The sequence below is a fragment of the Scleropages formosus genome, chromosome 19 (genome assembly GCF_900964775.1).
Source record: "Scleropages formosus chromosome 19, fSclFor1.1, whole genome shotgun sequence".
NCBI classification, from domain to species: Eukaryota; Metazoa; Chordata; class Actinopteri; order Osteoglossiformes; family Osteoglossidae; genus Scleropages; species Scleropages formosus.
The window spans coordinates 1,214,290-1,331,824 of record NC_041824.1 but is presented as its reverse complement, the minus strand read 5'-3'; the positions used below and the strand labels follow the sequence as shown (position 1 = coordinate 1,331,824).

General features: G+C 47.0%; 8 protein-coding genes, 1 long non-coding RNA gene and 1 pseudogene across 25 annotated transcripts; 4 read left to right on the top strand and 6 right to left on the bottom strand.

Moving 5' to 3' along the window:
• Positions 1 to 8,733: 8,733 nt before the first annotated feature.
• On the bottom strand, positions 8,734 to 12,687 carry LOC108927577 (eotaxin-like). 2 transcript variants are annotated; one of them, XM_018740987.2, is made up of 4 exons: positions 12,480 to 12,687; positions 10,531 to 10,651; positions 10,184 to 10,251; positions 8,734 to 9,194 (listed from the first exon to the last, which is right to left on the bottom strand). In XM_018740987.2, exons 1-4 carry the CDS (start codon positions 12,559 to 12,561, stop codon positions 9,175 to 9,177), a joined length of 291 nt encoding a protein of 96 aa, XP_018596503.1. In that variant the 5' UTR covers positions 12,562 to 12,687; the 3' UTR covers positions 8,734 to 9,174. The 2 variants fall into 2 exon arrangements, with proteins under 2 accessions (XP_018596503.1, XP_018596502.1); XM_018740986.2 differs by lacking the exon at positions 12,480 to 12,687 and adding an exon at positions 11,473 to 11,742.
• Positions 12,688 to 20,232: 7,545 nt separating this feature from the next.
• LOC108927783 (apolipoprotein D-like) lies at positions 20,233 to 30,496 on the bottom strand. 4 transcript variants are annotated; one of them, XM_018741335.1, is made up of 6 exons: positions 30,130 to 30,194; positions 27,823 to 27,895; positions 21,954 to 22,110; positions 21,386 to 21,506; positions 20,843 to 20,921; positions 20,233 to 20,564 (listed from the first exon to the last, which is right to left on the bottom strand). In XM_018741335.1, the coding sequence occupies exons 3-6, from the start codon at positions 22,030 to 22,032 to the stop codon at positions 20,496 to 20,498; spliced, it is 348 nt and encodes a 115-aa protein (XP_018596851.1). In that variant the 5' UTR covers positions 22,033 to 22,110; positions 27,823 to 27,895; positions 30,130 to 30,194; the 3' UTR covers positions 20,233 to 20,495. The 4 variants fall into 4 exon arrangements, with proteins under 4 accessions (XP_018596851.1, XP_018596850.1, XP_018596852.1 ...); XM_018741334.1 differs by lacking the exon at positions 30,130 to 30,194 and having other exon boundaries at positions 20,233 to 20,342; positions 20,466 to 20,564; positions 27,823 to 28,600; XM_018741336.1 differs by lacking the exons at positions 27,823 to 27,895; positions 30,130 to 30,194 and adding an exon at positions 24,566 to 24,637.
• Positions 30,497 to 32,189: 1,693 nt separating this feature from the next.
• On the top strand, positions 32,190 to 41,777 carry LOC108927782 (uncharacterized). Of its 4 annotated transcripts, XM_029246378.1 has the most exons (15): positions 32,190 to 32,220; positions 32,683 to 32,841; positions 33,972 to 34,204; positions 34,887 to 34,924; positions 35,275 to 35,344; positions 35,617 to 35,772; positions 36,123 to 36,240; positions 36,544 to 36,594; positions 36,681 to 36,758; positions 37,208 to 37,264; positions 39,926 to 39,985; positions 40,281 to 40,333; positions 40,776 to 40,890; positions 41,349 to 41,431; positions 41,543 to 41,777. In XM_029246378.1, the coding sequence occupies exons 3-15, from the start codon at positions 34,005 to 34,007 to the stop codon at positions 41,754 to 41,756; spliced, it is 1,293 nt and encodes a 430-aa protein (XP_029102211.1). In that variant the 5' UTR covers positions 32,190 to 32,220; positions 32,683 to 32,841; positions 33,972 to 34,004; the 3' UTR covers positions 41,757 to 41,777. The 4 variants fall into 4 exon arrangements, with proteins under 4 accessions (XP_029102211.1, XP_018596847.1, XP_018596845.1 ...); XM_018741331.2 differs by lacking the exons at positions 32,190 to 32,220; positions 32,683 to 32,841 and adding an exon at positions 33,050 to 33,479 and having other exon boundaries at positions 35,662 to 35,772; XM_018741329.2 differs by lacking the exons at positions 32,190 to 32,220; positions 32,683 to 32,841 and adding an exon at positions 33,050 to 33,479.
• A 651-nt stretch (positions 41,778 to 42,428) lies between these two features.
• Positions 42,429 to 48,631, top strand: mynn (myoneurin). Of its 4 annotated transcripts, none has more exons than XM_018741256.1 (8): positions 42,429 to 42,535; positions 42,820 to 43,113; positions 44,252 to 45,018; positions 45,481 to 45,640; positions 45,880 to 46,058; positions 46,205 to 46,288; positions 46,610 to 46,696; positions 48,481 to 48,631. In XM_018741256.1, exons 2-8 carry the CDS (start codon positions 42,848 to 42,850, stop codon positions 48,543 to 48,545), a joined length of 1,608 nt encoding a protein of 535 aa, XP_018596772.1. In that variant the 5' UTR covers positions 42,429 to 42,535; positions 42,820 to 42,847; the 3' UTR covers positions 48,546 to 48,631. The 4 variants fall into 4 exon arrangements, with proteins under 4 accessions (XP_018596772.1, XP_018596773.1, XP_018596771.1 ...); XM_018741255.2 differs by lacking the exon at positions 48,481 to 48,631 and adding an exon at positions 46,832 to 47,814 and having other exon boundaries at positions 42,432 to 42,535; positions 42,823 to 43,113; XM_018741254.2 differs by lacking the exon at positions 48,481 to 48,631 and adding an exon at positions 46,832 to 47,814 and having other exon boundaries at positions 42,432 to 42,535.
• On the top strand, positions 48,555 to 51,221 carry lrrc34 (leucine rich repeat containing 34). Of its 2 annotated transcripts, XM_018741261.2 has the most exons (10): positions 48,555 to 48,745; positions 48,837 to 48,952; positions 49,105 to 49,169; positions 49,268 to 49,351; positions 49,448 to 49,576; positions 49,718 to 49,813; positions 49,934 to 50,088; positions 50,173 to 50,328; positions 50,845 to 50,971; positions 51,083 to 51,221. In XM_018741261.2, exons 1-10 carry the CDS (start codon positions 48,633 to 48,635, stop codon positions 51,203 to 51,205), a joined length of 1,164 nt encoding a protein of 387 aa, XP_018596777.1. In that variant the 5' UTR covers positions 48,555 to 48,632; the 3' UTR covers positions 51,206 to 51,221. The 2 variants fall into 2 exon arrangements, with proteins under 2 accessions (XP_018596777.1, XP_018596776.1); XM_018741260.2 differs by having other exon boundaries at positions 49,268 to 49,576.
• An 819-nt stretch (positions 51,222 to 52,040) lies between these two features.
• Positions 52,041 to 58,736, bottom strand: lrrc31 (leucine rich repeat containing 31). Its single transcript, XM_018741259.2, has 10 exons — positions 58,442 to 58,736; positions 57,694 to 57,900; positions 57,139 to 57,288; positions 56,726 to 56,893; positions 54,823 to 54,990; positions 54,561 to 54,728; positions 54,156 to 54,323; positions 52,915 to 53,079; positions 52,638 to 52,805; positions 52,041 to 52,478 (listed from the first exon to the last, which is right to left on the bottom strand). Exons 1-10 carry the CDS (start codon positions 58,452 to 58,454, stop codon positions 52,120 to 52,122), a joined length of 1,734 nt encoding a protein of 577 aa, XP_018596775.1. The 5' UTR covers positions 58,455 to 58,736; the 3' UTR covers positions 52,041 to 52,119.
• Positions 58,737 to 63,737: 5,001 nt separating this feature from the next.
• Positions 63,738 to 74,689, bottom strand: LOC108927545 (ski-like protein). Its single transcript, XM_018740934.2, has 8 exons — positions 74,131 to 74,689; positions 71,189 to 72,431; positions 67,166 to 67,234; positions 66,875 to 66,942; positions 66,574 to 66,704; positions 65,717 to 65,964; positions 65,450 to 65,629; positions 63,738 to 65,163 (listed from the first exon to the last, which is right to left on the bottom strand). The coding sequence occupies exons 2-8, from the start codon at positions 72,275 to 72,277 to the stop codon at positions 64,975 to 64,977; spliced, it is 1,974 nt and encodes a 657-aa protein (XP_018596450.2). The 5' UTR covers positions 72,278 to 72,431; positions 74,131 to 74,689; the 3' UTR covers positions 63,738 to 64,974.
• A 6,890-nt stretch (positions 74,690 to 81,579) lies between these two features.
• Positions 81,580 to 89,052, bottom strand: LOC108927596 (protein kinase C iota type-like; annotated as a pseudogene).
• A 1,175-nt stretch (positions 89,053 to 90,227) lies between these two features.
• Positions 90,228 to 114,485, bottom strand: LOC114909083 (uncharacterized). Its single transcript, XR_003797143.1, has 7 exons — positions 114,419 to 114,485; positions 113,561 to 113,682; positions 107,544 to 107,608; positions 91,845 to 91,903; positions 91,536 to 91,619; positions 90,571 to 90,644; positions 90,228 to 90,281 (listed from the first exon to the last, which is right to left on the bottom strand). It is a non-coding gene; the product is annotated as an uncharacterized LOC114909083 (long non-coding RNA).
• Positions 93,885 to 111,502, top strand: LOC108927744 (polyhomeotic-like protein 3). Of its 6 annotated transcripts, XM_029246207.1 has the most exons (15): positions 93,885 to 94,040; positions 94,127 to 94,241; positions 98,044 to 98,185; positions 98,418 to 98,516; positions 99,362 to 99,451; positions 99,751 to 99,825; positions 100,448 to 100,603; positions 102,924 to 103,140; positions 103,277 to 104,088; positions 105,899 to 106,384; positions 106,638 to 106,761; positions 106,990 to 107,092; positions 108,933 to 109,071; positions 109,160 to 109,412; positions 109,559 to 111,502. In XM_029246207.1, the coding sequence occupies exons 3-15, from the start codon at positions 98,075 to 98,077 to the stop codon at positions 109,711 to 109,713; spliced, it is 2,820 nt and encodes a 939-aa protein (XP_029102040.1). In that variant the 5' UTR covers positions 93,885 to 94,040; positions 94,127 to 94,241; positions 98,044 to 98,074; the 3' UTR covers positions 109,714 to 111,502. The 6 variants fall into 6 exon arrangements, with proteins under 6 accessions (XP_029102040.1, XP_029102039.1, XP_029102041.1 ...); XM_029246206.1 differs by having other exon boundaries at positions 93,885 to 94,241; XM_029246208.1 differs by lacking the exon at positions 99,751 to 99,825 and having other exon boundaries at positions 93,886 to 94,241.
• Positions 114,486 to 117,535: the final 3,050 nt, after the last annotated feature.

Genomic DNA, 117,535 nt, shown 5'->3' with positions numbered 1-117,535 from the left:
ACATGGTAGATCCGAAATCTCAGACCATAAAAATCATGCTGCTCTTCCTAGAAAACAAGGGTATTTATTCTAAAGGGAAATTTGTGACAAGTGCGGACAAACAGTTAAGACGCTGCATGAACACCTTAAACTATTTAATCCAATCATATGAATTATGCAGAACCAAAATGGTGTTTTTTAATGCTGAAATGCACTGCAATATTTCCCTTAAGATCTAAAACATTTACACCCAAAAAAAGTCCTGTCGTACGTGTAAAATATTGACCTCAACTTAGTGTAACAGACTTAAGTTACCTTCACTTCACACTGGTCCCTGGTGGGAAAAATCAGCATTAAATAACAGAGTTTACTGGGTACAGATCTCATATTGCCAATCAAAGATCATGCTCTAACGCTAAGAAGCCTATTAAATAGACACAGGATATATAAAGAGGCCGTTACTGCTGCATACTTTTTAAACATATTTTCTTTTCTCCTTGTGCTGTATGCCAGTAGCCACCAAGCTTTTCAAGTTGGCACTTGATTCAGTTTGTTGTTGGAACAGGCCTGCGTACCAAGTGGCATGTGAGTCAGGTGCGAGCATGTGCCTAACTTGCATCTACTGAAGGAATCCACACAAACTGGCAGAGCAGACAGAAAAATTAATCATCCCTTCAATCTAAGACCATTTCTCAGGTCAGCTGGTGTTATGAAGGTTGGTGAACTCAAGTTGGAGTTTCTTTACAATCACAGAGCACAAAAAGTGAGGAGGACACAATGTGCTGCGGTGAAGATGTGGAGGCTTGTGAATGATGAAATACAGTTCATATGTGGTCATGAGATGATCAAAGGCCATGGAAACTTGGGGAGCAGGTAACAAAACTGGCCAAGTCTGTCTCTTTTGAAGTTTTCGATGCTTCCTTAATTTTCTTGTTGAATTAGTAGTATTAGTGAATACAGTATACAGGTGGTCTCCGATTTACGATGGGGTTAAATTCTGTGAAACCCACTCTGATTCAAAAATATCCTAAGTCTAAAAAGCATATAGTACACCTAACCTAGCGAACATCACAGCCTAGCAACGTGCGATGGCCATTACGGGCTTGTCGCCTTCATGCTGGGCAATTATCTGGAGTTTCTCCTCAACAGTAACCGCCCTCCTCTTCTTCTTCCCCGCAGTAGCAGGAGACACAGATGGGCGTTTCGGTGACATTCCGGATGCACAAAACACAACGCAGAAACAGGGGGTATCTGTATAGCGACCGCGTGGCGGACTGGAAGATGCGGATCGCTGCCGCTGCCCAGCATCTCGAGAGAGTATCGCACCGCATATCGGTTGCCCCGGAAAAAAAACAAAATTCAAAATTTGAAGTACGGTTTCTACTTAATGTCTATCGCCAGCTCACCATTGTAAAGTCGAACCATCACATATAGGGGACCACCTGTACAAGTATATCCAGTGAGTGATCTGAAAAGTAACTCAGCGTTTAGTTCTGACCAACAGTATCTTTGGAAGATATTTTTTTAAAGAATGACTCCTAAAAGCCGCTGTATGACAAGCAGCATCACTGCAAAAAATGCTTGCAGGACCACAGTCAACAGGTGTACCGCTGGTCGTGTAGTGGTTAGAGCTACTGCCTCTCCTTCCAAAGGCTGTAGGTTCAATCCCCACCTCTGGCTGCAGTACCCTTAACAAGGTACTTGCCCTGAAGTTACCTGTCTGTATAAATGGGTAAATAACTGTGACCTGGGGGTGTGGTGGTGCAGTGGGTTGGACCACAGTCCTGCTCTCCAGTGGGTCTGGGGTTTGAATCCTGCTTGGGGTGCCTTGCGGTGGACTGGTGTCCCGTCCTGGGTGTGTCCCCTTCCCCCTCTGGCCTTACGCCCTGTGTTACCGGGTAGGCTCTGGTTCCCTGTGACCCTGTCTGGGACAAGCGGTTCTGAAAGTGTGTGTGTGTGTGTGTGTGTGTGTGTGTGTGTGTGTGTGTGTGTGTAACTGCGACCTCAACACTGAAAGCTGCTTTGGAGAAACACCTCAGCTAAATGAATAGATGAAAGTAAAAATGTTAGCCAAAGGGATTCATTTGGCAAAAACAAGCTAAGTTTACTTAAGAATCACATGTCTGCAACCATGTCTTTCAGCTAATGTAATATACAAACTGTATTTCTCTGAGATGTACGTCGCTTTGGAGGAAAGTGTCTGTTAAATGAATAAATGTAAATGTAATTTCTCGTCCAGCAGCAAACGAAATGATGAAAACTGGTATCATTACTACACTCTTCACAACTTATTCCAACGAAGGCTCGGACATTTCCCTCTCGCATGTGACATCACGCAATCCCAGCCACACATCTGAGGTTCACACCTGAACGGTACAGAATGAAGGAGAGTATCTGTACCGAGGTGCCCGCATGGTAAACTGTGGCTGAAGAGAGCAGAAACGTGGCGAGGGGCCGGAATCCTACTTTCCTGCTGCGTCCACCTGCGCAGAGTAACCCGAGCCCATGAATGACCGGAAGGTGACGAGCAGCAGTGAGTGAGGGAAGCGCTGGGAAGGTACGGTTCGGCTCCACTGCTTTCAGCAGCTGCAGGAAGAGTTCGCTCGCAGTCATCCTGCTCGCGCCACCCAGAAGCGCTGATCTGACAAGCGCTCCGGCTTCGCCGCAAACCGTCGCACCTTTCGCACATCCTGGTTTGCGTGTGTTTTCTCGTCTTCGGCTTCGCAACGGTGAGATGGGAGGAATGTTCTGACAACGTTCGCTGGTTTAGGTTCTTTCGAGGCTCGCCGGTTCCGTGTGTTGGTCACTTGCGCTGTACTTTTCACTTTAGTTTGTGGTCATCCCTTGGGGCGTCTCGTTGCTTTCTGTTTTCTAGCATCTAAGCAAACCGGTCTTATTCATTTCTTAATCGCCTCTGGATTTCCTGGTTTGTTCGCTTTGTCGCTATGGAGCCGAAACCCCAGAATACACACGGATGGACCCATCGTGACCTTGCGGCTGGACGCTTCTCGGTGGAGACACACACTCGTGCGTCACGCTGGCAATCTGACAAACTCTCCAACTTCAGCTGAAGCTGTTGCGTCAACCTTTTTCGCACCTTGGACTTGGCAGCGAATGTCTTCCGCTCTTTACTGCATCCGGTGCTCCTTTACTTGCGAATACAACCGGGCGCAACTTTTATGCGCAGACAGATTGTTTTCCGAAACACCGTGGAGCGAAATAATGCTTCTCATGGTTATTGTTTAAAAAAACAGAAGCCTCGTTCTTTCACCCCCTCAACCCCCGACCCTTCTGTAGATTCAAAAGCACCGCAGCATTTAACTCTTTCAACCTTTCACACGCTGACTTAAGATACAGGAGGCTACGATTTGCCAGATGGAAATGCTCCCTTAGGGTTCGAGCGAGACGGTGGTGTAGGCCGACCCCCCCATGTGCCGGACTCTCAGCTACAGTCGATCGGGGTTCGAATGGAAGGAGCACCAGGCCCTGCCATGTAGGTCCTCCGGCAAAACCTGACGGAAAACTCCAGAACTGAGAAACCTGAGTTTCGAGAAGAAGGTTTATTCGCTACAACTGTAATTATTATTATTTCTATTAACGAGTGAGCAGAAAAGAACTGTGTTGTTCTCGGAGACGTGCGTCTCTTTGGAGAGAAGCGTCTGGCAAGTGAGTAAAAGTGAGCGTAAATGTACTGCGTAGAAGGTCTGTGGAGGGTAGAGGGCCGGTGCCAGTACAGGAGGGGAAGGTGGGGCTTCCGAAACACACCGTAGCACAAGTGTACTTCCCATGGGGTGAAAGGAAATATCAGAATTTCCAGGACCTTTCGGCACAGTCAACGTCTGCGCAAACCACCTGCTCATCTCTTTCTATTAATTACAAGATAATCGTTTAACTGGCATGGCCATCAAACTCCTGCTCTCACATACTCCCCTTTGGGCTTCGAAACAAATAAGCAAACAATATTTTAATGAGAAACATAATCATTTATTGCAGAAAAAGTCAGCATTTTTTCTCAGTTACTACAAAATAATTGCATGAGCGAAAGAAGTCAGTTAATTGGTGGTTTCACTTTGAAATCATTTTTGCATTGTGCAGTTCTTTAAACTTAACTGCAGAAGCGCTGCTCTAAGCCGCTCGCGCAAGAAGTGATGAAGCCGGTCGGGACGACTCTGTGAACCCTTGTTTCTTGCTCGTTGCTGGAAACTTTCCATCTCTCACTTGTCACTTTTCGGAAACTCTGGAACCCCTGAGAAAATACAGACACGTGCAGCTAATTCACTCACTTCTAGAAATGAAAGCAAAACATTATTGTGTCATTATTTCACATCTTTAATTGCCTTATTTGCTTGATACTTTTCTATTCTGTTAAACTTCTCAAATGATTTTATAACGCTCTTTATCTCAGCAAATGGAACCTTCTTGAATGAAACCTTACTTATATTTAGAGAACTTGTATCTGTTGCTCGATCTGTTCATTGTTTCTATCAAGTTTTTGTTTTCTGATTAGTTTTGTGATGTAATTACAAGAAAAGCGTGTATGTGGAGGGGGTGTTTAGGAAGTCGGGTCAGCGATGAATGTTATTGCCTCCCAAACAGAGGCGGTTAACTTGTCCATCGTCCGAAAGGGGTTGTGATGCGCAAGCGAAAGGAAGAGCGTGAGAATGGAAGGCTGTTGGAATCACAAGTGAGGAAACTGTGAATGTGAGTCGGGAAACAGTTTGACCGATGTGTGACTCCTCCTTGCGGACGCTCGTCCCGAGTGACCCCGCGGACTCACGTCCGGTGTGCGACGCCGTCCTTCGGGGGTCAAATGGTTACATTTTTCAGATGAAACGATTTCTTGCCGATACCTTTGATTTTCTTTGCGACCCACGGGGCCCTCGGGTTGGCACACACTTTCCCCCTTTCTGTGCGGAACCTTCAAGAGAAGAGCAGCGTTAGCGATCCTCTCGGTTCAGGGGACGCGTCTCGGCCTTGCCCGCACAACCGGTGAGCACGAACCGGTCGCAGGAGCGGAGAGACGCAAAAAAGACTCTTTTTCCGGACGGAAGAGACTCACACGATGGCCTCAATGCAGGAGCCCTTGGCGGGCTGGCGCTCGTATGCGGTGATCTTCAGGCGGACGATAGCCGACGAGACCCTCCGGCAGCAGTTTGATGCGGTGACGCGGTGATCTGAGGACGTGAAAAAGCGTCAAAGGGGCCGACCGGGCCCTCGTGCACATTGCAGCGCGTCCCTCGCGGCCTTCGGAAGAACGGTTCCCCGGCGCGTCCCCGACAAACGCTCACGTCAGCTGCGATCCTCTGCAGCGTGGAACTTCGACAGCGACAGAGCTGCAGCGCAGGGCGGTAGTTCAGTAAAGTCATTTCACTTCCACAAGCAAACAGCCGAGATGACGCGTTTTTTATCACGGGCTTCAGGTACATTTTAACATGTTCACATTGCGCTCTGGACACAAAAGCTCAGTACCGAACTGCAGCCTTTCGGCACACGAACTCAAACCGTCTCTCCTCAAGAGCACAAGTGTCTTCCTTCACAATGTGACTTGAGAGGCCGCTTTCTAACCGGAAAGTTCCGCGGTGCAGAACACGGCAGCGTAGAAGCCCAAGCAAGCACCCAAACATCGTCTGCGGCCACAGGCCGTTCACCACACATCTTTCAATAGCGCATCGGTATCATGCGATGCCAAGTGACGCTTTGGCTGATTGACTCGAGCTGTGGATGCAGCATATAAAAAATATACATATTAATATGAAGAAATGCTTTTTAGGCGGATGAAAGGCGGTGAGGAGCTGAACTCACATCTCTCCTGCTGTGCGGAGCTGCACGTGAGGAAAGCAAGCAGGATGACTAGGAGGGCACAGCGATGCATCGTGGAAAGGCGATCGATGGGAGCTTGAGAGTGAGCGGCGAACGTGCGGCTCTGCTCCGCTACCTTTCGGAACGCGGTATTTGTAGCAGGAGCAATCGCTGAGATGCGCTCCCACGCACAGCGCCGAAAGCAGCTGATGTAAGACGCCTTCCGCGCTCGCAAGGAGACGGTGCGTCGAGCACCAGTCTTGCTCCGTTTCCTCGGGTCGAATCGGGAGTATTTCACGCACGCTTTTGGTCGCCTTCATAACCAACAAGTCTGAACGCTCAACATTTACTGGACGTCTTCAGATGCAAACGAAAAACAGGGTGGAAAGGGTTTCTTTTGCTTCTAGATTGCACGATATCGCTTTCTCTTTCATATCCTTTTTCAGAATTGGTCAGAAGAATGGCATTTTGCCCTCTAAGCCCTTCACGCACATAGTAATTTACTCTAAATATCAGGAGCCTGTCAGACAGGTCACAGCCAGGATAGGGAGGCCTGGCTCAGAATTTGACACGTTCTATTTCCCCTCCGCTCCTCCACTCCTCTTTTCCGTTACAGCCCTCATCCCCACCACCTGGTGGGAGACAAATAACCCCTAAGTACGGTATGAAAGACAGGCTTCGCTCGCTGTCCTGCTCCGTGCTGGGATGGGACGGGATGCCAGTTTATCGCAGGGTCATGAGTGCAGTTGTGACGGTACCATTGCAGAGATGGAGTCCTTTCCAAATCCTTGCTCTTGCAAAAGCAGCTAAAGATCTCGTCCATGACGAGACTCATCTCTCATAATAGAGGTGTTCTTTATGCAAGAAAAGATGAAGTTTACATCCATGAATGTGCAGTTATCTGTTCATAGGTTCATATGTTTTAACGATTAATTCTAAGAATCGGCATCTAAACCCTGATGATCTGCACCCTGCTTCCTGGAACGGTTGCCTCTTTCACGAAATCTTCTCTGCACACTTCAGAGGCACATTGCAGCCGTTAAAAAGCGACTGTGGTGAAACAAGTGACAATTCATCAGGAGTCTCGAGGTGAGAAAACACAATGACATGAGCACATGCATTATGATGCAAAGTCAGCAAAACGCAGATGTGAAAAATGCCCCCCCCCACGCACTCACACACACAAGATGATTAATCCAGAAACCTTTTCTGCTCACACAATAAACATCACACAGTGATACATTGGAAGGCAGTTGCTGGGCAGTGAGACACCTCCAAAACCACTTAGAATTATTCACCCAGTTTCGAGACGAAAATGAAGTCTCTCAGTAAGCCTGAAGTGCGCTCACCCGTCACGACCGAAAACCCAAGAGAAGGACCCAGCTGTACAGGCGGGTAAATCATTGTAAGCTGCGTAAGACAAAAGTGTAGAAATGGGGCCTGGAGAGGTTGTGCCATTTACTGCTGTCCTCTGGTGGCCGAAGCCCGGAATAATGTTCAGGATGAGAGAAACAGGTGAGTCTCCATTTACTGCGGTACCATACTATAGTCAAAGTGTAAAAAATATTGTCACTCTATTACGTATATTTATTTATTTATCAGACACTTTTCTCCAAAATGACTTCCAATGAACTCTATGTAGTGTTACTATCAGCCCACACTCCTTATTCACCACGGTGACTTACACTGCTAGATACACTACTTACACTGGGTCACTCATCCATACATCAGTGGAACACACGCGCTCTCTCTGTCACTCACACACTATGGGTGAACAGCATGTCTTTGTACTGTGAGAGGAAACCAGAGCACCCGGAGGAAGCCCGTGCAGACTTCACACAGACTGAGTGGGGATAAAACCCACATCCTCTCGCACCACCCAGGTGATGTAAGACAGCAGCGCTACTTGTTGTGTCACCCTGCCGACAATATTCTCTCGGAGAACCACATGATAGACTGCGAGAGAGTGAAAAACTTCACATGCTCCTTCCTTACATGAGTAAATAGTGCAAATTATAGAAAGTGTACGTTATAATTCCATCCATCCATCCATCATCAACAACTGCTTGTCCCAGGTGGGGTCATGGTGAGTCGGATCCTTACCCGGCAACGTAGGGTGCAAGGCTGGGGGGGGAGAGGAGACACCCAGGCCAGGATGCCAGTCCCTCTCAAGACACCCCAAGCAGGACTTGAACCCTAGACCCACTACACAGTGAACGCTCGCTGAACCCACCACGCCCTTCCCCCCATTGTAATTGCTATTGTTCATTATTACCTGGTTATTAAGAGCTGGAGAGGGGTGCGGTGGCGCAGTGGGTTGGACCACAGTCCTGTTCTCTGGTGGGTCTGGGGTTCAAGTCCCGCTTGGGGTGCCTTGTGACGGACTGGCGTCCTGTCCTGGGTGTGTCCCCTCCCCCTCCGGCCTTACGCCCTGTGTTGCCGGGTTAGGCTCCGGTTCCCCGTGACCCCGTATGGGACAAGCGGTTCTGAAAATGTGTGTGTGTGTGTGTATTAAGAGCTGGTCCAAAATTCCTGGTAGTAGCACTGCCATAAAATGTTATTATGTTATTACTAGAGGTGCGAACCGAGGGATTAAATCTAGGTGAAGCCGTGGTGTTTAGGTGACAACAAAGAATGACATCAGCATCATCAGAAGTCACACAAGCACAGGCTATATGATTTGGTAGAAAAAATATTTATTGACATTTTCAAAAATAGAGCACAGTGTTGCAAAATTCTGAAAGCAAATATATGTAATTCTTTTAGAAGCGTGAAAAATGAAACCTAGTATCTTGTTTCTCATTACCAATACAACTCTTGTTCATAAAGAAAAAAATGAATGATAATAAAAGGAAAGAAAATATGTTTCCAGAAATATGTTTTCCAGTATCTGAACTCTAAACATCACTTCAGGCGGCTTAAGGTATCCTGGGTTCTGGTCACCTGATGTGTTAATTCATACTTGGTTGAGATTTTGATCCCTTTCTGATATCCTCCGTTTTGAGTGCAAAAGTTGAAAAATGTATAAAAACACTGGTTTCAGTCTCAACGTATAAGAAAGTGATTATGTGTCACAATGGATCAGTTGCTACTTTGTACTGAAAAATACAGTACGTCTAAATTTTAATGATTGACAAATTATAGTAAAATGAAACTCGATTGTTTTCCATTTCCAGAAAGCAAGTATTTACGGTCCTTGTGTCGCGCAGATTTCTCAACAAAGAGCTCAGTGAAAAGAAACTAAGTTTAAAAAGTGTGCCGTCGGTTCACGGGCTCTTGACTTCTCTCGGAAGCCACATACATGCAGTGCAGTTTGTTTCTCCTGAAGAAGCGATGAAGCAGGTTGGGAGGTTTTCTTGGGAAAAACTGGCGCTTTGCTCTCTTTCTGGAAACTTCTCACGCAGGCTTTTGCATCTCTGAGAAAAGAGACAAACACATGAAACGAATGAATTTACATCAGCAGATCATATGAGTTAAACAGCTCATTCCACTATGTTCCTTCCTCTAATATTTTAGTTAAATTTTATACTATTTTTTTCATAATACTCTATATGTTACAATCTTTCCTGTATTTCGACACCTTTTTTCCAATCGCGGTTTGATAAATTTGGACACAAGTTGAAGACCTGAGGCAAAAATGTGCTCGTATTTCAATTTCATGTGTTTAAATTTGTAAATAAAAGGTAAAGAAAGATTTGTAAAGAATTTCATATCGTAATATGGTTAAAGTTGTGACTGATGTTGTAAACACACACACACACACACACAGAGGCTGAAACCGCTTGTCCCAAGTGGGATTGCGGCAAGCCCGAGCCTAACCCAGTAACACGAGGCATAGGGCTGGAGGGGACACACCCAGGACGGGACGCCAGTCCATCGCAAGGCGCCCCAAGCGGGACTCGAACCCCAGACCCGCCACCGCGCAGGGCCCCGGCCAAACTTGCTGTGCCACCGCACCCCCCCGCATGTTGTGAACACACTTTCTTTAATTTTTTACAGAGGATCCAGCATCTGCTGTATTAATATTTCCTTTGTAGTTGCATGTGTTATTTATCTGGTTAATATAGTATATAAAATAAATAACCACTCGGCTACGTTTCCCGTTTTCAGTTCCCTTTCGCGTTATTTGAAATACTTGTAGACGTGAACTGCTAATGAAGGCAGGAATTACTGAGCACCACCAGTGTTTCACCTCATCCCTCCTTCCACCTGCATTTCTGTGAGCTGGAAATGATTCAAGTGTAAAATATCAAAATACACACACACACACACACACACAAGACTGACTTTAACTCCTAGAACTACTTCTACCCCGAAGGTGGAGGCTCGTACTCTACGTGTGACACTTTGTCGTCTTCAAACAGAAAGATGTGATTTAAAGATGAGATTAAATGTTTTCTTGTACCTTTTATTTTCTTAGAAACCCAGCGGGCCTTTGGGTTGGAGCACACTTTCCCCTTATTTGTTTGAAACCTACAAGAGAAGAAAAGAATTGCAATGCTTCATTATTGGTTACTTCTCTGAAGGCACACACAGTTATTTTACGCATGCATACAGCACGGTATGTTTACTGCAGCCATTCAGGATAAGTCCCTCGATTTGGGGAACTAAAGTAGGAGTGAGAATCAAACCGGTGACGTTGAGCCAAGTGGCCGGAACCTGAGCAGAACCTCCGGGGGGTCTGAGGTTCGCCAAGTGACATGTGCTCATGTGAGAGTTTTCAGCAGCGAGAGGCGCAGAAGGGGAACTCACACAATGGCCTCAACGCAGGGGCCCAGGGCAGGCTGGTGCTCATAGCTCAAGATGTCCAAGTTGACAACAGCAGAAGAAACGGACTTGCAGCAGCTTGTAACAATTTTGGTTGGACGGCGATCTGAGGACAAGAGAAAGAGTAAAACGGATGTTGGCGGCTCACTGGATGAGCCTGGGAGCGAGGCAAGTGTAGCTGGCAGCACCAACAATACAAATGTTACTCATGGAATTTTAACATAGAGACAAAACTGAACGTGAGCAGCAGAACATCGTAGGCAGTGGCGTCGCAACCTGCCATCGACCAAGAAGTGCTGGAGTTAAAGTCGAAATGATGTGAGCCTGGACACTGGGCAGCGTCTCTTGCCGTGCGCTCCCCACCCCTCGCACGTACGAAAACGTAACGGTTCCACGTGCAAACGACTGTAGCTCCTTGAGAAAAGAAATTGTTGTGTTTGAGATGGAAACACAAGGCACTTGTGCCACATCACGCAATGGATGAGTGGGAGTTCAAGCGGCCTCAAGACCCTAGAGCTGAAAAGTAGAGGTAAATACAAGTGCTCACCATTCACCGGATGACCACACGCACAAAATCAAATTAACAGAAAATATAATAGAACATTTAAAACAGTTGTTCAAACATCATCATCATCATCAGACAATAATAATAATAATACACACATCACACACACACCGTCTGAAACCGTTTGTCCCGAGCGGGGTCGCGGCGAGGCAGAGCATAACCCGACAACACAGGGCGCAAGGCTGGAGGGGGAGGGGACGCACCCTGGATGGGACGCCAGTCCGTCACAAGACACCCAAAGCAGGACTCAAACTCCAGATCCACCAGAGAGCAGGACCTGGTTCAACCCACTGTGCCATCGCACCCCCCATAATAATAATAATAATAATAATAATAATAATGTTTTCCACTCCTGCACTCACAGTCTTCTTGCTTAGTGATGCTGCACAAGGAGAGAAAGAGGACAGCAATGAGGATGTAGCGACTCATCTTGATGCGGACCAATGGGAGCCTGGCAGTGCAGAGATGATCGCTGTGAGACAAGAAGTGAGCGAATGCACGGCACCGAACCCCTTTTAAAGTGAGCCTTCGATACCACAGGAAACTGGTGTCGATCATTTTCCGCCCTGCAGCCACGCAGATGTACAAAAACCACAAGCTGTTCAGCGATGTCTTGCAAAACCAGACATCCAGAAATAATAACAGTAGGTGTGAAATTTGTGCAAATTAAGCACATTTTCTGATGCACAAAGACGAAGCGACAAAGGTGTCGTGTTTCTGCTCTCTAAGTCGTGCACCAGTGAATGCGTATTCATCGTGATTTACGATGACCCTTAGTTTTACAAGACATTCTCTCAAGTCTGTGACGAAGGAGCCGCGTGGATCCACTGAGCACCCAGACATTCAATGTGTCTTTCAACACGTGTATTATTTGTATATCATGCAACAGAAACATCACTGGATTTTTAGCTCATTAACTTCTGTCGGTTTCTGTCCCTCTGACATTCATCTTGGGTGAATGAGCATCGCTCTCACAATCACGCTCAGCATCTCACAATCTAATCTGCACACGAAACCTCCGTTCCTCCTTCAGCAGATCTGCTTTGCTATCGTAAATGTTACCGTCACCCCCAACCACTCCGGTGAGTGTCGGTGAGGTCCTGCATCGCCCTCCAACTTAACGGACACAGGCCTCCAGCTTCGCGATGCACAACATTTACAGAATCGGCCCTTTTCTTCCCAAACATATTACTCCTTCTTCCACCTCTCGCTCTGATTGCGCTGGAGAACTGGGGGTCTCCACCCTGCACCTACTCTATGTGTGTGTGTGTGTGTGTGTGTGTGTGTGTGTGTGTGTGTGTGTGTGGTGTGTGTGTGTGTGTGTGTGCGTGTGTGCACGTGTGTGTCGGACAACGACGACGATACTCACACTTGGAGGACTGTGCGGGTGAACATGCTTCCATGGAGAGGAGAAAGGCCAGAGCCCAGAACTTAGTGGAAAAAGTCAACATCTCCTTTTTCCCTCCCTCTGAACACGTGGAAGTTGCACAGCCAAGTGCTTCGGTGTCTCCGAGGCTCGCTGAAGGAACTAGGCCGGTATTTATGCGCAAAGTCCGTGCGAAATCAGCACCGAAAGAAGGTGTGTGTAAGAGCTGCTGTAGCGAAAACCACACACTTGTAATCCGTGACGCCCTACGGCGACACGGTGGTCTCCTGGCAGCGACACCTACTGCGGCCTCAGCCGTGACGCATTTCTGCAAAGGGTCTCCTGACGACGGAATCGAGATGCACGGGTACAAAAAAACTCTGCCAAAGGGCCCTCGGGAGTCAGAGGGTGAAACCAAAGAGACTTTTTTAACAGTGGGCTTCCTCACCTTCGTAACATTTCTCATCATGCGTCTGTGGGCTTCCCGTTGCTGGGGACACACGTTAAGGTGCTCGGCTCGCACAACCCGCACATGCTTGAGCACGTTTAAAGCAAAATATCTCAACTTATTATTATTTTGTGCACTTGACTATGACCAAGAGATGAAGTTTCTTCACTGCTGACCGTCGCTCTTTGCTGGTTACTAGGTGCTGCTGTCTGAGCTTCTCTTCCTCTCCGTTTCAGACAACCGGTCCCGGTCAGGAGGGCCGGATCTAGCTCCGTCGATGGCCTTTCGGTCGTCACTCCGAACAGGATCCAAAGTGCCGGGGCTCTAACCCCGGACACGGCAGCATTGTACACGGATGTGTCCTTACGTCACCAAAAGGACGTGAGAACTTTGGGGGGTTTGACCAAGAGTCTCGTGTTTCCAAAGTGACACCAGACAATGACTGAAGGCTTAAGGTTCCAACGCAACATGATGTGAATATATGGTCATTTTAATCCCATCTCCTTCCTCTGACAAAATTCATTTAATTAATGAACTATCATCTAAAAAAAATAAATAAAAGACGCAGCACGGAAATATGCATTTCCTGACTCTACCTAGTACTTGAAATGTCGTTGAAATGAAGAAGAGCACAAGACGCACGGAGAGAACACTCCTTTTCCCTGCACGGCTCTTACGATGGAACTGTTGCATTTTGTCACAATGCCTTCAGCTGAGCGTCTATAATGATTTGCAAAACACAAAAGGGGCAGAAAATGACCTAATGCTCCAAGAAAATCTGCTGATGGACAAAGTTGCAGGTTCCAGACCAGGAGCAACCTGGTTCATGCAGCAAAATACATCACTGGAAAAATTTTCTGCAAAAATCACCAGTCACTATAAATGCAGGACTCGGGGGATTAAGGGGCCCTACGGACCACGTCGACTGACTGTGAAACCAATGCGTCGATTCACAGAAAAAACGTCACAGACACGAGGTGAGAAAAGAGCAGCGCGCCATCAGCAAAACCGCGGTAAACAGAAGATGACCCCAGGTGCTGAGACTGCATGGAACGCGGTGATGGGACATGGGCGGGCGCTGGAGCGTGCTCTCTGTGCGTCTTCTGCTCTCACACATGCAAACGTCTCAGCTAGTAAGCAGAGTGAGGAAACGTACAGTTCCATCCTGCATTTTTTAAAAAGAAAAACATAAATGATGTTTTAAGTCAATTAAGTGAATTTTGTCAGAAGGACATGGGATTAAACTGAGCAAATATGCAGTTTGGTCACAGCGTACACACACGCACACACACACACACACACATGCAAGAACTGCATATTAAACAGAAATATGCATAAACACGCATCTATTTATATGCCAGAAGTGTTAATTTCCAGTTGTTGAAAGGCATATGATGCAATGAGGCACCAAAGCGCCGGCGCATTTCCTGTCACTGGAGACACACACAGCTTCTCAGAAATCGCACTGGGGACCGATGGCACTCAATTTCACTGCGATGTTATATTAGCATTCTTTTTTATTTCGTCTTTTCAACAAGGGTGATAAAGGTAGTCACGCAAAGCACATATGCAGCAGTGAACAGACATTGAAACGTGTTGGGGTATTATTAGTTTAGCTGCCTTTTTAAATTAGTGTTTGTTTAAAACCTATTTCAGATGAGAGGGAAAAGTTTAGAACATCTCTGCTGTAACTCACCAAACATCACATCAATTATATGAAGCGATTATCAACGGAAAAGTGATGGAAATATTACATTCGCAGTATAATGTTACAGGAGAAATAGAGAACAAACGAAAGTTATGACGATGAAGGCGACTAAGATGACACAAGACTGAAAGCTGAAAACGTTCTTCCGCCACTGCTGGGTTACTCAATGAGTTTGGAAATGGCTTCAATGTGTGGAGATCTTGTCAGAAGGCAAAGGGTTAATATGGTCCGGTGGAGCCGTGGAGGAGTCGGGGACGGAGGGCTGGAAGACGGTGGGCCGCAGGCTGGCGGACTCACGGCTCCGGGAGCGGGAGGCGAATGACTCGGGTGCCGAGGACCGGAAGGAGGCAGATGTGAGGGAGGAAAGCTGGACTGTAGAGGGCGCGGTGCTCGAGGGAGTCGCTGACACCCTGTTCCTTTGGGCTCTTCTGGAAAGCAAAAAAAAAAAAAGAAAATCGATTCAACGAATCCATGGAGTAACGGCAGCATCTTGACCGTGTTCTCCATATGTGCTCGGATAAGTCGCGTCTGTTTCGACTGTTGTCAGACTGTAACATTTCTGCCCCCCTCTGCCCCCCTCTACCCCCCTCTACCCCCCAGGACCCTCAGTGTCCAGCACGTAGGGAGCAGGACAAGTGAGTGAGGAACCTACTTGAACTCTTCAATCTTTCTGCGCACCCACGGGGCCCTCCAGTAACTGCACATCAGCTGGCCCTTGGTCTCAAATCTGTCAAAGCGAAGTGAATCTCATCAACTTGCCCCTTTTTGGCTGCAGGTAACCAAAAGCACAGCAAGCGTGCATCTGCACCCTTGAATGGACAAACAGAAAAGGGACAAATGGACACTCCGCTTTTCTCCAGAACATGACAGGTGACGGAGATGCCAGGCTTACATGACGGCTTTCACACAGGGCAGCTTCCGCTCCTGCAGCCGGTACCCAGTGATGGAGCCGGTGAACTCCTTACCGGACACTGTTTTACAGCAGGAGACGACCTTCTCGCCATCTGAGGAGGAGACACAGGCAATGAGTCCAGGACCTCCTGACCTTTCTCATGGACATTTGCTGACGAAACAGAATGAAATCTCGAGCTAATCTCGCCAACGAACGCTGCGTGTAGGGACAGCGACGCTCCTCGAGCACTTTACCTGCCGTGGCGGTCATCGCCAGGGTCACGGTGACCATCAGAGCAAACAGTTCCATTGGATCCTGGCACCTTAACCGCAATGAATCGCTTGATCCGTGTAGAGCAGAAAGCGACAAGTGAAGTGGCAGCACAGTGACTTTTAAAACCTCGAAAAGCAGAAGTGTCTTGGTGGTAAGATCATCTTTCCCCATATTTCTTCCTGCAAAGTATTGATAATATTGACGAGCCAATGAGAAGCCAGAGTGCTATTTGACATCATGGGGACTTGTGAGTATTGCGACAGCAGGTTCCATTAGGTGAAATCCACGAGTATCGTGTTGTCACTGCTGGGTCTTCATCAAGCTAGAAAAAGTTTCATTATGGGCATCGTGTTACATTTCTATAACCTTTACATTTTTTCATGCCGTATTCATTTATGTTCTCCAAGGCGATGACAAAATGACAAAATGCACAGTGCAGGCGAAGAGCTTCAGGTGGAAACGCGTCTTTGTTGGAACACAGGTTGTCGGATACCACGGTTTTTGCTGGCGCAAACTGGCAAATTAGCCTTTGGAAGTGAATACAAGCAGGGTGTGATTCAAATGTACGAAGCTGTTAGGAAGTCAGAGGATTTCTGTCTACATTTTTGCATTTCTGAATGTGCGCTGTGTTACCTGGGACACACACCTTGCCCTCAAATAATGAGGATAAGAACAGAAGCTCAGAAGCTTTGACCAGATAAGACAGGTTATATGTTAGAAAAAATTTTATTTTCGCTATGAGTGTTATAACCACTGGGGGGGCGTGGTAGCACAGCGGGTTTGGGGTTCGAGTCCTGCTTGGGGTGCCTTGCGTTGGACTGGCGTCCCGTCCGGGGTGTGTCCCCTTTCCCCTCCGGCCTTGCGCCGTGTGCTGCCGGATTAGGCTCCGGTTCACCGTGACCCTGCTCGGGGCAAGCGGTTTCAGACAGTGCGTGTGTTATAACCTGTATACAAGCTGGACCTAAGGGGGTTTTCTAAATGGATGTGACGTAGATGGAATAAATTTATGGGATACTCGTGGTTTTATGATATATTCATTACGGTGGAAGAACCAAGCTGATATCGTCCAAAGTTATTATGAGGATGACCTGGGACAAACCACGATTCTTTCAGTGTTTATCTTCCTTTTTCTATTGTTGTCATGGAAGAATTGCCCAATTCTTAAGTCTTTCCTTCAAAGCATGACACCCACGCCAACTTGAGGTGACAAACTGATGTATTCTGTGAGAGGTGCCCCTTGGTCATCGACTGACATACTGACTTGGAGCAAAGTTCCCCCTGCAACAGTGCCATTTCTCCCCCAGAGGAACACTGTCTGGTTTGTGCTCCCAAGGGCTCTTCACCACAGGTGAGTTGTATGGCACAGCTGGGACTCAAACCCATGCAAAAGGGCATCTCGCAGCCTCTCTCCCACTTCTCACATGTGGTCCCCACGATCCCATGAAACCAACTGTTGTGGGTCCTTTCTAGATGTGGCAAAGCATATAAATGGCAATCCAGACGGGTTCATGACAAATGGGATCACGAATCCAGGAGCACAAACCTGAAAACCTGATACGGGAGGCTGAGTAACAGGGAACGAGTACGTTTAAGTCAATGGCCGTGAAGCTTTTCTATTCTAGCAGGAAGTTCACCCAGGATGCTCTGAAGTGTAATTGTAAAGGACACCTTTGGCCATGTCAATGAACAAAACATATTGTCCAGAACTGACAACACACACGTAGTTTTGTACACACGTGTTTCACACACCGTTGAACTGGAATGAACAGGATGCATCGTGTGAGAAGTCATGGGTCACACTCAGCAGGTCAAACTCTTGATCTTTGCAGTGAGACATGTGTATGACATCGTTGGGAGTGTATCCAGTTACCATAGCAAAGCAACACATAACAGCAAAACATAATATTATTCAGTATAGAACAGAAATGATGTGAAGTCCTTTCACCTGTTTTTTGTTGATGAACACAACGGATTTGCTGTGTCATGCTGAAGGTCCTTAACTTCATCCTTCACGCTTCATAGTCTTTATATTCTGCCCAAATCACCGATAACAAAGTGAACACCGTAATATTATACAGCCTTACTGTGTACAACGAGGTTCATGAGGATGAAAAACTTTGACAAATTCTAATGAAACGACACATTTTCATACAATGGGCTTGTTATTCAGGACAATGGCATTTTTTCCTAGTAATGCAGTACATTTAATGTCCACAAAAAGTGAACGCTATATTCCGAAGCCGACTACTATATGTATTTCCTACTTCTTGTCACACAAGTCTTAGCTAATCACAGAAATTTTGGTAAAAAAGTCAAAACTTAAAAAGTAGGATCAGTTCTAACTTAGAGAAATAATGTGGATATATCAATAATTATTTAAATTCTATGGACAACTTTTATAACATCAACAGCTGTAAACTATCAGAAACAATGTCTGCCTCTTCTGGTTGATGAGTCTCAGTCCAAAGGCAACACTGGCAGTACAAAAACCATTCACTGCCCTGCACAATTAATGGTACCAATTTTAATAATTTGGATAATAAGAAACAGAAGTCAATGTTTCTGCAACCATTGTCGAGGGCTGGCTGCCTTCTAGACACCGTCACGTGGTGCAGCCTGCTCGAAGCGGGTACTGCCATACGTGGGGGAGGCACCCCCAGCAGGCCTGGCAGCCCTTCCCCAGTCACCAGTTCCTAAATACAATCATCAGAATGAGAAGAAAAGGAAATCCGCACAGACTGATGCTGCAGAATCCTGGATGAGAAAATGTGCCAACTGACACATCTGAGAGAAGTCTGTTCCTCAAGTGCTGTTCCATACCTGAACCAGTCTTTCTCTACACCAGGACCCCGTGGTCTTCGTCCAAGTCTCAGTGACTCCAAATTCACCATGGTTCCATCATTCCTTACCTGCCCTCTTTGCTTCACAATAAAGCTCTGCAACTGAGTTCACTTCAATCTGTCTACCTGTGTGTTTTTCTGATATAAAAGTTTAAATTTTGCCCCAACTGTGGTTAGAATGTAGATTAATAACCTTAGGGTAGGTGGTTCAGGTCTCAGGAGGAGGTGGTCAATGTTCCCTTGAGTAGGAAGAATTGCTAAAATAAAATATCCACCATGACAAATCCACAGAACTGTAAAATTTTGTAAAAATTAAGCCTTCAATAAAGTTAGAAAGCGGACCTCTTTGAGTCCCAGATCACCACCAGAAAGATACTGGAACCCTCTGATGAAACAGTAGCCTGTTACATTTTTCCGGTGGCCATAAAAATCCCTTAAACGGTACAGTATACTTCCCTGCCCTCCTTTACTTGATGCACTACATTTTTTACCTGCTTTGTTTAAAATGAAAAAATAAATAAATGTAGTGGGGTGCGGTGGTGCAGCGGGTTTGGCCAGGTCCTGCTCTGTGGTGGGTTTGGGATTCGAGTCACGCTTGGGGTGCCTTGTGACAGACTGGCGTCCTGCCCTGGGTGTGTCCCCTCTCCCTCCAGCCTTACGCCCCGTGTTGCCGCATTAGGCTCTGGTTTGCCGCGACCCCGCTTGGGACAAGTGGCTTCAGCCAGCATGTTGTTTAAAATGTAAATTTTCCAAATGAAAGCACCTTCACACTTTGGTTAAAATCACTGTTGTACCATTTCAAACAATTTCCCATTTAAAATGTCAATCACAAGATGAGAATTGACCATCCATAGCATACCCTATCTAAATATATGTTTGCTATATGCAACCCAGAGACAGGGAAGTTAGGGGTGGAAAGATCGTAGTGGAAAAAAACCACTGAGTTCTTCGTGATGAAACATTGTTCCCATCCACATTTTCTCAACTCTGAGAACAGCTCCACTCAACTCTCTCATCCAGGCTTGTGAGAACTACATTGAAGACATTTGTTCACTACTCTGAGCTAGTTTTGTATTTCAAAGTCTTGCTTGCTGGCCTTAAAAAAACTGCACCCTGTCTCTCACACCTCGTTCTCTGTACCCCACACACTTTCAGAAATGTCAGTGACACTTTTTGAACATGGGATATGGGAAACATGGGTATTAGAACAATAAGCTTGAGCTGAGTTCTATGGCCTTTTATTTGTTTTAAAACATTTCTTTTTATGCTATGATTTATTATGTTGATGTAAAAAATTATATCCTTTGTTCTTTTTTCGTTTAGAATTCTGATAGTGAGTAAATAACCAGATCTTTAAAGAAAAAAAATCTGTAATACATCATTTAAAATGACACAAGTAGAAGGTTGAGTCTTAAAATAGACATGCTTTTATTTATTATAACATTGTTTAATAAATTAACTAGATTTAAAAAAAATAATTTATATCTGAACATTTTACACAAAGTAATAAATTAAAATGTAAATAAACATGCATCTCATGGCATTTCATTGAAAAAATAAAACCTTTTGTCTATATTTTTGCAAGCTGAGGCAGGAGACATCACAAACTGTCCAGCAGTAACCGTGTGCTTGTGAAGGACACGTGAGGAGAGAGCTGAGGGAGGCCTTCACAGCAACTCGAGAGACTCATCTCAGGATTGTCAGCCTACATCAATATAAAAAGTAGGTGTCACATTACTTGTAGGCCATAAAAGATGTGTACTTGTACCTCTGTAACTGTGAGCAATTAACTGCCAATGTGTGTAAATGTGTGTAACGTCTTCATTACATGCATAGTGGAACTTCTGGCACATGTCCACTAGTGTTTTGTGCTGAGGACAACAGTTCGCTGCTGGTTGAGCTTCTTCAGGGGACAAGACATTTTCTTCTGTTGACAAAGAAAATGAACACAACTAATTATGTGGGATCTCAAAAAAAAAAAAAACATCAAAAACATGACAGAACATTTAAATTACAGGGTTTGAGCTGCTCTCTGTTCTTGGTCTGAAGTAAACGTGTTACTATACAGTAAAAGATTTCCTTTCAAATGCAAACAGGATTTCAAACATTTTCTAAATTTTGTTTATTCTTTTCCCTTGACTCAATTTCACAGGTTTTGGAAATCCCTCTAACACAAATAGTTTACATGTTGGACAAAGTACTAACCCGCCGCAGCTCCTTGATCTTGAATCGGACCCAGGAGGACGTGAGACTGATGCAGTACTCCTGTCCTTCACTGCTCAGTCTGAGGGTAATGAAATTGAAATGATTACTTCCTTTCTTTGTATTGATTTGGCCAGAGGTAGTAAGTAGAGCAGGATGTTGCCAATAGCCTTGTTCTTAGATTAATGAAAAAACATGCACTGAGGAAGAGAATGCAGAAAAAAAGTGAGATGAAGCAAGATAGTAAGATGTTTTTTGGCATGAAGAAGAGCAAAAGCAACTTATGGTGAGAAAAATGAGGGAGGCTGACATTAAGTGCAAAAAACTAAGAGAACAACATGGGGTGTAAATAAGAGTAAACGTCTGTTTTTATGGAAAACACATTTACAAAATGATCTAAAGTCAGAGAAGAGCAGCATAACTGAGAGAACAACACTGAAATTCCATGTAATCAACGAGTGGGCAGAGAGATGAAGAAGAGGACTGCATGATAAAGAGACAGAAAGTGACAAGAGGCATAGAGACAGAGAATGGAAGGCCTCTTACATGACAGCATTGACACAGGAGCCCTCTGCTTTCTGAAACCAGCATCCAGTGATTGGAGTTGTAATGGGTCGATTGCTGGTTGCCGTGCAGCACTCATACTCCTCAGTCACCTTGATGGGGACTTAGTAGAAGGACACAGAATAGACAATGCATGATCAATCTTCACGACAGGTGGGCTACATTACATGACAGAAAAAAACACAGAAGTCAATGTACACCAACAGACAATGATCTTGTGATGCTTCTGCACATTTTTTCCATGAGACACTTGGTTGTGCTAAGGACAGGTACCAGCGTTTTTATCATGGAGAAACACCCACAGAAGCCTGGTACTGAACACCCAGTTCACTCATTCATCCACAACATACATCTTACAATGTCAGCCTTAAAACCAACAGCTCTGTGGTGAAATAAATACACTTAAGAACTGGGAAGATGATGGTTCAAGCCCCAGAATACACCTTGCTGCAGTAGCCTTTCATATTTAGTTTGAATCTAAAATCTTTCAAATTTGTACAGTAGTCTGGCACAAAAGGATGAACAAAATAAAGAGGGAATGTTCACTCACCTGTGGACGCATGGGTCAAGAAGAGCATCACCAGTGACAAGAGGGCTGCCGACTTGATGAACATCTGGCACCGAGACATTACCGCTGAAGAGGGATTGAGGTGCCTTGGTGCTGGGAGTCAGGTGTCCGGAGTTGCTGGGTGCCCTGCTGCAGTGGACTGTCAGTGTGGAGAAAGCACATGCTTATAGTGCGTTAAAAAAGAGGAAGCGTGGTTTAAAAAAAAAAAAAAAACACACCCCTTGTTCATTTTGTTGCCTTTTTAAAGAAATGGAATAAATGAATTCCCATGGACACGATACAATGAAGTAACAACTGTCACACATGCTTGCAGAAAAAAATGTCTGGTCTTTGTGATATTGGGTAAATGACTCACAAATATAACAGGCAAAAAGAATGCTTCCTATGAGAAATCCTAAAATCACAGAGCCATAGGATCCCTCCTGAATGTCCACCCACTGGCCACTCAACCAATTCTGTTTAGAAATTGAGCCTCTCTGGCCCATCAGCCTTACTTTATAGAGTGGCTGCTTAGCAGATGCATTATTTCAAAGCAACAGTTTTATGTTAAAAAAAGGATTTACGGTGCTTTTGTGCCCTGTATTACGAACATCTGATTTATGAACATTCAGAGATACGAACATTCCAAATTTACAAGCCACAGTAAAATTACTGTAGACTGAGATGAGTCAGCTTTTGTTAAATTTCTTATTGCTGTATTCAGGCTTTTAGAGAAACAATCCAGCAAATAAACAGAGGTATGTTGTCACAATTTTGCCTTTTCACTGCAAACTTAAATTGACCAGATTCTGACAAATGTTTATGTGATACATTGGTCTTTTTCTCTTGGTCAGTTTACCATGAGACACATAGTCAGCATTTAAGGTGGAAAAACTTGAAGTTTGTTCTCCATAAACAGTGATTAAAATGAAAGTCACCCTCATACCCTGCTGTGGCCCTGGTTAAAGCCATTGTCTCACGTGTGTAAAACACACCATAGTTTCAATACAAGGTTGTGGAAATTAGTTTTCTTTTTCAGTTATATTAAAGTAGACTTAACTTCAATGCTGCTTCATGTTAATAAAAGGTAATTAACTGGTATCTTGTCCACATTTTACTTTCTCATGCCCATTGGCTTCAGTACATAGGAGCCCTGAGATCCTCCATCAGATGAGCTATAGATGAAAACAGAACAATAAAAGTCTTACAGTGAACTGAGATTCATTTTATCTAATGTTTTTAACAGAACAGGCTCCCATTCTGCTACTTGAACCCATAGTCTCTTTGTCCAGAAACCAAGCTCTTTAATTGCCCTGGTACATTTACATTTACATGTATTTACACTTTTCTCCAAAGCAACGAACATCTCATAGAAAATACTGTGTTTGTTACATTAGCAGGAAGAGACACTTAGATGCAGACGTGTGATTCTTAAGTGCAATTATTTTGTTTCTTCCCACAATATGAATCAATGCTCATGACACGAAAAGCTGCATAAAACTTTATCAGAATATAGGATTCCTGGTCACCTTCCTAGAAATTTTTTTGAAAATACATATAAACATATTTATGACATACAGCTCCCCTTGGCACTCCCAACCTTTGTAATATTTGGTTGTTTTTCTGTGTGGTAAAAACTACTGTTCACAAGCACTATCTAACCAAGTCCTCAAGGTATCAATACATTTGAACAAACAACTCAGTTACCCAACCTGGCCAACTTTTCCATTAATACATTTCTGTGACCTAATAAAGCACAAGTTAATACATACACATACACACACATTTTCTGAACCGCTCGTCCCATACAGGGTCGCGGGGAACTGGAGCCTACCCAGCAACACAGGACGTAAGGCCAGAGGGGGAGGGGACACACCCAGGACGGGACGCCAGTCCGCCGCAAGGCACCCCAAGCGGGACTTGAACCCCAGACCCACCAGAGAGCAAAACCCAGTCCAACCCACTGCGCCACCGCACCCCCATGCCCCCCACAAGTTAATACATCACAGTTTTATGTTTACTTTCTCAAAAGTGTAAAAGCAGAAGACAACGGAGAAGTTTTTAAGGAGAATCCAAACCAAAGGTTCAACATTCAGTACAAGTCAATGGAAAACTGTGGGCAATAAGCATAAAACATCCTCAAGATTTTCTTTTTTTGCCAGTTCAAAATATAAATTTGTGGCTTTCTGTGACAGACCCTCAGACAAATGAAAACCAAAACAGGAATTAAGCCAACCACTAAGCTAAACTAAAGTCTGTGAGGTCATTTGGGCTGTGGAGGTGTACACACACTCAGAGAGGAAAGAAGTGTTCACTGACAAAAAGAAGAACACTAATAATAGTACTGCTGTCCTACACTTAGCACTGAGTGGCTTGCTCATGGACTTGCTCATGGTCTCTTCTAGGAAACACAGCAGGAAATCCCCATGAAACTAACACTAAAACAGATACCTACCTCGCTGGTACTCAGAGCATTTCTTAATTGCCACATGAGGAAAGACCCCTGCTGGTTATGTTCTATGTTGATTTGTAGCACTTTGTTACTTAACTGGCACTCTTATCCAAAACCTTTTATCAACTTAACACATTGTGTCCAAAATTAATGTCTAACTCACTGTCAGATCAGTTGGTGAGTCTCCAAGTCAGTGAGTCAGACATGACTTGAGCATCATGGGTGTGCCTTATGGGGCAGCCTTGGCTTCCTTCCTATTCTTTCTCGCTGTACTCCTCTGACTTTGACGCAACACAAAGTCATGTCATCTGCACAAGTTGCCAGACAAAACAGAAAAAATGGGGTGTATCAAGATTTGGCAGGAAATTGTGTAAGGAGAAATCGGCAAAGGGCTTTGTTCAGTGGTGCAAAGTGAATCAACTGGAGCTCAGTGCCGGAGAGACAAAAGTCGTGAACTTCAGAGGATACATATTCCCTCTGTATTTAGTGGCCAAATGATAAGTGAAAGTGGAAGTTACGGGGCATACTAGTTCTTTGGAGTGCATGTACACAACAGCCTGGAGCGGACTAGCAATGCTAAGGTCTGTAAACTAAGGGCCAGAGTGACCTTTACTTCCTAAGGAGGCCCAGGTCCTTTGGAGTGTGCAGGTCACAGCTGCAGATGTTCTACCAGCCTGCTGTTGCAGCCGCAGTTTTCTGTACAGTCTTATGCTGGAGCAATAGCTTTTCTACAGGTGATACCAGCAGACTGAATCAAAAAACATGACCTGGCAGCCTGGCAGACTGGTCCAGCTGTGCTGTTCCAATGAGGGACTCATATACCTGAGGTCATTCCTGGCAACATAATGTGGATACATTAAATACTACATTTTCAATACTGTGTTAGCAGAGTGTATGACAGAAAATTCTATTCTCTTTGCAAACATACGGTTGAGATATTAAATTAATTGAAATGTGTTTATGTTTATGAGTGACAGTTAAGGCCATTTTTGTGATACAGTAGGATGCCTTTCACTTGAATGAGAGTGATTCACACTTCCTATGATTGTGGTTCACATCCCTGATGGTACATTTTTATAAAATATTCAGATGATTACAGAAGGCAGGCAAACAGAAGATCAGAACTAAGAAAGGTGTGAAGCCAAAAACTATCATGAAAAGGAATGTAAAAACGCTGTCCACAAGCTACTAAAACATCACTTGATGGTTAGTTAGAACAACAAGGACTGGTGAAAATCAATAGTTTCTACTCAGAAATTTAAGTTCTCTCACTTCATGAAATATGAAGTAGTTCATGCAACACAAAATATAAACTATATGCTGAACTCAGAAGAATGCATACAACGAAACAATAATTGTCAATAATATCAACATTCTTTTCATTTCAGTAAATACAACACATTGCTTTAAGAGTAAACAGTGATAGCGTTTGCAAAAATGCTGCATGATTCTTTTAAGATAATTTACATTTTTTTCAGTGTGTAAAAATATAAATGTTTCCACCAAATGTAGCTTTTGATCTTTCACTGGTGTACAGAAATTCTATATTAATATTAGCCAGTAATTAATGGAGTTACAAAATTGTTGGTTTATGCTTTAATTTCTGAGTCAGAGCCGACATGTTTCAGTGATGATGGAGAGTGTTGAGGGGGAAATTCAGTAGGTGATGCATGCAAAATTGACAGCTGATAAGACAGAAGGTGCTGAAAGAAAACCGCAGATACACATGCATGTATACGTATCTGCAGACAAGCATGAACAGACATACATCTATTATTTCTGATGTTTGGACTACCGCATACATAACACTCTTTCATGTACATGCAGACGTGTAGAAAATCATGTCTATTTCTCTAGTAGCTTTATATGCGTTATATCTCATGCCCAACACATCAGGGTCTTTCATTTAAATATGGTAGCAGGGTGGTGCAGCAGAAAGCGCTCGTGTCTCACGACGCCTGGGCAACACGACTGGGCATGAGTTTGCTCAGCTCAGTTTGCATGTTCTTACATTCAAGTAGGTTTCCTCACAGCCCAAAGGTGAGTGTTCCAGGTCAACTGGTGACTCCCATGGTATTTACACTTTTACCTCAACTTACAACTGGGACCAGAACTGTATTTGTGTATTGAACTGTGTGTAAGTCCAACCACTACATCACAATCTACAAAAGTTTAAAAATACAGCTTAATCTCTGCATTTATTCAGAGGGCAGGTTCTGGCAAAAATATCAGAAGCAATAACGGATTATAAATTTGCTGTAATCCCTTGTATTTGCATGAACAGCTCATAAAATGCAAGGTCCAGCATTCCTCTGTCTATTGCAATACGTTTTTTTTTTTTTAACTTATATAAACATTAAAGTTAAGCCTGTTTAACGTGATTTAAAATAAAAACACGTATCGTCCACAACCTCTGGTTCAAGGTGTTCTTTTCTGCTTTATACACACAAGACATTACTTTTTGTGAAATATTTGGTACTTCTAAATCAGAACTGCCCATGCTGATCCATTGGTACACAAAAAGTAAATGGAAAATATGCAGTAGGACAATAACTGAAAGATATGTTAACTATGACAATGATGGACTCGGGAGACACTTCTGAGCATTACTGAGTCCGTAAATATGAGTGGGTTTATGTTTGCTGTAGTTACTATCTGTGGTCAGTAATAGCGACTTCCTTTCTCACTAAACACACTTCCTGTACTCATGCATGAGGTTCAGGGGGTTATCAGTTTCTGCACTGAAGGTTTCTCAACAGACCCCGAGTCTGATGATAAGCAGAAACAACAAAATACATTTTTCCCCTAGTAATCAAGGTTATAATGACATTCATTAGGCACTTTAAACTTGAACGCATTTGAAATATAGCAGTGTTATAGCTTGTTCACTTCATGGAGAATACCTCGTTATTACAGCAGAATCTGCACCCGAGGACTGTACGTTTACTTAGTAGACACTTTTTCTTCAAAGCGACTTACAGTTGATACTACATAGTGTTACTAGCCCACACATCTTATTCACCACAGTGACTTACACCGCTAGATACACTACTTACAATGGGTCACTCATCTATACATCAGTGGAACACACTCACTCTGTCATTCACACACTATGGGGAAGCCTGAATAGCATGTCTTTGGACTGTGGGAAGAAACCAGAGCACCCAGAGGAAACCCATGCAGACACAGGGAGAACATGCAAACTCCACACAGACTAAGCAGGGATCAAACCCACGTTCTCTCACACCCCTCAGGTACTCTGAGACAGCAGCGCTACTTCCCATTACACTGCAGTGTAATGAGGGTAACAGTACTGTGGTCAGCAGTGTGGAGTAGTGGTCAGAGCTCTGGACTCCACACCTGAGGACTGTAGTGTAACAGTAATGTGGTCACATTGGTGTATCTCAGACCTCTACTCACCATTGAAGAAGTCTGGGTGGACGGCTTTCTCATTGGCAGCCAAGTCCATTAGTAGTCCAGTACTGCCTCCTGCCTGCAACAGTCGGAAGTGTCCAGTCAACTAATATCCATGTGCCACGTCATCAGCAGGCTCTTCTACAGCTTTTTCAACTTTCAAACCCCAGAAAACAAAGCCAACTGAAAAAATCATTTTAGACATGTAATAGGCCAAAACAGGTGCTCCAAAGGAGGGCAGAAGCTAAAATTGTATGTATGTGTGTCTAAGGCTATAGCTGTGTCAAACAGAGTACCGTGTCTATGGAAGGTACAGCACTATAGAAATTAAATTGTTATACTGTGTATGCAGTATTATAATACTGAGTGAATAGTTTTACAAATGTTCTTGAAGGCCACATCAGTGCTTGAAATAGTTCCATAAATTCTTTGTCGATGGTTGTTCATGAATGATACCCACTTTTATGGATGTAATTTTTTTTAGGGGAGCGTCAATGTTAGTACACTTTGTGATGTGCTAATTGTGAAGTTTATCATATGTATATGGCTTCCCATAGCTGCCCAGATCAACTTTAAGACCCTGGTTATGGCCTACAAATATGTCAATGGAACTGCTTCCAGATATCGACAAGACTTGATCATTCACCTCACCCAAACGAGACTGCTACACTCCTCCACCTCTGCCCGTTTGGTGGTCCCAAGCACAAATATTCTCAGGTCTGACTCCAATGTGGTAGGATGACCTCCCCTTCCCACTCAGAACTGCTGAAACCACCCATATTTAAATAGGGTCTTAAAATTCAGCTCCTGCAGACTTGCTTCACCCATCATCTCTTATGCAAGTCACACAGTTGCCTCTCTTTTGCCTAAGAGAACGCACAAATTGTATTTTCTGAGATGTACGTCACACTGGAGAAAAGCATCTGCTAAATGAATGTAAATATAAGGACATAGAGAGGGTTGGGCTCCAGGTATTGTACACATGTGTATTGTGAAAGATTTTCTTCCCCCTGCCCCAGGACTGATGGTCTGCAGGAGGTTTGTATAAAACACAGGAGACACCCTCAGCTGCTGGCACAGAGAGCTCCCCCCCGCAGGCGGCTGTCTCTCTGCCCCCTTTACAGGCTCATACATGGGTCATCATAAGCATGGCAACTCTCTAAAGTGCCCTTGCACTCCCCGCAAAAGTGATTTACTGCCAACAATTTGTGCTCCAGTGTAATAAGCGGATCTGGACACATCCTAAAGGTCAACTCTGTGTCGCTTCCCCACCAATAGTTTCCCTTGCATTAAATGAGAGCATGAAGCCTTGCAAGGCACTGTAGCATACAGTACATTTATTGAACTATTAATGAGAACATACTTAAACACATTAACTACTTCCACATCTCACACACACGCACAATTAGAAATATTACCCATATACCACCTATAGCTACAGACCATGAGAGGGCAACCATCAAACAGGAAATTTACTGACAAATTTCTTGCTCTTTAGCATACATCAAAGAGGGAGATGAATTCATTTGCCATCAAAAACATGTCTGTTGAAACAAAACATTTAACCTTTCATCTAAATGACCGCCTAACAACCCTCCTGGTTGGTCCAAGTCATTCTACTGACATCAGTGTTGCTGCCCAAGAGGATTTCTTTTGAAGCGTTGACGGTCTGCTCCGGCAGCGATCTCCCACGACCCAAAATCCAGGCATACTCCACATGGAAGATCCGGAGGATATCAATGCAGGAGTAGAGCACCGCTGAGGTGGTGTAATCAGTGGAGAGAACCCAGTACGGTCTGTAGGGGTTCGCTGAGAGGAAATTCAGTAACACTTGAGCATCTGAAATTGGTCTAAACCAACTCATTCGAATGACAAGTTCCTTTCGAGAACAACTTGGGTGTGAAGGGATTCTGGACACTATTAAATTGCTGTGTGACATATAAACATTTTTAAACTACTTCAGTATGCAATGTCTATCACCAAAATAAATAAATAAATACACACACACACACACACACACACACACACACACACACACACACACACACAATTTCAGAACCGCTAGTCCCATACAGGGTCACGGGGGAACCGGAGCCTACCCGGCAACACAGGGCGTAAGGCTGGAGGGGGAGGGGACACACCCAGGACGGGACGCCAGTCCGTCGCAAGGCACCCCAAGGGGGACTCGAACCCCAGACCCACTGGAGAGCAGGACCCGGTCCAACCCACTGCGCCACCGCGCCCCCTATCACCAAAATAATACAATACAATACAATACATACATACAATAAATACCCCTCCCCTGTTACTTACAGGGAGTAAAAGTGACTCCAAGCTTGGCAGTCTGATTGGCATCCTGTACAACAGCTGTCCCTTCAGTGTAATATGGCACTCCTTCCCGGGGGGGGTATTCTTTTAAGGTACTTGTCATGTCATTCATCCGTGGTCATTTTTACACCAGTCCAATTATCCACAAGATTTGTTTCTAAAACAGCTATTGGTCATCAATTACTGGATCTTTACCTCAACTAACAGTTAAACAATAGAGAATTCTTAACCATGAGCAATGAACACTATTCTTCTTAACTTGTCCATTAGATGGTGTTATCAGGCATCAGTGCTCCTTCATGTAGCACAACCCATTTGAGTTGCGCTTTCCCAGGTTCAATGACCACAGTAACTCACATCACTCTCATTTTGAGCACTGCAATGGTCCGATCAGCCCGAAGTGAGTAACTGACTTCAGTGCACTTTCCTGTCTCAAAGAAGCCAGGCAGCTTCTCGATCTCATACCACTTTCCAAAGAACTGTGGCAGATAGAAAAGTGAACATGGAACATTTACAAGTAAGATTTTGTGTGTTCTGATGAGCATGATGATGTCATTAAAATTACACCACTGGTTAATGTGGTGAACAATCAACAACTATTCATTCTTCCACAGTTAATGAAGAAGCCTGGGAGTAATAGGGGCAACACGAAACACCGGATAAGTAATTAAATATTGCTGTAAAAGTACACACACTGGCTGCTTGCCATCAGTCAGGTAGTTAGAAGGGTGCAGTACCCTACAAAGGGTAAACTTTGACTGCACGGCAGGCTCCGGACAGGGTCCCCAGGGTCCCCAGCGGAACGCCTGTCCCTTGATGACGGGAAGGAACACTGACAACAGGAGGACCACACTGATCTTCATTTTCATACAAGTGCAGGTCCTGTAGAAATTGGGAAAGTCAGGTGTGCACATTAGCTAGTATAAAGCACAAACCGATTAATATGAAAAGATTTAAAACATCAATACATGATGAGTTCAAATCATCTCCCCTCCTGCTTCAGTACCCTTGGTCAAGGTACTTACCCCTAAATAAATTGCTCCCTTAAAGCTACCTTCAATATAAAATGAGTAAGTTAATCATTACAAATACTGGCAGTCTCCGGTTACGAAGGTCTGACTTGCGTACAACTCGCAGCTACGAACCACCCCGTAAGTGTATTAAATTAAAAATTCGAGTTACAACGAGAGTAGGGGGCGCGGTGGCGCAGTGGGTTAGCCCACAGTCCTGCTCTCCGGTGGGTCTGGGGTTCGAGTCCCGCTTGGGGTGCCTTGTGACGGACTGGCGTCCCGTCCTGGGTACGTCCCCCTCCCCCTTTGGCCTTACGCCCTGTGTTACCGGGTAGGCTCCGGTTCCCCGTGACCCTGTATGGGACAAGCGGTTCTGTGTGTGTGTGAGTTACAACGAATGGTTGTAATACGAAACGGGCGCTACTTTGCGACGACTAGTGAAGATATTTAATACGAATGAGTTATGCAGTTAAAAAAACCTTTCTGAACAGTTCCGCGGAACGCTGTTTACTATGTTTACATGATGCGGGCTGAAGGCGCCTAAAGAGCTCGGACTCTCGCCGCTGAGGCGCCCGAACGCAAACTGCCCTCCGACGGCTCTTTTTATGCGGTTGAGTGAGGCGCGCGACGCGTAACGGAAATGCGCGGGAAAAGCGACGCTCGCTTGTCTTCGCGTTGCTCCTCTTGCCAACTGGTGACATGATGGTCGCTCCGCCTCGGCGAAACTTGTGTGGAAAGCACTCTTCTTTTCAGCTTTTGGGAAACGGTGGTTGGCTGTTTTTCTACCACTAGTTTTTTACGTTGACATTTATTCTTCATTTAGTAAGCGCTTTTCTCCGAAGCGACGTACCTCTCATAGAAAACACGATTTGTGCACTACATAATGATTAGTCTAGAGAAAAGAGACGAGGACTGAGAAAGTGTACATTAAAACACACACACAGACATTTTCAGAACCGCTTGTCCCATACAGGGTCACGGGGAACCGGAGCCTACCCGGTAACACAGGGCGTAAGGCCGGAGGGGAAGAGGACACACCCAGGACGGGACGCCAGTCCGTCGCAAGGTACCCCAAGCGGGACTTGAACCCCAGACCCACCGGAGAGCAGGACTGTGGTCCAACCCACTGCGCCACCGCACCCCCTTTACATTAAAACAATTAAAAATAAAAAAAACAATTTATCACACATCTACAGCTGTGTCTGCAGATACGAAAACGGTCCCATTTTGGGAGTGATGGTTTAGGTTACTTGTTGACCTAAAGGCTCTGGCCTGGAGTCGAACTGCTAACTGGGCTCCACAACCCTTACTTACTGTCTCCAGGGAATCGACCTTAAGGGATTTTTTTCTAAGCACCACAATTCGCCGGCTTTTTCTAATTGCTTCAGCCCTCGGCGTGGTACTAGAGTAGAGTAGAGTAGAGTACAATGTTGGCTGTGCGCTGTCTGTCTGGGTTCTGCAGTGTAATTTGGGATTCATGTTGTAACGTGTCCGAGTGAGTCGGAGTTACACCTTTTTTTCCCAACAGAAACACACGAAGACTTGAAGGACTTGTCCGTTGAACCGCGCGCGGTCTGTAACACAGCCGATTTACAGTGGAAACCGACAGCGACTCATGCTGGAAAAAGTGGGAAACTCTTCCGTTGCCTTAACGGGCTGAGATCCACCGGAATCATGTCGAGTCTTCGTGAGTCACAGCTCGTAACATGTACAATATCGCTCGAGTTTGTCTTTCAGTGGTAGCTATTTCATTCATACATAAATAAATAGTAGTTTTAATTGCTCTCAAAATGTCCATATGCCAGACACCATCCATTCCTTGCATTTTTAGGAAGCTTTAATATACGCCGGGATTTATATACTACATTTATTTAGTTATAAATTGTATTACTGCTGATGCCATGTGCCTGTGGTATCGCTGATTTTTTTTCCTCTAAACTTTATTTAATAAAGTTATCAATACACAAAACAAACATCGACAAATTTCCTACTATAGTTGGTCAACAAAGCTTACTAAAAAGCCATTACATAAAACGCATTGTCGAGACAGTAACAAACTTGTCTTTCCCATGGTATCGCTGATTCAGCTGTAAGTTTACAGTGAGGCATTTCAGTGCCGTCTTTCACCGGGATCGTTCCCATTAACAGCCCGAGTTACGTAGCCTATCACTATTAGTGTCATGGTTCGCGTGTAAACGCCAGAAAACTAAGAAGGTTCTAGAACCGCGACCGAACGGAGACCTTTGGCGCAAGTTGGGTAACTGGCGGGGTTATGGCTGCTTTCGGTTGTTAAAAAACACCTAATCTCAGGAAGCCACTGCAAAAGTAAGACATACATAGCCCATATTTTATTAAGAAATTGGTAGCTAATGTTGTAAATGCTTCTCGGAGGGGCATTTTCGATTGACCCCATTTAGGAGAAAGAAATGAGTTAGCTTGTAGCTAAGGCGTCACATTTTTATTGTATGCTGTGGTAATGTGTGGTATTGTATGGTACCGTATTGTATGTACGTGAGGGCACACTGCGTAAGTCTAGTTTAATTTTCTACTCATTAAGTATAAAGGTTCCCTATTTTAATTAGTAAACTGGTCTCGTGAGGTAAAACATTTTTGTAAATAAGGGCAGCATTTCCCCGGCGCTTCATCATATACCTCGTCTGTTTCGCAAGGAGCTCCTTGTTTAACTGCAGTGGCAGGACGTGTGACAAAATTTATGCATAAATCGACAGAAGCGGTGGACAAAATAACGGAACTTTGTGCACATGATGCTGATCCCAGCGGACCTAATCGTGTCATTTTGTCCGGGAATCTCCACAGGAAGGAACCAGTCTAGTTTACACTGGAAACGAGATGCTTCGCAGGAGTTTCTCCTGTCCTTTGGGCGCAAACTGGCATCGACCACGGGAGTCGCCCGCGCGGGCCATGCACGACCTCGGACAGAACGCGTGGCACGCGAAGCTGCCGGAGCGAGGCCAGCAACAGTGCGTGTGGGAACGGCGCGAGCGTGGCAGTGGGTGGGAGGAGCTTGTGGAAGGGGACCCTCTGCTGAAGTAACAGTTTTTTTTGTATTTTATTATTAAACAGCTCTGTGTTTTACAGTTGGAAGGAGATGAGTTAACAGATTGCTATTCCATACCTGTTGGTTCTTGGCTTCTTGGAAGCAAAGTCATAGCATGCCATTTCATGACGTTAATAAGCCTAGGTTCATGAAAATATGGGTAGTACACACACACACACACATTTTTAGAACCGCTTGTCCCGTAGAGGGTCGCGGGGAACCGGAGCATATGGGTAGTATTTATAGGCAAATGATGTTTTATGCACCGTATTCAGCGTTGTGCATTGGTTTATTTTGTGAGTTAAAGAAAGAAAGAAGATGTTTCTTTAGAGGTACAGAGCGACTCATGTCATTTGAAGTTTGACATGTAAATCAATGTTCAACTCTTTTTCATAAATGTGCAGTTGAGAAGGCACCAAATAGTTTATCTAGAGAATTAAAATTTTCAGATATGGTAACAGTTTTTACAGCTCATCTGACCTCAGTGCCACCAAACCCAGTTAATTGTCAGAGGCCCTTTAGCACCTATAGGTAGGTAGTAAGTTCCTTGTCCTTCCATCCTCTGTTGTGTAGACAGGCAGACCCCCTGCGTGGCTGCATAGCACTGCTCTAAAGATATACTATCTGTAAACTCCATGTTTTGCTCTGGTGTGGAGTTCTGCCCTTTCTCTCAGGTTTCACGGGAAACATGAAAACAGCTTTGAGCATGAAGGTAATAGAAAATCATTTACGTTCTTAATGTTTCAAGTGTATAAAATTTTCTCACCATGATTAACAAGTTTATAATTCTCTCTAAAAAGCATGACAATAGATTTTAGTTTCTGTTGTCTAATATTACTGTTTGCTAAACTGTGCCAAACGATGATCAGACTCCTTATAGTTGAATTTTGTACCATTACAGGGCACATTAAATGTAATCACTATTACCCTATTATCTCACAATATTTCCTAAAATAATAATAATTTCCTTGACACACCATTTGTATTTTATGTTACTTTCTACCCCTTAAAACTGTTGGTGACCTTTGTCATCATTTGTCTGTTTTCATATCTTTTTTCCAGAGGGTAAAGTATCAGACAGTCAGCAGGACTACACCAGAGAGGAGGAGTACATCTTAAACTTCCCTGATTTGTAAGTGTATATGTGATAGCATACAAATGTCATGGGATGTCGCAATATTTTCCTCACAGAAATGTATGTGAAGTATATACAGTGTAAAATGTTAAGGTTTTAGACAAAGGATTGCTACAGAATGTATTCATACTTATTCATATAAAATACAAGCTTAGTATGCATTTTGCTGTTATGAACTATTGACAAAAGTTGAAAATAATTGTTTTTATTAAATATGAATTTATTATACTCAGTCACATACAGTCACTGTATATATTTTGTGAAAAAAGTATGGCGCAGGGGAACAATATTATTACCGACCTTATGATCTCCAAAAATCGCCTGAAGAAGATGAACGAGGACTTGCAGAAGTCCTTGGACATAGCTGAGGATTTCAACACCTGTCTGCGCTCAGAAAACATGGAGCTGAAAAACCAAGTTCGAAGGTCGTTATTTATATTGATATTTGTGCATTACTGATATTTATTGCAAAGTTGAACAAAATATCAGTGTGTCATTTGAAATCGCTTGTGTTTTTTTGTGACAATTGGTTAGGCTCCAGTCTGCCGCAACCTCGCTCAGGAGAAGCAGCTTCCGACTCTGTGTGTGTGTGTGTGTGTGTATGTATGTGTGTATGTGAGAATCGCCAACTGTTGACCAGTTCCATCATAGCACAGTCTCCCTGTTCCTTGTTGTGATTTATGGGCTGCATATTTTAATCTTCAGTGAAGGTGAATTCTTGCTGTGGTGAGAACAATCGTCTCATCCTGGTACTGTTTTTCTTCACTCTGTACAGTATGAAGCAGTCCATGCAGGAGGCAGAACAGCTCACAGATGAGCTGGAGGTTATGCGGAGCTGCTTGGAAGAACGAGCAGCTGTCATCACCAAGCTTGAAGCCTATGTAAAATTGTTGGTAGGTGGTGAGAAATTTTTTTTGAATTTGAGCTAAGAGGTAATTTCTCAGTTAACAGTGCACCTTTACGTTCATATGTTTTTTTAACAGTTGTGGGGCACAGTGTGCTGTTCAGGAGAAACAAGTGCTGTCGGCTGTCTGCACAGTCTTTCTGTACTCCCTATTGTGAAGTTATGTAAAAGTAATATCATTGTACAAAGCACAACTGATTGTCATTTCATAGGCATCCATTTCAGCAAATATTAAAATGAACTGAAATGCATCTTTCTGCAAAAATATAACTTTTTGTTGTTGTTGTAACAGGAAAAAGAAACCAAAGCACTGAGGGAACAACATGAATTGTTTTCTAGTGAGGTATAGATTTGAAACTCAGTTTCTTGTGCAATTATACTTTTGATTGCTCAAAGGAAAGTGACTTGACTGTATGTTAAACATTACAGATTTGCAGTATTTTGCCAGAGCGAGAGATGGACAAGAAGAAGATATTTGGACTCATTAGTCACCTACACAGTTTACAGGTGCCAGCCTGCTGTAGTCCAGATATTCTGATAGTATTTCTCTGGTGTGAAAACAGAAGCTTATTGTAAAAGGGTATTGTTTATAGCTTGGAGCTGTTAGATTTTTATCGGTAAAACACTGATTTGTTGTCTTTTTGGAAGCAAGCACTATGTGTTGATCTTCATTTCCTTCAGCCATACTTTATAATGACACTGACACATATGTAACTCACCACAAGAGATCTGCACAAGCAATGATTTTATTTATGGTAAATATACGAAACAATATCTCTACTACATTTGTATGGCAGCTATGGTCAAGACTTTGGATCTTGAGTTAGTTGTGTGTGAGTATGACAGTTTGGACTAATTTGGGAGCAATTTCGTGCTGGGTGCCATAATGTGTAGCTTTTATTATTCACCCATGACTTGAATACTGTGTAATTTCCATATGTATTTGGCAATTTAAGCAACAAATGGATGAAACCACACTGGCTCTTGAACAGAAAGATGAACTCATTCAGAAGGTACATATCTTGTGTGATACTTAATTACTTGCAATTTAAAATGTTTGATGTTGTACAGTTTATTGTATTCTTATCATTCTGTGTTTACTGTATTCTTTTCACAGATAAAGGTACAGATTTTATAAGCATGTAAATTGTATTTCCCATATACAGGTCTCTCTCGTATAACAAAGGCTCTTTTTACGACAGTCCGAAGTTAGGGACAAATGTAATTTATTCCACAAAAAATGCACATAAGTCAGCTCTCATAAGAAATGCCAGACAATTCAGTTCAACATGCGTATCTCTGTGACATCCAGTATCATGCAAAGCAGGCAGGACTAGCCCACCCCACCCCATGTGAGACATTACTCCCCGTGCATATAATTTGTCAGAGCTGAGTGCTTGCAGTTGAACATCTCAGAAATCCTATAAAAGTTGAAAAGCAAAGGAAAGTCTTACATAAAACTTGATTAAAAGTCAGAATTGTTTTGAAAGGCAGTCTGCAATGAACAGTGTTTTAAGAGAACGGGGCAATAAAGGAAGCGTGTAAAGTGTAAGAGCTGATGATCTCAGCCGTTTTGTTTGAATGAACGAAAGCCTGAGCATTCTGAGCCTCTTAACACTTATTTACAACATGGTGTAAATAGGAAAGCACAATAAAGATCTATAGTGCACCACTAGACCAGGGTATTTGGTGCTTGTCTATGGCTCTGGGACCCTATTTTAAGGTGGGGTAGGATGATATTTTATTAATCTCTGCTTGGAAATTCACACATAGCACCTCACATCAGACAATACATAGTAACATATCAACAAAATAAAATGAGAAAAGACAATCAGCATGTACACTACACATAGCTTGCAGTTCACCCAAAAAATACCCACAAACCAAAAGAAAAGTAATAAAAGCAAAACTATAAGAAATTTTAAAAATAAAGTTGTACAGAGAGACCTCAAAGCCCCTATTTGTGAGTTTTGTGCTCTTTGTTGAGCATTTGTTTACGTTTTGTTTCACATCCAGTGAGGGGTGGCTGCAGTGGTGTGGCGGGTTTGCCGGGTCCTGCTCTCTGGCAGGTCTGGGGGTCAGTTCCTGCTTGGGATGCCTTGCAATGGACTGGTGTCTCGTCCTGAGTGTGTCCCCTCCCCCTCCAGCTTTGCGCCCTGTGTTGCCGGGTTAGGCTCTGGATCGCCGTGACCACGCTTGAGACAAGTGGTTTCACCCTCTGTGTGTGTGTGTGTGTGTGTGTGTGTGTGTGTGTGTGTGTGTGTGTGTGTGTGTTTGTTTCACGTCCAGGAGAACATAGGAAAAGCTTAAAATTTGGAGTATGAAGGAGACAGACAATTTCTAATGAAATTTAATGAACATGCATAGGGACTTTGTGGCCACCCTGTGTGTTCTCTGCCACTGCATCAACTCAGAGCCAGAGGTGTCACATGGCAGCGGAGGATAAGAGAGGGGTGACCCTTCACTTGCCAGCACAGAGTGGTAGATCACCTACAAGTTGTTCAACAGCTGTTGGATTCTACAGTCATTTGAACAACCTTGCCATCACTGCCTGTTTGTGCATCACTGAAGCTTTGGCATGTAGTTCAATCTGGTGTGCTAGCTACTGATGTAAAAGTAAATGCTGTATTAGATCCCACCCTCAACTGAGGGTTGGAGATCATTTGAGCACTTCACCCAATATCAGCGCTACGTGGTTATGGTTATGTGTCTACATGATTCACTTGGGCAGAGGAATGACAAGAGCGACCTAAACCCTCATCTGATGAGACTGATCTAAGTCTCAGGGGGTGCCTGTGGGCAATGTTTAGTGTCACCAATTCACCTGAAGCCACAGACAGTTTAGTCAAAAAGTAAATGCTACTCAAAAAAGTTTGTAACAGTGCAAATTGAACTACTCAAGATTTCACATCGATTTGCTTTATATATGTTTGATCAACTAGTGAACAATTAAAAAGTTTATCAACAAAAATGACAGATGCTCTGTGGATCCCTGCTTCAGTTTGTAAGTGGTCTTGCGGAGAACCGAGAATCAGATGAAGTTCCAGTAACCCGGGAGTACTGTAGTGGCTCTGGCCCTTTAGCACCGGACACATATGCAAAACTCACTGGGTTTTCTGCCCTTGCCCTGGAAGCAAAGTAACAGGTGTCTAGAGCAGTTCTGCTGTTTTAATAATTTCAATAATTCTGTCTTGGATTTTCTCTGTTTTTTTTAATATAAAAAAAGGGCAGAAATTTTGTATATACGTTTGGTGTGTAAGCATGTATGAGTTGTCCCAGGCAGTGTGGACTGGGCCCTGTGAAAATGGCAGACTTTAACCTTTATTGCCCCACCGTAAACTACATTCCCCACAGTGCTCGTCCTTCGTCTTCGTTCAATCGGGGCAGTTGTCACGTGTCACAGGTGACAGCACAGCAGCGGCACAGGCAAAGGTTTGATGGCTCAGTAACACATAGTCTATTTTCCCCATTACGTTAATGGTAATGAAAGATCTACAAGAATTAATTTTACAAGCCAATGTTCAGACATGACTAAGGATTAAGGATAGGGTTATGCGAGGGAAGCCTGTATGCTTAAATTTAAGAAATCATAACTATGCCATATGTCCAGAAAATTGTTTCACGTTTGATACATTCCTAGGCTCTGATACGGTGTCTGATTTTCCTTTTTTCAGAAAGATGTTCTAATTGAACACCTAGAGAGCTCCCTAGCTGAACACTCCTCAATCACGAAGGTACTTTGCATACAATTGATATTGGGGCAGCAGGTAGGTCGAGGCACAGCCTCCTGAGCTCTGTGTTCGGGATGGGAACTCGAGCAATGGGAGAGACCCTACTGTGGTAATTTTGAGTAACATGGGTGCCTATCCAAACTTTCTCAAGTAAAAATCCTGCTATGAAAATGTGTGCCATTTTTCACAAAGTAACAACTACACAATGACTTAGTAGTAAATAATTTTATTTTGTCAATTTAAAACAATGTATCACTGTAGTTTTTACATTGTTTAATAGACTTTTTGCTCTCTCTAGGATCTGAAAGAGAAGATTAAGGATCTTGAGTATCAACTGACAGAGGCTCAAATGTATAAATGATAGTGACAATTTCTGTTGTCTTTTTTAAAAACTCCTTTTTTTCTTCTCATAGCATATAGTTTTTTTGGATGTACATTGAGTTCTAACACTTGCATTTCACTGGTGGAATAGTGTCCTTTAAAGTTCTAAACATAAATCGAAGGAGATAGGTTGGTTTTCACAACAGGGTCAAATCTGATGATTCTTAAGGTGAAGCACAAGATGAAAACTGAGTCAATACAGTAATGGAGAATTTTATTTGTAGTTCATTTCCCAGTGAATTACAGCTGATGCTATCAGAATCAAATCTGATCTTTTCAAGAGCTATACTTCACATGCTGATGTACACCTTGACCTCATATTAGATGTCTTTTTTTTACTGAATTCCAACCCTAATGGTAGGATGTGACTACAGAACTCTCATTTTGTTTTTGTTTTCTTTTTTTTTGATAGCCACTCAAGCGGCGGAGGTTTCCAGTTCTTTGATGGAACCTTCTCTCCGCCAGTTACATGTTGTGTATCCCTAGCCGAAGAACTGCAGCTGTGGCCTCCCCTCAGGGATCATCAGGTAAGTGTGAGGCAAAAAGAGTTTTTTCAAGCATCCTAGAGTCAAAGGCCAGAGGTGCCATTTGTCAAACAAAGACAGTATCCATTTTGAACCATTTGTTTTTTGACATAATTACAGCCCTGTATAATTAGACATTTCTAAAGCAGCTTTTGTTTTATACATTTGTGTAGACTGCTCTATATTTATTTGAGTCAGTACTTGCTAAAGGAGCTCAGTTGGAGGTTTTAGTCATCATTTCCACTGCAGACACTTAAACCCACAAGCTTTCTTTTGTGCCGGGTTTCCTTAAACGGTTATTTTAAAAACTACATGGAGGGCTTCCATAATTAAGGGTACATATGTTAACAAAGCAGCTGAATGGTACTGCAAAGGCCTTCTGGGTGCTTCTGACCCAGTGGCCCACAGTAGTTTTGTACTGAAGCCAGCATGAAACATGAGGACACGCTTACTTCCATCAGGGGGATATTTTTACTAAGGAATGCACAGAAGACACTGAGAAGATGCTGAGAGCACACATTCTTCCCAGTTCTCCAACAGGAAGGTTAGGCCATGTTTATATTTGAGTAGGTTTTTTGTTAAATACTCTTCAAATACTTAATATATCCTCCGTGTACCTAAGAAGTTGATTTTACTTGTTTCCTCCCCTCCGCAGGCTGATTAGCTGGCAGGTGTGGTGCTGTGAGAGAATGAAGACTGTGGTTTGGGCTACAGGTGTGATCTGCTTGTGTTTCCTGGTGCTCCTCACACTGCTGTGGACCTTGATTCCCATTCCCTGTAGCACTAAAGGCCTGACCTGCGCTGATGTCGTCTACTGTTTGGTTCAGTCATACCGCTCTGTGTACCACTTTGGTCTCAAGCCTTTTTAAAGCAGCCTCTGTGCAGTTCTTCATGTGTTAGTGAAATTTTAATTAAACTTGTGTTTTGTCATTAATGTTTCTTTTATTCATCCATTCATTTGTGCTAAAACTGGATTCGGAAGTGTTGCAGCCAATCTCTATGTAGTTGTAGAGTGTGTTTCGTACCTCACGGGTTGTCCCTTTGTTGTGCAAAATGTGTCCCAAACCAACAGTTCTGCAACTCAAGTGTTTTGCAGAATTGTGTGCCCAGCTCTCAGTGGCAGCATGTTCCTCAATTTATGTTCAGAGTCTCCCAACTCATAATACTGTAAATTGTCACGCTGTGAACCCAAGTAAAAAGTACAGCAGCAGGTCATACAGAGTAGCTGGAGAGATCTGTGTATCGATCATCTCTCAGCACCATCACAGGATCTCCTGGCCACCACCTCTGCAATCCTACAGGAGGAGGAGAGAAGTCATAACATTATACCAAAGCCGCAGTCTGCACTTTCAACGCTGAATTCACACATTATCATGGACATACATGTTGTATGAGACCAGAGATCTCTCTGTAAAACACAGCTACACCAAATTTGTCTCTTCATTTTGCTTGCCGTGTGCGGTATTACAAAACACACAACAGACGTAGTACGTGTTCGTTTACGTAACAACGGGACGTACAAACACGTGGGGTGAAGACGCGACGCTCTCCCAGAAGCCGGAAGTGACGCGTGTTGCTGTCGGAAGAGTAACTGAGCGTGTGACGTCATTGTAAAATGGCTGACCCGGACGGCGAGGAGCTGAGGAAGGTACGGTTACACTGCGAGCGCAGCACCGATTACAGTGGTGTTTTCAACAGTTTCACCGCCGTTGCCGGTGTCAGTGGGTCCGTCTGCCGTTCCGTGCGCTAGCCTAAGTAGTAGTATCCGGCGGCGCTAGCCAGGCCCGGCCGGCGTGAGGCAGGCTGTTCGCCTGTTGTGTTGTTGTGTTTGTCCGCACCTGGCTGGCAGGACTCCTAACGGAAGTGTGTGTGTGGCCACAGCTCGAGAGTGGAGCCCTTTGTGAAAACGGCTGCTCTTCACTTTCTTTACAGCAGGTGTGAAGACGCTGCGTTGGCCGTCATGCCGTCACCTTCTCACGGCGAGCGCCTCCTGGAGCGCCTCAGGAAGCAGCGAGACGGGGACTTCCTGTGCGACTGCACCGTGGCCATAGGGGAGGCGCGCTTCCGGGCCCACCGCAACGTCCTGGCCGCGTTCAGCCGGTACTTCAAGTTGAGCTGCGGCGCGGGGGACGCTTGCACCGCATCCCTCGACCCCGAATTCGTGAACGAAGCCGCCTTCCAGAAGCTTCTGGACTTTGTGTACACTGGCGACCTTCCCCTGCACAGGTGTGCTCCTTCGCGTCCGGTCCGGTTCGGTGCAGGCCAGGGAGCTCGCGGCGTGTCAGCCGTCGTTGGCTTCGACCAAACGTATAAGTCGTATGACTCGTCGGATAAGCAGGGCCGCGGTGGCTTTGTTTAAAGGACGCATCCCCTCCTTCCCTTATGTGCCTCGTTTGAAATGACACCGCGGTCAGTTTACACCAGTTTTCTTCACACACGAAGACAGCGAGGCGGCAGGTTTCTATTTGAAATCGGGAGCGTGTTAAATAACCCCATGTACACCATTAGTGACAGTCCTCTCAAATGATGATCATGGGGAGTAGGCAGAGGCTTGATTTCTTGTACATTTAGCCAGGTTTGTTGCATCAAAAACATCCCGACCCAAAAATTTGTCAAATGTAGCGCAAGCAAAGATGAATATTTTATAGCATCACACAGCCAAGGTGCGAAATGTAATTTAAGAAGTTCTCCAATTTTGTCTGTCACAGGAGTATGAGACTGAAGAATACTTCACTTGGGCTGCTAGTTAAATGTCAATAATTCTGTCAACAGCTCAACACAGCATAAATGTTAAGAGCTCAGTTGTAGCCAAAATAACTTGTACATGGAGTTGATTGCCAGGGCCAAGGCTGAAAACCCTTGTCTTGATGATCCCAGTGGCCCAACTAAATGCCTAGAGCACCGTTCATCAACTACAAAAATAAAAGGATAAGGTTGCTGTTCTCAAGTTTACACGTTCTCATCACTAAATGCAACAAATGCAGACCCAGGAAAAATTTTATGTTACCAAATCATTAAGGTTGGATGTGAAAAATGCCCATTTTTTAATTCAGATAGAATAAGATCATATCCAAAGCTGGATTTTGGGTTATGGAAGCGTGGGAGGTCCTAAACAGAATAAAAACACAGTCTGCCTCCTGACAAAATGACTCTTTCTGCCTAAATTTAAGTGAGTGTATCTTTATAGAGACAGTTGCCTTGGCGGGGGGGGGGTGGTAACATTTCTTGGGTGACACAATTATATTTTTTCTTTTTTTTTGTTTGTTTTGAATTATTATCTTTGTCATCTCTTAGTTTCAGTATCAGCCTATGAAAAATGATCTGTGTGACACCAGTTTTTCATCCTCTGTGCCCCTTCTCCTAGTGGCAATGTGAGTGAGATCTACAAAGCAGCAATGTTCCTGGAGATGGCCGAGGTTGTATCCCAGTGTACGCTCCTCCAGAACAATATCAAGGTGGAGCAACTTGGGACGATTACAGCAGGGGATGCATCTGAAGCGGAGGTCACTTCTGGTCCAAATGACTCCTGTATCCTGGAGCCAGAGAACAGTATGGAGACCACTGAAGGGGACCAGCACCAAAAGACGACAGTGGCAGAAACCCAAACGCCCAGCACAAAGACAGCTCGGCCGGTGGGCAGGAGAGACAGGAAGGCCAAGGCCAGGCGTGACATGAGTAACAACAGCCCATCCAAAGACACAAGACAGCAGAGGGGTGGGCCGAGACAGAAGAGGGAAGCAGATGCCACCGATGGCCCAGGAGTTAGAGCAATAGAGCCCATGTCCGTAGACAACGGCAGCGACTTGGAGGACGAGCAGTCCCTGCAGAAGTCCGCTGGGAAAGGGAGACCGAGGAGGAGTCTGAGAAATAGCGGCAGGCAGAAAGAGAACTGCAGTAGCGTAGCACACGCTTCTAAGCTGGATGGTGAGCAGGGTGACCCTTCGACGCCGGGGGGGCGGCGGCCCAAAGAGAAGCCCGTGTGCAGTACCTGCGGGAAGACGTTCTCGGAGTCGAGCAGTCTGCGAAGGCACATACGTATCCACAAGGGCGTCAAGCCTTACGAGTGCCAGCTCTGCGGCCGAGCCTTCAGACAGGGCAACCAGCTGAAGACGCATGTCCGAACCCACACGGGTACGCGTGCGTGCGTGTGTGTTTGCACATGTCACTTTTGTCCCATGGCTCTGTCTGCTCCGTCCAGTGTAGCTAGAATGTGTCAGTTTCCACCTTACAGTTCTCTTTCACTCCAGAGGACTTTATACATAAATACTTTCTAATCCTGTGCAGGGCAATTCCCACACAGCAGCTTGATGTGACACACAACAACAAAGTGCAGTTATACCAACAAGAATAATAATAAAAAAAAAAAAAAAGTAAGAATGGCCAAATTAACAAGTTACTTATAGCAGAGCAAAAGTAAAGGGATTAAGCCAGTGCAGGGACTCAAAGAACTTAGTGCACTTCCCTGCATCGGAAGGTTGAGGAGCTAACAGGCACTAGACTGCGCTGCACTCTCAGTAATTAGATTCCTTGCATGTGATGTACAGAGATGTTTCGCGAGGTGCTGCTAAGCACTGCTCTGCTCCACACCTGCAGGGGAGAAGCCGTACCAGTGCACTCAGTGCACCAAGGGCTTTGCTCAAAAATGCCAGCTGGTCTTCCACTGCCGCATGCACCACGGTGAAGAGAAGCCATACAAGTGTGAGGTCTGCGGCTTGCAGTTTGCTACCTCCAGCAACTTCAAGATACACACAAGGTGAGATTGGGGAGGTGTGCCTCGAAGGTATTGTCAGTGCCAAGTAGACCGCACCTGGCAGACAGTAGCACAGACAAAGAACGGGCTTGTAGCTGGTCGGGAGGTCGAGATCCAGGTGGAGACGTTCATGTCATAGATTGTCGTGGTACTTCACTACAATGTGTGTGCTTTTCAAGAAGTGTTGTGTATTTAAATAGTGAAGCATAACCTTTCATGCCACTGCTTTCCCCTGGAGGCAGGAAGCACAGTGGGGAGAAGCCCTACGAGTGCAGCAGCTGCGGGAAGCACTTTGCGCAGGCCAGCACCTTGACGTACCACATGCGCAGGCACACCGGCGAGAAGCCGTACGTGTGCGACACCTGCGGGAAGGCATTCGCTGTGTCCAGCTCCCTAATCACCCACTCGCGGAAGCACACGGGTAAGAGAAGCCGGTGCGAGAGAGCAGGCCGCGTGAAGGGAGGTGAAGTCCGGTCCAAGTTCTGCCGGTGGCCCAGCTGTTGTTCCAGTAAAATGAGTTGCACTGTATCTGCATGGTGTGTAACAAGTGTCTCCTACATCCAACAGGTGAGACACCCTACATGTGCCTTGTGTGTGGGAAGGGATTCATGTCCTTTGGAGAGCTCAACAAGCACTTCACATCTCACACAGGTGAGCACTTCAGGAATATCTGGTGGCACGTATCCAAGGAGCCATTATAAGATATAATGGAAAACTGTAGAGCAAAGTGAAATGAAAATGAGGCCTGCAAGCTGCATCTTATTGGTCCAGTAGGTTTCAGGCAAGACTTTTTTTTTAGGTCCATAGTGGGAGGATTTTTTTAAAAAATCCATTATTTTCACCTAATGGGTCATGATTTTCTTAAAGTGTGATTTACATCTTGCTTGATACTTTTATTTGCATTTGCTGTCCAGTGTTAAAACAATTCCTTCAGTCATCTCGCTTATGATTATGAGAGTTGTGTTACTCCAGGTTCAAAGCGTGTCGAGTGTGAATTCTGTGGGAATTCCTATACGGATGTGAAGTACCTGAGAAAGCACATTGCCAAGGTGCACAAAGGTGAGTTCCATAGGTTCTCTTCTCCATGGAGGTGTTAATGTCCTTTTGTTGCCTCGTGCTCTGCAGCCACGTGGGATCCGGTTGAATTTGTCCGTTTGCAACACGCCTGGCATTGAAGTAATCCTCCATTCCTAGATGAGCAGAACCAGGACCCTGAGCACGTTTCCTTTCCACTCAACATCCCCATCGACCACCAGGCACTGATTGCCCGCATGCTGCCAGAGGCAGCCGATCCTCCAGTGGCACCCCAGGCAGCACCATTCCCACCGGTGCTGGAAGAGCCCATCGTTCAGCAAGAGTCGCAGTTTATCTACCTCGAGCCACTCGACTGAGGTCCGGTGCCCCAATTCACAGTCTCACGGCCTGCGGCCTTTAGCCCTACATTCACTAGGCTGCCAAGATGAACTGTGCTTAGACACATGCGCAAAGGTGGGACTGCAGTCCAGAGTAGGAAGTCGGGCTGGAACAGTTCAGAACCAATGTTGTGAACCACTGGCTTCCACCTGATCCCCCCCCCCGCTTGTCTACATTCATGTGAAAGAGCTCAACTGGCACATGGTCTTGGTTCCACTGGAGCGCTGCTGGACTTTTAGTGACGCAGTTTAGGCAAAGTACCTTCTCAAGGGTACAACGGAAGGGTCTCCCCTGGGGTGTGCACCTTTTATCAAATGTCCAGCTCCTCCTAGCGACAGCTAGGCTGAGCTCTTCCAACCTATTGGATCCCATGTCTTGAACAGATACCTGCCATTATTCTTCAATTTCTTGTTGGTTCTTCTCAAAATCCATCCGCTGTTCTCTGAAAACCATGAATTCGGTGGATTTACGACACTGACACATTTTGTTGGAAGACTTGGAGGTTGTGGATGGACCAAAAAATGTTTTTTTTTTTTTTTTTAAATTCACGGATTTGATTCTCCTCCTTCACTTGGATTTCTGTGTAAAAACAGGGTTTTAAATGAGCTCCAGTGAGCACAGTAACGTAAAGCATTCATTACACAGTTCATTGTGAACAGCTGAGTGTAACAGGTGAGGTAACAGACTGGCTGTAAAAACTGCAATGATGTGCCTTTAATGATGTTTCCTAGTGATTAATCATGCATACACTCTATGAACTGTAAGACATGGTAAGTGGGTGTAAACTTCTCAGGGTCTGCAAAAGTGGAAGCTGTTTGCACACTATTTTAACCTGACTGTCTCTTGTGTGTTTGTTGAGGGACAAAAAAAAAAGTCAGAGCTGTGCTTTGAGGCATTAAAACTTTGTGTATTAAAATTCAATAAACACAAAAAGTCACAATTACCCCCATATGCAGGGATTTTTTTCATGTTTTTAACACTTTTCTGTGGCTTGTTTGCATATGGGGGCAGCAGGTAACTGAGCAGAATATGGACTTAATGTGTGACGTGAAAGTTGAGATGACACCCAGGTGAACGAGCCACATTAAAATCTTAGATTTACGCTGTTCTCAAATCCATGTTACAGTACAAATCAAGCATTTTTAGGTGGCTGTGTTTTGTTATACTGCATGAAAATGTCACATCTTGTGTGTTTTTCACCTTTTTGGACTTGACTGCTGTGTCTTGTACACATGTCCACGATGTGCAACAGAACGACTGATGCAGATTAAGTTCATCATAGTTCATATCGGTCCCATAATTCACTACACTTTTGTATTTCACACTGTCAAAATTATATTCATAGCTTGTCCTATGTCACGCGCAGTGTCACACAGTTAGCTTCACAATGACGCCAGCTTATACTGTACCACGCTTTTTTTTTTTTTGAGCACGCGCGCGCGAACCCCACCTGTTGGCTGCGCGCCGTTGCCACAGAAACGAAGGACGCGGTTAGACCGGAACGCGCACTCAGACCGGCGCGCACAAGAGCGGACCGAGGTACCGACGGCGCTCGAGCCCGTGGGCCGGGCGGAAGCTGAGGATGACGAGCCGCGAGGACCGCTATTTGGCCGCTTGCGCTCAGCTCGCGCTGCCCACCAATCCGTACGTCGCGCGCGTCCTGCGAGGGTCCGACCAGGGAGCGACTTCTTCGGGGTGAGTTGAGCGCGACGCCTTTTTGAAGACACCGCTTGGAGCATCTTCATCTTGTGTATTGTGTTTCACACCGCACCTGATGCGCGTGCAGAAGCGGGCTGATCATCAGGCTGCCGGGTAACGAGCGCCTACCTCCGGTACAGAGGCTGACGGACCGCGACGCTCTCGCGCTCTGCGGCGCGCTGCGCGGGCACGTGGTGGTGGCCGGTATGAGCGTCGCAGCTTCACACGCTGTGTTTCCACACGCTGCGCTGGGTGGTGGACACACCAGTAAACACACTCGAGGAACAGCTGGTTGTCACGCTTCGCCATTCACACTTGTCTACTTTGTTCAACTTGTCTCCTCTTTCTCCATTCAGACCTGGACTTGAGCTTCAACAGAATGACGGACACAGGAGCGAAGTACATCGCAGAGCTGCTGCAGGTGCGGTTCATGGGCCAAGAAAGGGAGCGCCGCTCCTGTCCCTGGGGGACCGAGGCGTCTGTCCGTGAAGGACGCCAACTGTCGACTTCGTTTTACAGGACCGCGTGGACGTTAAATCGCTGGACCTGTCCTGCAACGACATCGAAGCCGATGGAGCAGAACACCTGGCCAAGCGCCTACAAGTAGGTGGACGCACTTGTACCTGTGTTTCGTTTCGGTGTGCTGCCCGAACCCTAACCCTGCACTGCTGGCTACTGGGAGCTTCCTTTGTCTTCAAGAGGAACGGAAGTTTGCGGACGCTGAGGATGAAAGGCAATAAGATTGGAGACAAAGGAGGGATGAACTTTGCTGACATGTTGCAGAGCAATTCCACCTTGGAGGAGATGGACCTCTCAGACTGCGATCTAGTAACATCAAACACACCTAAAGCCAAACATTTTCACTTATTCCCCCACAGACATGTTTTTTATCGTTGCCTGTTCAGCTTCCATAGAACTTTTGCTGAGGAAAGAGCTTACACTGATTTTTACTTCTAATCTTTTCACCAGGCTACACAGAGTCTGATTGCATTTGCTGTTGTCTTAAGTAAGAACAAGACCATCCGGGCAATTAATGTGAGCCGTCCACTGCTCTACAGCCATCAGGTAGGACCAGGTACAGAGTCCAGTGCTCTGACCGCTACTCCACACTGCTGACCCCCGTACCGTTACCCTCAGGTGCAGAATCTGGTGATCTTATTCCACACTAAGTACTTTCTTTGCTAGGAGGAGACCACGGTGTACTTTGCACAGATGCTCCAGGTGAACCAGTCCTTGAGGGAACTGCATCTTGCAAAACACGGCATGACGGACTCAGGTGTGGAGAGGCTTTGCGAAACACTGAGAGACAATGTTGCACTTCGTTACCTGGACCTTCGCTGGTAAATAAGTACTCATGCAGTGCCTTCTGTTGAGCAGTGGTGGAGTTACTGTAGCGTTTCGAATTGACCTCCGTACGTCCTCAGCAATCGCATCACACGGGATGGAGCAAAACACCTGGCAGAGGTGCTGAAGCAGAACAGGACCCTGGAGGTTCTCGACTTGTCCTCGAACCGGATAGAGGATGATGGAGCGGTGCACCTCAGTGGTGCCATTATGCTGCATAATCACACCTTGAAAGCGTGAGTTTCCTGTTGGAAGCACAGCGGTACAACAAGTAGCCCTGGTGCCTCACAGCAGCTGGGCTGTGTGTTGAGTTTAAATCTAGCTGTGTGGAGTGTGTGCATTTTCTCCCACAGTCCACACACAAGTTCCATGCGAACTGGTGACTCCACATTGCCTGTATTGTGTGTCTGATTTCCATCTGATCGATTGCTGTAACACAGGGGCCATCAGTCAGGGGCCTGTCCTTCCTCGCACCCTCACACCGTTTGCAGGGTAGGCTCAGGGTCCTGCATTGCACAAAGTGGTGATGGAAAAAAAAATAAATAAATAGGATACACAGCCAAAGCAGCAATTTTAACAGCTGCATTGTGAAGCAAGTGAATAAAACAGACGGACATTTTTGTGGGTAAATAGATTTTTGTGGCAACAACAGCGTGGTATTTGGTAGCTACATCTGGCACGAGGAGCCCGAGGCCAAGTAGAAAGAGAGTGCCTGTGCCACTGTCAAAAGTGTTTTGTGTCCCTTCCTACAGCCTGTCCATCACCAGCAACAACATTGGCTCCCAGGGACTGGTGTCCCTCACCAAAGCCATGGCAGCCAACTCAGCCCTGTCCCACATTTACATATGGGGCAACAAGCTGGAGGAGCCCGTGTGTGTGGTGAGAGGCATCATCACATGTCTGCAGTAAACTATGGTGAAAGGCCAGTATCAGTGCTGAAGAAAGGTGTCTCAGTGCCCTTTTTCTCTCATGTGTCCTTTCATCTCCAAGGCAATCGCAGGTCTCATTCAGAGCAGGCGGCTGCAAGAGGAGGCCACGGATGTGTCCCCATACCAGGTGGACGGACACATGTATCTGGCAGAGGTCAACCACCGGCTGAGGGGTCACTACTAGAGGACAAACTCCTCCAACAACGAGCGATCCACTGTCTGCCACCAGGGACCAACTGTCCTTCCCTGTGACATTGGTGCTGTAGCGTGTTCTGTAACATACATACGCACTTTTCCCCAATTTACTAACTAGTTCATGGAGTGACATTTTCATCAGTTGCCTTTTCATAGTATACTGAGCCATTTCATAAGCAGAAAACTGATTTGAGCTGGACCCTTTGAGGCAGGTACTTTCTCAGACTTGGTCCAGTGAAAAAATACCCAGCTGTATAATTAAAGTAAAGAAAAAAGCACCTTAGAACTCTATCAGTGTAAATTGCTTGGAAGAAAAAGTATCAAGGGAAAAAGTTCCATATAATGTTTTATTCCAACAAATTTCTCTTCCTGAAGGTGTTTAATTACAGAAGTAATCAGCATAATAATGTTAGCTTGTGTGTTTAAGTGATATGTAACAGTTTTAATACTTGTTAGAACTGCAAAGTGATCCCAGTTGTATTGACAGTAATTCACAAACCAATTTGTTATATAAAAATACATGTGCAAAATGGTCAAAGTGCATTTCATCCTGAGTAGCCCATAATATATACCATACAGAGAGTAGGGCACTGATTACAAAGTAAACATTAAAATATTAGTTACCACATACTGAGTCACAACTAACTAACTTTTTCTAATTCTAATTCTTACTGGACAGATTTTATAAGTGTCTACTTTAAATACAGTGTAGTATGGTACACCAACAGTGCCTTCTCCACTGTCCTTTCTCCCTTCCTAACCTCCCCAATTCCCTGTTGTGCTCAGTGCACCACAGGTCATTTATGTCTGCCATACTGCTAGTCTTCCCATTTTTCTCTTCCTTGTACCCGTCACCCTCTGTCTGTCTGGCCCCCTTTTGTGCTCTATAAACCTTCCCGTTGCTCAGCTGTTCCGCTCATCAGTCGCAGCTCCTTTGGGGGGGTCACCCTCAACACAGACACCCTTACCTCCGTGCTCACTGAGGGTATCCAAGGCCTGCCTGTCACGGGGCCCAAGAACCCAGCGGTTCATGGCCAGGAGCCTGAGGGCAGGCAGGTGGGGTGCGACGGCCAGCAAGGCGGGCAGCCAGGTAGGGGGGTTGCCACGGGCCGAGGGACGTAGACTCACATCTAGCTCCACGAGCGCCACGAGCCCCCCAAGCTCTTGAAAGAACGAGGTCCAGCCGCCTTCGGCCACACCATCATTGTAGGACAGGTCGAGCTGTTGCATGCGAGCCAGGACCCCGCGCTTTGATGCCGACGCTATTGGCAAGACATAAGTGTCAGCTGTTGAACAGCTCTGCTACTACTTGCCGTGGTAAAGGGGTTGTGTGTGTGACTCTCTAGGGTATGCAGAAACATTCGAGATGAGCTTATTTTGGATGTGTGCTCGTCTATGCAGGTACCACATGGTCTCTCTACCTAGATGCAGCAGGTCGTCCGTGGTGAGGCCGCAGCTGCTCAGTCTCATCTCGCGGAGGGTGGTATGGACCATCAAGGGCTCCAGTAGGGGACCCAGGTTTCCGCCCACACACTTGTTCCAGGACAGGCTGAGACCTTCCAGCAGGGGAAGCTGCTGCATTGCCACAACTATGGAAGCAAACACATACACACACGTACGGGACACACGGGGGGGAGCATTAAATGCCTCATTATTAATAAAGGCAGAGAGAACAATGAGGTGCAAGTGAAATAGTACCCAGTGCCTCATAGGAGTCCTGTGACAGACAGCAGTTACTCAAGTGGAGCCTTTTCATCCTGGCCAGTGGGAGGCTGCGTATGAATGAGTGACACACTCCACCAGTCTCCTTGTTGCACGATAAATCCAGTGCTGTGAGGTTGCGGAGGGAAGGAAGGACCTGATCTGGAAAAGATACAGCTCTGTTACTAGAGCCTCAGTGTTGTACTTTACAGTATATTTACTGTATTTCCTATTCATTCATTACTTATGGGCTCCTAAGTGTAATAGTTTTTGTTAGGGAACTGAAACACTAGTCCCTTTTGTTCAAAACCTTTACTTCTCAAATGACATTACAGGTTCAGTCTTGTTAACTCGCCACATTTCATTTTAGAAAATGTGAGCAGCATACAGGTACAGCCTTTACAGAGTACCTTGAGTTTAAAAACACTGCAGTACAATACTGTAAAGCTTATGACACTTAATTTTAAAAAACACCTGTTCTCTACCTTTAACAAAGTTTGTTAAGACCTGTCCTGTGGCGTCAATTTTTACACTTGCGCTTTGGGTTATTTTGTGAAGAACAAATAGCTACAGCCAACACACTGCTTCTGAATCAGGGCATTTTCCCCCATGCAGCGTGAAATGACTAGCACTTCCTTCCTACGTTGCCTTTGCTATTCTTTCTAAACACAAATTTCATGTCTAATCCCAACTGTACAGTTCTGCTCGTCTTCACTTTTCATCCATTTGCTTGATCACTAACAAACATAAGACACTATACTGTACACTCTTTTAGACTCTGCCCAGTGAAAGGGTTACACAGCTAACACTGGAATACACAGCCTAGAATATTTAATGGATGTCTGGAACACTTTTCAGGCAGTAGCCTAATGAGTGCAAAACAAGGAATGCTATTCAAACTTTTTTGGCAGATTGTGGTTTGTGAATTCCTATATTAATGAGTGGTTTTGCAAGGGGGATGAATATGTTCTGAGCAGAAGTGAAGACCTGTAGCATCCTCAGCACCTTGCAGGCCAGGAGGTAGCATAGCGCTTAGAGCTGCTGCTTTTGGACTTGGAGGTTATTGGTTCAAATGCCACCTGCTACTATAGTCAGTACCCTTGAGCCAGGTACTTACCCTGAATTGAGCCAGTACAAAACTGTCCAGCTTTATAAATGGGTAAATAGTTGGAGGTACTTTAACACTGTAAACTGCCTTGGAGAAAAGCATCAGCTGAATGAACATGTAAATCACACACTCAGCGCATGCATGTCTTCCTCAGTCAGGCAGCACATGTGCAGGTCCAAGCTGTGCAGGTTCATAAGGGCTCCCAGGTGAGGGGCCACCTGTACCAGACCCCTGCTTGCACCCTTGTTACTGGAAAGGTCCAGCTCCTCCAGTGTTGAGAGAAACTGGAATGCCTGACCTATAAGACAGAACCATTAGGAGGCAATGAGACACGGGACACACAAGACACCACAGGGCGATAACAGTATTGCAATACACGAATGAATGCTGTCAGCTGTACTGCAGTTCAGAAATTAATAAAATTGATTGACTGTAATATTGCCATAGTCTTCAGTTCAACCCCGTACATGTGTTGGCTAACACCGGTAAGAGCCCGAGGTGTCGCACGCGCACAGGTCTGGCCGATGCTGCTTACTTAGCACATCCAAGCTCTCCGGTGTCAGTCCGCAGGCCTGAAGACGTAGGACCCGCAGGCCCCGGACATTCTTCAGCTGTGGCGTCAGCTCTGTCAGCCCCTCCCCCAAAAGCCTGTTGGTGGACACATCGAGGACCTCCAAACTGTGCATCCCACAGAGTGCCATGCCTGGGAGGGAGGAGGATGTGTCGAATGTCGATTGTGTAAGCAACGCAATGCTATTAAATAACGCGGCATGACAAAGCTGCTAGTAGGGACCCACCCAGGACCTTAGCGTCTGCTGCAGTCAGGCCACAATCCATAAGGTGGAGCTCCTTCACTCTGTTGCTGTATTGCAGGTGTCCAAACAGGTGCTGTAGACACCCCCCAATGCTGGCATTCCAAGAAAGATCCAGAACCTCCAGGAGGAAGAGCTCCTGAAGGGCTTCTCCTGTCATAGCACAAAGATGGAAATTCATGAACAAGGGAAATAAACCAGTGGCAGCTCATGAAAGCTGAATCAGTTTTGAAATGTACAAACCAACCAACGTCAACAACCGCTTGTCCCAAGTGGGGTCAGGGTGAGCCGAAGCCTATCCCGGAAGCACAGGGTGCAAGGCTGAAGGGGGTGGGGACACACCCTGGATGGGACACAAGTCCATTGCAAAGCACCCCAAGTAGGACTCAAACACCAAACCCACCACATAGTGGACTCTGGCCAAACCCACTGTGCCACCACCCCCCCCCCCAATGAAATGTACTAATACATTGTTTAATTTTAGTGGGCACTTTTCTCCAAAGCAAATTACAATGTAGAGTTTGTAAACTAAGCTACATACAATTATCTACCAATTTACACAGCTGTGTAACTTTGACTGGAGCCATTCAGGCTACTATGTACATTGCTCAAAAGACTGACTGCAGCATGAACAGTGACTCAAACATGGGTCCTTCACACTGTGGGGAAATCTTTTTTCTATTGTGCTTTTCTTTGTGTTCAAGTTCAAGCAACTGAACCCCCAACAGTAACAACAGTTCTTGGGGATGTGCTTTTTTTTAAAAAAAAAAAAAAAAAAAAAAAAGCAAGCCCTTCTAACCTAGCACCCATCATACACCAAGAGAAATATTGCATTTATGTAACCAGTTGTGCAGGAATTGAATATCTTCTGCAAACAAGTGCAGAACATATGACCACTTGTATCACAGCACAACATACAGCAATTGCCATTTAGTGGGATAGTTAAAAGAGCCTGTATGGAGCAGAAGTGCACAAAATTGACCTTGACAACCCTTAGAACCACAAACAAAGCAATACGTCCATGTAGGTGGGACCATCACATACCCAGCAATCCCATCTGGTCAAGGCATAAAAATGACTGTGGCCTGTTAAAAATTGAGTCATGCTGACTGGAACGCCACCTCCTAGCACATGTCAGCATCCAATCAGGGCAACATCAGTGGAGACAATCCATTTTCCCACCTTGGCTGCTCAAATTAACAAGTAACCTCCAGAACAGCCTCAGTCACACATACATAAGACATTTTAATGCTTTCCAGCATCCAAGAGCAATGCTCCCTGGGACAAAAGTGGCTGTGGGTGGAGAACGGGGCTGAGCTCCACATGGACAATGTCTGGAGACATCGTGATCGCAACAACACTGGGGGTGAAGGAGGTTCCAGAAACATGCTCAAGTAGTCCTCACTGTCTTACTTGGAAGAAGAAGAAGAATTCCAGCACCAAGGTTAGTATCCCTCTTATGAGAGAACACCTAACCAAGTACCAACAGGATGGCATATCAAGCCCTAACCCCTTAGGAATGAAGGAGTGACACCCTCTTTCTCACTCAGAACTGTTGAGAGCCACATCTCTTTCAGACCCACATTTCTCCTGAACTGCTATTTACCACAGAAACATTCAGTACATTAGAGAACTACTCCCATCAACTCCATGTGCAGCTACTTATGTAATGTACGCAGGCAAAAATGGCAGTATTGGACTAATTTACTGTGCCTCAAGAATCGCATGGCTGCATCTACATCTTTCCATCTGTTAGTGAAATGTACTTTTGTTTTCTCTGTTCTACTTTGCTTTGGAAAAAAGTATTTGCTAAATGAAGAAATGTATGCAAATGTAAATCTTGATTTGAATGGCTAGGTTATTGGATAATAAGTAGGAGTGTTCATACCCAGAGCCTCGAGATCCTGTGCAGTCAGTCTGCAGCCGCTCAATCTCAGCACCCTTAGCTTGCACACATGCTGGAGGTGAAAGGTCAAAGCCTTCAGTGACCCACCAATCAGGTCATTCCAAGAGAGGTCCATCTCTTCCACGGTGGTCAGAAATGGCATTAGTGTTGCTGAGGGAGCAGAAGGGAAAGTGAGTGCACGCTTCACCTTGAGAGACTTCAGCCACCTACATCACCAGCTCAACACCAGATCCAGTGCACATTGGGTCCTCTTGTGATTATTAAACCTTTACTGATGGCGACAAAGTGGATGGATTCACAAACAAAAGGAGTTATGAACAGACTTCTGTTTTCAGTTGCACTCATGAGCAGAGTATGCAGTAAACATCCAGCACCAGTTCCTGCAGCACACCCACCAAGCTCCACCACGTCAGTGGCTGTCAGGTCACAGTGGCTGAGGCTTAGACTCTGGCCGTCCGGCTTCCTCCCCAGCTTCTGGGTGAACTGCTTCACGCGCCCCCATCCCACCACTGAATACATGTCCACATTGTCAGTGTCAGCACCACCTGGAAACACACACAGACAATGCTCCCTGAACCTACAGGCATCTTTCGTTTAATAAAACCACAAAGACCAAGAGGTCAGTACTGGCTGCACAAAATGTCAAAAATGCAACTTTTTATCAAAAACACAGTAAGTGGAGCACCTGGTAGTGCAGTGATTAGAGGTGCTGCCTTTGGACCTGAAGGTTGCCAGTTCCAATCCCACCTCCACCTGATGTACCCTGGAACAAGGTACTTACCTTATAATGCTCCAGAAGAAAAATTTAGCCATTCATATACCTGGGTAATAAGTGCAGGTAGCTAAACACTATATGTGACTTTGGAGAAAAGTGGCTGCTACATGAATAAATGAGAAGAGCAATGAATGAAGGCCTACCAATGAAAACACCTACGGAATACGAAGCCCACCTGTTCCGGGTTCTGCGTTCTCCTTGCCCCCCCGACAGACACCCTCCACATCCTCAGGGATCCCCCCCTCCTTCCTCTCGTCGTTTTCAACGGGTCGGAAAAATCGGGCGACGGCGGGCCGCTGGCGACGCTCCGTGAAGGACTTCTTCCTGCGGATTTGGTTCATGATGAGGTCAAAGGGTGACCTTTTGTGGGTCTTCAGAGAATCTACGCAAACAGAGAGAAGAAGTGAAGGAATCACCAGAATCTCCAGATTTAACAATCAGCAGAAGTGACGGAATCTGTAAACGTGCCATGGTATCCGTCAGTAAAATTCCTCCTGCCAGTTGCAATGAACTCAGGTGACTTTTAAAGGGCAGAACAGTCAAGGAGACAGATGTGGCAGTTCAGTTGTCGGTGGTGCCTTCAGGCACCACCACTTTTATTATTATTATAATAAAAGAGAACAGGTGGCTGTGCGGGCAATGTCCAAGCGCGTGTAACGTCGTTCAAGGGAAAAAACGCAGCACGAGAGAAGCTGCGTTGTGGGCACGCGCACTTCCACCGAGCGCGCGCCGCGGCGGGTGACAGAAGTCGCGTTTGCGGGGGGGGAAAAAAAAAAAAAAAAAAAAAAAGTTTCTCTTCGTAAAACGAGGCGGCTGAAGCGGTGTTACCAAAGAAGCCCCTTTCGGGTACTTTACCGTAAAGGCTTCCTTCACTTCAACATCGGTTCGTTCGCTTCGCTTGTTTCTCTGACGTGAAAACTTACCTGAAGAGTCCATTTTTTGCGCGCGGCTCGTCGTTCACCCGTGAGTTCAGTGACAAACGGTGAACTTAAAGCGCATAAATTAAGTGTTATTACTATTATTATATTCCCGGTGGTGTCTCTGCTCAGAGATGGGGGGAAAAAAGTGCCAGTAGTAGTACGCGACGCGTAAGAGTTCGAGGTGCTTCTTGCGCGTCTTTCACGGCGACGGAACACGTAAGATCCTGCCCCCCCCCCGGAGGATGTTGCGCTCAAAGCGCAGCCGTTTCGCCTCCGCCTTCTGTACACGAGTGCAGAGCGCTGCCTTTTCACTGCAATAAGTAACAACCACAGCGAACTTTAAACCCGCGCGGGAAAACGGGCGTCGCGCGGGAGGGGAGGGGAGGGGAGGGGAGGGCAGCTCGGGCTCGCGTGCGCACCTGTCCACGCGGAGGAGTTGCTACGCGTGTCAAGCCATTATTTTTCACTCGTGATCTGCGGTGTGGATGAAGAATAAATGAAATACGTATGTGTACACACACACACACACACACACACACACACCCACACACACACACACACCCACACACACACACACACCCATACCACACCCCTCACCCCTCACACTGTGCTGTTTGATACGTGGCTCCTATCAACAGCATCTTTCATCACAGTTCAGTGCCACAGGGTCATTCTGCCATATTCTACAAGTATGGTATTTGAAACTTTCTTATACTGTAGGTATGTATGTATAATAATGTGTAAATGTGTGTATAAAAGTATGTAGATATAATAATCTTGAAATAAAATAGTTTATAAGAATTTTTATTTAATTTACTAACTTTTACTGACATTCATAACAAGGAATCAGTGAAGGCTTCTGTGGCTCACACACACACACAGAGAAACGCAATATTTTCCCACGGGGAGCCGGAGCCTAACCCAGCAACACAGGGCAAAAGGCCGGAGGGGGAGGGGACGCACCCAGGACGGGACGCCAGTCCATCGCAAGGCACCCCAAGCGGGACTCGAACCCCAGACCCACCCTGCCACTGTGCCCCCTGCTTCTGTGGCTTCAAATATTAATATTTGAGGAAAAACTGTCATTGTGCATTAAAAAAGTATTACAGTTCCCAGTATACAATACTGCAGTAAGAATAAAAGTTTGCCGATGTGGAGAAAAAACGTGTGTGTTACAAGAAAGTGTTGGTTTCCTATGAACTTCTGGGGAAAGGAAAGTGAATGTGTTCTGGAGAAAATCTTGGGCTGTTCTCCATCATGATGTTCATCAGCTTCAGAGGCTCGTGTGTCTCACGCTCTAGAGATGGTGTCAGCAAAGAAGAGTAGAGGCCACATCGAGGGATCAGATTACTGTGCGGCTATATATTTAGCGTTTTTTTAATTTTTCCCAAGGTTTTACGAGGTGAAGAGTCCTGCGTAGCAGCACTTTTGCGTAAGAGGAAAGGTTTGTTGAAAGTCGTCAGCTTTGGCTGTCACTGCAGAGACTAAATAAGGACACATAAGGGCTCTGCTACACACATGCATGTATACTTCAGGCCTTAAACTTCACTTTGTTCTACAAATCTAAATGGATTCAATTTACTAAGTTTCTCTTGAGCGTTTTGGTACTGCAGATCGTACATTTTAAGGGACTAAACTGCTGCGCGTTTTTAATGCCACGTTGTTCAACAAGAGTTTTCTTTATGTCCCAATTTTCCTCGAGGCAAAATTCCGAGGTCGTTTAACTCACAAGCTCTCGCTCCCGTGGAGAAAAGAGTAACGTAGGTGCAGCGCTTTGTTACGAGGGAAGGTTGTTGAAACAGCGCAAGAGCGTAGACTTTGCTCCTGGATCAGGGTTATCAGCCCTCCTGTCGCTATGTACAGAAACTCGTGCCGTAGTTAGGCATCCCTCCCTTTCCACAGAAAACCCTTAAAAAGAGCAGATGAAAGTCACGAAAAGCATTCCCTTTTGTTTTCTGCAAGCGGTGCTTTTCGTTGAAAGGTGAGTTTTCTTACGGACTCCATCCGCTCACTAGTAGTTTTTCCTACGTCGAGAACATCCGTCAATAGGTGTTACTCGTTTAATGGCGTGGGCGTATAGCCATATGCACGCTGAAAAGTGGCACCGTACACTCGTGAGTACCTACCTGAACTGTGCGTCATTCTGCGGAGTCAGAGAGCGCTGGACAAGAGTGCTCTCCAGACACAAACTGCACTCAACTGAACTTTCTGACCTCTTTCTTCCTACATGTCTGTCTAGAAGGTTGAAGAAAGAGCTATTATTCCATGGCATGGAGTCTTTTTTTTAAACTCGCTAGAGCTTATACTGCAACATTGTGAGGCCACCATGACTGTATGTACACCATATGCAAGTAAACTGAATTCCACTGCTGAGCTCAGCTGAAAACAACGTTCACTCAACTTCATTACGGTGTCTTCTCTGAAAGCCGTGAGCTGTCTTTGTGTCACAAAAGAAAAACTGTGTTGGGCTGCTCTCTGGATGTTATTCTTGTTGTCCTTGAAGCGGAAATCGCATGGAAAACGTGGCATTTTAAGGCTGTACAGTATTCTCGGGAAAACAGAAGCCTCACCGATAAATACACAAATACTAAGAAATGTGAGAAGGATAAAGAATAAGGACGAATGCTGTGAATATTAATTTTCCCAGCAGATCAACAATTGTTAAAATACGGAAAAAGACAATTTGTTCTGGTATCGGTCTGTGGCTCTCGATGAGGGTCAAACCACGAGTAGGCAGTACCGCGTTCTGTCTCAAAGGAGCACAAAGGAGCACCGTATGTCCAGCTTCGACCAAGACCCCGTTAAAGAGGAGATGACGATGCACAAATCGGCTGACACCATCTAACTTTACTTGAATTTTACCCAAGTCAGTTGCTCATCCAGGAAATATTTACAAAATTCAGTTGGGAGAAAGTATTAAGGGTCCACAGTGGTTAACAGCTTGGGGTGCAGAGTCCATTGCTTCAAATCTCTCTCGTCACAACATGAGGTAGGAGGACAGCGTCTCGTTTCATGCAACCCACAAACAACCTTTTTGTCATACTGTGTGGTTTCGTGGACAGAGCAACGTGCAACGGACACACGCACGCTGTGGCAGGTCGTGGTTAATGAAAGCTGTGCAAAATTCGTACTATTTATATGCCTAAAATGTTTACAAAGCTATAATCAACAACATATTTATATACGGTACATGCGTTTTTCCATATTCTCTTTCATAATGCCAAGTGAGCAGATATTTCCCATGTTCTGAATCATGTTATACATTTTCAAAACATTTTAATTCCAAGCGTATAAAAAAACGGTGCGCAAATCTTCCCGAAAAGTGGCCCCGTGTTCCACAGTAGACGTGCCAGTCTTGCAACGCTCCGAAGTCATCGTGTTTCGGGGTGAAGAAAAGTGGGAAAGCGTTCCGACACACGGGGTGAAACACTGCTTCACCTGCCATACTCAAACCAGTTTACCTTTATTCATTCACACGCTGCATATAACATTCGTCCACGTTTCACATCTGCGTCTTTCACATCTATAGATTACGAGAAGGGCCAAAATTTTGTAGGTTAACTCAAGAGTATTAGTGTCTCCACGCTGCTCCACGTGTGTTGGACACCTAGAGCGTAAACCTAGAGCTCCCCCTGCGAACAACATGCACTTGTCACATTTTAATTTTATTAACAGTTTCTAATTCAAATAATAAATATAAGCTGCCAAAAACCAATCATTAGCTTTGTACATAGATATATCGCTTTTATTTAAAAAAAACCAAAGCTGCCCATCTCCGCTGGGGATCATAACATCGCTGTGACAGGTAAGTGGGTGCTTTTCAGTTCTCAGTTATAATACAAAATTTGTAAAAACACAATTCATGAAGCAACACAAGGAGAGAGAAAAACAAACACATTCTACATACACATTTCTTCAATTCATAATATACAGAGTAAGAAATGTTTTCGATGTGTCAGACAAGAAAACCTCTTAATCTATCCACGCTGGCAAAACACATATGAGTGTCCTCAGTTTAGAATCTATTTAACCTGATACACTATACATATTCAGCAACGTATTTCCATACGAGCCGTTACATCGTCGACGGAAAGCTGAAGAAAAACCGACTGAAGCCCAATCGCATCCTTCCGCTTCCGACGACAAACACACGAGGCTCTCAGGTAAAGGCCACTTGAGCCACTGGACTCATGAAGAGACAACCTGCAAACATCATCATATTGCCCTCCGTACAGCTGGAACATGTAGGACAGCAAGTTCTTGCAACTAAATCTTTAATCTAATGTAATCTTTTAGACTGCGTGAGGCCTTTCGCATAAAGACCTACAGAAACGTCAGAACTCATAAAAACGGGATTCTCTCATGTCAGAAAATGATGGCCATTTATCTATTTCATACGCATAACCTAGTAAAGATTCCGTGTGCCAGCTAACATAGCTCATACATTAAAAACCACTGTTTATATACAAAGTGTATAGAAATATTTTTATTTATTAAATTATATATTTTATTAGGAACTTAAGAACATATTTAATATGGACTTGCATTGTGATGCCAACATATTGTTCTCCTTATTGACCTTTATGTGGAACAATATACCATTTGAGAATGAAAACGACAAACATGAAATAATAAATACTCAATTCTTACAAGTTTACCACCGGCTTTTGTAAACAGGGTGTAAAAATGCAGCGCAATGCTTCCGCTACTCCTATTCTTGAGCCACTCAAGGACGTCGTCGAGAACACGTGAGAAGCACTCTCGGCGAAGGCCCGGAGCTCCGCCACTCGGGAAAATCGATCGACTAACGCGTGACCCTGCAGGGCCCGGATCCTGAGGTCACATCGTAGGGGTTTCCGTCTGCCGTTCGACGTCTCCGAGGGTAACGGACTCTGTCTCTGCCCTCCTGCTCTTGACAACGTGATCCTTGTGGTCGTTCAAAATCAAGCGAGACACAAAAGCAGTTGGCCAGCAGCACTCAGGGTACTTCATTGCACCTTTTTAGTAAGTCCTTCTTCTTCTTAAACGGTCCGTGGAGGTATTCCTGAACGCACTGAAATCGTGGAGGCCCAGGATATAGCAGAGCACCTCTGACTCACACCATACAAAGCCAAGGGAGGGGATCACATACATTTATTCATTCAGCTGATGCTTTTCTCCAAAGTGACTTACAACACTACTCTACCTACAATTATTTATCCTTAAGTACAGCTGCTTAGTTTCCCTCCTCCCTCCTCTTTACTGGTGCAATTTAGTGTAAGTACCTTGCTTAACAGCACTACAGCCAGAGGTCAGAGTCGAACCTGCAACCTTAGGGGTCTAAAGGCAGCAGCACTAACCAGTACGCTACCAGCCATCCCATCACCTCACTTCCTTTATGACGCAGCTCACTTCATATTCCACACTCAGAACGTCACCTCACACAGGACTGACACGGGACGCTAAACATGCCACAGCAGTGACAGGGAGAGAAAGAAAAGGCAGACATGGCCGCATTTACACTCGTACGGTTACCATGAAGGGAAGAGCAAATGGAGAGCAGCTCTTTATGAATGATTGCTGAAGAGAATTTCACAACAGTACGCAGCTGTTTAACACTCCTCCTGCAAGAGCGGGAGAAAGAGGGAAAAGAAGGAATAAAGGAGACGCTCTTATGTCTTCATTCTCATTGCAGATCTTAAAGTGGGGCAGCGGCCGTAGCATCGTGCGGTAAATAAAACGGAAAGGGCCCCCCGTGTGGAGTCTCACGATGCCAAAGGGTGACGCTGTCTTACGGAACGCACTCAAGAACGATCTTTCGATCCACATCAGCGCCCGTGTGTCCTGTCGCCATTTCCCGTCCTCACTACACCCGCCAGCTGTGCACCGGCTGCGGAAGCGGTCCGGCACGGACAGCGCCCTCGCCTGGCCGCCTGTCGACGACACCACAGTGTGACCCATCGAGTCGCGGCCGCATGGCCTCAAACTCAGAAGTGCCTCCGGTTACAAATTGCAAACACACGTTGGAATAAAGATATTCCCACTAGTTCAGCCATTACTGCTGGTGTTGGGACCCAGCGCTGCCTTATGGTCTTTTCAAAGTTCTTACTATGAACGCGTTCAAAAAGTGAGCCTTTAAAAATAATTATAACCACATTCCAAGTGTTTCCACTATATACTAAACGTGCTCAAAAACACGTCTATCTGCATATCGGGCACAAATGACCAGAGCTCACACAGCGTCACCAGAACTTGTACACAAGATTGGTGGCACAGCCCACAGCCCTTCATCTGAGCCCTCCGAACACGACTGAGCAAATAGTTCCCTGCATTGATTTCTTTCTTTCCTCTTGGAAAATATAAACTCTTGTGTAAAACATTGAAAACAGCAAAAAAAAAAAAAAAAAAAAAAAAAGCTTTTCACGAGTCCAAACAAAAGCTTCCACAATCACACACAAACAGAAGAAAAACACATGGGCTTACGGGAGGAGGGGCAGTCCTCCGTTTCAGCATCAGTACACAGGTGTGTGTGTGTGTGTGTGAGAGAGACAGTGGCTCTAGCTCCAGACTGCAGCTGCACCTGGCGCCGCCCTCCCGCTGACAGGGTGCGAGTCGCTGAGCTGCTGACGGAGCTGTGCGATTACGAGCTCCAGCTTCTCCCGGGCTTCCCGCTCCTGCCTTAGGGCCTCCTGCAGCTCCTCGCGGTCTTCCTCTGCCCGGTCGAGGCGCCGTCGCAGCTCCGACAGCTGGACACGCGCGTGCGCAGAAATGTTCGCGTTGGAGAAGAAGGAAAGAAGAAAGGATGCTCTCAATACGGGAAACGCTCACAGAGAAGAGCTAGGGAGCAGGCGGCAGGACCTTGTTGTGCAGAAAAATGTCACTGAGAGTAACTCACGGAGTGTGGTAAAGGTACGGACACCTTGTGGTACCTCTTACGCTCATCATTACAATGACTCCTCCATCAAGGTGGCGAGTACCGAGTGTCCCAGGGCTAAGCGTCACCCCCCTTCACCCTCTAGCCATGCAGTGTACCTGCACAGCATAATGGGCCTCCGGTAGTGACTGCGCAGCGGATGCACATGTGCACTTCTGAGCGCGCTCAGTTTCCACCGTCGCCGGCTCCTTCAGAGAGTCTTCGGCGTGGACTGTCTCAGGCTCCGTTAGCAGCTCAGAGCGAACGGGGGCCCGACCCCTGCGTACTGCTGCTAGCTCCTGTCAGACACATGCACAAGGATCCAGTTGCGCCCCTAGTTACCTTTCGGCAAACACAGACACGTGATCACGCACACCGGTCTTTACCGCCTCCAGTTGCTTGTGCTTCTGCAGGGTAGCGTTGAGCACCTCCTGTTGTCTGTGGTACAGCTGCACAATCTCCGGAACCATCCCGTCTCTGCCCTCCTCCAAAGTCGTGTCCTCGTCCAGAAGCGCTGCGCAGGTCTCCTCACCCTGGCACATTTCCGTGGTGACCAGCCGAGGCCGGTGCTCGTGTCCACTGGCGCGCCGGAATGTTCTTCCAACATCTGCCAAGCTCAGCTTCAACCGCACCTCTACAGCAGGGATGAGAGAATGGGGAAAGCACGTGGAAAGAGTGTTTGAGTGTGTGTAACGGAGAGCAACCTACCTGTGCCATGATGTGTGGTGTGCGACTCTGTATCTATGCGGGTTGCAAAAGTATTCAGACCCTTGACAAAATAACACATTTTACTGGATAACAAATGATGCTGTAATATTTCTTTCCATGTGATGTTTTAATTTGAAACAATACTACTCGAAATGAATTACTTGAGCTCAACATGAGTTTAGCATCACCTTTTATAATGTAAAAACTAAAACAGGTTGAATAAGTATTCAAACCATTGAACTCAATTATATGGTACATGCACCTCTGGTAGCAACTTGAGCTTCGAGTCTTTCTGTGTTATCGTCCACCAGTGTCTATACCGGCTCGGTGCACTTTTTGCCCATTCTTGTTGGCAAATATGCTCAAGCTCTCGCCAGTTGCTTAGAGGATGCTTGTGGACAGCGGTGTTCACGTGTGGCCACCACCAGACTGCGGACTGGATTCTGATCAGGACTTTGGTCCACTCTAGGACACTGCGTGCACCCAAAAGAAATGCTGCTGTGTGATGGTGTGTTACCACAGGCTACTAACTCACCTTTGCTTGCGCTCTCCTGGCTGTAGTGGCGTTTGAGGAGAGTGCGGAGAACTTCGACGCTCACCTGGCCGTCCGCCTTCCCCGGGGACACGCCGGCTGCTTCACCTTCGTCAAACTTGTAGAGGAAGCAGCTGAAGCAGAGAGGGAGGGTGGTGAGCATCGCAGCGCTGCGACCGTGAACCGTAACGTCATCGCTGACTCGATAACTGGCCAGTGAGAGGAGCCCCTGCGGACACTGGGAATGAGCCGTTACGCTTCCTGTTGTGATGCGGAACCAGCGGCTGGGAAATGACCGCAGTACCTTGGATGAGTGTCATCCGCAGTGACGTCAGGCTCCTCTTTCACGTCTGGATACAAGTAGCGACTGGCCTGTGTGTGGAAGGCAATATGATGCTCAAGAGATTAACCACAAGAGTCATCCAGGACAGTTTGGCTTGAGGACTAAAGGAACCATCACAAGCATGGGAAGAACAATCCCACAATGCATGTGTTTCCACAGATCCCATGTGTTGCAGTCTTAACCCACTGAGCTGAGGTGGACTTGACGTCAGCGAATTAAGACGGACGTTCTGGGGTGGGGGGCGGGGATTACCTTTTCCTCGGGGTCTCCGCCCTGCAGCTTCTCGCTTGGAGAACGGATGCTGCAGCTGCCCTGACGAGGCTGGAAAGCAGAGAGAGAAGCGCTGCGATGAGCCGCAAGGCCAACACACGTCACCGAGGAGCCCGACCGCGAGCCGAGTCATCCGCTACCCTCCATTGCGCTGGAGAAGCTCACCGGCTCTCGCTAACATCGACACGCTCAGCCTGTGAGACACCTGTGTGCTTCAAGTAGCATTTGCTCAGGGGTGTGTGTGTGTGGACTAGGAGTCACTTCTGTGGTCTTCAGTCACCAAATCTCTTTTTAAGAGCATTCCTGCATCACTTATTGACATTCATTCATTGATCAGACGCTTTTCTCCAAAGCGATTTCCAATGAACTCTATGTAGTGTTATGAGCCCACACACCTCATTCACTGCGGTGACTTACATTGCTAGATACACTACTTACAATGGGTCACTCATCCATACATCAGTAGAAGACACACATTCTCTGTCACTCACACACTATGGGTGAACCTGAACAGCATGTCTTTGGACTATGGGAGGAAACCAGAGCACCCGGAGGAAACCCACACAGATACGGGAAGAACATGTAAACTCCACATAGACTGAGCGGGGATCAAACCCACATCCTCTCGCACCCCCCAAGCACTGTGAGACAGCAGCGCTACTCACTGTGCCACCGTGTCACCCTTATGGAGACCTGCCTCAGTTTACATGCCAACAAGGGACACAAAGTCTCTCTCTCTCTCTCACACACACACACACACACACACACACAGCTCCACTGCAGTGCTGAGACCGCTGAGCACAGACAACACCCTCTGAGGACTGGGCAGACTAGACTGTTGCCATGGTGACATCAGTGTACACATGCACTGACTCTTCCTCTCCCCCAGGATACCCCCCCCCCCCCCAAACAGCAGCTCAAAGGGAAGTACGAGGCTAGAAAGAAGCAGTCTGGCAGGTTCCTAGGGGTGTGACCAGTGTGTTCCGAGACAGCACAGGCACACAGCCACATGGGAGGGTGAGTGGGGAGGGGGTGTGAGCGGGAGTCACCTGGCTCATATTTCCTGGGGGGGTTTGTCTAGTGAGCCGTTTGTCCACAGGTTGCAGACAGACAGTCTCGCTCCCCCTCCCTCTCTCTCACACACAGACACACACAAGTGTATGTATTCTTCAGCTGTTAGACTGTCATGGTCTGTGTCTTCCTCAGCCCACCTGACCCCAGCTGCAGTCTGCACACACACACACACACACACACACACACACACACACACACACACACTCGCAGATGCGGCGCACAAAGAGGGCCCACTGTGTTTCAGTGACACACTTCACACACTGCAGGCTCAGTTAGGGTTGATAAGACAATGCATCTCCCTGTTTCCTTCAACACTGGGAGAAACTTGAACCACCAGGGCTGATAAGCAGCGCCACCCTTCTTTCTCAGTAGGCCTTTTAACAACATGTGTGTGTTCGCCGCGCACTTCCCTTGCAGAAACGTCGCACTTGCTTATCTGCAGTTCTCACACACACACACACACGTGCACGTTCTGCATCTTCTTAGCAAACACGTCGTGCGGCTGCCCTTGGCTGAGCACATTGCACACATCGCTGGAGGACACGTGGACAAAGAGCAGTGCGGCACACGAATGTACACACAGCACAGCGAAAGGGTGCGAAATGTTGACGCTCTTCTCTTCACCACATGGGCTCCTGCGTCACCAACAAACCCCAAAGGATGCAGAGCTGCGTGACTTGTGCCTTCGCATCTTTCTATTCGCCGGCTGGAGGAGGAACGTCCCTCCTACGCACACACGCGCACACACACTGCTGTTCGACACTAGCGGTGCGTTGTACGCTACGCGCAAGCACTCGCTCCTAGAGTGAGCCGCAGGATACGGCTGAGCAGGCGGAGCAGGGATCTGCTCCGCGCCCTGTCCTTTGCGGGGGACCGGTGTCCCTAATGGGCAGCACCGTGGACAGAGCGCCACCGGAGAGCGGTGACACCGAGCGGGTCGTGTGACCAGGCTCTGAAAAGCAGTGTGTGTGTGTGTGTGCGCATGTGAGAAGCGATTTTGGAATGCCTGTAAATAACCAACATCAGCACGTGTAAACTTACGGTATATGGTGTGTGTGAAGCAAAGTGATGAGATGACCACCCTACTTGAGCTGCTGGAGAAAACCACACTTTTATTGAGTCTCAATGTGCCATCATGCTGTTGTCATAGAAACCGCCCTGCTTCTCTGAATAGGAGCTGTAACACACCGTGCTGTGCGCTAGTGACTGGGTCGCGTCCCACCCCAAGGAGGGTCACAAAGAGTCCAGCTGGGGGTGGGTCAGCTGCCCGCTGCTCTTTAGACAATCTTAAGCACACTGGACCCGGTGGGGTCTGGGCTCTGGAGGGAGTTTCCATTATAGTCCACCCCCCCCCAGAAGGCGGCTGGCAGAGGGGTGGCGGAGGAGCCGGCCGGAAGGTTGTGAGTTTGTGACCAGGCCCTGTTCTTGACCCGAAGGCCCACGAAAACATGTTCGGTAAACTATGTCCTGCGCCACACCAGTTTTACCGTGTGAAATAGTTTCCTCTTTCAGAAGGTAAAGTATCTGCTCAGCAAGCAAATGATCAAACTTTCTGAAAATGCAGCCACATTCCTTCTCAACACAATGTAGACCCCCCCCCCCCCCCCCACACACACACACACACACACACACACACACAGACTCACATACATCATCCACCATGTTCACTTCACAAACCCACATGGTGACTTCCTGAGATGAGCGAATTCACAGTGTGTGTGCGCACAAAGACACCCGAATGGGACGGGAGGAGAGGGTGGCCATAAACGGCCTGCGCTGTGCAGCAGTAACGAAAAATAAAAACAGACACCGAGTGTCTGACGGGGCGTTGAGGGGGGAAACTGGTGTGGCACTTATTCTCGGTAGGGCACAAGAGGTTTTCTTGTGTGTGTGTGTGGCAGAGTAAGGAGTCAATACTGTCCCTCCTAGACTTGCATGCGAGGGGGATGGGGGGGGGGTTCAGAGGGTCAAGAATGTGGTTTCGTAGCCTGAGACGAGACACCAGACAGAATTTCCGAAACACTGCACCCCCATCCCCTGCACTAGACCCGTCCCGCTCTCTCGCTCTAGGCAGGGATCAGGACACACGTGGACACACAGGACACATGTGGATGCTGTGATCGAGGACAAAGGCCCACAACTCGAACCGTGTTGCTTCCTGTCACTTCTCACCCCATTAAGGCAAAGAAGTGCTACAGAAATGAAGAGGTGGCAACGAGGTCAGTGGGACACGACGGCGTCGCTCTCCCGCAGTCCTCTGCACTCGTCTCTCGGCAAGTACTCGAACCGTTCGAGGCGCCTGTGTCCATTTACCAAGGACAAAGGTGAAAGCGCAGCGCAGAAAGAGAGTGCGTCACACTCAACGCTGCACTTTTAGCGTCACAAAGAGCACTGAACCCCCCCCATTGCCCACTAAGAATTGAATTAGCCTCGAGGGACATCGTGGAGGGACACTGCGAGTTTCATCTGTCCTTTAGCAAGAACATCGTATCACAGCGAACACGAGAAATCCAGGTCACAGCATCATCTCTTAAACTAAAATGTTTTCACCGACAAAGAAAACGCACATATTGTCGCATTCATTCTCAGTCCAGAGTTCAAACCTAAAACCAACTGTATTTAGGACTGTGTCAGAATGGAAACACAGTTCGATGTTGGATCAAGTCCCACCTCGGCCGCTCTCAGCTCTCTGTCACCAGAAAGACTTTTCGGTCCTGAGCTCGGAGCCCCAGAACGCGACAAGTGTTTGGGTGATTTCTTTTCTCAAACGTAAACATACATGATGCTTCAGACCCCGACCGCAGCGTCCTGGGTTCTAGGAAACAGAGATGGGTCGAGTTAGCAAACCGCAGAAACACCAAAGAGCCCGAGATGTGCTGAGCAAAGCCAACCTTTCACCCCTGTAAAGAGCACAGCAAAAAGTGCGCTTACACTGTCCAGCGGCTTCTTGTGCGCCGCGCTGAACTTCTCCTTCATCTCCTCCAACAGCTTCTTGTAGGGCGCCTCATCCTGGGTTCCCAGGTACTTGCGAGCCAGCTGCAGGTAGCGTGGCCAGCGGGCCGAGTCGAAACCCCAGTGGCAGGTGCGGCGGTCGGGCAAACGGTGCGAGTGCATGACGAAACGGGGGGGGGAGAAGAGCAGCCGGCACCGGGCGCACTGGATGCAGGCGGCGTCGGGCCGAGAGTACAGCGCGCCTACAAACAAGCCCTGACCCTTGCCTAGGCACCGGTGCTCCACCTGGAAGCTGCCCCCTCCCTCCTTTAACGGAGACGGAGGGGGGGACGGCGACGGCGGCGGCGCGTGGCCAGACCGCAGCAGGGCGTTGCACAGCCGCTGCGCGTCCGTCAGGGTGATGAGGCCACAGGAGGGAGCGTTCAAGGGTAGGACGCCCAGCACTTTGAGCACGTGCAGCTGGTCGGCGCGGCAGCGGGAGCAGTAGACGTAGAGCTCGTCGCACACGGCGTTGATCTGCTGCAGGGAGAAGTGCCGCAGCACCGAGTTGAGCACCTGGGGCAGGCAGAGCCGCTTCTCGCCGCCCACCGCGAAGCAGGAGATGGCCTCTCCTTCCAGGAGAGCGTGGGTGAGCTCCGTGGAGCTGTCGCAGGGTGCCAGCACAGGCGTAGATGGCGGCGGCGGCGGCGGCAACACCGTCTCGTTCTGCCTGCCGCGGGCTGAGAACGCCGCGGGTCCCCCCAGCGAGCTCTGGCTGCTCAGAGTGAACTGGGCTAGCGTGTGACGGAGTCCCGGGCTGAGGTGCGAGGGCCGGCCCCGCCTACCGCTCCGCTCGCACCCGGCCTCCCGTCGCTCTTCCGCCTCATCGTCTTCCTCTGCGCGTTCCTTCTTGATTCGGGGGGCTCCGGGATTTCCTCTGGAAGCCTGGCGTTTCAGGTCCATTTCTGCCATCAGGCGCTTCTTGAGCGGTGCCTCCGGGCCCCGGGTTCGGGTGACCCGCCTAGCGCTGCCCCTGGACACGGCCGGCTCCCTGCGCTCGGCTCTTAAGCCTGCCTGCGCACTGGGCATGGCACCCAGAAACTACCTGGGTGATCTCTGCGCCTTGCCTGAAGACCGGGCTTCTTCTCGAGTAAGCGGACGGGTTTTACCAGCAACAGAGCATGACGGCTCCACGCACACGCATGACGACGGCAGCGATGCGCGTTCAGCGTGATCCGTTTGTCTGTCAAGAAGAGAAAGAGTAGAGAAGAGAAAAATCAGACAGAGAAAGTTTAAATGCTCCAATCACGAGTTTAACCAACTGGACGCAATTATTGACATACGATTTGCATCATTTTGCATCCTTTACTTCAACACTGTTTCCTATGATCAAGGTTTGTTGAAAGTCAAACTGGTACAAAGTCTGTACAAAGTCAACAACAGGCAGCGTCGTCGCTTTTTGTGCCACGTAACAGGCAATTCTGTCTCAAAATGTGTGAAACGTGACCGTGCGTCGCACACTTATAGAGCTGGAAATCTATCTTCGAACCCCTCGGGTGAACACGTCAGCGGCGTTCAAACCGCCGAACCACACAGCGTCCCGCAAGGGGTCCAAATTGTGCGAAAGGGACACCGAGGCACAGGAAGGTCCTCGCTGACCGCCGCTCTGCTCACACAGGACAGCCCCCCTTCTGCAGACTACTTTGGGGGGGGGGTCACAGACACAATGCCGGGCAGACCTTCGCTTAGTCGGACTGTGATGGAACGACCGCCACGGCCTTCCTCTCACGCTGGCCCTGGTCCAGGAATTCAAATGAAAATACCCACACGTGTGGATGGGGTGCTGGCAGCTAACGCTAACCTACACACACACACACACACACACACACACACACACACACACACACACAGGCTGAAACTCCTTGTCCCGAGCAGGGTCGTGGCAAACCGGAGCCTAACCCGGCAACGCGAGGCACGGGGCCGGAAGGGGAGGGGACGCACCCAGGACAGGACGGCAGTCCGTCGCAAGGCACCCCGAGCGGGACTCGAACCCCAGACCCACCGGAGAGCAGGCACGGGCCAAACCAGCCGCACCGGCGCACCCTCCTAACCCTAACCCCGTCCAGGTCAGCGGGGACCACTCCGCTTCGTCATTTTCACGGTTCTTGGAGAGGAAGGAGAGCCGTTCCTGCTATTTTCTTAGGGCACGCGCACAGAGAGGACGTTTCCCGCTCGGTCCGCTGTGCTGTTCGGTCAGTCGATGTCTAGTGTTGTACAAACACCTCCAAGGTGCTACATGATTTTAACAGCTCCAAGACCCGCCCCCCTCCCCGTGCGACGCGACGTTCGAGGTCAGCATTACAGTTCCCTGAGCTGTGTTCTACAAACCCCCCCCCCCCGACCCCCCCACCGTGCAGTTCCCGGGACACCCCGCGTGCCGCTACCGCACAGTCAGCTGCGCGCAGAAAATGCGAGGTGGGGGGGGGGCGTCAGGGGTTCCCCGTCCTCGTTTCCTCTAGAAATCTGTGTCACGATCGATCATCTTCTCATGATGTTGATGATAATAACGAACAGTTGGAGTCCGGAGCGAACGGAGCTCGACCCCGGTCACCCCCCGCCCGCGCCGCGGCAGTAGTAGGAAGAGGAGGAGTAAAAGACGAGCTCTGTGTGTGTGAGTGAGTGAGTGAGACTAACACTACAGTAACAGCGAAGTAGATCCACACACACACACACGACACGAAGTAAGCGATATGAGTTAAAAATGTCACGTTAGCAGAGAAAGGCGCCGAGTGAGTCGAGTCGAGTCGAGTGTCGCGCGGGCAGCACGTCGTCTCGCGCCAACCAACAACGCAATGAATCACAAACGAACGTCTCTCTCTCTCTCTCTCTCTCTCTCGGTTCGACGCTGGAAGGAAGGAAGGACACGTCTCGTCCTCGCTTACCTCCCGCAGGCAGCGCGGCCAGGTCCGCTTCCCTGAGTCAGTCAGTATCCCTGTATGTGTGTGAGAGACTCAGACTGTCGCCCCGCGGTACACACGGCACGGCGACGTCACTCCAGAGTTACGTCACTCGGGACGACGACTCCACGGGAGACGCTGACAGACGCCGCCGGTGTCCCGGCCGGAGCCCCGTGTGCGCGCCGCTCGTGACCTCCGCTGCGCTCGCGGAGGACACGCAGCCTCTGTCCCTGCACGCAACACGTCACCGGACGCCCAATGACTGAATGTCTGTCTCGCGCTGAGCCGCGGGTGTGTGTCACGAGCCCGCCGTCTGGCGCGTTCCGGCCGGGGCTCCGCGCGCTGAACGTCAACGTGACCTCCGCTTCGTTGGCGGAAGATGAGCAGGGTGTCCGCGCGAGACGTCACGCGAACGCCGGGACAGCGACGGACGGACGGACGGACGGACGGACAGGGGCGGGGATGTGCTTTCGTTCGTACGTCTTTGGAGGAAAGAAAAAAAGCTGCACGAAGCGCCGGCGCCGCAGGCAGCAAAACGTTCGGTTCCCCGAACGACGAGCTGCGCTCGACAACGTCGCGCCATCCACTCCTTCCTCCTCGCGTGTGCGTGTGTGTGCGTGGAGTCGTTCCCCGCAGGCGCACGCGCTGCGGTCTCACGGGGTGGGGGGAGGGGGGGTGTCACAGCGAGGTCAGCGCGCTCGACGCATTCCTGTTCCTGCATTTGCCAATAAAGCTTTAGTTGACACGTTTAGAACCCGCTGCCTTGAACACGATATTAAAGCGGCGGATCGATTAGTACTCATGAAGTGCTGTGATGAAAACGCGCGACATGTGCAGCAATCGTTTAAAAACATGGTAAAAATGCGCGAAATCGGAACGTCGGCGCTAATTTTCCTGTTTTTCAATTCAATTTATTTTTATAGAGCGCTCTTCTCACGTAGTGACACAGAGCGCTTTAACACAGGCAAACAGCAAGAAAAATTGATACAAACAAAGAAGACAGTCAACTAATGGCTACCATAATGAAGAACTTATTATAGAACTACAAGTATACGTACTGGCCACCGGGGAAACTTAGGAACAAAAACTTCCAACTGAAGGTTGAGGGAGAAAAAATAAAAACCTCTGGGGGTCCACGGGCCAGTGGTTGCCCACCCCTCCTGGGCATTCTAGAAAGTAACAATTTGTGTGTAACAAGTAATAATGATAATGTTGGTAAATGGCATCTTGGATCCCCAGCTCGGCATGGAAGGTCTCGATCGTCACGGCAGATGGACATCATCCTCTGTCAGCAAGGGATTTGTCTGTGACCGCTGGCCGGCCTTCTCAGGTCTTATGTAGCGAGGTAGTGCTCAACAAGAAGAGAGAACAAAGTAATTTGTTACTGAAGTAATTACATTGCGGGGGGTGCGGTGGCGCGGTGGGTTGGACCGGGTCCTGCTCTCCGGTGGGTCGGGGGTTCGAGTCCCGCTTGGGGTGCCTTGCGGCGGACTGGCATCCCCTCCTGGGTGTGTCCCCTATGCCCTATGTTGCCGGGTAGGCTCCGGCTCCCCGCCGCCCTGTATGGGACAAGCGGTTCAGAAAATGTGTGTGGAATGCCTGAGTGAACATGTAAGTCTTTAGTCGGGATTTGAAAACAGAAACGGAGGGGGCATTTCTGACAGTAACTGGTAGACTATTCCACGGTTTAAGTGCTCTATAACTAAAGGCGTGACCTCCTACTGAGGTCTTATTGATCACAGGTACTTTAAGGTAACCTGCATCTAATGAACGGAGATATCGTCCTGGGATATATAGAAGAATTAATGATCTCACAAAGGTAAGCCGGAGCAATGCCTTATTGGTCAAAAGTAGGATTTTATAATCAACTCTATAAGAGACCGGGAGCCAATGCAAGGATTTAAGTACCGGTGTTATATGGTCGTACCTCCTAGTTCTAGTGACAATTCTCGCAGCAGCATTTTGTACCAACTGTAGCCTGGATACAGTCTGGTACGGACAACCCAGTTTTTGCCTTACGCTACATGTGCTTTTCTAGGTCGGCAGCAATACTGCAGTATCCTGTGTGTAAAACTGTGTAACTACAGTAATGTGTGGCTGCAGCACGTGACCTTACTCTTAAGTACAGTACAGAGGCCAGTAGGATGTGGCTGTACTATAATTCGCTGTATTCTCTTCACACCAAGATTGACTAACACTCTACATGAGCATAACATGAGTGTAACATGGATGTAATGTGCCAACGGTGTCATCGCTTCTCAAATACTAACTTGCATCTTGTTCTCAAGTTCCACTCTACCCATTTTGTAATGACAGGAGACAAACGGGGCCCTTAGTGGACTAATGTTAATGGACATTAATAGGATTGCTGAAAATTGTGGTGAAACTGTCCTGAGAACTTACTTCTTTTCACAGTGAAGGACAAGAGGAAAAGCAAGAGCACTGTGTGATACTGTCGCTGTCCAGTCTTTAAATACGGGCGGCACAGCGAGTAGCACTGCTGCCTCACACCGCCTAGGTGGTGCGAGAGGACATTTACATTTATTCATTTAACAGACGCTTTTCTCCAAAGCAACGTATATCTCTGAGAAATACAGTTTGTACATCACATTAGGAGAAAGGCGTGGTTGCAGACATGTGATTCTAAGTAAACCTAGTTTGTTTCTTTCCACTTTATGCACCGATGGTCATCGCTCGAGTAGGTGCACAAAACTCAGGACACATGAATCCTGATCACCTTCCTTTTTTTAAATGGGTTCGATCCCCACTTAGTCTGTGTGGAGTTTGCATGTTCTCCCCGTGTCTGTGTAGGTTTCTTCCGGGTGCTCTGGTTTCCTCCCACAGTCTAAAGACATGCTGTTAAAGTTCACCTATAGTGTGTGAGAGACAGAGAGAGTGTGTGTTCCACTGATGTATGGATGAGTGACCCAGTGTAAGTAGTGTATCTAGCAGTGTAAGTCACCGTGGTGAATAAGGAGTGTGGGCTGATAACGCTACATAGAGTTCGTTGGAAGTCACTTTGGAGAAAAGGGGGGGGAGCAGCCAAGCAGCTCTGACCAGATCAAATGTTTAGCTCTTGATGGCGTGTCTGGTGAACGGGCAGCCAAAAGCGGAGGGCCGCGTCATCGTGTCAAGTGGAGCATGACCCACTGGAACGTGCCGGGTCTGTGCTGCGTGAAACTCCCTGAGCGCAAAGAAGCCAAGGCAGCGCACTGTGCAGGACTCCTTTTCGCACGAAATGTCCCTCGTTCACATTCCTTCACCATTAATGGAGTGTGTGCAAACTATAAAATAAAGAGGGACGTGCTGGACGGGACAGGACCTTTCAGCAGAACTGCTACAGAAAGGAGAAAAGAGACATGTAGTGACGTGACGTGACGGGACAGGACAGACACACACACACACACACACACACACACACAGAGAGAGAAAGAGGGCGGGTTAGCTGCGACAAGGATTTAGAGACACAGCAATAAAGAAAAAAAGTTTTTCTTCTTTTTCCCCCCAAATGCACCTAGTTGCCAGGTAACCAGTGAAATTTAAGAAACACACTGACACACAAATATTGTATTAATGACAGGCCGGGGTGAAGGTCTTTTAGATGTAAAAATACACACTTGTGTATGTATGTAGAACAACATGAAAGTTACTATGCGACAACACATCACCCTAGATGAGGAGTTCACTGGTTCGAATGTGAAAAATGTACGTTTATTTAAAAAACAACAAAATAGCTTTTGGTCCAGTTTAAGCAAATTTTCTAGCTACAAGCTTGCCATATAACCACTCCCCTGCTCATAGATGTGAAATATGCAGAGAAGCAGAGTACATTATAGTACTGGGACACTAAGATCTCTGAAATCCATCCATCCATCTTCTTCCGCTATCCGGGGCCGGGTCGCGGGGGCAGCAGTCTGAGCAGAGCCCCCCAGACTTCCCTCTCCCCGCACACCTCCTCCAGTTACTCTGCGGAAACCCCAAGGCGTTCCCAGGCCAGCCGGGAGACATAGTCTCTCCAACGTGTCCTGGGTCTGCCCCGAGGCCTCCTCCCAGTGGGAGGCGTCCAGGAGGCATCCGGAACAGATGCCCGAGCCACCTCAACTGGCTCCTCTCGATGCGGAGGAGCAGCGGCTCTACTCCGAGCTCCTCCCGGGTGACTGAGCTCCTCACCCTATCCCTAAGGGTGCGCCCAGCCACTCTGCGGAGGAAACTCATTTCTGCCGCTTGTATCCGCGATCTCATTCTTTTGGTCATGATCCAGAGTTCATGACCATAGGTGAAGGTAGGAACGTAGATCGACCGGTAAATTGAGAGCTTCGCCTTACGACTCAGCTCCCTCTTCACCACAACAGACCGGTACAATGACCGCATTACTGCGGACGCCGCACCGATCCGTCTGTCAACCTGCCGCTCCGTTTTTCCCTCACTCGTGAACAAGACCCCGAGATACTTAAACTCCTCCACTTGAGGGAGCAACTCCCCCCTAACCCGGAGGGGGCAATCCACCTTTTTCCGACTGAGAACCATGGCCTCGGATTTGGAGGTGCTGATTCTCATCCCCGCCGCTTCGCACTCGGCTGCAAACCTCCCCAGTGCACGCTGCAAGTCTTGACTTGATGAAGCCAACAGGACCACATCGTCCGCAAAAAGCAGAGACGAGATCTCGCGGCTACCAAAACAGACACCCTCCGTTCCCTGGCTGCGCCTAGAAATTCTGTCCATAAAGATAATGAACAGAATCGGTGACAAAGGGCAGCCCTGGCGGAGTCCAACATGCACCGGGAACAGGTCTGACTTACTGCCGGCAATGCGAACCAAGCTCCTGCTCCTGTCATACAGGGAACGAACAGCCCGTAGCAGCAAGCCCCGAACCCCATAATCCCGAAGTACCCCCCATAGGATGCCACGAGGGACACGGTCGAATGCCTTCTCCAGGTCCACGAAACACATATGGACTGGTTGGGCAAACTCCCACGAACCCTCCAGCACCCTAGTGAGGGTATAGAGCTGGTCCAGTGTTCCACGGCCAGGGCGAAAACTGCATTGCTCCTCCTGAATCCGAGGTTCGACTATCGGTCGGATTCTCCTTTCCAGTACCCTGGCATAGACTTTCCCAGGGAGGCTAAGGAGTGTGATCCCCCTGTAGTTGGAACACAATCTCCGGTCCCCCTTCTTAAAAAGAGGGACCACCACCCCGGTCTGCCAGTCCAGAGGCACCGTTCCCGAGCTCCACGCGGTGCTGCAGAGGCGTGTCAGCCAAGACAGCCCCACAACATCCAGAGACTTGAGAAACTCGGGGCGGATCTCGTCCACCCCCGGAGCCTTTCCACCAAGGAGTTTTTTGACTGCCTCAGCAACTTCAGCCAGGGTAATGGACGAGTCCCCCTCCAAGTCCCCAGCCTCAGCTTCCTCTACGGAAGGCGTGTCGGAGGGATTGAGGAGATCCTCAAAGTATTCCTTCCACCGCCCGAGGACATCCTCAGCTGAGGTCAGCAGCGCACCACTTCCACTGTAAACAGTGTTTGTGGAACACCGCTTCCCCCTTCTGAGTCGCCGGACGGTTTGCCAGAATCTCTTTGAGGCCGACCGAAAGTCTTCCTCCATGGCCTCACCGAACTCCTCCCAAGCCCGAGTTTTTGCCGCGGCGACTGCCAGAGCCGCGCTCCGTTTGGCCCGTCGGTACCTGTCAGCTGCTTCAGGAGTCCCATGAGCCAGCCAGGCCCAATAGAACTCCTTCTTCAGCTTGACGGCATCCCTTGCCTCCAGTGTCCACCACCGTGTTCGGGGATTACCACCGCGACAGACGCCGGAGACCTTATGGCCGCAGCTCCGAACCGCCGCCCCGACAATGGAGGCATGGAACATAGTCCATTCAGACTTAATGTCCCCCACCTCCCTCGGGACCTGGTTGAAGCTCTGTTGGAGGTGGGAGTTGAAGACCTCTCTGACAGGGGCCTCCGCCAAACGTTCCCAACAGACCCTCACTATGCGTTTGGGCCTGCCAGGTCTGTCCAGCTTTTTCCCCCGCCATCGAATCCAACTCACCACCACGTGGTGATCAGTTGACAGTTCAGCCCCTCTCTTCATCCGAGTGTCCAAGACATATGGCCGAAGGTCAGAAGAAACGACTACAAAGTCGATCATCGACCTCCGACCTAGGGTGTCCTGGTGCCAAGTGCACTGATGGACACCTTTATGCATGAACACGGTGTTCGTTATGGATAAACTGCGACTAGCACAGAAATCCAATAACAACTCACCTCTCGGGTTCAGATCAGGGAGGCCGTTCCTCCCAATCACGCCCCTCCAGGTGTCACTGTCGCTACCCACGTGGGCGTTAAAGTCCCCCAGAAGAACAACAGAGTCCCCAGTGGGAGCGCTTTCCAGCACGCCCCCCAGGGACTCCAAGAAGGCCGGGTACTCTACACTGCCACTAGGCGCATAAGCACAAACGACAGTGAGAGACCGTTCCCTGACCCGAAGGTGCAGGGAGATGACCCTCTCATTCACCGGGGTAGACTCCAACACATGGCGGCTGAACTGGGGGGCTATTAATAAGCCCACACCCGCCCGCCGCCTCTCACCCTGGGCAACGCCAGAATAGTGGAGAGTCCACCCTTGGTCGAGAAGAATGGTTCCAGAACCCAAGCTGTGAGTGGAAGTGAGCCCGACTATATCTAGACGGTATCTCTCAACTTCCCGCACCAGCTCAGGCTCCTTCCCCGCCAGTGAGGTGACATTCCAAGTCCCAAAAACCAGAGTTGGCGCCCGAGGTTTGGGTCGGCCGGGCACTCGGCCCCGACCACCGCCCAAATCACAATGCACCGGCCCCTTACGGTCTCTCCGGCAGGTGGTGAGCCCACCGAAGATCTCTGAAATCGACAAGACTATTTGTCAGATGTTGCTCCAGTGCCTCTGCTATAACTGGCACAATCACAGTGGCCTCAAGCAATCCTGCCTGTCCTGTTTCGCAGAGTAAACACAGTGCATAGAATTGTCATTTTGTGGTCCGTTAATAAAGCGGAGACAACGACTGTGCTTCCTCCCTCCAGCAAACCTGTAGCTGGTTGGCAGGTTCAGCAGTTCACCAATAAAGGGCAGGTACTGTATGCGTTTGTTCTTTGTTCTTTCACGCATGTTCAGACAGCAACATGCACCGCGTGTGTATCAAATCCCATCTCTGTGTGGAAGGGGGAAGTTCCCTCTCCATACAAACATATCCCTCTTTGTTGTAGCTGGAGCACCCCCACGGGGCCTCCTGGCTGCTGTGAGCCAGTCTGGCAGGTCTCCTGCAGGAGGACTACACTGCAGACGGTGAAGAAAAGGTACGCCCGAAGACGAAGGCTGATATTGTGTTTGGGAACTTTTGAGGCCTTTTCGATAATTTTCCTTTGAGGAAGTTGCTGGTCGACAAGAGGAGCAGGAGGCATATCATCAGACACACTCCTCGGCTGACATCTAGGGAGGATTGATGTATTCAAAGCCTTTAAACTCCGATTGGTCAATCTTTCTGATCATGTCACTAGGAGAGAAAAACAGAAACAGAACAGGGACAAGAGTCTGAATGTGAAAGTCATAAAAGGTAAAAAGAACGATGAACGGAGAATGACGAGGACATAGGGACATTCAGAGCAAACAGACTGTCAGAAAATCATGGGTATTTCCCCCACAGCAGTCTTCAAAACACTACAAAATTAACAAATGACAGCTGATCCTTGATCACTTGATGTCATAGCAGAGGTCAGAGGTCACCAGCCTACGTTGGAGGTGAGCGGGGCACTTACTCATCATCCGGTGTGAGTTGGATGGGCTCATTTGTGAATTGGCTGTCAAAGTTGTCGAGACCAAACTCCCCAGAGATGCTGGGCTTGAATGGTGGCACCACTTGCTTCTGTTCCATCTGAGGATTGAAAGAAATAAGTTCAGTCCCCAGAACTGCTACTTACACTCATTACAGTACAGTCCTCAGGTGCAGAGTCCAGTTCTCTAACCAGTCATGTCCTTCACATCGGGGATAGGGGACACTTCTTAGCTGTCTCAGGCTCCTTCCTGATTGGACAGTGAGGCTGATGACCCTAAGCCATCTGGGTTATGATGAGTCCTTGCATCCATATTTTTATTTTTTTTTTTGCTTGTTCATTATTGTTACTTTAATTAGCTCTTTAACGGGAGCTGCACAGAAATGGATCAGCAGTGTGACACTTAGAGAGACTCAGATGAACTGAGAAAGATGGAAGGAGCATGGGGAGGGGCACTCACTAAGTCCCAGTCCACACTGCAGAAGAAGGGGTGACCCATGATGTCGGCGAAGCCAGTCTGCGGGTGGCACAGAGACACACCGTCATACATGTGCACACATACACACACCTTACACATGCCATAATCAGTGAGTTTGATGGGCCCCTCAGACTCCAGAAGCACATTGTCCAGCTTCAGGATCTGACAGATGATGCCACGCTCGTGGAGGTAGTCCAAGGCCAGGCTGATTTCCGCAGCATAGAACCTGAAATTTGAGTTTTCTCACAAGGACCTCTAACTAAACCATCCACAACCTAAATGTAGTCCATCCACTGATTCCAGCTCCAACGGCCTGTCCCTTGTCCACTCACGGGTCCCACGCAGTGACCTCGATGCTATGCGTGTAGCGTTGTTAGTCACAAAGAGCTGTACCTCAGACACTCATTGTTCCCACTCACAAGAACCAGTGCTTGAACCATCCATCTACTGGTACCATCCACTAAGATGTTCATGAATTCCATCAACACTTTCTATCCCGGCAGACCTGTGCCTTGTTCATCTCGCGTTCAGCTTTTACCTGGCATGCTCTTCTGGAAGCTTCCTCTGCCGCTGCATGTGGAACATCAGGTCCCTGCCATTCACATACTCAATAACGAAGAAAAGCCTTGGAGAGAAGCGCTTAGAGCTGAGAACTTCTCACACCAGTACTGTATGCACATAGGCCTTACCGTGCAACGTCTAGGTGTAAGTCACGTAAAATGGTATCTTGATAGGGATCAGCAGCTGGGGTAAAGTTTATGAAAGTAAAAACAAAACAGCAGACTGCCTTTCACAATAAAAATGAAAGCATCGAAAGGTGCATTAATCTCGAGTGTTTCTGAGAAAACTCTTTCTGCTCTTCGAAGTCACTAGAAGATGTTGCAGAGGTTGATGAGCCTTAATTGCGCTAAGCATGCTACTACACACTGTCATTGGACACTGGTGTCCTGGTCTCCTGCATCCGTCACCTGCTCTCAGTCTGGAAGCAGGAGTGCAGCCTGACCAGAAACGGGTGGTTGGAGGCCTGCTCAAAAACATGCTTCTCTGTCTGCACCCAGTCAATGTCCTGCAGGGACAAGAAGCAGACGCATAAACATGCACTCGCACAAGTCTTTGAGTCACGCATTACTTAACCCTATGGTTCTGTTTCCTGGAAACCAAACTCTGACAGCACAAACAGGTGGCATTTTGCACGGTATAAAGATGAACGTGATACATGACATGCAGCTGTTCAGATCATGCATAGCTGGAGACCACACAGGGGGTGGGGGTAGTCAACACTGCTTCTTGCCTCGCCATCATTCGCCAGCTCCTTCTTCACCACTTTCATGGCGTAGATGCGCTCCGTCCTCTTCAGCTTAACCAGGAGCACCTTGGCATAGCTGCCACGACCGATCAAGCGAAGCAGGTCAAAGTTGGCCAGACCCAAGGTGGTGCTCATCTTCCTGCTCTCCTTGCTGGAACCTGTAGCCTGAGGAAGAGCAACTGGCCAATGAACACTCTGCAGTCCATTGAAACACCTCTTCTGTGCCCTTGTCAGCCAGCAGCAGGGAGGGGAAGATCTACCTGCCTTATTGTGTGCAATCAGAGCAACGAGAGACGACCCTCCGCAATCACTAACCTCTCACAGGTGGCTTGACAACCTAGATGGACTGTTATGTTGCCGCTTTCCTCAGCTTGTCAGAGGATGCTGCAATGGGGTCCACCTTAAAGGTACTCGAGCTGTACTCACCTCTTTCTCGTTGTCCCCGTGGTTTAGGCTGTCGCTGGAAGACTTGTCTGCGCGAACTGGAGGAAGACAAGAAAGGACCACGTGTGTTAGGCCTGCAGCACAAAGGATAAAGAGGCAGTCCGGGTCAAAATTTCAGTTGCCCCCGAGAACTGTTTGTGTCACCCCTGTCTTCATGGAGAAGCACAGCACCTGCCTGGCTAAAGAACCATGGCCATGGCCCAAATCCCTGACCTCCAGCACCTGAGCCTTCTGGGCTACCACAGCTGGGAGAAACACCACATGGCTGTCAGTGAGATGGATACAGTGGAGACAAGTAGCCGAAGGAAATGTAGGCTGTTATACACAACAGTGTACTCTCTCTCTCTCTCTCTCACACACACACACACACACACACACACACACACACGCACCCAGCATATACCGGCTTCAGGATGATCTGAGGACATGGATGCTGGATCCAGTAGTCCAGTGAGCGGCTCCTACAACACAGTAGCATCAACTTTAAGATTTCTAACATGTTTCTCTTATTAGTGTTGCATATCATGCATATCAAAAGTCTACACACCCTTATTAAAACTCCACGTTGTCGACGTAAAGACAGAGATCTTGTTGTAACTTTTCTGAATCAAATACTCCGATTGCAAATCACAGAGTTAATCTGAACTCAAAATGACATCAACTGATATGTTTCTGATTTGCCCTAAAAAAATCAGATCTTTTTCAAAATCATATTAAAGGTGAAGCAAAGTCTGGCACAACTTGTCTTTGTTTCAGTCAACAAAATCTGGAATTTCATTAAGAGTGTTGACACTTGTGATATCCACTGCGTACAGGCTTCTCCCTCCTTACGAAGGTAATGTGCTTGTGAGAATTCACCTTAGAAGTGTTTTCACAACTCGCACACAGTAATTACTGTTAGTTTCAATGGAAAACACTTCTCTGCATTCCGGAGCCCCAAAACTAACACCTATTTATACCAAAATATCAGCAAGTCCCATCGATGGAGGAGATGCAGAGTACTGTACCGGGTTTCCTTTCGATACGCCAATTTACCCGAGTCCAGAGGCGTGTTTCAGGTACACCGGTGACCGCACATTTACCGCAGTATTTCAATGTGCACACTACATTGATCCGGTGCCGACAAAAAGCCAAAAGCCCCGTCACCACATGGGTCTTATGAGACCCGGGGCCCCAGTCCACGCTCACCCGGACCACGTGCCTGCCGCAGTCTACCGTGACCAACTTGTGACGACGATTGTGGACCAGAAGCTTGCAGTTGACGCACTTGTAGTCCTGGCGGCCAAGACCCCAGATGCGGTCGGCACAGATGGCACAGCGCGCTCGCTGCGTAGGGAGGTGGTTAAACGGATCATTTACAGCAGAGACACACTGACCATTCAGTCACCGGGAACACAGTAATATTTCGGACATGAAAAAGGCCAGTTTTTTACCAGTTTACACACAAATATATTGCTTTTACATTCATTCAGATGTACACCGATTCCTCACAAAACAGGGTATTTCGGTCTGCGTAATTACCCTGTTAGGCACATTCCTGTTGTAGGGGGATGGAATTTCTACGAGAAAATACCTGCTGTGGAAGTGAAATGACTGTGTGAGCAGGTAGAGCAGCACTGTACTATACTGCTGCTGTTGTCTCAGCCCACTGAGGCTCTCAGGCACAATGCTGTAAAAGGTGTGTACAGGTGAGGACATGAACATCACCCTGTTGAATCTCTTGGCCTGGCAGGTGTGTCCATTAGTGCAGTACAGCTTCGTCCAGCTTCGTCCAGCATCGCGCTCCACTGCGGGGGGGGGCACATACCAGGATCACTCAGACACCTTGTCGACTGTCGCCAGAAGCCATTCGCTCTAATTTGTGCTGCACAGAGAAACACTCAAGACACAATGAAATACATGTAGAGACAGACCAGACACACACACACACACACACACACGCAAGCACAGGCAGGCATGAGTACAGAGACAGGCATGCACACACAGACATGTGACCCAGACATGTGACCCCACAGGCTCCAGAAGCAGCAGCTGATGTCAATGGAAGGAGAACTGGGCCAAACTATAGGGCACTTGCTTATTTGGGACACAGTGGAGGCGGAGTTTATCGGGCATCTCCCAGCTTCCCCTGGAGACTGTGCCCTAAGACCCCTAAGACAGGACTGGGGGGAGGGGGACAATTCCAGGCCATAGACCTGACACTGGAGTCACCCAGTAAAGGCAAACATGGTACCCAGCAGAGACATGAAAAATTTACCTTTGTCGGTAGTCGGGGGGGGGGTCTTTGTGTTGGAATTACAAACCATACGAAACCCAAACAAAAACAGAATGAGTCACCTTGGTATTCTCTAAATGAGCTCCTTAAAATATTTAAAGCTTCATTTTTGCTCATTTATGATTTATGTTTCATTGTTGTTTGTACTCAAGTAAAAAAAAAAATGACTGAAAACAGCAGTGTGTGTGTGTGTGTGTGTGTGCGTGCGTGCATGTACAGTCCTGTCTTCGACACACACCTTCAGACACACACACACACAACTGCAGCAAAACTACAACTGTGAAAGACCATCCTTAAAATACCCTATTTCAACAAGCGTTACCACGAAAGTGACTATGGTGGAGAGGAGCCCACACAGTACGGGGGGTGGTACTCACTGTCTTCCCCCGCACATGGCATACCAGGTTACTCAGGGACACATGGGAACACTGCGGAGACACAAAGAGAGATGCGTGGGCTCAGGGTGGCTATGGAGCAAAGGGATTTAAACCAACAACCCCGTCGACATGGCAACAGTTGCTACTGGGGTCCGTATCAGTGCGTGTGACCATGTCATCGGAAGAAAGCATGCCGTTTTACTCCAGAGATGAGGGCACTTAGTGGGACTCACTGCAGCAACCAATGAGCTGTATCCAGAAACACATGAACAAGAAACTCAGGAACAAATTCAGCGAGCGAATATTTTATATTTAATGTTTTATTGAAGAAAGCAAGTAACATTGTATCAAACACAGGGAGGAGATCAATGTGGAGACGGTGTCATTTATACATCCTTAAATGTCATTATTGTGCGTGTATGTGTGTGTGTCGCTCTGGAGCGTGTCATAGAGTGTGTGTGTGTGTGTGTGTGTGGGAATTGTCTGAAGCAGGCCGCTCACCGTGGACGATGAGTTCCGAGTCCTTGCCGAGCTCACAGGGATGCAGGGCTTCGTCCAGCTCCAGATGGGAGGTCACAGTGCAGGGGTTCCCCGCGGATGGGAGCGGAACACAAGGCCTCGTCTTTCCGCAAAGACGGCGCTCGGACCGGTCCCGGCGCACCCTCATTTACCGGCTTACGCCCAGGAGAAAGGGTTCATTTCAAGTGCAGGGAGTTCACACACCGTTTACACACCAGCTGTGGGTGTGAAGGAGGACTGACCTCAAAAAGCGTCTCATCTAGCGACTGAAGGCAATGACGCTGGACATTATCCGCTGCTACATTCTAATGTAAATGGCACTGAAAGCCGCAAAAAAAAAAAACATGGTGAAGAGCTGCTCGTCGTCCATGGAGCACATGTCCCGCACCTGGACTTGGAGCTTCTCGTAGGAGACGGACGGATCGAAGCGGTGACCATGACGTCCGTGGAAAACACACGGGACAGGAATGTGAGACGAAAGGAGCGTATGGCGCTGTGCGTCACAGTGAGTGCCACTGCTCAGCACTTAGTGCCAAATCACACTGAGGAGGATCAACCCTTTTAGTGTGTGCGCACACACACACACACACACACACACACGCACAGTCTTTTCCATGAGCTTCCAAGCAAATCCAGACCAACCGCAGAGGCCCAGTGCAGCTGCTGCCACTGGCAGGGGAGCAGTAATGGGAACAGCACACACATCCAGCAGCGGGTGGTGGTGGTGATGGTGATGGGGGGGTGGCGACAGGAACAGAACACTTCGGCTAAACAACAGAGTACAAGGGAGAACATTGGGGGGCAGGAAAAACTCCTGCACTTTGGGAACTGGTCTGGGAACAGCGTGATAAGACTCAACAGTGGGAAGGTCAATACACACCAGCAAGGGCTAACTCTGTGTGAGAAAGACGAGACGAGACACGTATAGCTCAATATCAGCTTTAGAGGAAACTTTTTATTTATTACAGCTACATCCAGCAGGGGTGTGTTGGTGCAGTGGGTTTGATCGGGTCCTGCTCTGGCTGGGGTTCGAGTCCCACTTGGGGTGCCTCGTGATGCACTGGCATCCCGTCCTGGGTGTGTCCTCTCTCCCTTCACCCTTGCACCTTGTGTTGCTGGGTTAGGCTCTGGTTTGCCACGACCCCGCTTGGGATGAGCGGTTTCAGTCAGCGTGTGTGTGTGTGAGAGCCACATCCAGGACTTTTACACAAGCTGCCCAGTGAACGACAAACTTTGGCTGGATACCTGAAGGCAAGTGTCCAGAGGCCGACGAATTAAGGAATTTTGGGCTGGAGCTGAACTGGATCGCTCGTCTATGCAGCAGTGAGTGCGCATGCGCTCGTCCACATCATTTGTACCTGGTCGTGTCCCGCAGACACACATTGCTCTGTCCTAAAGTGTCCCCTGTCCTGTGTCCCCGGCCGTAGGCGGACCGAGCGTGTTTTCTGCCGGACACTCGATGATCGAGTCGATCGTCTCTGTCCCTACAGGCTACACCACCGACAGTCGTCAGTTTTGCCACCACCGCCGGACTCGTGACAACACAAGTACCGGCGGCAGCTGTTGTTGTTGTTATTACCGAGTAGTAGGCTTTCACGCGGACCTGGAGGAGACCCCTCGCCGGGTCGCACCGTGCTGTGCCGCGTGAGCGTGGGCATTATCAAGTCCCCCCGTCGGCAGGTGCAGCTGTTGTACAGCAGGCGGCACATCCGCAGGGGGGGGAACAAACACTCCAGCAAAGCTGCCCGAGCGTCGAGCGCCCAACTGCCTCACGAGCCAAGTCCCGCGGAACAGAGCGGTTCAAACGCGGCTCGGCGCGGGGGGGCAGGGCGACTCCAGCCCAACACGAGACTCGGCCACAGCTCTTCGACGACGTGTTTCCACACTAAAACACTCGTACACAAATTATCCTTGACACGGTGCTAAAGAGAACATAGTAGCGCTGTGGGAAAATAAATACTGTGAGGAGTGTGGTGCCGCGTGAATAAAAGTTTAACATTAACGGTCCACCTCAGATTGAAAATACAACAGGCCGTCACTCGGGCCATACCAAGAGAAATATGGCGGGGGGGGGCAGCTTTGAGGCGTTTCCCTCAGTGAAATACAAATAAAAATTAAACCACTGTAGAAGATGTATTGATAAAAAAGTAATGAAGAAAAAAACTTAATTCTGGGTCGATGCTTTTCCATAACTTTGCTGTAAAAATAACATGTGACCAGAAAGACGAACAGCGTTCGGCTACACGAACAAATCGGCCGCACAAAGTCTTCTGGGAGTTGAAGTTTTTTTTGTGATTTTCGTCGTTATTAGCGAGCGCACGTGTTCTAACGTTCATCATTCGTGTCTTGTCGTGCTAGCATCTAATGGTATACTTTCATTACCTTCAAGGTTACTTCTTTTTTCTATTCAAATAAATATCTTAGGCCAATAACGTATGGAATTAAATTGTCATTAAATCCGTTTTTCATACTGACAAATCAATAGAACTGAGAGAACTTCAGGAGCTTTACTATGAAAAATAATATGGAAACAATCTGATCAAGTTCTGCTATAATAGTTTCAACATGACAGGATGCATACATTCAAATGAGAAACAGAAACAAAGGAAGCAAATATTGGAAAGTTAAGTGTTAACAGTGATACCAATGCTGTACACAATGTTTTAATAGGAAAAAAAAAGTTTTTACAGTGTTTCACACTTTTAAAGACAGAATTTAGCATTTTTATTTAGCATTTCTCAGTATGGTCTGCACATGTAGCACCGTGCTGATTGCTGCTGGAGTGCACATGTCATGTCAGAAAATTACAAGTACATTGTGTAATTAAAAGCAAGGTCATCTTAGAAATGATGCATCTTTACAAAAAAATATTCACAACCTAAAAAATTCTCAGCTGCTGGACAACGTTTCATTGAAGAGGCATCAAGTATCTTTTCCTCTAAAAAAAAAAAAGACAAATTAAAACAATATAGTACAGCTGTTAATACTGAAGGTCCTTATTTCACTTTTCTCCTTAATATTAAGTGTATTTAATAAAGCAGTATAAATCATTGGTTAGTTACATCACATAAAAGTTAATTGTTAACAGAGATTATAATGATGCTGTTTTGTGGAAAAAAAAAATCCTAAAATGAATAATTTTGTAAGTGAAAGTTAAGAGCAAAATGCAAAATGCCAGATCAGTGACAAGGGTCCTGTCCAGCAATTTTCAAATTTTGTTATCATACCTGTCTTTTACTTTTGCTCACTTTCATCTCTTGCTGCTGTCTCTTCCGAACTTCCTCTAAGGTCAAACATCCTCCTGAAAGGACAAAACCAGTGAAACATTTTGTCCATTTACTGGTTGATAATTTGTTGGTGAATGTGGTTTATAGGAGGGGGTGCAGTGGCGCAGGGGGTTGGACTGGGTCCTGCTTTCTGGTGGGTCTGGGGTTCAAGTCCCGCTTGGGGCGCCTTGCGGCGGACTGGCGTCCCGTCCTGGGTGTATCCCCTCCCCCTCTGGCCTTACGCCCTGTGTTCCCGGGTAGGCTCCGGTTCCCTGCGACCCTGTATGGGACAAGCGGTTCTGAAAATGTGTGTGTGTGTGTGTGTGTGGTTTATAGGGCGATGACTTTATATAACAATTCTGTAATATATTCTGCCAGAACATGAACACAACAGTATTTTACAGTACAGACCTTCCTGAAATGAGGCTTCACTGTGCCACAAGTGCTGGGTTGCAGGGACCGACCTGGGGTTGCATCTAGCTCAGTTTCTCTTGAAATTTGTGACACAGTCGCCCGTATCAACCTTATGTGCGACTGCCATTGTCCTGTGACGGACAGCCGTCCCGTCCAGGGTGTACCTGCCTCGTGCACGGTGCTTCCAGCATAGGCTCCGTACCACCGCGGCCCTGCATCGCACAAGCAGTTACCGAGAGCGGACGGTAGGAAGGATACACAGTATTCGCTGCCAAAGGCACGAGGGAACACAGTGGAAACGTGTTCGCCCCCTAGTGGACACGTCCAGTACCGCAAAGCTCATCATTCCACGGTCACGTGACCGATGCATTCGCCGCGTGTGGTCGCGGTGTGCGATCGCCGTGTTGTGCTGTACAGCGGGGCTCAGCCCCGCCCAAGCAGGCTGTTACCGTCGTTTTATACGGGAGCGGGTCAGTGGGTCAGTAGGTCAGCGGATCAGCGCGTGGACTCACCCACAGCGCTGGGCGTTATGGACACGCGGGCCATGGCCCGGCTCAGCCTCAGGTCCTCCAGGGCTGCCAGCTCCGCTGCCGCCTCTGGGAAGAGTAGGAACAGTAATGCGATGACCCCCCCACCACACACACATCCCCCCCAGGAAAGGATATGCGAACTAAATTGGCAACGTTACACTGAGCTAAAGAGAATAAACAGCTGGAGAAAATACAGGGTGAGGAAAAGAAAACAAAAGCAATGCGAGATCAGCGCAGGAGCCTCCACTCGATACAAAGTAGGAATGAAAGGTGTGGAATCACATGACTCACTTCTCTGTATTTCGCGTCTCCTCTTTGGATTTGGGGCAATTACTGTAAACGCCTTATTGCTGCAAGGTGCAAAAACCGAGACAAAGCAAATCTGTGACAAAAGCGGCGACAATAACAATAATAACAGCAACGACTCAAGTGAGGCTTTGGTCAAAGGCCAGTTACAATGTTGGTACGCTAACATTTCAACTCATTTCCACTTTGTGACATTCTAAATAAAGGTGTCTTTAAACGACACGTGACAAACTCGCTCAGCTCAAGTGAAGAAGCTCTTCGAACTTTTATTTAATTCTCTTCATTCCTTCTTATTGCTGATGGCTGCAGAAGCCACGCTGGTTCCATGAGGGTCGCATGTGGTTCCACCTCCTCCTTCTCCGCACCGTTTACCTCTCACTCTCCTGCACCACCTCCTCCTTGATCCTGCGCGTTTCCGAAGAAGCCTTTTTAATAATGGGCTTGGATCTCGTGTCCTTCCGAGTGTCACCGTCACCGGGGCGCATCTTCCCGCCAAGCCAGCTGTCAGCGCAGCGTGGACAGGATGGACAGCGTGGAGATCGTGGGGATTGTGAGGATCGTGGGACCGCGTCCTTCCTGCTCTTGCCTTCCACCCTCCTGCGCTCCCAAGCTGCTCTTGCGCTCTCCTCCCCAGGTTTGGGATTCGCCGCGCGGCCCTTCGGCATCTTTGCCCCTTTTTCACGAACGTGCCTTTATTTGTCCGCAAACCGTACCGCTGTTGCTGGGTTAGGAGACACTTTTATTTCTTCACTTCGCTCTCACGACTCATGGAGACCGAAGACCTGCAGCACTAATGGGATTATTAATCCGTTTAGGGGCACCAACCAGCCTGGGAGTTGTAGTTGTTCTTGTTTTTTTTGTTGTTGTTGTTGTTTTTTGTTTTTAAAAAGTGTTGCTTCAGCAACATGAACGGTTACACGGGCTTCTCAACTTGTGAGCACAACGTGTGCCGAATTCTGTTCGTAACTCCATTTGTTTGTAAGTCCAAAGTGACTTTCGCCTCTAAAAGGCCCAAAACACACCTGGCCTCAATTAATAAATTCAGTACATTTTTCTGAGCCCCAGTTATGAAAAAAAAAATCCTTATTCACTTGAGAGACTGTATGTTCAGTGCTTTTGTTACAACCTTGAAAAAGTGTCCATGGTGATACACAGCATACACACTTACTGGCCACTTTATTAGGAACAGCTGCCTGTCTCCACATACACTTTGCCTCCTACGGACTGCGTACACACATGTATGTGCGTATGTTTATAGAAAGAAACGTGCGTGTCTGTGTCACGTACGTATATAGTATGTATGTATATATAGGCCACGTATGTATATACGTGTATTAAATTATCAGAAGCTTTTCTCCAAAGCGATGTACATCAAAGAGAAATACAATGTGTACATTACATGAGGAGAAAGAGACATAGTTGCAGACATATGACTGTTAAGTAAACCGATGTTCATCGATCGAGTAGGTGCATAAAATGCACGACAGATGAATCCTGCTCACCTTTCTACAAATATACACGTTTTAAAGGTACACAAACATTTACATACAGTGCCGGACTAGTGGCGGAGTAAAGGCTTATCTGGGGATACTCATAAATGAACATTTACACCATACACAAGCTGGAGAGATCTTGGGCGAAGTGGGTCCGGAAAAGGTGAGTTTCCAGACCCTTCTTGAACGTAGACAGACTTTCAGCAGTTCTGAGTGACAGGGGAAGGTCGTTCCATCGCGAAGGAATATGAGGGATGAAGACAGGGCCAAATGTCCAGCTGCTGCTCCAAGGGACAGGACATGTGACCTAAGTAAGTGACTTTGAATGTTGACGTGAGCCTCACTGGTTCCTCCCGGGATTTCTGTACAATCTACAGAATCTGCAGAAAGTACGAGAACATCGCAGATCCTGTGGCGTTTTTCCCACTAAGGGACCCACGGCGTACAGTGCTTCGCTCAAGGCGACACATACACATACACGCACACGCGCGAGCGCGCGCTTCTGCCACGTGGTCCATGGCAGCAGCAGGCTGGAAGGTTCCAGCAGGCGACGCTCGCGAGTTCGCGATCAAGCGCGTGCGGAGAAAACGCCTTTTACTGCCTTCGCGCGCCAATCTGCAGGAGGTGCCGCTCCAGCGTTCGGCCCCGCGGTGAACGAGCCGCTGCACGCGAACGTCTGCGCGCGCCTGTGTGTGAGGTCCTTCCGCGCGGAGCGTGGTGCTGTACGCGCTCCTGCTCCTCTCTCGAGCTCGTGTGCGCTTGTCTCCATTTTAGGCGCGCGCGGACGCGACGGGACGGGACGGGACGGGACTCTTGGCCCCGCGCTCCCGCTGCTTCCACAGGGACACCTGGACATGACTTCCGTCCCACGGTGACGCCGCGCGGACAGGTAACGCGCATTAGCTGCGGGCAAATTCACTGCGTGATCGCGGACAGGCCGCGTCGCGCGCACGCGCGCTAGTGTGGAAATGTCGGCTGCGTGTACGCGCGCGCGCGCCTGTGTTTATATACAGAGTATATGTATGCGTTAAGGGCTGCTCGCGGACACGTTTCCCTTTCACGCGTGTACGCGAGATCGGCCAGGTGTGTTTAAGCCGAACTGTGTTCTTCATCATGTGGTGAAAATGTGGTCGGACGAAATATACCATGGTAAATGGCTTGTTGAGGTATGGTATGGCTGTGGACATGATCATGATCATGAATGATGGATGTGTTTCTGAAGCTCACACGCCCACTTCCACAGCCTGCTGCGTGAGCAGCTCACACACACACACACACACACACACACACACACACACACACACACACACACACACACACACAGAGGGGTGTGACATTTGTCGGAATTACTCGCACTTTATTATTTTATTATTACAGTTAATATTCGTGTCCCAGTGGATTGTAACTGAAACACTCGATGTGCAGTAATAAAATCACTTTATATTAAATATCAGTTACGTGTGAATTGAATATCGTGTGTGTGTGTGTATATATATATATATTTTATATGTAATATAATATGCGCGCGATGACCGTAATTAATTTTGACGGGTTTTATGAAAACGATAATTCGTCCTTATATATATATGTCTCGCGCTCTCACACTTGATTTTTGCAGTTTGAAACGTCACCCTTTTCACTCACATTTATGTGTTTTGCGGTTCATTTTCACATCTGAGCTCCTCGAGATTCGATGGAATTGCAATGAATGAGTTTCGACACTTGTAGCACAAACGAGTGATCGAGTTAAAAGAACAAACGATTGACACACTTGTGTCGGTGCCCAATAACTGTGTGACATTAAAGGGTTAAAGTGTCCTTTCCAGTTCCTGTACCAGAGTTCCTGTACCTGTTTGGGTAAAAACGGTGTAGGGCGCCTCTCACGGACCCCTTTACACTGCTCATCAAGGGGAATGAACAGAACAGCCCAGAAGTTTCCACAGTATAGGCATCATTTCAGCAGATCCTGCAGTGTAAACAGAGTAAACACAGTGTCACTTAACTAATACTTTGTGTCACCTGCACTCTGTGGCTTTCACTACAGAAGTCAGGTACTTTACACTAGTGAATCATGGTAATATCTGGGAAGCGCAGCGCTGAGAGGAGGACAAGGGGAACGAACACACACACACACACACACACACAGTGTATTTAAGTACATTTCACACTTGATATTTCAGGACATCTGTATAAAGTGGACATGGACTTTTACTGGGTTATTTTACTATATTAAAATGGGTGTTGTGTGTGTGTGTGGGGGTTGGGGTTTAGTTTTAAGCATTTAAATACAGTCACTCCCCCCAAGATGCTGCTGTGGCCTTGGAGGTGCTGATGAGGAGCCTCAAACTAAGAAAGAGACTCTTTGTTGCTCCTTTACACTCGCAATACCATGTTCACCATAGTAATTAGCGACGCAGTAACACGCACGGCACTCAAACTGTTTTCAGCATTAAGTCGATTTCGGGTCCCTATTCGTTTCTTCTACACTTTCTGTCACTGTTACTGTTGGAGAGGCGAAATGTGGTCAGATCACACTGCTGCTCGCAACTCGACCTTGAAACGTACAAGTTGTGGGTTCGACTCCCACTCACTCGGTGCCCTGGAGTCCTTGAGGCTGAAATAATCACTGTAGTTAAAATCTGTGTGTGTGTGTGTGTGTGTGTGTGTGTGTGTGAGAGAGAGAGAAAGAAAGAAATGTGGAGCTTGTGTAAGTCACAGTGTATTTCCAGTGCAAAGTTACTTCAGTCCATGTGTCCATCTGGGCTAAACAGGCGAGAACGTCGGACAACGTCGAACGAGGAGCTCTTTGCGTAGCTCCTTGTCCAAGGACACGAACGTGAGTCAAGTCCCTTCCAGCTGGCCCCTGCTGCTCTTGTATCCTTGAGCGGAGCGGAGCGCTTACCTTGGACTGGTGCAGTAAAAATTACCCTGCTGAGCGAGCGGCCTGTTGTCGGGAAGAAGCGCGAAATGAAACGGAAGTCAGTGAGAAGGGAAGGAACAGCAGTTTTACTCTGGTTTTACTCTTATTTTACTGCGACCGCTGAACTTGGGTCATTTTTTGGCAGAAGTCCAGGTGTGGAAACCAACCACCCGCTTTTTCTCTCTCTCTTCCTCTCTGCCCGTGCTTCGGACATTTTAACTGTAACTGCGGCATCGGTTCTCACCTCCCTCATTCTTTGAAAGCATCCACAAGTTGCGGGTTCGATTCCGGCGGCAGAGAGAAAAAGAACATGTCTGTCATGTGCACTTTTACCACGTGTTTAACTCGGTGTCGGAAATAACGAGGTCATTAAACAGCATCATTGTTCATCGCTGCAAACCTCTAGCTAAGTAATTTGATTTGACATCAGTGCCCCACCCCCACCCCAGCGGCTCAGGGTACGAGAGCACGCAGGTGCTGCAGGTCCACGTGGCTCTGTTGTCACTGATCACAGTTTGATTGGCTACTTGTTGTCAATGTTCCCGTCGGTTGTGCAGAGGAGAAGGTGCTATAGTGACCCCGTACCAATTATTTTTACTCGTTTAGGGTAAAAGACGCTGTTCTTGCTCCAAGCGAGGTGATTTACACTACTAGATACCACACTTGCAGTGAGTCACTCGTACACATCAGTGAAACACACTGTCTCTCACATACACATGATGGGCAATTTTTAAGCATTATCCATTCGCTTCAAAACACACGTTTGGAGTGTGGGAGGAAACCAGAGCACCTGGAGAAAACCAATTCCCTTGTCACTGATTTAATGCCTGATTCATTTTAATACTAACGGAGAATAATAACAATACACTGTGGTGCTTGAAAGTAGGTAAACCCTACAGGGATGGTCATTATCCTTCTATAAAGTATTAAAATACACTCAGGAAATGAATAAATGACAATGGTTTACACACCTGGCTCTATTTACCTACTTGGCTTAACCAGTGACACTTCACTTACTGAGTTTTTACACCTTTACGCTAGTTGTGTGTTTCCACTACACACACAGTTTCCTCTAAAGTAACACTTGGAATTGGTCACCTGAGAAACACTGACTGTCATGGGGTTCACATACTTTGAAGCAGCCCTGTCAATGGAATTTGGCGACTCGCTGTCATCGTACAGCAGGGGGAGCAGCGGTTGTTGCACGTCTGCGGACACGAAGGCGATAGTGTAAGATTGATGGGACAGCTGCGGCAAATCCCGCGTGTGCCAGATGGAGCACTTCCTGTGTCCGAAATGCCAAGGACGTTCCGTTTGCGTCTTGTCCTTGTCTGCGTGATACCGTTATGCTGCGATATGAAATATGCAAATATGGCACCGATCCACTGGACGCTCCGAAAGTCTTGAGCAGGGAGTGCGTCGCTTCGGCCGGCGACCTTGCGGTATGAAAGTTCACAGGTCGAATCACACGACGGGACCCTTAGTCAAGGTGTGTGTTCTTAGTGTTACAAAATGCCCAGTTTTATAAATGGATAGATCAGTGTAAAGTTGATGGTGTTGCACTGTAAGTTACCACGTTAAACAAAGAATAGTAGTAGTAAACACTGAAGCGATAGCTGTGTCCAGTTGCTGTGTCAGTGCACATGGCTTGCGTGTGTGTGTGTGTGTGTGTGTGTGTGTGTGTGTGTGTGTGTGTGTGTGTGTGTGAGAAATGCAGCAGCTCCTCCTAGAACGGAAGAGGGTCCATGTCTCTGCTCACCATCTTTCTCAGGACTGTGGAGAGTCGCGCAGGAGGACGGGAGATGGAGAGAGAGAGCGCTGCCCCCTCCCCTCCAAGCACCCCCACCCCCACGCCCACTCCGACGGCTCGGACCCCGTCCTGCAGCCTCCCCGGCGAAAAGCAGGTCGTGCAGGTAAACCGAAGTGGGTCAGGGCTCCCGCTGGACACGTAGGTGTGCTGGACGGCGTCCTCGTCTCGCGTTGCTCACGTGTGCCGGAGGGGCGGAGCTCAGCTGACCCTCGCTGACCCTCGCTCTCATGAGGGCCCGTGGCTGCGATGGGGGCTGCTGGGACCACGCAGCGCACTCAGTGTCGCGGCGTCCTTGTCGCCGAGGCGACGTCTCAGCACGTCTCTGTCCTTCGCAGGTGGCCCCGCAGGCGGCGCAGCCCCTGCGAGGCGCGTGTGCGCAGAGCCGCCAAGAGGCGCATGCAGGCCGGCAGCGGCAGCGAGTGAGCCGCCCTCAGGTGGGGGCCCCCGTGGTCACCTGTACGTGTCCCGCTCCAACACACGTGCGCACACACACACCTCGTCCTGCTCCAAAACACACCACGAGGTCAGCGGCCCTTAAATGTCTCTGCTCGCAGCTTCCTCGAGGGCTGCTGACGAGCGAAAGGGAGACTCTGACCGTCACGGGCTCTCGGCTCTCAGCTGTTTTTCCCTCCACCGCACCGCCGTCCGCTAACACTCGCCGTACGTCTCCCGCTGGGCTACGCCGCCCCGCACCTCGGCGACCCCTCGCCCGTTTTCTCCCCGCTCCGTAAACGAGGGGCTTCGCAGCTGCAGGCCCCACTGTCCAAATGTGAGACACGAGACGGCACTTCCTCCTCGTTTTGTTTTTTCTTTTTTTTTTCTTTTACTTTCAAGGCACAACATTTCAAAATAAGCTTTTACTCTGAATGCTTTATGTGTGTTTGCCCGACACCCCTGGTCCCTCTGCAGCATCTCGCACGTCCTCACACTCTTCTTTGGGTCACAGCTTGGAGTTGCAGTGTGTGCGGTCGGTCGTGTGTGTGTGTTCTGAAAGTGCTTAAAGAAATGAGGGGCAGCAGCAGTGTGTGTGTGTGTGTGTGTGTGTGTGTGTGTATATATATATATACCAGCGTGGACATGAAAGAACACCGCTAGCCACAGGAAGCTAGTGGCACCTGTCCTTGTTTACTTTTACTGGTGTGTGTGTGTGGGCACATTTCGTGTCTTACTGTAGCACTGATGTGTGTCTCTTGTGGTTGCATGTGCATGTTTTGCGAATGTCTTTTTTGCTTCGAAGTTCACTTTGACGTGTGTGTGTGCGTGCGTCTCACTGTCTCAGGCCACACTGCCACAAAGCAAGCAGCCCCCGCCGCTGTTCTCCTCAGCCAATGGCAGTGCCCCCCCGCGGAGCAGCCGGCCCCCGGCGTCCGTAAGTATCCGCCTTGTCGTAACACTAATGCGACGCTAATGAAAGTAACCCACTTGCGCCTCTTCGCACCTCATCGTCCCTCTCGGCGCTGCTCTCCCGGTCGGCCTTCAGGTTTTCTCCGCACGTCTCTTCCGTTCTCTGTGTCTTTGTGTGCAAACAGTGCTGATTATTTTAGTCTCTCTCTCTCTCTCTCTTTCTCTCTCTCTCTCACACACACGCACACACACACACACATCTCACCTCCCTCCCTCCCTCGCCCCCTCGCTCTCTCTGCTAACGTGACGGTAATAACTCTGCAGCACATTAGCAGGCGTCTGGATCTCATTCGGTGCAAGGACCTCCGCGCTCAAGGCTCCGCCATGGAAGATCTCAAGGTGAGCGAATTTCTCCGAATTCTCGTCGTCGTCGGCGCGCGCGTTTCCGAGCCGCGGAAGCCAGCAGCGCCACAACTGTGCACTTTTTACAGTGTAACCCAGCACATGCGTGCGGGAACCCAGCGTGTTGAACGCACTTGGGGTCAGCGGCGTTTTTGTGCGTGCGTGTAGAAAACAAGAAAAAGAAGAAGAAGGAGGTATGAAAAAGCTCCGGAGAGCAGAGGAGTCGCTGCTGGAAGCAGAGCTGCAGCGTGAATGTTGTTACCGATGCGAGTCACTCGCTGTGTGTGTTTGTGCACAGCAGCCTAATAAACCACAGAGCTGCAGGTGTTGGGGTTGGGAGGGGCTCAAGAGCTGTGGCTTCAGGAGAGACAGAGCGCAGTGGAACGTTTCCCACTCTGTTTTTCTTTGCTTCCTTCTTTTTTCTTTTCTTAATGCGCTCGTGCAGGTGCCACAGGTCGAAGGTCACCGCTGTCCAACTGTCTGCTGTCCAGCTGTCTCCTGCCGCTCAGTGCTTTTCTCACCTCTCCTCTTTTTCCCCGCAGATCCTCGCCTCGTCTTTAGCTATGACTTGCCGTGCGTCCCTTCCCTCTCACGTGTCTCGCCCTGTCCCTTCAACCAGATTCTGTTGCCCCCACCTCCAGTAGTCACCCAGAGGGGTGGCCACGCCAAACACTCGAGCTCAGCGACAGCCGTGGGCCCGATATCTCGCAGTGCTCTGCTGCTGGGGAACAGCTCGCTCACCAGCCAGGCCCAGGTGTACCTCCATGCCAAGATGGTAAGGAGTCACCTTTAGTACCCACCCACCTCACCCCACCCACAGGCCTTTGACCTCTTCTGCCAGCTGAGGGAATAGAGCACAGAAGGGTCATTGGCTGAAGGCTTTGCACAGCGAGTCCAAGTGTTTGACTAGCAAATCATGTCCACGCTTTGTTCCAGGTGAGCCCACTTAGTATGTAAATAATGTCAGAAGCTTTGAACGTCCAGTCAGGCTGAGAGCATTAGGAGGGAAGAGGTCAGGGACATGCTGCTGGGTCCTCCATCCTTGCAGCTGACCACATCTCACACGGTCTGTTTGCGGTGAAGATCTGGGGCAGCAGGTATTGCACTGGTTAGAGCTACTGCCTTACAGCTGAAGGATGCAGGTTCGAGTCCCGTCTCCTGCTGCAGTAGCCGTAAGCAAGGTATTTACCATGAATCGCTGCAGTAGAAATGACCCTGCTGCATACCTTGGTCTGGGACTGCATGTCCCTGGAGAAAAGCGTGAGCAGAACAAACACAATCGAACGTCTGATGAAAGGTTTTTAGCCTTTTCGTGCTGTTTCATCACTTTCGTGCAGCACATTGTGCAGTCGCCTCGCTTGTCGTGTTCCGCAGCGCTAGCTGTCCTGCGACGGCGCCATCTTCTAGCACTCAAATTGAAACTGAAGCGTTCTCAGCTACGCCGCTCGTTCAACTGCTGCCGGGCCAGAGACGCACGAAACCCTCTGTGAAGTTTCACCGTGGCCGCAAGAGAACTTTTCTCGGCTTATGACCGGTGGCTGGATTAAAATAGGTCTTTGGTTATTGCAGAATGTTAACTCTTTTATGTCTGTATTAATGGTTGATGCAAAAAAAAAAAAAAAAAAAAAAACATCTTATTGTACGTAAGTAACTATATAAAATTTACTTTGGAAAATGACTGTGTTGAGCAGCATCCTGAGTGCAGTCATAAGTTGCCAAAGATCAGGTGTACACTTCATGAATTCGGTATTGAAACGCACTGCTTAAAGCTATTTGTTTCATAGAGCTGGAGAACTTTTGCAGAGTTTACAGCGAAATACCTCGTTAAAGGATGCGCAAACGCCGCCCCAGTAACTTGACTGCTGCTCTGTGATGACCACATGGGAACACACCTGGGTGACCAGTGCTCAGTGACACTTTCCTGCACTTTCACACAGAGACACAGTTTGCAGTAACACCGAGGGCTCTGGGCAGCAGTGTGTTTATTTCTAGAAGCATCTGACAGTTGGCAGGTGTGGTAGTGTAAGCCGTGGGAATGATTTGTTGTGCAGCCGCAGGCCTCTGCCGTACAACGTAGAAGACGTGGAATGCGGGCAGGCGGCGTCCCCTGTGTGTCCACAGCAGCCACACGAAGACGTTCGCCTTAGATTTGTCCTGCAAGTAGCAGCAAGAAGGCCCTGCCTTCGGTGTGACCGCTTTTGTCTTGCTGTGCATGCGTGGTGTGCGTTGGACTTGTGTGTCTCTCTGCTGCAGGATGGATGCAAGCTCGGCGACTGTACATGCATGAGCGATACATGAGAACCTTGTGGAGGATACGCTGCTGTGGACCACATCAAAGAGCATTTCTGAGAAACTCGCTCATCTGCAAACCCCCTTCAATGAGCGATAGAAATAGCAAAGCTTGCTGTGATAAGGGACGGGACGCCACAAGTGGCAGAGCGACTGTAACGTGAGCCGCCGGGCGCCAGGACACGGCTGTCTTTTTGAGGAGCATCAACTTCCGCCATGCCCTCTCTGGCTCGCTCGCTCTCTCTGCTGTTGTCCACTCTCTTCTATCATCTCGTGCGTCAACAGCGTATAGTCAGCCACGGCGCTCCTCCGCCCGACCGACCCGCTGTTTAGTCCACCCCCACACAGGTGCGCTGATGCCATCTGATGTGGGCAGGATGGTAAAGGGGGCAAAATTTCACTCACAGGATTTACTGTGAATAACACAAACAAATGAAGGAGTTACTCCAGAAAAGTGCAAATAGCAGCAAGTGCATAATGTTATACAGCTTAGGTGTGGCTTAAAAAATATATAGTAGTTAAAGAAACAGGATCCAGCACCTGCTCATTGATGTCATGGGTGGATAAGTGTTGTCCTTGAATTTCGTACATTAATCTGTGTCGGTCTCAATTAAACCGGTGAGTTTAAAAATTCATACTGTTGATTAAATTGACATTTTTTCCTATGACTCATAGGATCTCCTGCAGTTCACTGCCTCTGTTTTACCGTGGTGATTCAAGGGAAACTCTTGGTCATTTTACAGCGTGCAGCTTTTTGTCGTTCCTGTCATGACATAAATTTATAGAACACTTGGTCTTCCTCCCAGGTCCAGACGCTGGCCTTACGGACCCCCCAGGGCCTGCCTCTTAGACGTACGCACCCATCTCATCCCTTGACCCTCCCTCATGCTACCATGTTTGCTCAGCAACCAGAAGGTCCTCCGAAAGCAGGAAAGATGGGGGAGCGGCCTGGTGGCGAGTCACATGACACTGCGGTTACCCGCATGCAGTCTGCACACCAGCTCCCCATCGCCCCGGCACCAAGTAAGCCCCGCCTTACAACCGATCGCCGTACTCATTTATAGAGCTTCGCCCATGCCAGATAAAGGAAGTAAGTCAGCAGGACCCTCCAAGAATGTGCTCATGCTCTGTAACGTATGATTGGGTTGTGTTTTTTCAGCTCTTTACTCCTCGGTTCAGAGCCACGGACTCATCAAGCACATGTTGCAGTGTAAATCCATCCACAAGGGGGGTCACAACCCACTTATCATTCCAAGGCCTGTAAGAATCCACAGACCCAAGGTCTCCCTTCAGGCTGCTGCACAGAAGACTTTGCCCACCACCCAGGTGTGCCTGACCAGTGGGGAACCTGTGCACCCCGCATCACCCACGATAACCACGCCATCGTCGGTCCAGTCCCAGCAAAGCGCTCTTACCACCTCATCTGCAGCCTTGTTTTCCATGTCTCAGCCTTCACAGACGGAGGCCATTATGGAGTTGCACATGAAAACCATGCGTTCTCCTACTGACATGTCGCCAACCACTGTGGTCACACCGTCAACTGCTCCCATCCAGTGGCAGCTTCCCACACTGAAGGCTGCTCCACTGGGCTCTGCCCAGCTTTCCCCTCACTGCTCTGCCAAGAAGGCACCGCCTCCCCTTCTCCCCCACCGTCCCCAAGAGTCTTCTCCATCTAAGCCCATTGACTCCCCATCGACACCTCAAGTGTCCCAGGCGACTGTGACAACCACTTTGCTTGCACCTCCATCCAGTCCTCCACTTGCTCCACCTTCATCACAACCTGCTCCAAGCCCTTCATCTACCTTAAAAGCACTGCAGTTGTTGAGGGCCCTGGTTCAAGAGTCTGAAATGCTGCCCAGAAAGCGAATGCTGGAATCGAAAGACCAGGAGGACGAGATCCACCCACCGGCCAAGGTGAAAAGCCCGTCTCCTAGACCGTCGTCTCCCCCGGCCAGTGCTGTGGACCTTTCGGTAAGTAGGTTCAGCGCTGGAACTCGCTCACGTGCTCTTGTGTTACATATGAATCATAACATGTGAGAGCAAATATAAGTTCTTTGTAGTGGAAATGTTGAAATAACAGAACGATAAACTACCATCTTGCACTTTTATTTACATTTATTTATTTTGCAGATGTTTTTCTCCAAAGCTACTTCCAGTGAACTCTGTGTAGTGTTATCAGCCCACACACCTTATTCACCAGAGTAACTTACACTGCTAGATACACTACTTACAATGGGTCACTCATCCATACATCAGTGGAACACACACACACACACACACACACACACACACACACACACAATGGGGGAACCTCAACAGCATGTCTTTGGACTGTGGGAGGAAACCCACACAGACACGGGGAGAACATGCAAACTCCACACAGACTGAGCAGGGATTGAACTCCTGTCCTCTTGCACCACCCAGGCGCTGTGAGACAGCAGCGCTACTCGCTGTGCTACCATTTAAATGCACTTATTCTCCCTGAAAATAGGCCAAATATCAAAAAACTATGTAATGAAATTAAAAATACCATTATTTCTTATGGGGAAAATTCCAGTTTGTTCCATCGCTATTGCAGTTTTAGCCCATAGTTACCTAAGCGATGCCTAGTATCATAAGGAGAAAGGAAAAAAAAGTAATATAATATATTAGAGTGAATAACAATTGTAACATGGTTGCTTTTTTAAATTGCTCTGAACCTTTTCTTGAATTGCAGTGATTAGAAACATATATTTTCCTTTGAGCTGGCCTAGAGCAGCTAACCCTAACTGTAACTTGACCTAATTCATAGATTTTACACCCTACCCAAGACGTTCAGCTATGATGTCTCTCAAGAGGCTCTTGAGTGGGTACAATTTTAACATCAGTACTCTTTACCCATCTCTATGCACTTACTTATTCATGTAGTATATGTAAAGTGGTATTACATCAATTGACTGTAGTCTGAGAATTGTGCATCTGTTTCTCATATTTGCCTATGAAATGCGCTTCTTTGTTCTGAGTTCTATGTCACTTTGTAGAAAAGTGTGTCCTATACAAATAAATGTGTATGTAACAATTGCAATCATAATTATGTGTAAAACTAGATATTGGGAGACCAAATGACAGTATACATACACACACACACACACAATGAGCAATTCAGTGTCACAAGGTCGTGGGAAATACATGTCTTTGTGGGGCACCCCGTGTAACTACACAGAAAATGCAAACTCTACACAGCGAGTAGGGATCAAATCCATGTGGAATCACACTTTTCTGTTTTGTTTTTCATTAAAGATTAAATTATTAGATAAACACTCATATATATGCATGTATGTATGTTGTGGTTGCGAGTGTTTAAGCGTACTGTATGTAGTAAATCAGAAAAAGCCGAACGGACGCAGGTACACATCTGTACAGTACGAATAATAATAAAATTCAAGCGTAATTAATGACGGGAAACTGCCACGGTATGTTGTGTGACGATAACTAATGTAAAATATTGAATTAATTATGTTCATTCTAATGGGGTTTGGTGACATTTCAGTATACAAATGGGTGTTATATCTGTAAGCTGAGGAATACATAAAAACATTTACCATTGGCATTAATGATAATCACATTTTCACAATGCTATATATTCAGTACTTTTCTAATAAAATTCAGGCTGAGAATCATTGACCTAATGGGACATGAATTCCCAACCTTGTCTTGACTGCCAGGACACAAGCAGTTAATTTCTGTTGGAATGTAACTATAAGCTGGTCCCTCTTATAACTCAATATGCTGTCGTTTTTAGGAGACGCAGGAATCCCAGGAGGTTTACGTGTCGGTGGGGATGCATACAGAGGAGCAGCTGGAGGAAAGGCAGCCGGACCCTCCAACAAAAGCAGGAGATTCAACTACTGCATCACCACCACCAACCTCAGGGCCAGAGGGACCCTGCAAGGACACATTCAGCCTATTGGCAAGCTGCACAGGTAGTGCCTCCTCTCGGTCTCCTCCTCCTCCTCCATCCTGGCCTCCAGATGCATCCAGCCTACCTCACGTGACCCCAGATGACAGCAGCTCCATCACGGAATCCCCCAGGGATGCCCCATTCTCTGACAGCCTCCAGCCCCAGCTCCAGGTCCAGGATGCTCTGATCAGATGCAGAAATCAGTCTCCCACGGCCAGCCACCCTGGGGTTTCTGGAAGGGAGTCTTCCCAGGCAATCGTCAGACCCCAAATCCTCACCCATTTGGTAGAGGGCTTTGTCATCCAAGAGGGGCTAGAGCCTTTCCCGGTACGTCTGTTTTTAGTGTTGTTTAATTTTGGCTCCTCTGGTGCTACTTAACACATTGGGCAGCGATTTGTTGCAAGCATGTACAGGTACATCTGTTAGAGAGGGAAAATACCTGTCTGCAGAGGGTGAACTATGCAGTTTGCTTTTCATAGGAGCATTACCTGAACCACTATATAACTTTGGTCTTTTGCTCTTTTTTGGGAGGGAAGGGGTGGTGGGTGCATATTATGCAGTGGTACATTTTGTGTCCAAGGTGGGCCGCTCTTCTCTGATGGTGGAGCATCAGTCAGAGGAGGCACTGCCCAACGGAACTGCCAACCCTTCCGTTGAGCTGGACCGGTCAGAGGTCTCGGACAGCGATGACATGGTTGCAGAGGGTGAGTGCTGTGCACACGTCTCCATTCCTTTTCATGATGTCTTTGGAAACTTGCAGAATTTCTGTATCCTTTGACTCCGCTGCAAACCGTTGCACTGGCTGCTTTTCTCAGTGGGCCTTTTAAGACCTCCTTTCTGTGGTAAACGTGGATACCGCACAGACTGACTAAATGCAGTGCAATGAAGTGAATATTGTAATCATGTTGTTCCTTTTTCCTGCACATGAAAAGATTCTCTGGAGGAGGATGTTCTGTGTGAGTTCTGTGGAAAGAGGGGCAGTGCCCATACCTTCCTCCGTTCTCAGCGATTCTGTTCTCTACAGTGTGCCAGGGGGTGAGTCCTGTGCCCAAGCCCCAAGGGGTCAGCACCCACAATGCATCTCACATCCATCAACATGTAACATATGGCTGCTACACAGTGCTGATTGTAGCTAACATTTGCTCACATGATATATCAGGATGTTTTCATCAAAACACTCCCTTCTATCCCTTTCCTCCCTCCACTTTCATTGTGTGCTTTGCCTCTGTACCTGGAAGCCATTTCATCCAATAGCATGACACACCGAATCAGATTTCTCACAAGGAACCAGATGTCCAAAGTTATGATTCACAGAGCCACCAGGTGAACATCAAAGAAAGAGAAGATAGTTGATTTACAAAGGGTTGCGTAGAGTTTTGGAACAAACACTCAAGAAGTCACTTGAAAAAGAATAATGGGGGTGGCTGGAAACATTCAGTGGTATATGCTTTTTTTTCTTTTTAAGAAAAAAAAAAAAAACACTTACTGATGCTGATGGTCAAAGAAAGGTACAGCCGTGCAGTGTTGCTGGAGACTGTTGGTGGAAGCTGTCTGTAGAGACAGGAAGTTTGCTCAAAACCAAACCTTAATGGGCAAACAACAAACCAGCATAAGCAAGTCATTCTTTTTTTTTTTTTTTTTTTTTAAACCAGTGCAACCCAAAGGTTTGGGCTGACAATGTTTATCATTTGTCAGATTGATTAAACGTAAATAAGCAGCTGAACATGAGAAGAAAATGAAAACAAAAATGTGCAAACTGGGCTGTGGATGAACCTCCTTTTGAGGCATGCTGTCGCTAAAATTTTAAACGACGCTTGTGGCATTTTTTTTCCACATTGGTATTTATGTGTTCTAACATTAACTGGAATTGGACCAGAATACACAGCAGAATGCTACACTTAGGCGTGAAACTGAAATCCTTTTGAGTGATTGTGTGTGTATATATATATTTGTGTGTGTGTGTTCCAACATCTAAAACCACCGTTTCTTATCAGCAGGTCTGAATGGGTTTTGTGTGTGACTTTGTTTGTGCAAGTGTGCACTCCCCTGTAAATAAATCTTGTCATCTGTAGTATTAACCTTTTGATTGTCTACAAAATAAAGCTGAAAGTGTCCAGAAGCTAACAAATATTGGACACGCATATGGGATGGATCAGTCAACCACTGGGATTGATTAGGTGGCTGTGGAAATCGTAGATTCTTAAAAAAAAATTCAGTAACTTTGAAAGTTTCAAAAATGTCTCTTGTGATTTTTTTTTTTTTTTTTTTTTAAATTTATTTAATTTGGATTCTTGTGGGTTTTTTTACAGAACCTCAATGTCAAATAAATCAAGACATGTTAGTATAACTATCCTTCTATTGACTCTGAATTAATGGTAAAAATGATGTTGGATGTACAAACAAACTTCCGGTCTCAGTTGTGTTTGCGGTTCACTTTGCCCTATTCTAATTTCACACAAACATTGAACATATAATATTAGCAATAATATATAATGGTTATCTAAAATTTATCTTGGCTCAGAATGGAAGAATGAATAAAAAATTATAGATGGTTCTCAGGTGTCATATTCCGTTCAGTGCGGTCAATTCAGTCAAAATCCCAATCAAGATTCTATGATTATTATTTAATTTGGAACAATATCAAGTACAGTTTGCAGCTTATGAGCACCAGGACTGCCCAGCCATGTGTAATTAGGACAAAATTTCAAGCAATATTTTCTCTCTTTCCATGATTATTCTGAAACACTTGGTTCTCTAAACCACTCAGATCCTTTCTACTAGCGCTGTTTCAAATCCCAAATGTGTTGTATGCCAATTTATAATCTGTCTTGTGGTCTTGCTCTCCTTCCTTCACCTACTTTCACCAATATGACAGGTTTAACGTAGCCTACTCCAAGCGCATCACTGGTCTGAAAGCCAGCAAAATGTCCCGCTGGGCACAGCGAGCTGAACAGAAGCGTGGTCAAATGCCCAGCACAGCAGAGATGAACCAAGCAGACCGCTTCCTCAGGCAGGTCAGTCATATAGATGCAGAAGCCTCTTGAGTCTTTTGTAAATTTACAAATGAAAACAAAATAAATAATCTTAGAGTGTTTCTCTCAGCGAGCATCAGCCCGATACAGCAGCACTGGCACCCTGAGCAGTGACAGCAAGCAGTTTCCAAAGGGGGAGGAGGGGAATGAGCCCCCTGTTCCCATGAAGACAAGGCTGCGTCGTCAGACAGAACAAGACCAGCAGTTGAGGGACAGGGCAAAAGCGGTCTCGAGCTGGACCCCAAAAAGTGCACTGCCACCTCCACCCAACCCAAGCCTGTGGACTGTTGATCAAGTTTGGGCCTTTATACATGCCATGCCAGGTAGACCAATGTCAGAAATGCACCTGTTCTATTCTGTAATGGATTTGTAATGGTAGTGTCAGTTATCTCACCTTCTCTGATCTTGAAAACTGTCACTGCGTGCGGTTTGTGGTTAAGCCTCCTATGTTTCCATGTCCCACCTGCAGGGTGCCAAAGCATTGCTGAGGAGTTCCGCTTACAGGAGATTGATGGACAGGCTCTGCTGCTGCTTACAGAAGACCATCTGGTGGGTGCTATGAAGCTGAAGCTGGGCCCAGCACTGAAGATCCATGCACGCATCAGTGCCCTAAAGGCACCCTAGCTAATGTGTCCTGCCTCACTGCATCTGCCACACCCCCAGGTACCTCCCTCCATCTATAGGACCTGTCTGAAACCATAAGGACCTGTCTGAAACCATAAGCCCCTGCGTTTCCCTAGTTTACATCTTGACCAGCTTTGTGGAAGAGCATTGAAAACATGCGCTCCAACAACCTCAGTCCTGCCAGTCGTCACCTCTTCATATCTACAGGACTCTACCTCCAGGTGTTCAAGGAAAGCAAGGGAGTTCTCCTCATTTCCCCCCCCCCAGATGCTTATTCTAACCACTGATTCAAAGTTCAGTAAAACTGATGATAGTATGAACAGTGACATTCATGATCATGACATATTGTCATTCAGAGACAGCCCTGTGAAACATTTATGTAAAATATTTCAAAGTAGTGAACTGGAATGCCCAGTTACTGGGTTCTCTGAGGCCACCAGACTGCCTGGTATACTCCAGATCAAACTTTACCAAGTGTAAGGACTTTTGTAGCACTTCATAGAAGCATGACACCATTTTCTTGACAGTAATTCCATGCAGATGTTTAAAAGAGTTTTTGCACCACAGGGATGCTGCATATAAACATTACGAACACAAATTAACCATTTACAGATAGAGTATTTATAAAATCAAAAACAAAAAAAAATTATATTTTATGCTCTTTTGTGTTAAGAAAACATTCTTGGGACACTCAATCTGTCTTCAGTTTGACGTTAAGTTTCATACTGAAAGGCTCAGAAAGAGGGGACTTTCCTTCTATTTTAAGAGGAGGTTTTTGTAGGGATGACAAATGAACGTATGGTTTGCTGGTCCCTTTTCATATATTTTTCTATAATGTGTATTTAAAAGTATGTGGAAGTAGACATCTTAAAAAGTGTTCAACAGTGAAAATGATTATAGATAAGTATTTTATATTAAGTTATTTTGGGAGCAGTATTTGTATAAGTGTTGTCTTTGCTTTAAAGAAATTATTTCACTAAGCTGGAATTCAAGTGGATTTACAGACAAAAATGAAACTACTGTATTTTTTTCATAACCGACTAAGTAGTAAATGCTAGTAGTAAAGCACTGGTTCAGATGCCTTCATACACAGATTTCTTCCCCTTTCAGTCCGTTCCACAGCCCCTCTGTTTAGAGCAGGGTTTGAATATGCACAATTAAACCTACTAAAAATATAGCATTTCATATGATGTATTTTGTAACTGTTTTTTGCTCACATTCTGTAATAAAAGCAGTGTCATTTTGTTCCTTTCTGTACACTGTGAGACATGTTGGCGCTTCTGCGAGACATGCTCTTGTACACACTCAGTGGCTGCAGTACAGGTAAATGTGGTATTTCAGTGCAGTCCAGGTGGGCCATCTTCATGATTCCTGTCTACCTGCTTTGTTATTGCTAGAATCACATTTTATTTGTTTTATTTTTTTTTGCTTTCTACTGTCAGGGTAGACTTACACATTCTGTATTTACATATGTTGGCATACATTTAATTTGAAACGCACTTAAAGAAAATAAAAGGTATTCCAAATTTAGATGCACTCTAATACTGAGCCAAGAAGACCATTGAGTGTAAAAGTAGGTGACAGATCTTTTTTTAAAGGCATAGTAGCAGCAGGATATGTGTCATGCTTGCATCTCTAACTTTTTGTTCTCAAATTCAGTTGACTTTGTGGTCTTCCTATTTATTTTTGTAACTTAAGCTATTGGTTGTAGCATAAAGTACAGGTAGCCTCACATTCAAAACTGAAATATGTGCAATAAAATACATTCAATGAAACCAACAAATGCATATACTGCGTGCTATAAGAGCTCCGATTTTACCTCAGTTTCTTAAAGTTTGTGAAAATCACCAATTGTAACATATGTGCAGTGACATAAGGTTAAAAGCTCGTCGTGCTTCTCCTCTGTTTTTTTGGGAACTCCATGCCTTCCAGCCAAACGGGATTACTTGGAGGAGCCGCTACTGCTTACTGTCTCCCATTTTTGTTCTGTCTCTATCAGTGCGTTTCCCATAAGCGCGAGCGCTGGTACATCTTTACTACTTTACACCCTCCAGCTTATGGTTTCCTTCCACATTTTTCTGACTTCATTGCTTTCATTCATAACCCTCCCTCCCCATGACCCGTCCCATGGCAAACAGCTGCGTGCCCTTCACTGCTTTTATACTCAGCTGTATCAGCTGGGTGGGCATCATCATCGCTATGAGCACCAGCGACTGGGTGCTCGCCTGTAAGTACAATACAACCCCAATTCCAAAAAAGTTGGGATACTGTGTAAAATGTAAATAAAAACAGAATGCAATGATTTGCAAATCTCATAAACCCATATTTTATTCACAACAGAACATAGAAAACATATCAAATGTTTAAACTAGGGAAATGTACCATTTTAAGGAAAAAATAAGGTAATTTTGAATTTGATGTCAGCAACACGTCTCAAAAAAAAGTTGGGACGGGGCCATGTTTACCACTGTGTAACATCCCCTCCTCTTCTTTTAACAACAGTCCGTATACGTCTGGAAACTGAGGAGATCAGTTTCTGGAGTTTTCGGAGAGGATTGTTGTCCCATTCGTGTCTGATGCAGGATTTTAGCTGCTCAAGAGTCCTGCGTTGTCTTTGTCGTATTTTTCGTTTCATGATGCGCCAAATGTTTTCAATTGGTGACAGGTCTGGACTGTAGGCAGGCTAGTTCAGCACCCAGAATCTTCTACTACAAAGCCATGCTGTTCCAATAGATGCAGTATGCTGTTTAACATTGTCTTGCTGAAATATGCAAGGCCTGCCCTGAAGGAGACGTCGTCCGGATGGAAGCATATGTTGCTCTAAAACCTGTATATACCTTTCAGCATTGATGGTGCCTTTCCAGATGTGAAAGCTGCCCATTCCATAGGCACTAATGCACCCCCATACCATCAGAGATGCAGGCTTTTGAACTGAGCCCTGATAACAAGCCGGATGGTCCCTCTCCTCTTTAGTGCAGAGAACGCGGTGTCCATGGTTTCCAAAAAGAATTTCAAATTTTGATTCATCTGATGACAGAACAGTTTTCCACTTTGCCTCAGTCCATTTTAAATGAGCTTTGGCCCAGAGAAGACGGTGGCATTTCAGGATCATGTTCACATATGACGACTTCTTCGCATGATAGAGCTTTAACCTGCATTTGTGGATGGCACGGCAAACTGTGTTCACAGACAATGATTTCTGGAGGTGTTTCTGAGCCCATGCAGTGATTTCAGTTACAGAATCATGCCTGTTTTAATGCAGTGCCGCCTGAGGGCCCAAAGATCATGGGCATCCAATATCGATTTTCGCCCTTGTCCCTTGCGCACAGACATTTCTCCAGATTCTCTGAATCTTTTGATGATATTATGTACTGTAGATCATGAGATATTCAAAGTCTTCACAATTTTACGTTGAGGAACATTATTCTGAAATTGTTCCACAATTTGTAGATACAGATTTGTGAATCTCTGCCCATCTTTAATTCTGAAAGACTCTGCCTCTCTGAAATACATGTTTTATACCTAATCATGTTACTGACCTGTTGCCAATTAACCTAATTAGTTGCAAAATGTTCCTCCAGCTGTTTCTTTTTAGTAACACTTACTTTTCCAGCCTTTTGTTGCCCCCATCCCAACATTTTTGAGACGTGTTGCGGCCATCAAATTCAAATTTACCTTATTTTTTTCTTAAAATGGTACATTTCCTCAGTTTAAACATTTGATATGTTTTCTATGTTCTATTGTGAATAACATATGGGTTTATGAGATTTGCAAATCATTGCATTCTATTTTTATTTACATTTTACACAGCGTCCCAGCTTTTTTAGAATCGGGGTTGTATACACACCTGGAAGAAGATGGACGAGCTGGGTGCCCGCGGCTTCTAGGCGGACTGTGTCATCTCCTCCACACCACAGCGCTCCAGCACTGCCTGGCTCTCAGTCACATCCTCACCTTGCCAGGGAGATGCTACAACAACACACACTGTATAAACATCATATATTGCGCATATGCGAATAACTGCGAAGTGCTTATTTCACGGTGAGTCGCTCACTTGTGTTAAGGGCTGGTCCTTTGCCAGGTCACTACTGTACACTTCTTATAGTTACCGACCGCATTACTCTTTTACATTTATTTATTGATCAGACACTTTTCTCCAAAGCAACTTCCAACGAACTCTATGTACTATTATGAGCCCACACACCTTACACTTACACTGCTAGATACAAACTGGGTCACTCATCCATTATACATCAGTGGAACACACACACACACTCTCTCTCTCTGTGTCACTCACACACTATGGGTGAAACTGAACAGCATGTCTTTGGACTGTGGGAGGAAACCAGAGCACAGGAGGAAACATGAACTCCACACAGACTGGGGATCGAACCCACGTCCACTCGCACCACCCAGGCAGGCGTGCGAGACAGCAGCGCTACTCGCTGTTGCCCTTACACACACAGTACATCTTCCGCACTTAAGAAACGTGTTTACAAAGAAACACGGCACAAGTTTTTTGTACAGTACAAGTAAAAGTAGCTTTTTTCATGATGGTTTCACGCACACACATGATGATGTGGGCTACTCAACTCGTATTTCAAATATTTGTAACACTGACTTATGTAAAATAAATAGCAGTGACGCTTTCGGAATAATTAATTTACAGTATTTTGTATGCGAACAGGAAGAGTTTTTTTTTTACCTCAGAGTGAAACGCGCCCCGCCGCTCGCAGTGCACGTGCACACTTCCCTCGCACTCGTCACCGTCGCCTCCATCCGGGGTTTTCCAGCCGTGGCGCTCGTGTTCACCACTCTGTCCTTCGTCAGCCTGGGCGCCGAGCGCGAGAGCGACAAGCGGAGGCGCGCGCTGCTTGGCGGGCTGCTCGTTTTTGTCACAAACAGACGAGCACCAAACGTGTAGAAACTACAAAACAAACAAACACACAAAATGTAGAGAAACACACGATTACTGTCCCGCTGCATCCAGTCCCAAATCAACACCGCACTTCGGGAAGGGAGTAACAATAATTGAATAACTAGTAATAGTTAAAATTCTCTCTTGTGTGTGCATCATGATGATATTTAAAACAAAGAAATGTTCATTACCAGTAAACAGACATCCCCAAAGCTTTGCAAAGGCACTTTACTCTTTGAACAGTTAACATGACCAGAATCTGGTTTTGAACTAATTATGCAAATTATTTCATTCTAAGTCTGTGCAACCACTTCAGTTTGATTCATACACTCATGTTTACCTCTTTCAGGCCCTCTTCAAAAGTCGTGTGCAGTGTAACGACGACCAACCCTGGTGTCCGTAGAGTTATGGGAGAAGGACTCGAGAAAGAGAAGCGCTGAACACAACCATACTCACAGATCTGGCCAAAACTCTCATTATAAACATGCAAACAGACACACAAAGTAAAATCATGTAAGTGCAGCCTCACTTTATCTAAATGGTTCAACGAACAGTGAATAATGGTTTAGCTTAGCATACTTTCAAATTTAACACACACACACACACACACACACACACACATTTCCTAAACCGCTTATCCCATACGGGGTCGCGGGGAACCGGAGCCCAACCCGGCAACACAGGGCGTAAGGCCGGAGGGGGCACACCCAGGACGGGACGCCAGTCCGTCGCAAGGCACCCCAAGTGGGACTCGAACCCCAGACCTACCGGAGAGCAGGACCCGGTCCAACCCACTGCGCCACCGCATCCCCCTTCAAATTTAACATACAGACAAAATCAATTAAATTCAATTTATTGCTATAAAGCTTTCTTCTCACTAAAGTGTCACAGAGCTCTGAGCAAGGTGAGTGCGCTAATCAAGGTTTAGCTATATCAAGTCACTTACGTGTTTTTCATATTCTAATTGAATATATCACACATACGTGTAAATAAATGACAATGGAGTAAGACGGCTGGCAACAGTGGAGAGGAAAAGAAAAACTCCGAACACAACTGACGAGGAGAAACAAACCTCTGGGGTCCAAGCAGCAGTAGCGGTCCAGCCTTCCAGTGCATTCTTCTGTGGAGACAGAGAACCTGTGTGAATATGTCTAACAAAAAAACAGCAGTGAAGACATCAAGACTTAGCTGCAGTCTATATAGGCTATAATTCATTGCCCAAGGTAGCAGGTCTCCTTATTCCTCATAATGCTGATGGCGTCCAGCAGTGAAGTACACCAAGCACCCAGGGTTGGCAGTGGCTCCTGTGCTAGTGCAGGGTCCTGATAAAAGACAGAAAAGACAGGACAGAAAAAAGCAGTAGCAAATAACAAGATATAATGTAAATGAAGAAATTACACTATAAATTGTATTTAGCAAATGAGGCTTATAGAAGATACATCAATGAATCAATCCAAGACAGTGAACAGTAGCTGGTCCTGAAGTAATCCTGAATGGGTGGAACGCATGGAGTTCCTAAATACAACTCTCTCTCTCTCTCTCTCTCTATATATATATATATATATATATATACACACATATATATAGATATATATATATGTGATGCAATAAGTGGGAGCCTAAGGGGATGTAAGTAGAGGGGGACAGTTTACTGAGCCCTCCTGCACCTCCACCATCCCAGAAAGACACTGTCAGTGTCACTAGGGCAAGGCCTTACGGATGTACTGGTCGAACAGAAAAGAACAACGATTCCGTGACTGTGGCTCCCTAATAATCAGAACAAATTTGGACACTTTTTCAGCAGAGGGACTGATCAGAAGGCCTGAGTGTCGCAGTCCAACGTGAGAGAGAAAAGTAGAATTCCCTCTCCTAGAGGCCCGTTCCACTGTGCTTCAAAGCACCATCAAACCAGAACGGTCAAGTGGGCAAAAAATTGTCTAAAGTGAAATATGCCCCTGACGCTCAAATGTACAAAAAAACAGCTCTACCTATTTATTACACTGAGGTCAGTAACGGGTTGAATATCGTTTATAAAAATGGGGAATGGATGTTAAAGAAACTCACAGATCTGAATATTTTGTCTTTTGCAAGGTAAAAATTATATTTTGTGTATACAAACATCCAGGGGGTGTGGTGGTGCAGTGGGTTGGACCGCGGTCCTGCTCTCCAGTGGGTCTGGGGTTCAAGTCCCGCTTGGAGTGCCTTGCGACGGACTGGCGTCCTGTCCTGGGTGTGTCCCCTCCCCCTCCGGCCTTACGCCCTGTGTTGCCGGGTGGGCTCCGGTTCCCTGCGACCCCGTATGGGATGAGCGGTTCTGAAAATGTGTGTGTGTGTGTGTATACAAACATGGAAAGCACTGCTCTAGAATGACATTTTAAATACAAATAATTTAAGATGATTTAAGGCTTGAAAAAGCTTTTAACCCTCAGTTTAACTGGTACTGAGAATTTGAGAAACTTAGAACATTCTGTACAAACACACAGCAAAAATGTCCATAAATATGGTCCTGCTCAGGAATTTAGCCTTTTATACTGTATACTCGTTACATTAGTGTCCTCACGTGTAAAATCCCATCCTCTAACCACCGCTACACGCTCCTACCATACTTGGTTAAATTCCGGCGCTCAGGTCAAGCACATAATGCTGCAATCACAATTTCACTGTACAGTTGTAAGAAAAAAAATTGTGAACACTTTGCAATTATCTGAATTTCTGTATTAACAGCCAAATCTAAATCAACATAGTGTGTTTGAAAAAAACTTGATTGTATACTTAAAACACAACGTATAGACATACTGTTACGAGAAACAGTTTACGAACGCTTTGGACATGTCTGGATTTTCATCTAAAACGTAATAAATAAAGACACACTTATTCAACACACATGGCAACACATTCAATACT

What these genes read in the sequence shown, in the direction of transcription:
- LOC108927577 (XM_018740986.2), bottom strand. Translation starts at nt 11,668, where the DNA reads ATGATCGACACCAGTTTCCTGTGGTATCGAAGGCTCACTTTAAAAGGG. An exon ending in CCCTGCGTTGAGGCCATTGT is followed by an intron (nt 10,252 to 10,530) that starts GTGAGTTCCCCT and finishes CTTCTCTTGTAG; the next exon opens with GTTTCAAACAAATAAGGGGA. An exon ending in GGTTTCTAAGAAAATAAAAG is followed by an intron (nt 9,195 to 10,183) that starts GTACAAGAAAAC and finishes CTCTTTTCTCAG; the next exon opens with AGATGCAAAAGCCTGCGTGA.
- LOC108927783 (XM_018741333.1), bottom strand. Translation starts at nt 30,256, where the DNA reads ATGAATGACATGACAAGTACCTTAAAAGAATACCCCCCCCGGGAAGGA. An exon ending in TGGAGTCACTTTTACTCCCT is followed by an intron (nt 29,626 to 30,129) that starts GTAAGTAACAGG and finishes ATTTCCTCTCAG; the next exon opens with CGAACCCCTACAGACCGTAC.
- LOC108927782 (XM_029246378.1), top strand. Translation starts at nt 34,005, where the DNA reads ATGCTTCGCAGGAGTTTCTCCTGTCCTTTGGGCGCAAACTGGCATCGA. An exon ending in GAAGGGGACCCTCTGCTGAA is followed by an intron (nt 34,205 to 34,886) that starts GTAACAGTTTTT and finishes CCTTTCTCTCAG; the next exon opens with GTTTCACGGGAAACATGAAA. An exon ending in AACACTCCTCAATCACGAAG is followed by an intron (nt 39,986 to 40,280) that starts GTACTTTGCATA and finishes TGCTCTCTCTAG; the next exon opens with GATCTGAAAGAGAAGATTAA.
- mynn (XM_018741255.2), top strand. Translation starts at nt 42,848, where the DNA reads ATGCCGTCACCTTCTCACGGCGAGCGCCTCCTGGAGCGCCTCAGGAAG. An exon ending in AACTTCAAGATACACACAAG is followed by an intron (nt 45,641 to 45,879) that starts GTGAGATTGGGG and finishes CCCTGGAGGCAG; the next exon opens with GAAGCACAGTGGGGAGAAGC. An exon ending in CCACTCGCGGAAGCACACGG is followed by an intron (nt 46,059 to 46,204) that starts GTAAGAGAAGCC and finishes TACATCCAACAG; the next exon opens with GTGAGACACCCTACATGTGC.
- lrrc34 (XM_018741260.2), top strand. Translation starts at nt 48,633, where the DNA reads ATGACGAGCCGCGAGGACCGCTATTTGGCCGCTTGCGCTCAGCTCGCG. An exon ending in ACCTCTCAGACTGCGATCTA is followed by an intron (nt 49,577 to 49,717) that starts GTAACATCAAAC and finishes TCTTTTCACCAG; the next exon opens with GCTACACAGAGTCTGATTGC. An exon ending in TGGAGGAGCCCGTGTGTGTG is followed by an intron (nt 50,972 to 51,082) that starts GTGAGAGGCATC and finishes TTCATCTCCAAG; the next exon opens with GCAATCGCAGGTCTCATTCA.
- lrrc31 (XM_018741259.2), bottom strand. An exon ending in AGCAGACGCTAAGGTCCTGG is followed by an intron (nt 54,729 to 54,822) that starts GTGGGTCCCTAC and finishes CCTCCCTCCCAG; the next exon opens with GCATGGCACTCTGTGGGATG. An exon ending in GGAAGACATGCATGCGCTGA is followed by an intron (nt 53,080 to 54,155) that starts GTGTGTGATTTA and finishes TATCTTTTCCAG; the next exon opens with ATCAGGTCCTTCCTTCCCTC.
- LOC108927545 (XM_018740934.2), bottom strand. Translation starts at nt 72,277, where the DNA reads ATGCCCAGTGCGCAGGCAGGCTTAAGAGCCGAGCGCAGGGAGCCGGCC. An exon ending in ACAAGAAGCCGCTGGACAGT is followed by an intron (nt 67,235 to 71,188) that starts GTAAGCGCACTT and finishes TCTGCTTTCCAG; the next exon opens with CCTCGTCAGGGCAGCTGCAG. An exon ending in AGGCCCATTATGCTGTGCAG is followed by an intron (nt 65,164 to 65,449) that starts GTACACTGCATG and finishes GCGCGTGTCCAG; the next exon opens with CTGTCGGAGCTGCGACGGCG.
- LOC108927744 (XM_029246203.1), top strand. Translation starts at nt 99,262, where the DNA reads ATGTGTGTCTCTTGTGGTTGCATGTGCATGTTTTGCGAATGTCTTTTT. An exon ending in CCGCCATGGAAGATCTCAAG is followed by an intron (nt 99,826 to 100,447) that starts GTGAGCGAATTT and finishes CCCTTCAACCAG; the next exon opens with ATTCTGTTGCCCCCACCTCC. An exon ending in CAGACCGCTTCCTCAGGCAG is followed by an intron (nt 109,072 to 109,159) that starts GTCAGTCATATA and finishes TGTTTCTCTCAG; the next exon opens with CGAGCATCAGCCCGATACAG.